The 144,179-nt window shown below is 48.9% G+C and overlaps 1 protein-coding gene across 1 annotated transcript; it reads right to left on the bottom strand.

The window, feature by feature from the left end:
• Window positions 1-4,823: 4,823 nt before the first annotated feature.
• Window positions 4,824-74,059, bottom strand: LOC142300965 (uncharacterized). Its single transcript, XM_075341987.1, has 9 exons — window positions 73,812-74,059; window positions 60,206-60,284; window positions 44,446-44,572; window positions 28,313-28,353; window positions 26,008-26,108; window positions 25,834-25,921; window positions 24,188-24,237; window positions 23,890-23,965; window positions 4,824-5,280 (listed from the first exon to the last, which is right to left on the bottom strand). Exons 1-9 carry the CDS (start codon window positions 73,853-73,855, stop codon window positions 5,053-5,055), a joined length of 834 nt encoding a protein of 277 aa, XP_075198102.1. The 5' UTR covers window positions 73,856-74,059; the 3' UTR covers window positions 4,824-5,052.
• Window positions 74,060-144,179: the final 70,120 nt, after the last annotated feature.

Raw genomic sequence — 144,179 nt, forward strand, 5'->3', positions numbered from 1 at the left:
GGGATAGCCCTATGGTTTGGTTTAGGAGCAGAGATGGGGATAGAGTTAGGACTAAGGTTAGGACTAGGGACAGGCCTATGGTTTGGTTTAGGACTAGGGATAGGCCTATGGTTTGGTTTTGGAGCAGGGATAGGGATAGAGTTAGGACTAAAGTTAGGGCTAGGTTTAGAACTAGGGATAGGGCTATGGTTTGGTTTAGGACTAGGGCTAGTGTTAGGATTAAGATTAAGTTTAGGACTAGGGGTGAGGCTAAGGTTAGAACTAAGATTAGGCTTAGGTTTAGGACTAGTGTCAGGGCTAGAGTTCCTCCGCTATCATACTCCTGGCAAACAGATCCTAGACACAAGTGTCTTCAGCCAATAAAAGCAGTTTCCAAGTAGCAGCAGCTGGCAGAATTTTGAAGGCTGATTTGGGCCTAACTACAGTATACGGTATCATGTAACTCATTACAAATTTAAGTTTTCTAGACGCAGCTTTGGATGTGACTGGAGCATATATTACAGTGTAAACTTTCTTAGTAAAGTGTGACTTAGGGATTCACGGAGTATTAAAGTTGTTAACAGAATTTTGCATGCAGCTTTGGGTGTGACTGGAGTATTATCACACTTTTTAAATGGAATATCCCTTTAAGCAAACCTGAGTCATGTGAATAGGGTCTACAGGATTCTGCCTGATGAGGTATTTCGGACTCAAATCCCTTTAAGTTCCTATCACAAGAATTCAGTTTTGCACAGACACTTGCGGCGCGGCGAGGCGTGCGGCTGCATCCTAATCACACATCATCGGTGACTTCTCTGGGAACAATGTTATTAGTCACAGCCGTAACCTAGCACAGAGGATTTAAGGAGGAAATTACCGCTCCTCCAGACAAGAGGGTTCGGGATCACCGGGACTGTGATATCATTACAAGGGCTGAATGTAGTCACGCTTTATTCAAGACATCAAGGATCGGCAATTTGGTAAGACCACCCGACTGCTTCTCCCCAAACAGCGCCACCAGATCTCAGGCTGTTTGTGGTATTACAGCTCTGTCATATTCCCTTTAATAGACTTGAGCTGCAATACCAGAAACAACCTATGGTCAGGAGTGGCGCTGTTGTACCCGCTGCACAATTGTCCACAGATCCAAAGCTGCTGTTATCTCCATCATCCAAATGTTACGGTCATTACACTGACACATTAGGACTACAATAGAAGAGCACAGTGACCCTTGGGCTGTTTTCTTCTATTTTGTTAACCCCTACGGAAAGAACAAACAGGATAATCTTGTCCATGAGCAGCCATGAGGAAGCAGAATGACTCCACCCATGAGCAAGTAGAATGACTCCACCCATGAGCAAGTAGAATGACTCGACCCACGAGGAAGCAGAATGACTCGACCCACGAGGAAGCAGAATGACTCCACCCACAAGGAAGCAGAATGACTCCACCCATGAGCAAGTAGAATGACTCCACCCATCAGCAAGTAGAATGACTCCACCCATGAGCAAGTAGAATGACTCCACCCACGAGGAAGCAGAATGACTCGACTAACGAGGAAGCAGAATGACTCCACCCACGAGCAAGTAGAATGACTCCACCCATGAGGAAGCAGGATGACTCCACCCATGAGCAAGTAGAATGACTCCACCCATGAGCAAGTAGAATGACTCGACCCACGAGGAAGCAGAATGACTCCACCCACGAGCAAGTAGAATGACTCGACCCACGAGGAAGCAGAATGACTCCACCCATGAGCAAGTAGAATGACTCGACCCACGAGGAAGCAGAATGACTCCACCCATGAGCAAGTAGAATGACTCCACCCATGAGGAAGTAGGATGACTCCACCCATTAGGAAGTAGAATGACTCCCTCATGAGGAAGCAGGATGACTCCACCCATGAGAAAATAGATTGACTCCACCCATGAGGAAGTAGAATGACTCCACCCATGAGGAAGCAGAATTACTCTACTTATGAAAAAAAGTTTGACTCCACCCATCAGGACACAGAATGACTTCACCCTCAAGGAAGCACTTATGTGGAACCAGGATAACTTCACCCATGGAAAGCAAGATGACCTTTAATGAGGAAAGAAAATGACTTCCCCATGAGGAAGCAAAATTACTCCACATATGAGGAAGCAGAATTATTCTATTCCTAAAAAATGAGGTTGATTCCACCCATGAGAAAACAGAATCCCCCCACCTAGAAAGCACCAATGAGGATCGGGATAAGTCTACCCATGGAGAACCAAGATGACCCCACTCATGAAGCAGTAGGATGACTCCTTCAATGAAGAAAGAGAATGACTCCACCCATCAAGAATACGAATTATTGTACTTTTAAAAAGCAGGAGGACTCTTCTCATGATAAAAGAATTTGACTTCACCCATAAGGAAGCAGAACAACCCCACCCACTAGAAAGAACCTATGAGGAAGCAGGATGACTCCACCCTTGGAGGAGCAGGATGACCCTGTGATGACATGGACTTTGTCAGTGCTTAGCAGGGGTTAAATTTCTTAAAATTCAGCCAGACATGAAGATAGTTTGTTTATAGACGGGGGATAAGCCCTCATTGTTTTTACAAAACTCTTGTTGACTCATGTAATTGCCTTGGCTAATGAAGGCCAGACACCCAGATAAATCAATTATGCGAACTTCCCATTGTATTACTAAGTGAATTGCTAGATGTGATGTAACTTACCTGTCTCACCCTTGTCTCTGGATATTTGAATATGGCTTGAAATCTAGCCAATAAGAGCCCAGTCTTTTCCACCAATTGTGAAGACCCCAATGGTCTGAATGGAGAGCTCAGGGGTATAAGAAGGAGGACTGTCCATTGCCTGGGTAGACTCTTACTATATGCTACCAATCTAGGATCTGCGGATCCGATTGGCAGCCATAACCGAACCTGGATTATAACACTACATGGACTTCAGCATCGAATGCAAGGATTCGGTTGAGATGTCAAGGACTACCTAAGGAAGGAATCCAGCTTGGGGCAATCCAGTCATCGGACTACAGGTTTTGCGGTCCTCAGCCAGCTTCCTAAATCTGGCGTTATTCCATTCTCGGTGGGTGCCCGCCGAAAGCAGGGTGCTGCTGGATTGGAGTAAGCAGCCCTGGAAGTTCGGAAGCACGGACATTCTAATCCCTGGTGAGCCAGCGGAAGGGGGAGAAACTGTTGCCTGTTAAATTTGTGTGTTTTGCTGGTTATGTGCTGCCGTTAATTGTTTGGGGATCCAATAAAGTCTTAATATTGTGATTCCCTCACCCTGTCTTGTCTGAGTAGTGTTCCGCCCACGGTTACGGAGGTCGGATGTTCAGTTGGGATGAGCCCTGGGCCAACGCTGTCTTTCTAAAGGCGGCTGGGCCAGCGGACGAGAGCACCCACTGACCCCCGTGTCTCCACAGACCCCACTCATGAAGCAACAAGATGACTCCTCCAATGAGGAAAGAGAATGACTCTACACATGAAGAAGTAGACTGACTCAACATATGAGGAAGCAGAATTACTCTACAAATGAAGAAAGAGGTTGACTCCACCCAAGAGGAAACAGAATGCCCCCACCCACAAGGAAGCACTAATAAGGAACTAGACTCACTGCACCCATGCAGAAGCAGGATGACCCCACTCATGAAGCAACAAGATGACTCCTTTAATGAGGAACAAGAATGACTCCACCCATGAGGAATAAGAATTATTCTATTGATAAAGAAACAGGGTGACTCTACACATGAAGAAGTTGACTCAGCCCATGAGGAAACAGAATTACCTTGCCCACAAGGAAGCACCTATAAAGAACCAGACTCATTGCACCCATGGAGAAGTGGGATGACCCTACTCATGAAGCAACAAGATGACTCCTCCAATGAGGAACGAGAATGACTCCACCCATGAGGAAGCAAAATGACGCTACATATGAGGAAGCAGAACTACTCTACTCATAAAAAAGAGGTTGACTCTACCCATGAGAAAACAGAATGATCCCACCTACAAGTAAGCACCAATGAGGATCGGGATAACTTTACCCATGGAGAACCACGATGATCCACTTATGAAGCAGTAGGATGACTCCTTCAATAAAGAATAAGAATTACTGTATTTATATAGAGGCAGGACGACTCTACTCATTAAGAAAGCAATTGACTCCGCCCAAGAGGAAACAGAATGACCTCATCCACAAGGAAAAACCTATAAGAAAGTAGGATGACTCCACCATTGGAGAAGCAGAATGACCCCACTCATGAAGAAAGCTGTTGACTCCGCCCAAGAGGAAACAGAATGACCCCACCCACAAGAAAGAACCTATAAGGCAGCAGGATAACTCCACCCTTGGAGGAGCTGGATGACCCCAATTATGAAGCAAAAGGATGACTCCTAAATGAGGAAGGAGAATGACTCCACCCATGAGGAAGCAGAATGACTCCACCCATGAGGAAGCAGAATGACCCCACCCACAAGAAAGAACCTATAAGGCAGCAGTATAACTCCACCCTTGGAGGAGCTGGATGACCCCAATCATGAAGCAAAGGATGACTCCTAAATGAGGAAGGAGAATGACTCCACCCATGAGGAAGGAGAATGACTCCACCCATGAGGAAGCAGAATGACTCCACCCATGAGGAAGCAGAATGAAGGGAATAGCTAATGATGGACTTCCTTCTCCAAAAGCTCCTGTGGATCAGTTTTGGGTGTTTCTACGTGACCTGGGCCTATGATTCACAATGTGATGTGATATTAGACTGCCCTGTAAATCATTATCAGGAGCGAGAAGTTGGGATGTTCCAAAAGATATTCAGATTAACAAAATATTAATCCTTGAAGGGTTTCTCCACCTAAACCTTTATTTAGAAAAATCTGATTACTAAAGCCACCATGGGGCCGACATGACGTGCGTATCCCCGGAGTCCAGCCAGCTGAGGTCTCCGGCAGCAGAGACACACACTTTCACATGATTGTCTTCGAGGACAAAAAGTCTTAAAATAATAATAAAAAAATGTAAAAAGATGGAGGCTCGACAGTGACGTAAATTTCCATGGAAGGTCATAACAGAACTTCTGGAGGTCACCGGTCGGTGCCAGTATCGGACTTCGGTGCCACGCTGTCCACAAGGCTGGACGCTCTCTCCACCATCTTGGCCCCGTGGTCTGGAGATTTCGTGGTGGACCCGGCAGAGTCCGTGGCCCGAGGTCGGTTGCTCTTCTGATAGTGGGCAGTCATCAGTGCGGCCTCCGCGGCCTTCTCGTTGTCTCTCAGGAAGACGGCGTTGTGTCTGGTGTTCAGCATCGAGTCCTGGAAATAAAAAAAACAACTGTAAAAATCTGAAGTAATCATAAAATGTGATCGATATCATCCATGGGGGATACAAATATCGTATAATGCTCATTATCCACACGCTCTACAGTTACTGGCATCATACACCGGACTAGTCACGCACGCGGGGTATCCGAATCACAACGACAGCTTCAGCCCTAAGGGACTTCTGGCCTTAGGAGACCCCCGAGTCTATGATAGCCCCTCACTGCGATGGCGAATAGTGCCCATAAATCACCAATAAGCCAAAGGAAGCACCTTCCTGCTGCCAGACTCCTTACATGCCAGTTACTGTAAAAGAAGGGGATTCTTTACTGTAAGAGCAGAGGATACTTCACTGTAACAGCAGGGGATTCTTTACTGTAAGAGCAGAGGATACTTCACTGTAACAGCAGGGGATTCTTTACTGTAAGAGCAGGGGATTCTTCACTGTAAGAGCAGGGGATTCTTTACTGTAAGAGCAGGGGATTCTTTACTGTAAGAGCAGAGGATACTTCACTGTAACAGCAGGGGATTCTTTACTGTAAGAGCAGGGGATTCTTCACTGTAAGAGCAGGGGATTCTTTACTGTAAGAGCAGAGGCTTCTTTACTGTAAGAGCAGAGGATACTTCACTGTAACAGCAGGGGATTCTTTACTGTAAGAGCAGAGGATACTTCACTGTAACAGCAGGGGATTCTTTACTGTAAGAGCAGAGGATACTTCACTGTAACAGCAGGGGATTCTTTACTGTAAGAGCAGGGGATTCTTTACTGTAAGAGTAGAGGATACTTCACTGCAACAGCAGGGGATTCTTCACTGTAAGAGCAAGGGATTATTTACCATAAAATCAGAGAATTAATTACTGTAAGAGCAGGGGATTCTTCACTGTAAGAGCATGGAATTATTCATTGAAAGAGCAGGGGATTATTTACTGTAAGAGCAGAGGATTCTTCATTGAAGGAGCAAAGGATTATTTACTGTAAAAGCAGAGGATTATTCACTGAAAACCAGGGAATTATTTACTATAAAACCATGGGATTCTTCACTGTAAGAATAGGGGATTGTGCACTGTAATAGTAGGGATTTACTGTAAAAACAAGGTATTTTTTACGGTAAAATGAGGGGATTCTTCACTGAAATAGCAGGGGATTATTTACTGTAAAATCAGGGGATTCTTCACTGTAAGAGCAGGGGATTGCTTACTGTAAGAACAGAGGATTTTTCATTGAAGGAGCAGAGGATTATTTACTTTAAAAGTGGGGGATTATTAATTATAAAAACAGGGGATTATTTACTGTAAAATCAGAGGATTCTTCACTGTAAGAGCAGTGGATTATTTACTATACAAGCAAGGCATTATTTACTGTAAAATTAGAGATTCTTCACTGTAAGAGCATGAGATTATTTACTGTAAGAGAAAAGGAATCTTCACTATTAGAGCAGGGGATTCTTTACTGTAAGAGAAGGGGATTCTTTACTGTAAGACAAGAGGAGGCTTCTTGACTGTAAGAGCAGGGGATTCTTTACTGTAAGAGAAGGGGAGGCTTCTTGACTGTAAGAACAGGGGATCCTATACTGTAAGAACAGTGGATTATGTTCTGTAAGAGTGAGGAATCTTTACTGTAAGAGCATGATATTCATCACTGTTAAAACAGGGAGTTCTTCAATCTAAAGAGCAAGAGATTATTTATGTAAAAGCAGGTGATTATTTACCTAAAAGAGCAGGTCATTCTTCAGTGAATTAACAGGGGATTCTTCACTGTAAGAAAACTGGATTATTTTCTGTAAAAGCGGAGAATCCTTTACTGTAAGAGCATAAGAATAATGTAACAGCAACAGACTCATCACTGTTAGTGCATAGGATTGTTCACTGTAAAAGCAAGGGATTCTTTGCTGCAAGGAAAATTGATTATTCACTGTTAGAGGAGGAGATTTATCACTGCAAGAGCAAATGAATATTCACAGCAAGAACATGGGATTCTTTACTGTAAGAAAAAAGGGATTCTTCACTTTAACCAAAGGAGATTCTTTCTTGTAAAATCATGAAATTGATTACTGTAAGAACAGGGGATATTTGATAGTAAATGCAGGAGAGGTTTTACCATAAGAGCAGGGGATTCTTCACTGTAAGAGCATATGATTCTTTATTCTAAGAACAGATGATTCTTTATTCTAAGAGCATATGATTCTTTATTCTAAGAGCAGATGATTCTTTATTCTAAGAGCTGAGAATTTTTCACTGTAAGAGCAGATGATTCTTCACTGTAAGAGCAGAGGATTCTTTACTGTAAGAGAAGAGTATTCTTTATTGTACAACCTGAAGATTCTTTACTGTAAGAGCAGAGGATTTTTCACTGTAAGAGCAGAAGAATCTTTATTCTAAGAGCTGGCAATTCTTAACTGTAGGAGCAGAGGATTCTTTATTGTAAGAGCAGAGTATTCTTTTTTGTAAGAGCAGAGGAATTTTTACTGTAAGAGCTGAGGATTCTTTACTATAAGAGCAGAGTATTCTTAATTTTACGAGCTGAGGATTAGAGCAGAGGAGTTTTAACTATAACAGCAGGGGATTCTTTATTGTAAGATATGAGAATTCTTCACTGTAAGAGCAGAGTATTCTTTATTGTAATAGCTGAGGATTCTTTATTGTAAGAGCAGATGATCCTTTATTGTAAGAGCAGAGGATTCTTTACTGTAAGAGCAGATGATCCTTTACTGTAAGAGCAGAGGATATATTGTAAGAGCAGAGGATATATTGTAAGAGCAGAGGATTCTTTACTGTAAGAGCAGAGGATATATTGTAAGAGCAGAGGATATATTGTAAGAGCAGAGGATTCTTTACTGTAAGAGCAGTTGTTGATCCATGTTTGTAATCAGGAGAGATTTTCTTTACGTCCACAATCAGGGCACCTTACCCTCCAGCCCCGCCATCTTCCTTACTCTGGGAATCCATGGACCCCCATCTGTATGTATTGTGCAGAAGGCTACCGGAGTCTCCGAGCAATGTACAGACCAAAATGCTTCAGCAATGTGGAATTTATCAGGTTTTGTGATTCTTTCCAGACTCTATTTATAATCTGACAGGAATTTATTCTTTGCCTCCGGAGCCGCCGCTCATTCTGATGGCTAACACAAAGTTTAATCTCTGGAGATCCCTATTTTCAGTCTTCAGCAATCTGCTCCGGTGGTCTCTGATCTGGCCTGACGGGGGGAGCGGCTGCGGATACTACTGAGGGTCCTGAGTGCCCGGGGGCAAAGGCAGCGGCCGGACCCCCCACCCCGGAGCGCCATCTCTACTGAGGGTCCTGAGTGCCCGGGGACAAGGGCAACGGCCGGACCCTCCCCACCCCAGAGCGCCATCTCTACTGAGGGTCCTGAGTGCCCGAGGGAAAGGCAGCGGCCGGACCTTCCCCACCCCAGAGCTCCATCTCTACTGAGGGTCCTGAGTGCTCAAGTGCAAAGGCAGTGGCCGGACCCTTCCCCCGGAGCTCCATCTCTACTGAGGGTCCTGAGTGCCCGGAGGGAAAGGCAGCGGCCGGATCCTTCCCACCCAGAAGCTCCATCTCTGCTGAGGGTCCTGAGTGCCGGAGGGAAAGGCAGCGGCCGGACCCTCCCCACCCCGGGGCTCCATTTGTACTGAGGGTCCCGAGTGCTCGGAGGGAAAGGCAGCGGCCGGACCCTCCCCACCCCGGAGCTCCATCTCTACTGAGGGTCCTAAGTGCTCGGGTGCAAAGGCAGCAGCCGGACCCTCCCCACCCCAGAGCTCAATCTCTGCTGAGGGTCTTGAGTGCCGGAGGGAAAGGCAGCGGCCGGATCCTTCCCACCCCAGAGCTCAATCTCTGCTGAGGGTCTTGAGTGCCGGAGGGAAAGGCAGCGGCCGGACTCTCCACACCCCGGAGCTCCATCTCTGCTGAGGGTCCCGAGTGCCTGGAGGGAAAGGCAGCGGCCGGACCCTCCCCACCCCGGAGCTCCATCACTACTGAGGGTCCCGAGTGCTCGGAGGGAAAGGCAGCGGCCGGACCTTCCCCACCCCGGAGCTCCATCTCTACTGAGGGTCCTGAGTGCTCGGGTGCAAAGGCAGCGGCCGGACCCTCCCCACCCCAGAGCACAATCTCTACCGAGGGTCCTAAGTGCTCGGAGAGAAAGGCAGCAGTCGGACCCTCCCCCGGAGCGCCATCTCTGCTGAGGGTCCTGAGTGCCCGGAGGGAAAGGCAGCGGCTGGACCCTCCCCACCCCGGAGCTCCATCTCTACTGAGGGTCCTGAGTGCCGGAGGGAAAGGCAGCGGCCGGACCCTTCCCACCCCAAAGCTCCATCTCTGCTGAGGGTCCTGAGTGCCGGAGGGAAAGGCAGCGGCCGGACCCTCCCCACCCCGAAGCTCCATCTCTGCTGAGGGTCCTGAGTGCCGGAGGGAAAGGCAGAGGCCGGACCCTCCCCACCCCGAAGCTCCATCTCTGCTGAGGGTCCTGAATGCCTGGAGGGAAAGGCAGCGGCCGGACCCTCCCCACCCTGGAGCTCCATCTCTACTGAGGGTCCCGAGTGCTCGGAGGGAAAGGCAACGGTCGGACCTTCCCCACCCCGGAGCTCCATCTCTACTGAGGGTCCTGAGTGCTCGGGTGCAAAGGCAACTGTCGGACCCTCCCCACCCCGAAGCGCCATCTCTGCTGAGGGTCCTGAGTGCCCGGAGGGAAAAGCAGCAGCTGGACCCTCCCTACCCCGAAGCTCCATCTCTACTGAGGGTCTTGAGTGCTTTGAGGGAAAGGCAGCGGCCGGACCCTCCCCACCCCGAAGCTCCATCTCTACTGAGGGTCCTGAGTGCCTGGAGGGAAAGGCAGCGGCCGGACCCACCCCACCCCGGAGCTCCATCTGTACTGATGGTCCCGAGTGCTCGGAGGGAAAGGCAGCGGCCGAACCTTCCCCCCCCCGGAGCTCAATCTCTACTGAGGATCCTGAGTGCTCGGGTGCAAAGGCAGAGGCCGGACCCTCCCCCCCGGAGCTCCATCTCTACTGAGGGTCCCGAGTGCTCGGAGGGAAAGGCAGCGGCCGGACCCTCCCCCCGGAGGTCCATCTCTACTGAGGGTCCCGAGTGCTCGGAGGGAAAGGCAGCGGCCGGACCCTTCCCTCCAAGAGCTCCATCTCTACTGAGGGTCCCGAGTGCTCGGAGGGAAAGACAGCGGCGGGACCCTCCCCACCCTGGTGCTCAATCTCTACTACTGAGGGTCCTGAGTGCTCGGATGGAAAGGCAGCAGTTGGACCCTCCCCCCCGGAGCGCAATCTCTGCTGAGGGTCCTGAGTGCCCGGAGGGAAAGGCAGCGGCCGGACCCTCCCCACCCCAAAGCTCCATCTCTACTGAGGGTCCTGAGTGCCGGAGGGAAAGGCAGCGGCCGGACCCCTCCCCACCCCGAAGCTCCATCTCTGCTGAGGGTCCTGAGTGCCTAGAGGGAAAGGCAGCGGCCGGACCATCCCCACCCCGGAGCTCCATCTGTACTGAGGGTCCCTAGTGCTCGGAGGGAAAGGCAGCAGCCGGACCTTCCCCACCCCGGAGCTCCATCTCTACTGAGGGACCTGAGTGCTCGGGTGCAAAGGCAGCGGCCAGACCCTCCCCACCCCGGAGCTCCATCTCTACTGAGGGTCCTGAGTGCTCGGAGGGAAAGGCAGCAGTCGGACCCTCCCCCCCGGAGCGCCATCTCTACTGAGGGTCCTGAGTGCCCGGAGGGAAAGGCAGCGGCCGGACCCTCCCCACCCCAAAGCTCCATCTCTACTGAGGGTCCTGAGTGCCGGAGGGAAAGGCAGCGGCCGGACCCTCCCCACCCCGGAGCTCCATCTGTACTGAGGGTCCCGAGTGCTCGGAGGGAAAGGCAGCAGCCGGACCTTCCCCACCCCGGAGCTCCATCTCTACTGAGGGTCCTGAGTGCTCGGGTGCAAAGGCAGCGGCCAGACCCTCCCCACCCCGGAGCTCCATCTCTACTGAGGGTTCTGAGTGCTCGGATGGAAAGGCAGCAGTTGGACCCTCCCCCCCGGAGCGCAATCTCTGCTGAGGGTCCTGAGTGCCCGGAGGGAAAGGCAGCGGCCGGACCCTCCCCACCCCAAAGCTCCATCTCTACTGAGGGTCCTGAGTGCCGGAGGGAAAGGCAGCGGCCGGACCCTCCCCACCCCGAAGCTCCATCTCTGCTGAGGGTCCTGAGTGCCTAGAGGGAAAGGCAGCGGCCGGACCATCCCCACCCCGGAGCTCCATCTGTACTGAGGGTCCCGAGTGCTCGGAGGGAAAGGCAGCAGCCGGACCTTCCCCACCCTGGAGCTCCATCTCTACTGAGGGTCCTGAGTGCTCGGGTGCAAAGGCAGCGGCCAGACCCTCCCCACCCCGGAGCTCCATCTCTACTGAGGGTCCTGAGTGCTCGGAGGGAAAGGCAGCAGTCGGACCCTCCCCCCCGGAGCGCCATCTCTACTGAGGGTCCTGAGTGCTTGGAGGGAAAGGCAGTGGCCGGACCCTCCCCACCCCAAAGCTCCATCTCTACTGAGGGTCCTGAGTGCCTGGAGGGAAAGGCAGCGGCCGGACTCTCCCCACCCCGGAGCTCCATCTCTGCTCAGGGTCCCGAGTGCCTGGAGGGAAAGGCAGCGGCCGGACCCTCCCCACCCTGGAGCTCCATCTCTGAGGGTCCCGAGTGCTCGGAGGGAAAGGCAGCGGCCGGACCTTCCCCACCCCGGAGCTCCATCTCTACTGAGGGTCCCGAGTGCTCGGGTGCAAAGGCAGCGGCCGGACCCTCCCCACCCCGGAGCACAATCTCTACTGAGGGTCTTGAGTGCCCGGAGGGAAAGGCAGCGGCTGGACCCTCCCCACCCCGAAGCTCCATCTCTACTGAGGGTCCTGAGTGCTTGGAGGGAGAGGCAGCGGCCGGACCCTCCCCACCCCGGAGTGCCATCTCTACTGAGTGTCCTGAGTGCCGGAGGGAAAGGCAGCGGCCGGACCTTCCCCACCCCGGAGCTCCATCTCTACTGAGGATCTGGAGTGCCGGAGGGAAAGGCAGCGGCCGGACCCCCCCACCCCGGAGCTCCATATAAATAATAGAACCCGGACAAAACCCCCCAAAAAATCCAAACCCTAAAAAATACAGACCAGACTAGAAATAAATATAGACCCCTAGACCTGACCCTTTAGACTAATAAAGACCCCAAACCCTAAATTAATACAGACAAGCCCCTAAATAATAACAGACCACCAGTCCGAGTGCTCTTGACTAATACAGTAGAGACCATACACCAGATTCTATAGACCCTACACCAGACTCTATAGACCCTACACCAGACTCTATAGACCCTTCACCAGACTCTATAGACCCTACACCAGACTCTATAGACCCTACACCAGACTCTATAGACCCCACGCCAGACTCTATAGACCCCACACCAGATTCTATAGACCCCACGCCAGACTCTATAAACCCTACGCCAGACCCTATAGACCCTACGCCAGACTCTACAGACCCTATGCCAGACTCTACGGACCCTACACCAGACTCTATAGACTCCACGCCCAGACTCTACAGACCCCACACCAGACTCTATAGACCCTAAGCCAGATCCTATAGACCCTACGCCAGACTCTACAGACCCTGTACCAGATCCTATAGACCCTACGCCAGACTCTACAGACCCCACACCAGACCCTATAGACCCTAAGCCAGATCCTATAGACCCTACGCCAGACTCTACAGACCCTGTACCAGACCATATAGACCCTATACCAGTCTCTATAGACCCTATATCAGACTCTATAGACAAATACAGACCCTATACCATAAATGCAGACCCCAGACCAGACCCCTTCAACTTATAGAGACACCATTCCAGACCATTATGCATCTCCTAAACTAATACTGACCCCTAAATAAATGTAAACCGCAGAACAAACTCTTAAATAAAGACCCCAGACCTCTAAACTAAGGCCTCAGATCAGACCCTTAAGTAAAGGCCCCAATCCAGCCCTATAAATGAGCACAGGCCCGGAGCTGCTTTCTTCCCCGTTGCTATGGTGACGCTCATCCATCTGCCTTTATGGGCTGCGTTCCCCTTTATGATGGACCAATAAGATTTTCTTGCAGATCACAATTATAGATCTGGGGAACATCCCCCCAAACACATCTTTTAGTGGTTTGGCTTAAAAAAAAAAATCTGATTACTAAGGCAGCAAACTGCAGGCCGTGATTTTAGAGGCTGTTGATTGGGTCAGATCAATGAAGGGGCGGGTTGATGCAAATTTGACACCAATGGGGGCGGTGTTTGTGGGTGAGTGGCGGGTGACCTCCGCTCCCTGCTGACTTCAGTAATCAGATTTCTCTCTTCTCTACCATAGGACTTTATAGGTCAAGAAATGTTCTCTACTCCATTCACATCCAAAGCTGCATTGTCCGGTTCCCCAGAGCAGTGCATTGTGGGAGCTCTGATGACAGCTCCCTATAACCAAAAGCAATCAGCAGAATTATGAATGCAGCTCTGGATGTGAATGGAGAAGATGAAATCTCAAAATCTAATGTAACTCTGCAGAAACCGAGTGATTTATAATTAGCATTTCTTAAAGGGCCAGTGTACCGAATCTTCTGCGATACTGACAAACATCTCCCGTGAGAGAAGTCATTACATCCTCACGTCGTATCGTGACCAGATGCGTCCCGACCTAATTCCGTGCAGGTGTTATCATAACGGCGGCACCAAATGAGGCAAATAATCCGATAAACTGGGCGGGAATCACCGGTGAGGAGCCAAGAGCAGAACGCTGAGATCATCTATTGTGAGACCAGCACAGAAGGACCCGGAGTCTGGAAACCTTCCCAAATCTGACCGGCCGAACACAGGAGTATCCACACGAAGACTCCCATACCCAGGTTATACCGGCATCATCCACACCACTATACAAGCTGTATATATATAATTATATACAGGAGATACCCAGGTTATACCGGCTGTACATATATAATTATATACAGGAGATGCCCAGGTTATACCAGCTGTACATATATAATTATATACAGGAGATGCCCAGGTTATACCAGCTGTACATATATAATTATATACAGGAGATGCCCAGGTTATACCAGCTGTACATATATAATTATATACAGGAGATACCCAGGTTATACCGGCTGTACATATATAATTATATACAGGAGATACCCAGGTTATACCGGCTGTACATATATAATTATATACAGGAGATGCCCAGGTTATACCAGCTGTACATATATAATTATATGCAGGAGATGACCAGGTTATACCAGCTGTACATATATAATTATATACAGGAGATACCCAGGTTATACCAGCTGTACATATATAATTATATACAGGAGATGCCCAGGTTATACCGGCTGTACATATATAATTATATACAGGAGATGCCCAGGTTATACCGGCTGTACATATATAATTATATACAGGAGATGTCCAGGTTATACCAGCTGTACATATATAATTATATACAGGAGATGCCCAGGTTATACCAGCTGTACATATATAATTATATACAGGAGATGTCCAGGTTATAGCAGCTGTACATATATAATTATATACAGGAGATACCCAGGTTATACCGGCTGTACATATATAATTATATACAGGAGATGTCCAGGTTATAGCAGCTGTACATATATAATTATATACAGGAGATGCCCGGGTTATACCGGCTGTACATATATAATTATATACAGGAGATGTCCAGGTTATAGCAGCTGTACATATATAATTATATACAGGAGATGCCCAGGTTATACCGGCTGTACATATATAATTATATACAGGAGATGTCCAGGTTATACCAGCTGTACATATATAATTATATACAGGAGATGCCCAGGTTATACCAGCTGTACATATATAATTATATACAGGAGATGCCCAGGTTATACCAGCTGTACATATATAATTATATACAGGAGATGCCCAGGTTATACCGGCTGTACATATATAATTATATACAGGAGATGCCCAGGTTATACCAGCTGTACATATATAATTATATACAGGAGATGTCCAGGTTATACCGGCTGTACATATATAATTATATACAGGAGATGCCCAGGTTATACCAGCTGTACATATATAATTATATACAGGAGATGCCCAGGTTATACCAGCTGTACATATATAATTATATACAGGAGATGTCCAGGTTATACCAGCTGTACATATATAATTATATACAGGAGATGCCCAGGTTATACCAGCTGTACATATATAATTATATACAGGAGATGTCCAGGTTATACCAGCTGTACATATATAATTATATACAGGAGATGTCCAGGTTATACCAGCTGTACATATATAATTATATACAGGAGATGCCCAGGTTATACCGGCTGTACATATATAATTATATACAGGAGATGCCCAGGTTATACCAGCTGTACATATATAATTATATACAGGAGATGTCCAGGTTATACCAGCTGTACATATATAATTATATACAGGAGATGCCCAGGTTATACCGGCTGTACATATATAATTATATACAGGAGATACCCAGGTTATACCGGCTGTACATATATAATTATATACAGGAGATGCCCAGGTTATACCAGCTGTACATATATAATTATATACAGGAGATACCCAGGTTATACCAGCTGTACATATATAATTATATACAGGAGATGCCCAGGTTATACCAGCTGTACATATATAATTATATACAGGAGATGTCCAGGTTATACCAGCTGTACATATATAATTATATACAGGAGATGTCCAGGTTATACCAGCTGTACATATATAATTATATACAGGAGATGCCCAGGTTATACCAGCTGTACATATATAATTATATACAGGAGATGTCCAGGTTATACCAGCTGTACATATATAATTATATACAGAAGATGCCCAGGTTATACCAGCTGTACATATATAATTATATACAGGAGATGCCCAGGTTATACCAGCTGTACATATATAATTATATACAGGAGATGCCCAGGTTATACCAGCTGTACATATATAATTATATACAGGAGATGTCCAGGTTATACCGGCTGTACATATATAATTATATACAGGAGATGCCCAGGTTATACCAGCTGTACATATATAATTATATACAGGAGATGTCCAGGTTATACCAGCTGTACATATATAATTATATACAGAAGATGCCCAGGTTATAGCAGCTGTACATATATAATTATATACAGGAGATGCCCAGGTTATACCGGCTGTACATATATAATTATATACAGGAGATGCCCAGGTTATACCGGCTGTACATATATAATTATATACAGGAGATGCCCAGGTTATACCAGCTGTACATATATAATTATATACAGGAGATGTCCAGGTTATACCGGCTGTACATATATAATTATATACAGGAGATGCCCAGGTTATACCGGCTGTACATATATAATTATATACAGGAGATGCCCAGGTTATACCGGCTGTACATATATAATTATATACAGGAGATGCCCAGGTTATACCAGCTGTACATATATAATTATATACAGGAGATGCCCAGGTTATACCGGCTGTACATATATAATTATATACAGGAGATACCCAGGTTATACCGGCTGTACATATATAATTATATACAGGAGATGCCCAGGTTATACCGGCTGTACATATATAATTATATACAGGAGATGCCCAGGTTATACCGGCTGTACATATATAATTATATACAGGAGATGCCCAGGTTATACCAGCTGTACATATATAATTATATACAGGAGATGCCCAGGTTATACCAGCTGTACATATATAATTATATACAGGAGATGCCCAGGTTATACCAGCTGTACATATATAATTATATACAGGAGATGCCCAGGTTATACCGGCTGTACATATATATTTATATACAGGAGATGCCCGGGTTATACCGGCTGTACATATATAATTATATACAGGAGATGCCCAGGTTATACCAACTGTACATATATAATTATATACAGGAGATGCCCAGGTTATACCGGCTGTACATATATAATTATATACAGGAGATGCCCAGGTTATACCAGCTGTACATATATAATTATATACAGGAGATACCCAGGTTATACCAGCTGTACATATATAATTATATACAGGAGATGCCCAGGTTATACCGGCTGTACATATATAATTATATACAGGAGATGCCCAGGTTATACCAGCTGTACATATATAATTATATACAGGAGATACCCAGGTTATACCGGCTGTACATATATAATTATATACAGGAGATGCCCAGGTTATACCGGCTGTACATATATAATTATATACAGGAGATGCCCAGGTTATACCAGCTGTACATATATAATTATATACAGGAGATACCCAGGTTATACCGGCTGTACATATATAATTATATACAGGAGATACCCACGTTATACCAGCTGTACATATATAATTATATACAGGAGATGCCCAGGTTATACCAGCTATACATATATAATTATATACAGGAGATGCCCAGGTTATACCGGCTGTACATATATAATTATATACAGGAGATACCCAGGTTATACCAGCTGTACATATATAATTATATACAGGAGATGCCCAGGTTATACCAGCTGTACATATATAATTATATACAGGAGATGTCCAGGTTATACCAGCTGTACATATATAATTATATACAGGAGATGTCCAGGTTATACCGGCTGTACATATATAATTATATACAGGAGATACCCAGGTTATACCGGTTGTACATATATAATTATATACAGGAGATGCCCAGGTTATACCAGCTGTATATATATAATTATATACAGGAGATGCCCAGGTTATACCAGCTGTACATATATAATTATATACAGGAGATGCCCAGGTTATACCGGCTGTACATATATAATTATATACAGGAGGTGCCCAGGTTATACCGGCTGTACATATATAATTATATACAGGAGATGTCCAGGTTATACCAGCTGTACATATATAATTATATACAGGAGATGTCCAGGTTATACCGGCTGTACATATATAATTATATACAGGAGATGTCCAGGTTATACCTGCTGTACATATATAATTATATACAGGAGATGCCCAGGTTATACCAGCTGTACATATATAATTATATACAGGAGATGCCCAGGTTATACCGGCTGTACATATATAATTATATACAGGAGGTGCCCAGGTTATACCGGCTGTACATATATAATTATATACAGGAGGTGCCCAGGTTATACCGGCTGTACATATATAATTATATACAGGAGATACCCAGGTTATACCAGCTGTACATATATAATTATATACAGGAGATGCCCAGGTTATACCAGCTGTACATATATAATTATATACAGGAGATGCCCAGGTTATACCAGCTGTACATATATAATTATATACAGGAGATGCCCAGGTTATACCAGCTGTACATATATAATTATATACAGGAGATGCCCAGGTTATACCGGCTGTACATATATAATTATATACAGGAGATGCCCAGGTTATAGCGGCTGTACATATATAATTATATACAGGAGATGTCCAGGTTATACCGGCTGCACATATATAATTATATACAGGAGATACCCAGGTTATACCAGCTGTACATATATAATTATATACAGGAGATACCCAGGTTATACCAGCTGTACATATATAATTATATACAGGAGATACCCAGGTTATACCAGCTGTACATATATAATTATATACAGGAGATGCCCAGGTTATACCAGCTGTACATATATAATTATATACAGGAGATGCCCAGGTTATACCGGCTGTACATATAAAATTATATACAGGAGATGCCCAGGTTATACCAGCTGTACATATATAATTATATACAGGAGATACCCAGGTTATACCAGCTGTACATATATAATTATATACAGGAGATGCCCAGGTTATACCAGCTGTACATATATAATTATATACAGGAGATGCCCAGGTTATACCAGCTGTACATATATAATTATATACAGGAGATGCCCAGGTTATACCGGCTGTACATATATAATTATATACAGGAGATACCCAGGTTATACCGGCTGTACATATATAATTATATACAAGAGATACCCAGGTTATACCGGCTGTACATATATAATTATATACAGGAGATGCCCAGGTTATACCAGCTCTACATATATAATTATATACAGGAGATGCCCAGGTTATACCAGCTGTACATATATAATTATATACAGGAGATACCCAGGTTATACCAGCTGTACATATATAATTATATACAGGAGATGCCCAGGTTATACCGGCTGTACATATATAATTATATACAGGAGATGCCCAGGTTATACCGGCTGTACATATATAATTATATACAGGAGATGCCCAGGTTATACCAGCTGTACATATATAATTATATACAGGAGATGCCCAGGTTATACCGGCTGTACATATATAATTATATACAGGAGATGTCCAGGTTATACCAGCTGTCATATATAATTATATACAGGAGATGCCCAGGTTATACCGGCTGTACATATATAATTATATACAGGAGATGCCCAGGTTATACCAGCTGTACATATATAATTATATACAGGAGATGCCCAGGTTATACCAGCTGTACATATATAATTATATACAGGAGATGCCCAGGTTATACCAGCTGTACATATATAATTATATACAGGAGATGCCCAGGTTATACCAGCTGTACATATATAATTATATACAGGAGATGCCCAGGTTATATCGGCTGTACATATATAATTATATACAGGAGATGCCCAGGTTATACCGGCTGTACATATATAATTATATACAGGAGATGCCCAGGTTATACCAGCTGTACATATATAATTATATACAGGAGATGCCCAGGTTATACCAGCTGCACATATATAATTATATACAGGAGATGCCCAGGTTATACCAGCTGTACATATATAATTATATACAGGAGATGCCCAGGTTATACCAGCTGTACATATATAATTATATACAGGAGATGCCCAGGTTATACCAGCTGTACATATATAATTATATACAGGAGATGCCCAGGTTATACCAGCTGTACATATATAATTATATACAGGAGATGCCCAGGTTATACCAGCTATACATATATAATTATATACAGGAGATGCCCAGGTTATACCGTCTGTACATATATAATTATATACAGGAGATGTCCAGGTTATACCAGCTGTACATATATAATTATATACAGGAGATGTCCAGGTTATACCAGCTGTACATATATAATTATATACAGGAGATGCCTAGGTTATACCAGCTGTACATATATAATTATATACAGGAGATACCCAGGTTATACCAGCTGTACATATATAATTATATACCGGAGATGCCCAGGTTATACCGGCTGTACATATATAATTATATACAGGAGATGCCCAGGTTATACCGGCTGTACATATATAATTATATACAGCAGATGTCCAGGTTATACCAGCTGTACATATATAATTATATACAGGAGATGTCCAGGTTATAGCAGCTGTACATATATAATTATATACAGGATATACCCAGGTTATACCAGCTGTACATATATAATTATATACAGCAGATGTCCAGGTTATACCAGCTGTACATATATAATTATATACAGCAGATGTCCAGGTTATACCAGCTGTACATATATAATTATATACAGGAGATGTCCAGGTTATACCGGCTGTACATATATAATTATATACAGGAGATGCCCAGGTTATACCAGCTGTACATATATAATTATATACAGCAGATGTCCAGGTTATACCAGCTGTACATATATAATTATATACAGGAGATGTCCAGGTTATACCGGCTGTACATATATAATTATATACAGGAGATGCCCGGGATATACCGGCTGTACATATATAATTATATACAGGAGATGCCCAGGTTATACCAGCTGTACATATATAATTATATACAGAAGATGTCCAGGTTATACCAGCTGTACATATATAATTATATACAGGAGATGTCCAGGTTATACCAGCTGTACATATATAATTATATACAAGAGATGCCCGGGTTATACCGGCTGTACATATATAATTATATACAGGAGATGCCCGGGTTATACCGGCTGTACATATATAATTATATACAGGAGATGCCCAGGTTATACCGGCTGTACATATATAATTATATACAGGAGATGTCCAGGTTATACCAGCTGTCATATATAATTATATACAGGAGATGCCCAGGTTATACCAGCTGTACATATATAATTATATACAGGTGATGTCCAGGTTATACCAGCTGTACATATATAATTATATACAGGAGATGCCCAGGTTATACCAGCTGTACATATATAATTATATACAGGAGATGCCCAGGTTATACCAGCTGTACATATATAATTATATACAGGAGATGCCCAGGTTATACCAGCTGTACATATATAATTATATACAGGAGATGCCCAGGTTATACCAGCTATACATATATAATTATATACAGGAGATGCCCAGGTTATACCGTCTGTACATATATAATTATATACAGGAGATGTCCAGGTTATACCAGCTGTACATATATAATTATATACAGGAGATGTCCAGGTTATACCAGCTGTACATATATAATTATATACAGGAGATGCCTAGGTTATACCAGCTGTACATATATAATTATATACAGGAGATACCCAGGTTATACCAGCTGTACATATATAATTATATACAGGAGATGCCCAGGTTATACCGGCTGTACATATATAATTATATACAGGAGATGCCCAGGTTATACCGGCTGTACATATATAATTATATACAGCAGATGTCCAGGTTATACCAGCTGTACATATATAATTATATACAGGAGATGTCCAGGTTATAGCAGCTGTACATATATAATTATATACAGGATATACCCAGGTTATACCAGCTGTACATATATAATTATATACAGCAGATGTCCAGGTTATACCAGCTGTACATATATAATTATATACAGCAGATGTCCAGGTTATACCAGCTGTACATATATAATTATATACAGGAGATGTCCAGGTTATACCGGCTGTACATATATAATTATATACAGGAGATGCCCAGGTTATACCAGCTGTACATATATAATTATATACAGCAGATGTCCAGGTTATACCAGCTGTACATATATAATTATATACAGGAGATGTCCAGGTTATACCGGCTGTACATATATAATTATATACAGGAGATGCCCGGGATATACCGGCTGTACATATATAATTATATACAGGAGATGCCCAGGTTATACCAGCTGTACATATATAATTATATACAGAAGATGTCCAGGTTATACCAGCTGTACATATATAATTATATACAGGAGATGTCCAGGTTATACCAGCTGTACATATATAATTATATACAAGAGATGCCCGGGTTATACCGGCTGTACATATATAATTATATACAGGAGATGCCCAGGTTATACCGGCTGTACATATATAATTATATACAGGAGATGTCCAGGTTATACCAGCTGTCATATATAATTATATACAGGAGATGCCCAGGTTATACCAGCTGTACATATATAATTATATACAGGTGATGTCCAGGTTATACCAGCTGTACATATATATTTATATACAGGAGATGCCCAGGTTATACCGGCTGTACATATATAATTATATACAGGAGATGCCCAGGTTATACCGGCTGTACATATATAATTATATACAGGAGATTCCCAGATTATACCGGCTGTACATATATAATTATATACAGGAGATGCCCAGGTTATACCAGCTGTACATATATAATTATATACAGGAGATGTCCAGGTTATACCAGCTGTACATATATAATTATATACAGGAGATACCCAGGTTATAGCAGCTGTACATATATAATTATATACAGGAGATGCCCAGGTTATACCAGCTGTACATATATAATTATATACAGGAGATGCCCGGGTTATACCAGCTGTACATATATAATTATATACAGGAGATGCCCAGGTTATACCGGCTGTACATATATAATTATATACAGGAGATGCCCAGGTTATATCAGCTGTACATATATAATTATATACAGGAGATGCCCAGGTTATACCAGCTGTACATATATAATTATATACAGGTGATGTCCAGGTTATACCAGCTGTACATATATAATTATATACAGGAGATGCCCAGGTTATACCAGCTGTACATATATAATTATATACAGGAGATGCCCAGGTTATACCAGCTGTACATATATAATTATATACAGGTGATGTCCAGGTTATACCAGCTGTACATATATAATTATATACAGGAGATGTCCAGGTTATACCAGCTGTACATATATAATTATATACAGGAGATGCCCAGGTTATACCGGCTGTACATATATAATTATATACAGCAGATGTCCAGGTTATACCAGCTGTACATATATAATTATATACAGGAGATGTCCAGGTTATACCGGCTGTACATATGTAATTATATACAGGAGATGCCCAGGTTATACCGGCTGTACATATATAATTATATACAGGAGATACCCAGGTTATACCGGCTGTACATATATAATTATATACAGGAGATACCCAGGTTATACCAGCTGTACATATATAATTATATACAGGAGGTGCCCAGGTTATACCAGCATGCTCCATATAGCTATATACAATAAAACCTACGGTATGTTACTTGTATCAAAATCAAGCGTTGATACTCACTGTGTGACCTGGAGACACTGGTCCTCGGCCGTTGTTTGAGGGGCTCTGAGCAGATCCGGGGGCTTTTGATTGCTTTCTACATAGGAAAAGCATTTTATTATACTTTATATCCTAAATCATGAAAACACACGGGGGTAACAGCGGACCCCCCTGCCCCAAGAGCGGAGCACGTGGGCTGTGTCTGGTAATAATTTAATGTTATCAGGCTGTAATACCAGACTCAGCCTGAGGACAAGGGTGGCGCTGTTTCTGGATCCCTTACTGCTCCTATTTTTAGGAGAGATTTAGCGACTCTTACCTATATTCCAGAGCAGCTATGACTCCGGGAAAATCCAAGAACTTTTCTACCTGTGGAACAGAATCAAGAAAAATTATGTTTCTGTTTAATTCTACTAGAGAGGTCAAGGGGCAATCAATGGGGAGGAGTCAGATGCCACGCCCACAAACTGGTGACATCACTTCACCATTTTCATGATGTCACTTAAAGAGACATGTAGCAGAATGAAATGTGACCTACGTGATGATGGATTCCTACACAACTAGGCTCTGATTTACCTTGGGGTGAGGACTGGGGAAGCACCGTAATCAATGACCATGGGTAAAAAAGGTTTGAGTCACTTAAATACACCTCCACAGACCCTAAAAAAGAAGCTGAGGTCATGCTTGGTTGAGGTAATGTCTTGATGATCTTTAGGACAGGTTAACCATTTGTTGGGGTTCTCCTACACCAAAGACCACAATGGTGACTCGTCTGTTTTTTTTCCAGGCACAGTGCTGTGTCTGTGTATTGAGTTGTGCCTGGTGCTGAGTCTTTATCTCATCCAGACCATGGTGGTGACCCGTCGATTCTTTTCAAGGCACAGTGCTGTGTCTGTGTGTTGAGCTGTGCATGGTACTGAGGCTTTATATCATCCAGACCATAGTGGTGACCTGTCTGTTCTTTTACAGGTACAGTGCTGTGTCTGTGTATTGAGTTGTGCCTGGTGCTGAGTATATCATCCAGACCATGGTGGTGACCCGTCGATTCTTTTCCAGGCACAGTGCTGTGTCTGTGTGTGTTGAGCTGTGCCTGGTACTGAGGCATTATCTCATCCAGACCATAGTTGTGACCTGTCGGTTCTTTTCCAGGCACAGTGCTGTCTCTGTGTGTTGAGCTGTGCCTGGTACTGAGGCTTTATCTCATCCAGACTATAGTTGTGACCCATTGGTTCTTTTCCAGGCTCAGTCCTGTGTCTGTGTGTGTTGAGCTGTGCCTGGTACTGAGGCTTTATCTCATCCAGACCATAGTGGTGACCTGTTGGTTCATTTCCAGGCTCATTGCTGTGTCTGTGTGTGTTGAGCAGTGCCTGGTACTGAGGCTTTATTTCATCCAGACGATAGTGGTGACCTGTCGGTTCTTTTCCAGGCACAGTGCTGTTTCTGTGTGTTGAGCTGTGCCTGGTACTGAGGCTTTATTTCATCCAGACCATAGAGGTGACCCGTCAGTTCTTTTCCAGGCTCAGTGCTGTCTCTGTGTGTCTTGAACAGTGCCTGGTACTGAGGCTTTATCTCATCCAGACCATAGAGGTGACCCGTCGGTTCTTTTCCAGGCACAGTGCTGTGTCTGTGTGTTGAGCTGTGCCTGTTACTGAGGCTTTATCTCACCCAAGGTTTCTACTGATTAAAAGGGAAACAAGAGTCACATGGATGACTGATGAAGAATATTTCTGGAAATCAGTGGAGGTCCAAGCTTTTTGACCCACGAGTGAGTCCAAAAAGTGTATGTTTCATTTTTCAGAAAAAAAATCAAAGAGTTCTTGGACTTTCCTAGCGCTAGAGACCCTTGAATCTACCAATCAGCGGGATTAGACGTCTCGATAGGCAAAGTAAAGATGACCCTATAAGAGGGCGACATGATGTTATTTCAAAAAGTTGAATGTATCACATGGATATCCGGCTTCTAACCTTTCCCTTGGCCTTGGCCCATTCCACGTCCTCATCGACATTGTCCTCTTGGCTTCCTTTGCTGCTCCTTCTTTCTTTGGCCGAGGATCTGTACAATGAATCGGAGGCCGGGGTTAGAGGCGGAGGCCAGATTATTATACCGCCACAATTAGGATTTTCCTTTTTATTACCTACCCGGAGGTTGGAGAAGTTTCTGGTCCGTCTCTGTCTCCTCCATCAATTAGGTGGACGTCCAGCTTCACTTGGTCTATCAGTTTGGAACAAATGTCCACTTCCTACAAAAAATATGAATATAACATATCATTACTGCAGTTATGGCCGATCCATGTGATATATTATGGTATTTTATATGAGGCAATGAGCATCTATGGTCTTGGCACTCTTCTTGCAAAAAGTGCCATGGCTGTGTAAGGAGACTTGTAGGCCATGCACTGCTCCTCAGGGAAGTTAAATGTGCAAACACCCTCAGAACGATGAGGACTTGATCTCTATCTATTAGATGTAGCAAACTAAAAATCAATGTATATCCTTAACAAACTTTGCCACATGATATGATAAGTAAAAAACTAGGTGAGAGGCTCTTCGCGAACAGTCCCAAGCCCGTGTAAGGAGACTTATTGGCCATGCAATGCTACTCTGGGATTTTTGAAATATGCAAGTATCCTCAGAATGATGAAGACTTGATCTCTGGCCCCATCGAGCAAAAAACTATGTGAGAGGCTCCTCACGAAGAGTGCCAAGCCAGCGTAAGGAGACTCATTGGCCATGCAATGCTACTCTGGGAATTTACATATGCAAATAAGTTTTGCAGAACAAAGAAGACTTGATCTCTGGCACCAACTATTTAGGTGTAGTAATCTGAAAGTCAATATTGACTTTTTAATGAGCTTTGTCATATGATAATAAGTCAAGCCAAAAACTTGGGGAGAGGCTCTTCGCAACGAGTGCCAAGCCTGCGTAAGGAGACTTATTAGCAATGCAATGCTACTCTGGGATTTTAAATATGCAAGTAGCCTCAGAACGATGAGGACTTGATCTCTGGCGCCATCCAGCAAAAAACTACGGGAGAGGCTCCTCACAAAGAGTGCTAAGCCAGTGTAAGGAGACTGATTGGCCATGCAATGCTACTCTGGGAATTTACATATGCAAATAAGCTTTGCAGAACAAAGAAGACTTGATCTCTGGCGCTAACTATTTAGGTGTAGTAATCTGAAAGTCAATATTGACTCTTTAATGAGCTTTGCCACATGATAATAAGCCAGGCAAAAAACTAGGTGAGAGGCTCCTCGCAACGAGTGCCAAGCCAGCAAAAGGAGACTTATTGGCCATGCAATGCTCTTCTAGGAATTTAAATATGCAAATAGCCTCTTCAGAAGGAAAATGACTTGATCCCTGGCGCCACTTAGCCAAATCAGATCTCTTGCAAAAACCCATAACAGGTGTCTGCAAATGAAGTTTCTAGTTTGGCTTCTTATCCTCAGTCATGTGACAAAGCTCGTTAAAGTGTCTATATTGACTATTAGGATTGTTAGAAGCAAAAAGTGGTGCCAGAGATCAAGTCCACTTTCTTTTCAAGAGGTTATTTGCAAGTATCATGGAGCGAAATTGATTTGGAACAAGTCCGTGAAGGATGAAGAGGCAATCTGGGATATGGCAAAGATGACCATAGCCTTCAACTCTGGCTACTGGAGATGGATACTGACCCAAACTCCCTGAAAGTTGGCAAATTCCCCAGGCTCTGGAGAAGCTTCAACCATGTTAATGACTTCAAGCACTGGTGTCCAAAGACAACTTGGGGGCTGGAAAGGGACATTTCCGAAGGGTAGGCGGATCACGAACAGGCAACCAAGACAACTGCTTATTGGGTGCTCAAAGATACCCCCTTCTTCTTCTCCATGGATATTTGTTAGCTCTCCCGACAGGCCAGGAAAAAAGGTAGACCACCTACAGATGGCAAATCCCTTGGACGTCACAGAAGCGTCAACCATTTTTATCACTGCGACTTTGAGCTTAGGTGTCCAGGGACCAAATCAGGGTTGGGAAAAGATCCTTTCCGAAGGTTAGGAGGATCTAAATGACTGTCCCGTTGCGAAGCCTTGATGGAAACATGGACCGCTACATAAAAAAGACCCCAATGCGCTCTTGCTTTGTGGATCTTACTCCTCTGTGTTCCCACTTTGCTTGATTCTTCCATATTGTTAACCTTGACTTAAAACTGATGAGGTCCAAAAAGATGGGAACAGATCAGTCCACAGCTCTTGTCTATTGTTGTGTCATAACTGGAGCACAAGAATGTGCAAACCCTAGATGATTCCTGAAAGAAAAGGCCATAATCTCGTTGACCCATCCTTCTTCTCCGTACATATGTCATTGAGTTGCCCACCACAGATTTGTCTTCTCTACTCCACCACTACCTAACAAGACAAAGAACCCAATGCAACGTAGTAGAGTTAATTAACATTGTTCTTGGATTACTCACCCTTGCCGGGTCTGACGCGTTGATTTTCTTATCTCCGAGCCCTGAATCAAAAATGGAAAAGAAGAAGAAGAAACAAAAAGGAACTGCAGGGGAGGCGATAATTACACACAAGTCCATAAACAGAACAAAGTCGCTTTCACAAAGTCGGTTTCCCATTAATGAATCATATCCTGGCCACGTAGTAACCGAGTCGCCAAAACTGGAAAGAAACGCTCACCGAAAGGCTTTTCTGTCACAACCTCGTCTCTGAGCTAATGCCTTTGATTTTAGCCTGAAATTATGGATATTTTTAGATCTAATTTCACCCGTAATTACAGAGGTGCCTTAACCAAGAAGCAAAAAGTTGTACGTTCTGTTCCGAGCCCTGACGTCGGATGATGATGAGCCGGCGCTCCATTTATCTACGAGGTGGGGTTAATGTGACCCAGGTTTATCTTCGTATAATTTCTTGGGCTTTTTGAATAACGGCAATTACCATTGGCCATCTGCGTCATCCATTAGGCTTCTTCAATTATTTTGTTAGTCATTGTGAGTCAAATGATGAAGAGCAAGCGGGATACGACCGGAGCTGAAGATACAGTTACCCGGAGGATGGAAAACTGTCAAAATAGGTATTGGTGATGAGTTGAGTTCACTGGAACTAAAAAGGTATCCACTATGGTCAAGGTCGAAGGACCCAATGGACACGTGAAATTGTAGACAAGAGCTCATGTTGTCACACTGTTTTGCTTTCGAAGGTTGGCTTGTGACCATCTGATCTTGGCCAAGTTGACCAGTTGAAGACCCATCGTACATGCTCCTTTTTGCATATGTCATGGAATGAAATTGATCTGGAACAAGTCCGTGAAGCATGAAGTCGTAATTTGGGATATGGCAGAGGTGACCATGGTGGTGTAGCCTTACTCTCTGGTTACTGAGATGGATGGTAACCTCCAGCAGGAAATAAGAGGGTTCCTGAAAGCTAGATTCACACATCTGTCATTCGATGCTAAGTATGGACCACGATACACAGACCAGACAATCCGTGCATCTGATGTGGACATCCAGCTTTAAGCGGTCCAAGAGGCTGTAAGAAATGAAAGAGACCACCCAAACTCCCTGAAAGTTGGCAAATCCCCCTGGCACTGAAGAAGCTTCAACCATATTGGCCAAGTTGGCCATCTGAAGACCCATCGTAAATGCTCCTTTTTTCGATGGCTTCAGACTTCTTCAAGCTATCTTAGGATAAGAAGTCAAGCAAAAACCTATTGAGATGCTCCTCACGAAAAGTGCTAAGTCGGCGTAAGGAAACTTAGTGGCAATGCAATCCTTTTCTGGGAATTTAAATATGTAAATAACCTCTTCAGATGGGACAGGTGTTGACCAATGGTGCCACCTAACCTACTCAGATCTCTTGCTTTGCACTAAGGAGGGGCAAAACGCAGAAAGTAGAGTTTCTGGTTTGGCTTCTTATCCTTTGTCATGTAGCAAGGCCTGTTAAAGGGTCCATACTGACATTTAGGATTTCTACATCCAAAAGGTGGCACCAGAGATCAAATCCTCTTCCTTTAGACTCCCATCGATTCTGGGGTGAGGGGACACATGATATTGGTGGCTGTGGATACTGTGATGCTAGACACTATGAGCAGTATGAATAGAAGGGTAGTCAGACAAGCTGGGATAATAAGCCAGGAGGAAACTTATAAGATTCAGGGAGCAGAGAGAGGCGTGGTCAGGAAGAGGTCCGAGATCAGAAGCCGGGGTTCAGGGAGCAGACGAGACGTGGTCAGGAAGAGGTCCGAGGTGAGAAGCCGGGATTCAGGGAGCAGACAGAGACATGGTCAGGAAGAAGTCCGAGGTCAGGAGGCGGGGTTCAGGAAGCAGTCAGAAACGTGGTCAAGAACAAGTCCGAGGTCAGGAGCCAGGGTTCAGGGAGCAGACAGAGACATGGTCAGTAAGAGGTCTGAGATCAGAAGCTGGGGTACAGTGAGCAGACAGAGACGTGGTCAGGAAGAGATCTGAGGTCAGAAGCCGGGATTCAGGGAGCAGACAGACATGGTCAGGAAGAGGTCCGAGGTCAGGAGCCGGGGTTCAGGGAGCAGACAGAGACATGGTCAGGAAGAGATCCGAGATCAGAAGCTGGGGTTCAGGGAGCAGATGGAACGTGGTCAGGAAGAGGTCTGAGGTCAGAAGCCGGGATTCAGGGAGCAGACAGAGACATGGTCAGGAAGAGGTCCGAGGTCAGGAGCCAGGGTTCAGGAGACAGTCAGAAACGTGGTCAGGAACAAGTCCGAGGTCAGAAGCCGGGATTCAGGGAGCAGACAGAGACATGGTCAGGAAGAGGTCCGAGATCAGAAGCCGGGGTTCAGGGAGCAGACAGAGATGTGGTCAGGAAGAGGTCCAAGGTCAGAAGCCAAGATCAGAACACTGACATCAGACAGGAGAAAAGAGCACACTGAGCAAACAGGAAGTATGACTGGTGAAGTTCAGACAGAATTAGAGCAATCACCAGGAACGAGGTGCATCTGTGAAGACACCTCCCAAAACCAGTGTGGACCCTAGTGCTATAAGGCAACCTGTCAGCAAGTGCACAAGACACATAGCAGAGCATTTTCAAATGCAAAATGCTCTGCATAGCAGAGCCATGACAATTGCTTTTGCTTTCCAAGCATCCATGTGTGTGTACGGGGAAAGGAGTAAGGAGAGATAAATGAGTTTCTCCGACATAAAGAAAGGGGTCATCATTAATTGGGGTCTTCCAGAAAAATTATATTTACCCCGATGCTTCAAAACACATCATCTTATTTGGTGTTATCCAAATTTTATGAAGATTTTATAAGGGTTTTATGAAGGGATTTTACTAGAGACAGCGCCACCCCTGTCCACAAGGCTTTGCCTGGTACTGCAGCTGAGCTCTACTTACGTGAGACCTCTGGACACATATAGAGGGGTCTTTTTGGAAGAAAGTAAATATTGTAAAAAATGAAATGATTGACTGGATGACAATGATGAGACCTCGCTGTCTGCTGTGATTGGGGGCAGAATAATGAGGATTTAGCACCCGTCAGTGCGCCGCGTTACCTGCATCCCCGAGGGACAGGAACTGTTAATTGTGTTCCCGAGTCAGGTGAGAGAAGGCGCCACCAGCGCCGCTCTCCGCAAACAAACAACCTCCGCCACCAGCGCCGCTCCCCGCAAACAACCTCCGCCACCAGCGCCGCTCCCCGCAAACAACCTCCGCCACCAGCGCCGCTCCCCGCAAACAAATAACCTCCGCCACCAGCGCCGCTCCCCGCAAACAAATAACCTCCGCCACGAGGAAGATTTCGACGTTTTGATAAAATATCACGTCGCTTCCTAATTAATTTTCGTTGGTAAAATTTCAATCTATTATTCAATTATCATCTCCCAATTAGTGAAGCAGAAAGAGCCGATATCTCCCCGGAAAGAGGAAAATCAGCTGCAAACCCTCAGTGTAATTGCTTGGTTTAATCGACAGAGTCAGGGGTGAGGCTGGAAAAACTGAGGTGCAAGAGGGCAATTCCTCCAAAACCCCACAAACACGAAGATATCAGCCGCGATCTGTGCAAAGTCATATTTTGTATTGTCCCAGAATGTGTGAAAACAATTATAGGTCTGCAGCCACCACTAGGGGGAGCTCCCTGTATACAGGGATACATGATAAGGTCCTGTCTGCAGCCACCACTAGAGGGAGTTCCCTGTATACAGAGATACATGATAAGATCCTGTCTGCAGCCACCACTAGGGGGATCTCCCTGTATACAGAGATACGTGATAAGATCCTGTCTGCAGCCACCACTAGGGGGAGCTCCCTGTATACAGAGATAGATGATAAGGTCCTGTCTGCAGCCACCACTAGAGGGAGTTCCCTGTATACAGAGATACATGATAAGATCCTGTCTGCAGCCACCACTAGGGGGAGCTCCCTGTATACAGGGATACATGATAAGATCCTGTCTGCAGCCACCACTAGGGGGATCTCCCTGTATACAGGGATACATGATAAGATCCTGTCTGCAGTCACCACTAGGGGGAGCTCCCTGTATACAGAGATACATGATAAGGTCCTGTCTGCAGCCACCACTAGAGGGAGTTCCCTGTATACAGAGATACATGATAAGATCCTGTCTGCAGCCACCACTAGGGGGATCTCCCTGTATACAGAGATACGTGATAAGATCCTGTCTGCAGCCACCACTAGGGGGAGCTCCCTGTATACAGAGATAGATGATAAGATCCTGTCTGCAGTCACCACTAGGGGGAGCTCCCTGTATACAGAGATACATGATAAGATCCTGTCTGCAGCCACCACTAGGGGGAGCTCCCTGTATACAGGGATACATGATAAGATCCTGTCTGCAGTCACCACTAGGGGGAGCTCCCTGTATACAGAGATACGTGATAAGATCCTGTCTGCAGTCACCACTAGGGGGAGCTCACTGTATACAGAGATAGATGATAAGATCCTGTCTGCAGTCACCACTAGGGGGAGCTCCCTGTATACAGAGATACATGATAAGATCCTGTCTACAGCCACCACTAGGGGGAGCTCCCTGTATACAGGGATACATGATAAGATCCTGTCTGCAGTCACCACTAGGGGGAGCTCCCTGTATACAGAGATACATGATAAGATCCTGTCTGCAGCCTCCACTAGGGGGAGCTCCCTGTACACAGAGATACATGATAAGATCCTGTCTGCTGCCACCACTAGGGGGAGCTCCCTGTATACAGAGACACATGATAAGATCCTGTCTGCAGCCACCACTAGGGGGAGCTCCCTGTATACAGAGATACATGATAAGATCCTGTCTGCAGCCACCACTAGGGGGAGCTCCCTGTATACAGAGATACATGATAATATCCTGTCTGCAGTCACCACTAGGGGGAGCTCCCTGTATACAGAGATACATGATAAGATCCTGTCTGCAGCCTCCACTAGGGGGAGCTCCCTGTATACAGAGATACATGATAAGATCCTGTCTGCAGCCACCACTAGAGGGAGCTCCCTGTATACAGAGATACATGATAAGATCCTGTCTGCAGCCACCACTAGGGGGAGCTCCCTGTATACAGAGATACATGATAAGATCCTGTCTGCAGCCACCACTAGGGGGAGCTCCCTGTATACAGAGATACATGATAAGATCCTGTCTGCAGCCACCACTAGGGGGAGCTCCCTGTATACAGAGATACATGATAAGATCCTGTCTGCAACCACCACTAGGGGGAGCTCCCTGTATACAGAGATACATGATAAGATCCTGTCTGCAGTCACCACTAGGGGGAGCTCCCTGTCTACAGAGATACATGATAAGATCCTGTCTGCAACCACCACTAGGGGGAGCTCCCTGTATACAGAGATACATGATAAGATCCTGTCTGCAGTCACCACTAGGGGGAGCTCCCTGTATACAGAGATGCATGATAAGATCCTGTCTGCAGCCACCACTAGGGGGAGCTCCCTGTATACAGACATACATGATAAGATCCTGTCTGCAGCCACCACTAGGGGGAGCTCCCTGTATACAGAGATACATGATAAGATCCTGTCTGCAGCCACCACTAGGGGGAGCTCCCTGTATATAGAGATACATGATAAGATCCTGTCTGCAGCCACCACTAGGGGGAGCTCCCTGTATACAGAGATACATGATAAGATCCTGTCTGCAGCCACCACTAGGGGGAGCTCCCTGTATACAGAGATACATGATAAGATCCTGTCTGCAGCCACCACTAGGGGAGCTCCCTGTATACAGAGATACATGATAAGATCCTGTCTGCAGCCACCACTAGGGGGAGCTCCCTGTATACAGAGATACATGATAAGATCCTGTCTGCAGCCACCACTAGGGGAGCTCCCTGTATACAGAGATACATGATAAGATCCTGTCTGCAGCCACCACTAGGGGGAGCTCCCTGTATACAGAGATAGATGATAAGGTCCTGTCTGCAGCCACCACTAGGGGGAGCTCCCTGTATACAGAGATACATGATAAGATCCTGTCTGCAGCCACCACTAGGGGGAGATCCCTGTATACAGAGATACATGATAAGATCCTGTCTGCAGTCACCACTAGGGGGAGCTCCCTGTATACAGAGATACATGATAAGATCCTGTCTGCAGCCACCACTAGGGGGAGCTCCCTGTATACAGAGATACATGATAAGATCCTGTCTGCAGCCACCACTAGGGGGAGCTCCCTGTATACAGAGATACATGATAAGATCCTGTCTGCAGCCACCACTAAGGGAAGCTCCCTGTATACAGAGATACATGATAAGATCATGTCTGCAGCCACCACTAGGGGGAGCTCCCTGAATACAGAGATACATGATAAGATCCTGTCTGCAGCCACCACTAGGGGGAGCTCCCTGTATACAGATATACATGATAAGGTCCTGTCTGCAGTCACCACTAGGGTGAGCTCCCTGTATACAGAGATACATGATAAGATCCTGTCTGCAGCCTCCATTAGGGGGAGCTCCCTGTATACAGAGATACATGATAAGATCCTGTCTGCAGACACCACTAGGGGGAGCTCTCTGTATACAGAGATACATGATAAGATCCTGTCTGCAGCCACCACTAGAGGGAGCTTCCTGTATACAAAGATACATGATAAGATCCTGTCTGCAGCCACCACTAGGGGGAGCTCCCTGTATACAGAGATACATGATAAGAACCTGTCTGCAGCCTCCATTAGGGGGAGCTCCCTGTATACAGAGATACATGATAAGATCCTGTCTGCAGCCACCACTAGGGGGAGCTCCCTATATACAGAGATACATGATAAGATCCTGTCTGCAGTCACCACTAGGGGGAGCTCCCTGTATACAGAGATACATGATAAGATCCTGTCTGCAGCCACCACTAAGGGAAGCTCCCTGTATACAGAGATACATGATAAGATCATGTCTGCAGCCACCACTAGGGGGAGCTCCCTGAATACAGAGATACATGATAAGATCCTGTCTGCAGCCACCACTAGGGGGAGCTCCCTGTATACAGAGATACATGATAAGATCCTGTCTGCAGCCACCACTAGGGGGAGCTCCCTGTATACAGAGATACATGATAAGATCCTGTCTGCAGCCTCCACTTGGGGGAGCTCCCTGTATACAGAGATACATGATAAGATCCTGTCTGCAGCCACCACTAGGGGGAGCTCCCTGTATACAGAGATACATGATAAGATCCTGTCTGCAGCCTCCACTTGGGGGAGCTCCCTGTATACAGAGATACATGATAAGATCCTGTCTGCAGCTACCACTAGGGGGAGCTCCCTGTGTACAGAGATACATGATAAGATCCTGTCTGCAGCCACCACTAGGGGGAGCTCCCTGTATACAGAGATACATGATAAGATCCTGTCTGCAGCTACCACTAGGGGGAGCTCCCTGTGTACAGAGATACATGATAAGATCCTGTCTGCAGTCACCACTAGGGGGAGCTCCCTGTATACAGAGATACATGATAAGATCCTGTCTGCAGCCACCACTAGGGGGAGCTCCCTGTATACAGAGATACATGATAAGATCCTGTCTGCAGCCTCCACTTGGGGGAGCTCCCTGTATACAGAGATACATGATAAGATCCTGTCTGCAGCCACCACTAGGGGGAGCTCCCTGTGTACAGAGATACATGATAAGATCCTGTCTGCAGTCACCACTAGGGGGAGCTCCCTGTATACAGAGATACATGATAAGATCCTGTCTGCAGCCACCACTAGGGGGAGCTCCCTGTATACAGAGATACATGATAAGATCCTGTCTGCAGCCTCCACTTGGGGGAGCTCCCTGTATACAGAGATACATGATAAGATCCTGTCTGCAGCCACCACTAGGGGGAGCTCCCTGTATACAGAGATACATGATAAGATCCTGTCTGCAGCCACCACTAGGGGGAGCTCCCTGTATACAGAGATACATGATAAGATCCTGTCTGCAGCCACCACTAGGGGGAGCTCCCTGTATACAGAGATACATGATAAGGTCCTGTCTGCAGCCACCACTAGAGGGAGTTCCTTGTATACAGAGATACATGATAAGAACCTGTCTGCAGCCACCACTAGAGGGAGCTCCCTGTATACAGAGATACATGAGAGATCCTGTCTGCAGCCTCCACTAGGGGGAGCTCCCTGTATACAGAGATACATGATAAGATCCTGTCTGCAGCCACCACTAGGGGGAGCTCCCTGTATACAGAGATACATGATAAGGTCCTGTCTGCAGCCACCACTAGAGGGAGTTCCTTGTATACAGAGATACATGATAAGAACCTGTCTGCAGCCACCACTAGAGGGAGCTCCCTGTATACAGAGATACATGAGAGATCCTGTCTGCAGTCACCACTAGGGGGAGCTCCCTGTATACAGAGATACATGATAAGATCCTGTCTGCAGCCTCCACTAGGGGGAGCTCCCTGTATACAGAGATACATGATAAGATCCTGTCTGCAGCCACCACTAGGGGGAGCTCCCTGTATACAGAGATACATGATAAGATCCTGTCTGCAGCCACCACTAGGGGGAGCTCCCTGTATACAGAGATACATGATAAGATCCTGTCTGCAGCCACCACTAGGGGGAGCTCCCTGTATACAGAGATACATGATAAGATCCTGTCTGCAGCCACCTCTAGGGGGAGCTCCCTGTATACACTGATAATGTGGTCACCACTAGGGGGCGCTGTCTAACCTTCTCACTGTTATGTCTATATACAGTTCGCGCCCCCCTATAGACTGCAGGAGAATGTGGAGAGGTCATTTCCCGCCCCTCCGTCCTTCCCTGTCAGACATGCTGTTGTCTCTCTGTTGTCACGCCTGTGATTAATGGCAGCGGTTCTCGCGGCTCTTTGTCGCTTTGTCACAGGATTTTCATCGTTTTTCCTTTTAATTGTCTCTTGACAAAAGCGTTTTTCATTGTGAATTGCCCCTCGGCTGCTCCGGAGACCGGCGGGGGCCACATCACTATTCCAATCAGGAACTAGCGCTGACATTTGATGAACAGAAATTTCATCCTCCCCTGAGAATGCACCGGTAACGGCAGAAACTGCGGAGCAGAAGAGTCTGCCCAAAGCACCACTCTGCTCTGCTGCATCTGACGCACTCAGCTCTGCTGCATCTGATGCTCTCAGCTCTGCTACATCTGACGCTCTCAGCTCTGCTGCATCTGATGCTCTCAGCTCTGCTGCATCTGACGCTCTCAGCTCTGCTGTATCTGACGCCCTCAGCTCTGCTGCATATGACGCTCTCAGCTCTGCTGCATCTGACGCTCTCAGCTCTGCTGCATCTGACGCCCTCAGCTCTGCTGCATCTGACGCTCTCAGCTCTGCTGCATCTGACGCCCTCAGCTCTGCTGCATCTGACACACTCAGCACTGCTGCATCTGACGCTCTCAGCTCTGCTGCATCTGACGCTCTCAGCTCTGCTGCATATGACGCTCTCAGCTCTGCTGCATCTCACGCTCTCAGCTCTGCTGCATCTGACGCTCTCAGCTCTGCTGCATCTGACGCTCTCAGCTCTGCTGCATCTGACGCTCTCAGCTCTGCTGCATCTGATGCTCTCAGCTCTGCTGCATCTGACGCTCTCAGCTCTGCTGCATCTGACGCACTCAGCTCTGCTGCATCTGACGCTCTCAGCTCTGCTGCATCTGACGCACTCAGCTCTGCTGCATCTGACGCTCTCAGCTCTGCTGCATCTGACGCACTCAGCTCTGCTGCATCTGACGCTCTCAGCTCTGCTGCATATGACGCTCTCAGCTCTGCTGCATCTGACGCCCTCAGCTCTGCTGCATATGACGCTCTCAGCTCTGCTGCATCTCACGCTCTCAGCTCTGCTGCATCTGACGCTCTCAGCTCTGCTGCATCTGACGCACTCAGCTCTGCTGCATCTGACGCACTCAGCTCTGCTGCATCTGACGCTCTCAGCTCTGCTGCATCTGACGCTCTCAGCTCTGCTGCATCTGACGCACTCAGCTCTGCTGGATCTGACGCTCTCAGCTCTGCTGCATCTGACGCTCTCAGCTCTGCTGCATCTGACGCTTTCAGCTCTGCTGCAGCTGACGCTCTCAGCTCTGCTGCATCTGATGCACTCAGCTCTGCTGCATCTGACGCACTCAGCTCTGCTGCATCTGACGCACTCAGCTCTGCTGCATCTGACGCTCTCAGCTCTGCTGCATCAGACGCACTCAGCTCTGCTGCATCTGACGCACTCAGCTCTGCTGCATCTGACGCACTCAGCTCTGCTGCATCTGACGCTTTCAGCTCTGCTGCATCTGACGCACTCAGCTCTGCTGCATCTGACGCTCTCAGCTTTGCTGCATCTGACGCTCTCAGCTCTGCTGCATCTGACGCTCTCAGCTCTGCTGCATCTGACGCTTTCAGCTCTGCTGCATCTGTTGCTCTCAGCTCTGCTGCATCTGACGCTCTCAGCTCTGCTGCATCTGACGCTCTCAGCTCTGCTGCATCTGACGCACTCAGCTCTGCTGCATCTGACGCTCTCAGCTCTGCTGCATCTGACGCTCTCAGCTCTGCTGCATCTGACGCTCTCAGCTCTGCTGCATCTGACGCTCTCAGCTCTGCTGCATCTGACGCACTCAGCTCTGCTGCATCTGATGCACTCAGCTCTGCTGCATCTGACGCTTTCAGCTCTGCTGCATCTGACGCACTCAGCTCTGCTGCATCGGACGCACTCAGCTCTGCTGCATCGGACGCACTCAGCTCTGCTGCATCTGACACACTCAGTTCTGCTGCACCTGACGCACTCAGCTCTGCTGCATCTGACGCTTTCTGCTCTGCTGCATCTGACGCACTCAGCTCCGCTGCATCTGACGCTCTCAGCTCTGCTGCATCTGACGCTCTCAGGTCTGCTGCATCTGACGCTCTCAGCTCTGCTGCATCTGACGCTCTCAGCTCTGCTGCATCTGACGCTCTCAGCTCCGCTGCATCTGACGCACTCAGCTCTGCTGCATCTGACGCTCTCAGCTCTGCTGCATTTGTTGCTCTCAGCTCTGCTGCATCTGACGCTCTCAGCTCTGCTGCATCTGACGCTCTCAGCTCTGCTGCATCTGACGATCTCAGCTTTGCTGCATCTGACGCTCTCAGCTCTGCTGCATCTGTTGCTCTCAGCTCTGCTGCATCTGTTGCTCTCAGCTTTGCTGCATCTGACGCACTCAGCTCCGCTGCATCTGACGCACTCAGCTCCGCTGCATCTGACGCTCTCAGCTCTGCTGCATCTGTTGCTCTCAGCTCTGCTGCATCTGACGCTCTCAGCTCTGCTGCATCTGACGCACTCAGCTCTGCTGCATCTGACGCTCTCAGCTCTGCTGCATCTGTTGCTCTCAGCTCCGCTGCATCTGACGCTTTCAGCTCTGCTGCATCTGACGCACTCAGCTCTGCTGCATCGGACGCACTCAGCTCTGCTGCATCGGACGCACTCAGCTCTGCTGCATCTGACACACTCAGTTCTGCTGCACCTGACGCACTCAGCTCTGCTGCATCTGACGCTTTCAGCTCTGCTGCATCTGACGCACTCAGCTCCGCTGCATCTGACGCTCTCAGCTCTGCTGCATCTGACGCTCTCAGGTCTGCTGCATCTGACGCTCTCAGCTCTGCTGCATCTGACGCTCAGCTCTGCTGCATCTGACGCTCTCAGCTCCGCTGCATCTGACGCACTCAGCTCTGCTGCATCTGACGCTCTCAGCTCTGCTGCATCTGTTGCTCTCAGCTCTGCTGCATCTGACGCTCTCAGCTCTGCTGCATCTGACGCTCTCAGCTCTGCTGCATCTGACGATCTCAGCTTTGCTGCATCTGACGCTCTCAGCTCTGCTGCATCTGTTGCTCTCAGCTCTGCTGCATCTGTTGCTCTCAGCTTTGCTGCATCTGACGCACTCAGCTCCGCTGCATCTGACGCACTCAGCTCCGCTGCATCTGACGCTCTCAGCTCTGCTGCATCTGTTGCTCTCAGCTCTGCTGCATCTGACGCTCTCAGCTCTGCTGCATCTGACGCACTCAGCTCTGCTGCATCTGACGCTCTCAGCTCTGCTGCATCTGTTGCTCTCAGCTCCGCTGCATCTGACGCTCTCAGCTCTGCTGCATCTGACGCTCTCAGCTCTGCTGCATCTGACGCTCTCAGCTCTGCTGCATCTGACGCTCTCAGTTCTGCTGCATCTGACGCTCTCAGCTCTGCTGCATCTGACGCACTCAGCTCTGCTGCATCTGACGCACTCAGCTCTGCTGCATCTGACGCACTCAGCTCTGCTGCATCTGTTGCTCTCAGATCCGCTGCATCTGACGCTCTCAGCTCTGCTGCATCTGACACTCTCAGCTCTGCTACATCTGTTGCTCTCAGCTCCGCTGCATCTGACGCTCTCAGTTCTGCTGCATCTGACGCTCTCAGCTCTGCTGCATCTGACGCTCTCAACTCCGCTGCATCTAACGCTCTCAGCTCTGCTGCATCTGTTGCTCTCAGCTCTGCTGCATCTGACGCTCTCAGTTCTGCTGCATCTGTCGCTCTCAGCTCTGCTGCATCTGACGCACTCAGCTCCGCTGCATCTGACGCACTCAGCTCCGCTGCATCTGACGCTTTCAGCTCTGCTGCATCTGTTGCTCTCAGCTCTGCTGCATCTGACGCTCTCAGCTCCGCTGCATCTGACGCACTCAGCTCTGCTGCATCTCACACTCTCAGCTCTGCTGCATCTCACGCTCTCAGCTCTGCTGCATCTGACGCTCTCAGCTCTGCTGCATCTGACGCTCTCAGTTCTGCTGCATCTGACGCTCTCAGCTCTGCTGCATCTGACGCTCTCAGCTCTGCTGCATCTGACGCACTCAGCTCTGCTGCATCTGACGCACTCAGCTCTGCTGCATCTGTTGCTCTCAGCTCTGCTGCATCTGACGCACTCAGCTCTGCTGCATCTGTTGCTCTCAGCTCTGCTGCATCTGACGCACTCAGCTCTGCTGCATCTGTTGCTCTCAGCTCTGCTGCATCTGACGCTCTCAGCTCTGCTGCATCTGACGCTCTCAGCTCTGCTGCATCTGTTGCTCCCAGCTCCGCTGCATCTGACGCTCTCAGCTCTGCTGCATCTGACGCTCTCAGCTCTGCTGCATCTGACGCTCTCAGCTCTGCTGCATCTGACGCTCTCAGCTCTGCTGCATCTGACGCTCTCAGCTCCGCTGCATCTGACGCTCTCAGCTCCGCTGCATCTGACGCTCTCAGCTCTGCTGCATCTGTTGCTCTCAGCTCTGCCGCATCTGACGCACTCAGCTCTGCTGCATCTGACGCTCTCAGCTCTGCTGCATCTGACGCTCTCAGCTCCGCTGCATCTGACGCTCTCAGTTCTGCTGCATCTGTTGCTCTCAGCTCTGCTGCATCTGTTGCTCTCAGCTCTGCTGCATCTGACGCTCTCAGTTCTGCTGCATCTGACGCTCTCAGCTCTGCTGCATCTGTTGCTCTCAGCTCTGCCGCATCTGACGCTCTCAGTTCTGCTGCATCTGACGCTCTCAGCTCTGCTGCATCTGACGCTCTCAGCTCTGCTGCATCTGACGCTCTCAGCTCTGCTGCATCTGACGCTCTCAGCTCTGCTGCATCTGTTGCTCTCAGCTTTGCCGCATCTGACGCTCTCAGCTCTGCTGCATCTGACGCTCTCAGCTCTGCTGCATCTGACGCTCTCAGCTCTGCTGCATCTGACGCTCTCAGCTCTGCTGCATCTGACGCACTCAGCTCTGCTGCATCTGACGCTCTCAGCTCTGCTGCATCTGACGCACTCAGCTCTGCTGCATCTGACGCTCTCAGCTCTGCTGCATCTGACGCTCTCAGCTCTGCTGCATCTGACGCTCTCAGCTCTGCTGCATCTGACGCTCTCAGCTCTGCTGCATCTGTTGCTCTCAGCTTTGCCGCATCTGACGCTCTCAGCTCTGCTGCATCTGACGCTCTCAGTTCTGCTGCATCTGACGCTTTCAGCTCTGCTGCATCTGACGCTCTCAGCTCCGCTGCATCTGACGCTCTCAGCTCCGCTGCATCTGACGCTCTCAGTTCTGCTGCATCTGACGCTCTCAGCTCTGCTGCATCTGACGCTCTCAGCTCTGCTGCATCTGACGCACTCAGCTCTGCTGCATCTGACGCACTCAGCTCTGCTGCATCTGTTGCTCTCAGCTCTGCTGCATCTGACGCACTCAGCTCTGCTGCATCTGTTGCTCTCAGCTCTGCTGCATCTGACGCACTCAGCTCTGCTGCATCTGTTGCTCTCAGCTCTGCTGCATCTGACGCTCTCAGCTCTGCTGCATCTGACGCTCTCAGCTCTGCTGCATCTGTTGCTCCCAGCTCCGCTGCATCTGACGCTCTCAGCTCTGCTGCATCTGACGCTCTCAGCTCTGCTGCATCTGACGCTCTCAGCTCTGCTGCATCTGACGCTCTCAGCTCTGCTGCATCTGACGCTCTCAGCTCCGCTGCATCTGACGCTCTCAGCTCCGCTGCATCTGACGCTCTCAGCTCTGCTGCATCTGTTGCTCTCAGCTCTGCCGCATCTGACGCACTCAGCTCTGCTGCATCTGACGCTCTCAGCTCTGCTGCATCTGACGCTCTCAGCTCCGCTGCATCTGACGCTCTCAGTTCTGCTGCATCTGTTGCTCTCAGCTCTGCTGCATCTGTTGCTCTCAGCTCTGCTGCATCTGACGCTCTCAGTTCTGCTGCATCTGACGCTCTCAGCTCTGCTGCATCTGTTGCTCTCAGCTCTGCCGCATCTGACGCTCTCAGTTCTGCTGCATCTGACGCTCTCAGCTCTGCTGCATCTGACGCTCTCAGCTCTGCTGCATCTGACGCTCTCAGCTCTGCTGCATCTGACGCTCTCAGCTCTGCTGCATCTGTTGCTCTCAGCTTTGCCGCATCTGACGCTCTCAGCTCTGCTGCATCTGACGCTCTCAGTTCTGCTGCATCTGACGCACTCAGCTCCGCTGCATCTGACGCTCTCAGCTCCGCTGCATCTGACGCTCTCAGCTCTGCTGCATCTGACGCTCTCAGCTCTGCTGCATATGACGCTCTCAGTTCTGCTGCATCTGACGCTCTCAGCTCTGCTGCATCTGACGCTCTCAGCTCTGCTGCATCTGACGCTCTCAGCTCTGCTGCATATGACGCTCTCAGCTCTGCTGCATCTGACGCTCTCAGCTCTGCTGCATCTGACGCTCTCAGCTCTGCTGCATCTGACGCACTCAGCTCTGCTGCATCTGACGCTCTCAGCTCTGCTGCATCTGACGCACTCAGCTCTGCTGCATCTGACGCTCTCAGCTCTGCTGCATCTGACGCTCTCAGCTCTGCTGCATCTGACGCTCTCAGCTCTGCTGCATCTGACGCTCTCAGCTCTGCTGCATCTGTTGCTCTCAGCTTTGCCGCATCTGACGCTCTCAGCTCTGCTGCATCTGACGCTCTCAGTTCTGCTGCATCTGACGCTTTCAGCTCTGCTGCATCTGACGCTCTCAGCTCCGCTGCATCTGACGCTCTCAGCTCCGCTGCATCTGACGCTCTCAGCTCCGCTGCATCTGACGCTCTCAGCTCTGCTGCATATGACGCTCTCAGTTCTGCTGCATCTGACGCTCTCAGCTCTGCTGCATCTGACGCTCTCAGCTCTGCTGCATCTGACGCTCTCAGCTCTGCTGCATATGACGCTCTCAGCTCTGCTGCATCTGACGCTCTCAGCTCTGCTGCATCTGACGCTCTCAGCTCTGCTGCATCTGACGCACTCAGCTCTGCTGCATCTGACGCTCTCAGCTCTGCTGCATCTGACGCTCTCAGCTCTGCTGCATCTGTTGCTCTCAGCTTTGCCGCATCTGACGCTCTCAGCTCTGCTGCATCTGACGCTCTCAGCTCTGCTGCATCTGACGCTCTCAGCTCTGCTGCATCTGACGCACTCAGCTCTGCTGCATCTGACGCTCTCAGGTCTGCTGCATCTGACGCTCTCAGCTCTGCTGCATCTGACGCTCTCAGCTCTGCTGCATCTGACGCACTCAGCTCTGCCGCAACTGACGCTCTCAGCTCTGCTGCATCTGACGCACTCAGCTCTGCTGAATCTGACGCTCTCAGCTCTGTGATGGTTGGACGAGATCTACACCATCACCACTGACCAATCACGTCTTCTCTTTACCTGCGGGATCTTCTTCTTCCACTGACAGCTTAAGGAAAGAAATCTTGGCTGGGATCCTGAATGTCGGGGTCTCGCTGCTGAACATGTTCATATGCGCCACGTGCTCGAAGTGTCCGGCGCGCTGCCTCTAAAATGACAAATATATATACACAGTACAGACCAAAAGTTTGGACACAACTTCTCATTCAAAGAGTTTTCTTGACACTAAAAATTGTAGATTCACATTGAAGACATCAAAACTCTGAATTGCAACATGTGGAAGGAAATACTTAAAGTGTGAATCAACTGAAAATGTGTCTTATATTCTAGGTTCTTCACAGTCGCCACCTCTTTTGCTTTGATTACTGTTTTGCACACTCTTGGCATTCTCTTGATGAGCTTCAGGAGGTAGTCACCGGAAATGGTTTTCCAACAGTCTTGAAGGAGTTCCCAGAGATGCTTAGCACCTGTTGGCCCTTTTGCCTTCACTCTGCGGTCCAGCTCACCCCAAACCATCTCGATTGGGTTCAGGTCTGGTGACTATGGAGGCCAGGTCATCTGGTGTAGCACCCCATCACTCTCCTTCTTAGTCAGATAGCGCTTACACAGCCTGGAGGTGTTTGGGGTCATTGTCCTGCTCAAAAATAAATGATGGTCCAACTAAACGCAAACCGGATGGAATAGCATGCCACTGCAAGATGCTGTGGTAGCCATGCTGGTTCTGTATGCCTTCAATTTTGAATAAATCCCCAACAGTGTCACCAGCAAAGCCCCCCCCACACCATCACACCTCCTCCTCCATGCTTCTCGGTGGGAACCAGCCATGTAGAGTCCATCCGTTCACCTTTCCTACAAAGACACGGTGGTTGGATCCAAAGATCTCAAATTTGGACTCATCAGAGCAAAGCGCAGATTTCCACTGGTCTAATGTCCATTCCTGGTGTTCTCTTCTGCTTGTTGTCTGTCCTTAGCAGTGGTTTCCTAGCAGCTAATTTACCATGAAGGCTGCTGCACAAAGTCTCCTCTTAACAGCTGTTCTAGAGATGAGAAGGTGTGTCCAAACTTTTGGTCTGTACTGTACATATATAAAAAATGTTGGTCCCTTTAAAAAAATAAACAAAAAACCCTGAAGCTTTATCTTACAATCACATCCAGAGCTGTGTGCGCTCAAAATTCTGCTAATAGCTGCCTAACAGTGAGCACAATAAGGATAAAAACTGCAGACACTGAACCAGCAGGGGCCGCAGACACTAAACCAACAGGGGCCGCAGACACTAAATCAACAGGGGCCGCAGACACTAAACCAACAGGGGCCGCAGACACTAAACCAGCAGGGGCCCCAGACACTGAACCAGCAGGGGCTGCACACACTGAACCAGCAGGAGCTGCAGACACTGAACCTGCAGGGGCTGCAGACACTAAACCAGCAGGGACTGCAGACACTGAACCAGCAGGGGCTGCAAACACTGAACCAGCAGGGGCTGCAGACACTGAACCAGCAGGGACTGCAGACACTGAACCAGCATGGGCTGCAGACACTGAACCAGCAGGGGCTGCAGACACTGAACCAGCAGGAGCTGCAGACACTGAACCACCAGGAGCTGCAGACACTGAACCAGCAGGAGCTGCAGACACTGAACCAGCAGGGGCTGCAAACACTGAACCAGCAGGGGCTGCAGACACTGAACCAGCAGGGACTGCAGACACTGAACCAGCAGGGGCTGCAAACACTGAACCAGCAGGGGCTGCAGACACTGAACCAGCAGGGACTGCAGACACTGAACCAGCAGGGGCTGCAGACACTGAACCAGCAGGGGCTGCAGACACTGAACCAGCAGGGGCCGCAGACACTGAACCAGCAGGGGCTGCAGACACTGAACCAGCAGGGACTGCAGACACTGAACCAGCAGGGGCTGCAGACACTGAACCAACAGAGGCCGCAGACACTGATCCAGCAGGTGATGCAGACACTGAACAAGCAGGGGCTGCAGACACTGAAGCAGCAGGGGCTGTGAACACCAGATTCAGAGCAGCTTTGGATGTGACTGGAGTAGAAGTATCACCTTTTTAACTTTTATCTCCATCTAAAGGCTCATGTGCTAGAATTCAGGTCGTTTTAGGAGATGAGGCGTGAGCTTTGCCCCACACTTATTGCTGTGGAAATAGAGCGCAGCATTGTACTCCCAGAGCTGCGTGCGTCGTGTAATGAGGTTTATTCCGCTTGCTCATACGCGTCCTGCTGACAGCGGATTCTGGGGCGCAGCTGCGGCTCTGAGCTTCACCTGTGATCTCCAGGTCACAGGGACACAGGTAGATGGAGGCGCAGTGGGTACATGATGGTGCCGCACAGCACCACTGTTCCGTCTGATTAGCCGCAGAACATCACCGCCATCCGTCGCTCCGGTGACGGGAATTGTAGGTTATTATTATTTTTATCTTCCAGCCTGAAGTAGTTACTGCTTTTCCTGCTGTCTGTGGGGAGATGCAGCTGCAGATGCTGCACTATACAGGTACAACGCTGACACCTGGTGGCCAAGAGGAAGACTGCATGCACTCCAATTGCAGGAGAGGACAGATCATTTGGCCCAGTTGCCGCAAAGTTTGAGGTTGCCTATGTATTGCTCCTCAGACCTTCTGATATGGAGATCACAAGTTGCCCAAGTTCCCAGACTTCGTTCTTTGTGTCATGTTCGCCTCAGTAATACAGGCTGGATGTGAGGGCAGCGTGCTCACTCTTGTGTATGAGCACAGCTTCATTCCTGGACTGTCCCAGTAATACAGGTTGGATGTGAGGTCAGTGTGCTCACTCTTCTGTATGAGCACAGCTTCATTCCTGGACTGTCCCAGTAATACAAGCTGGATGTGAGGGCAGCGTACTCACTCTTCTGTATCAGCACAGCTTCATTCGTGGACTGTCCCAGTAATACAGGCTGGATGTGAGGGCAGTGTGCTCAGTCTTCTGTGTGAGCACAGCTTCATTCCTGGACGGTCCCAGTAATACAGGCTGGATGTGAGATTAGTGTGCTCACTCTTCTGTATGAGCACAGCTTCATTCCTGGACTGTCCCAGTAATACAGGCTAGATGTGAGGTCAGCGTGCTCACTCTTATGTATGAGCACAACTTCATTCCTGGACTGTCCCAGTAATACAGGCTGGATGTGAGGTTGGTGTGCTCACTCTCATGTATGAGCACAGCTTCATTCCTGGACTGTCCCAGTAATACAGGCTGGATGTGAGGGCAGTGTGCTCACTCATGTATGAGCACAGCTTCATTCCTGGACTGTCCCAGTAATACAGGCTGGATGTGAGGTCAGTGTGCTCACTCTCATGTATGAGCACAGCTTCATTCCTGGACTGTCCCAGTTATACAGGCTGGATGTGAGGGCAGTGTGCTCACTCTCATGTATGAGCACAGCTTCATTCCTGGACTGTCCCAGTAATACAGGCTGGATGTGAGGTTGGTGTGCTCACTCTTCTGTATGAGCACAGCTTCATTCCTGGATTGTCCCAGTAATACAGGCTGGATGTGAGGTCGGTGTGCTCACTCTCATATATGAGCTCAGCTTCATTCCTGGACTGTCCCAGTAATACAGGCTGGATGTGAGGTCGGTGTGCTCACTCTTCTGTATGAGCACAGCTTCATTACTGGACTGTCCCAGTAATAGGGGCTGGATGTGAGGTCGGTGTGCTCACTCTCATGTATGAGCGCAGCTTCATTCCTGGACTGTCCCAGTAATACAGGCTGGATGTGAGGTCGGTGAGCTCACTCTCATGTATGAGCACAGCTTCATTACTGGACTGTCCCAGTAATACAGGTTGGATGTGAGGTCAGTGTGCTCACTCTTCTGTATGAGCACAGCTTCATTCCTGGACTGTCCCAGTAATATAAGCTGGATGTGAGGGCAGCGTACTCACTCTTCTGTATCAGCACAGCTTCATTCGTGGACTGTCCCAGTAATACAGGCTGGATGTGAGGGCAGTGTGCTCAGTCTTCTGTGTGAGCACAGCTTCATTCCTGGACTGTCCCAGTAATACAGGCTGGATGTGAGATTAGTGTGCTCACTCTTCTGTATGAGCACAGCTTCATTCCTGGACTGTCCCAGTAATACAGGCTGGATGTGAGGTCAGCGTGCTCACTCTTATGTATGAGCACAGCTTCATTCCTGGACTGTCCCAGTAATACAGGTTGGATGTGAGGTTGGTGTGCTCACTCTCATTTATGAGCACAGCTTCATTCCTGGACTGTCCCAGTAATACAGGCTGGATGTGAGGGCAGTGTGCTCACTCTCTTGTATGAGCACAGCTTCATTCCTGGACTGTCCCAGTAATACAGGCTGGATGTGAGGTCAGTGTGCTCACTCTCATGTATGAGCACAGCTTCATTCCTGGACTGTCCCAGTAATACAGGCTGAATGTGAGGTCGGTGTGCTCACTCTTCTGTATCAGCACAGCTTCATTCCTGGATTGTCCGAGTAATACAGGCTGGATGTGAGGTCGGTGAGCTCACTCTCATGTATGAGCTCAGCTTCATTCCTGGACTGTCCCAGTAATACAGGCTGGATGTGAGTCGGTGTGCTCACTCTTCTGTATGAGCACAGCTTCATTCCTGGACTGTCCCAGTAATACAGGCTGGATGTGAGGTCGGTGTGTTCACTAATTCATATATATGAGCACAGCTTCATTCCTGGACTGGTTTCTCCTTCTACAGATCCTTTGTGGTGGTTAGTGTGTGATTTCCCTCTCCCTCACCCATTCTGTAGTGAGTTCTCTACTTTTTATACACTCCCCCTCCGTTGTTGATTGTATATTTTCCTTCCTATCTACACAGTGTGATCTGCCCTCCATGAAGATCCCCCCCCCCCACACTCTCTGTTCTACCATCTACAACCTCCCTTTCTACCTACAAATAAGAAGAGGGACGGAAAGAGCAGAAAAATCCACAGGTTGGAGTTATGAGCTCTCATAGATGCCTTGGGTTTCAGAGTAGCCTGATATGTGAAGGAGTTACACAGGCTCTACCACAAAGAAAGGTAAAAAATGTTAGGTGTCAGGATAGCCTGATATGTGAAGGAGTTACACAGGCTCTACCACAAAGAAAGGTAAAACATGTTAGGTGTCATGACAGCCTGATATGTGAAGGCGTTACACAGGCTCTACCACAAAGAAAGGAAAAAAAATGTTAGGTGTCAGGATAGCCTGATATGTGAAGGAGTTACACAGGCTCTACCACAAAGAAAGGTAAAAAATGTTAGGTGTCAGGATAGCCTGATATGTGAAGGAGTTACACAGGCTCTACCACAAATAAAGGAAAAAAATGTTAGGTGTCAGGATAGCCTGATATGTGAAGGAGTTACACAGACTCTACCACAAATAAAGGTAAAAAATGTTAGGTGTCAGGATAGCCTGATATGTGAAGGAGTTACACAGGCTCTACCACAAAGAAAGGTAAAACATGTTAGGTGTCAGGATAGCCTGATATGTGAAGGAGTTACACAGGCTCTACCACAAAGAAAGGTAAAAAATGTTAGGTGTCAGGGTAGCCTGATATGTGAAGGAGTTACACAGGCTCTACCACAAAGAAAGATAAAAAATGTTAGGTGTCAGGATAGCCTGATATGTGAAGGAGTTACACAGGCTCTACCACAAAGAAAGGTAAAAAATGTTAGGTGTCATGACAGCCTGATATGTGAAGGCGTTACACAGGCTCTACCACAAAGAAAGGAAAAAAAAGTTAGGTGTCAGGATAGCCTGATATGTGAAGGAGTTACACAGGCTCTACCAAATAGAAAGGTAAAACATGTTAGGTGTCAGGATAGCCGGATATATGAAGGAGTTACACAGGCTCTACCACAAAGAAAGGTAAAAAAATGTTAGGTGTCAGGATAGCCTGATATGTGAAGGAGTTACACAGGCTCTACCACAAAGAAAGGTAAAAAATGTTAGGTGTCAGGATAGCCTGATATGTGAAGGAGTTACACAGGCTCTACCACACAGAAAGGTAAAACATGTTAGGTGTCAGGATAGCCTGATATGTGAAGGAGTTACACAGGCTCTACCATAAAGAAAGGTAAAACATGATAGGTGTCAGGATAGCCTGATATGTGGAGTTACACAGGCTCTACCACAAAGAAAGGTAAAAAATGTTAGGTGTCAGGGTAGCCTGATATGTGAAGGAGTTACACAGGCTCTACCACAAAGAAAGGTAAAAAATGTTAGGTGTCAGGATAGCCTGATATGTGAAGGAGTTACACAGGCTCTACCACAAAGAAAGGTAAAAAATGTTAGGTGTCAGGATAGCCTGATATGTGAAGGAGTTACACAGGCTCTACCACAAAGAAAGGTAAAAAATGTTAGGTGTCAGTATAGCCTGATATGTGAAGGAGTTACACAGGCTTTACCAAATAGAAAGGTAAAACAGGTTAGGTGTCAGGATAGCCGGATATATGAAGGAGTTACACAGGCTCTACCACAAAGAAAGGTAAAAAATGTTAGGTGTCAGGATAGCCTGATATGTGAAGGAGTTACACAGGCTCTACCACAAAGAAAGGTAAAAAATGTTAGGTGTCAGGATAGCCTGATATGTGAAGGAGTTACACAGTCTCTACCACAAAAAAAGGTAAAACATATTAGGTGTCAGGATAGCCTGATATGTGAAGGAGTTACACAGGCTCTACCACAAAGAAAGGTAAAAAATGTTAGGTGTCAGGGTAGCCTGATATGTGAAGGAGTTACACAGGCTCTACCACAAAGAAAGGTAAAAAATGTTAGGTGTCAGGATAGCCTGATATGTGAAGGAGTTACACAGGCTCTACCACAAAGAAAGGTAAAAAATGTTAGGTGTCATGACAGCCTGATATGTGAAGGCGTTACACAGGCTCTACCACAAAGAAAGGAAAAAAAATGTTAGGTGTCAGGATAGCCTGATATGTGAAGGAGTTCCTCAGGCTCTACCAAATAGAAAGGTAAAACATGTTAGGTGTCAGGATAGCCGGATATATGAAGGAGTTACACAGGCTCTACCACAAAGAAAGGTAAAAAAATGTTAGGTGTCAGGATAGCCTGATATGTGAAGGAGTTACACAGGCTCTACCACAAAGAAAGGTAAAAAAATGTTAGGTGTCAGGATAGCCTGATATGTGAAGGAGTTACACAGGCTCTACCACAAAGAAAGGTAAAAAATGTTAGGTGTCAGGATAGCCTGATATGTGAAGGAGTTACACAGGCTCTACCACAAAGAAAGGTAAAACATGTTAGGTGTCAGGATAGCCGGATATATGAAGGAGTTACACAGGCTCTACCACAAAGAAAGGTAAAAAAATGTTAGGTGTCAGGATAGCCTGATATGTGAAGGAGTTACACAGGCTCTACCACAAAGAAAGGTAAAAAATGTTAGGTGTCAGGATAGCCTGATATGTGAAGGAGTTACACAGGCTCTACCACAAAGAAAGGTAAAACATGTTAGGTGTCAGGATAGCCTGATATGTGAAGGAGTTACACAGGCTCTACCACAAAGAAAGGTAAAAAATGTTAGGTGTCAAGATAGCCTGATATGTGAAGGAGTTACACAGGCTCTACCACAAAGAAAGGTAAAAAATGTTAGGTGTCAGGATAGCCTGATATGTGAAGGAGTTACACAGGCTCTACCACAAAGAAAGGTAAAACATGTTAGGTGTCAGGATAGCCTGATATGTGAAGGAGTTACACAGGCTCTACCACAAAGAAAGGTAAAAAATGTTACGTGTCAGGGTAGCCTGATATGTGAAGGAGTTACACAGGCTCTACCACAAAGAAAGGTAAAAAATGTTAGGTGTTAGGATAGCCTGACATGTGAAGGAGTTACACAGGCTCTACCACAAAGAAAGGTAAAAAATGTTAAGTGTCATGACAGCCTGATATGTGAAGGCGTTACACAGGCTCTACCACAAAGAAAGGAAAAAAAATGTTATGTGTCAGGATAGCCTGATATGTGAAGGAGTTACACAGGCTCTACCACAAATAAAGGAAAAAAATGTTAGGTGTCAGGATAGCCTGATATGTGAAGGAGTTACACAGGCTGTACCACAAAGAAAGGTAAAAAATGTTAGGTGTCAGGATACCCTGATATGTGAAGGAGTTACACAGGCTCTACCACAAAGAAAGGTAAAAAATGTTAGGTGTCAGGGTAGCCTGATATGTGAAGGAGTTACACAGGCTGTACCACAAAGAAAGGTAAAAAATGTTAGGTGTCAGGATAGCCTGATATGTGAAGGAGTTCCACAGGCTCTACCAAATAGAAAGGTAAAACATGTTAGGTGTCAGGATAGCCGGATATATGAAGGAGTTACACAGGCTCTACCACAAAGAAAGGTAAAAAAATGTTAGGTGTCAGGATAGCCTGATATGTGAAGGAGTTACACAGGCTCTACCACAAAGAAAGGTAAAAAAATGTTAGGTGTCAGGATAGCCTGATATGTGAAGGAGTTACACAGGCTCTACCACAAAGAAAGGTAAAAAATGTTAGGTGTCAGGATAGCCTGATATGTGAAGGAGTTACACAGGCTCTACCACAAAGAAAGGTAAAACATGTTAGGTGTCAGGATAGCCGGATATATGAAGGAGTTACACAGGCTCTACCACAAAGAAAGGTAAAAAAATGTTAGGTGTCAGGATAGCCTGATATGTGAAGGAGTTACACAGGCTCTACCACAAAGAAAGGTAAAAAATGTTAGGTGTCAGGATAGCCTGATATGTGAAGGAGTTACACAGGCTCTACCACAAAGAAAGGTAAAACATGTTAGGTGTCAGGATAGCCTGATATGTGAAGGAGTTACACAGGCTCTACCACAAAGAAAGGTAAAAAATGTTAGGTGTCAAGATAGCCTGATATGTGAAGGAGTTACACAGGCTCTACCACAAAGAAAGGTAAAAAATGTTAGGTGTCAGGATAGCCTGATATGTGAAGGAGTTACACAGGCTCTACCACAAAGAAAGGTAAAACATGTTAGGTGTCAGGATAGCCTGATATGTGAAGGAGTTACACAGGCTCTACCACAAAGAAAGGTAAAAAATGTTACGTGTCAGGGTAGCCTGATATGTGAAGGAGTTACACAGGCTCTACCACAAAGAAAGGTAAAAAATGTTAGGTGTTAGGATAGCCTGACATGTGAAGGAGTTACACAGGCTCTACCACAAAGAAAGGTAAAAAATGTTAGGTGTCATGACAGCCTGATATGTGAAGGCGTTACACAGGCTCTACCACAAAGAAAGGAAAAAAAATGTTAGGTGTCAGGATAGCCTGATATGTGAAGGAGTTACACAGGCTCTACCACAAATAAAGGAAAAAAATGTTAGGTGTCAGGATAGCCTGATATGTGAAGGAGTTACACAGGCTCTACCACAAAGAAAGGTAAAACATGTTAGGTGTCAGGATAGCCGGATATATGAAGGAGTTACACAGGCTCTACCACAAAGAAAGGTAAAAAAATGTTAGGTGTCAGGATAGCCTGATATGTGAAGGAGTTACACAGGCTCTACCACAAAGAAAGGTAAAAAATGTTAGGTGTCAGGATAGCCTGATATGTGAAGGAGTTACACAGGCTCTACCACAAAGAAAGGTAAAACATGTTAGGTGTCAGGATAGCCTGATATGTGAAGGAGTTACACAGGCTCTACCACAAAGAAAGGTAAAAAATGTTAGGTGTCAAGATAGCCTGATATGTGAAGGAGTTACACAGGCTCTACCACAAAGAAAGGTAAAAAATGTTAGGTGTCAGGATAGCCTGATATGTGAAGGAGTTACACAGGCTCTACCACAAAGAAAGGTAAAACATGTTAGGTGTCAGGATAGCCTGATATGTGAAGGAGTTACACAGGCTCTACCACAAAGAAAGGTAAAAAATGTTACGTGTCAGGGTAGCCTGATATGTGAAGGAGTTACACAGGCTCTACCACAAAGAAAGGTAAAAAATGTTAGGTGTTAGGATAGCCTGACATGTGAAGGAGTTACACAGGCTCTACCACAAAGAAAGGTAAAAAATGTTAGGTGTCATGACAGCCTGATATGTGAAGGCGTTACACAGGCTCTACCACAAAGAAAGGAAAAAAAATGTTAGGTGTCAGGATAGCCTGATATGTGAAGGAGTTACACAGGCTCTACCACAAATAAAGGAAAAAAATGTTAGGTGTCAGGATAGCCTGATATGTGAAGGAGTTACACAGGCTGTACCACAAAGAAAGGTAAAAAATGTTAGGTGTCAGGATACCCTGATATGTGAAGGAGTTACACAGGCTCTACCACAAAGAAAGGTAAAAAATGTTAGGTGTCAGGGTAGCCTGATATGTGAAGGAGTTACACAGGCTGTACCACAAAGAAAGGTAAAAAATGTTAGGTGTCAGGATACCCTGATATGTGAAGGAGTTACACAGGCTCTACCACAAATAAAGGAAAAAAATGTTAGGTGTCAGGATAGCCTGATATGTGAAGGAGTTACACAGGCTCTACCACAAAGAAAGGTAAAAAAATGTGATGAAAACTAATCTGAAAATTGATTAATCAAAGGAATCCATGACGATTGTAGAATTACTTTCACACATGACTACATTAACAGGAAATGTGGAGTGCCTTAATAAACTAAATAGTAGTTCCAATAATCCATATAAACAGTCCTCCCTATAGACAATGTCAGCAGAGTGTGACACATTACAGTAGATCTACTCGACAAAGGGCCGCCTCTATGGATCGTGTTCAGTAGGTCTGGGCGGACAGCACGCAGACTTTACCCTTAAGATCGTGTTCAGTAGGTCTGGGCGGACAGCACGCAGACTTTACCCTTAAGTGTCAGGTCAATATGGCTGTGAGGGAAGACTCAGAGTCACAGTGTATTTACACCAAAAAGTTCAAGCCTTGGTCATGTTCACCTAGCGATGCACATGAAGTAGTAAATTCTAGGCTAAAAAGTCACGGTCTCTTGGAGCCCTGTCACCATCTCTACCAGCAAGTCTGCACAACTGCGGTGTGATTTCATATTAATTAATATAATAACTCTACCAAAATAAAAAATACGGACAACAGACTGCTAACATAAGCACCCGCCACCCACCACAAAGCAGATTAAATGACAAAATCCAGCCTGCCCACAGTCACCACTACATACAGATTATACAGTCACCACTATTGGGAGCTTACTACATACAGATTTATACAGCCACCACTAGGGGGAGCTCACTACATACAGATTATACAGCCACCACTAGAGGGAGCTCACTACATATAGATTTATACAGTCACCACTAGAGGGAGCTCACTACTTACAGATTTATACAGCCACCACTAGAGGGAGCTCACTACATACAGATTAAAACAGCCACTACTAGAGGGAGCTCACTACATGCAGATTTATACAGTCACCACTAGAGAGAGCTCACTACATACAGATTTATACAGCCACCACTAGAGGGAACTCACTACATACAGATTTATACAGCCACCACTAGAGGGAGCTCACTACATACAGATTATACAGCCACCACTAGAGGGAGCTCACTACATACAGATTTATACAGCCACCACTAGAGGGAGCTCACTACATACAGATTATACAGCCACCACTAGAGGGAGCTCACAGCAGTGTCATTTATACAGCCACCACTAGAGGGAGCTCACAGCAGTGTCATTTATACAGCCACCACTAGAGGGAGCCACTACATACAGATTTATACAGCCACCACTAGAGGGAGCTCACTATATACATATTTATACAGCCACCACTAGAGGGAGCTCACTACATACAGATTTATACAGCCACCACTAGAGGGAGCTCACTACATACAGATGTATACAGCCACCACTAGGGGAAGCTCACTACATAATGATTTATACAGCCACCACTAGAGGGAGCTCACTACATACAGATTTATACAGCCACCACTAGAGGGAGCTCACTACATACAGATTATACAGTCACCACTAGAGGGAGCTCACTACATACAGATTTATACAGCCACCACTAGAGGGAGCTCACTACATACAGATTTATACAGCCACCACTAGAGGGAGCTCACTACATACAGATTTATACAGCCACTACTAGAGGGAGCTCACTACATGCAGATTTATACAGTCACCACTAGAGAGAGTTCACTACATACAGATTTATACAGCCACCACTAGAGGGAGCTCACTACATACAGATTATACAGCCACCACTAGAGGGAGCTCACAGCAGTGTCATTTATACAGCCACCACTAGAGCGAGCTCACAGCAGTGTCATTTATACAGCCACCACTAGAGGGAGCTCACTACATACAGATTATACAGCCACCACTAGAGGGAGCCACTACATACAGATTTATACAGCCACCACTAGAGGGAGCTCACTATATACATATTTATACAGCCACCACTAGAGGGAGCTCACTACATACAGATTTATACAGCCACCACTAGAGGGAGCTCACTATATACAGATTTATACAGCCACCACTAGAGGGAGCCACTACATACAGATTTATACAGCCACAACTAGAGGGAGCTCACTACATACAGATTTATACAGTCACCACTAGAGGGAGCTCACTACATACAGATTTATAGAGCCACCACTAGGGGGAGCTAACTACATACAGATTTATACAGCCATCACTAGAGGGAGCTCACTACATACAGATTATACAGCCACCACTAGAGGAAGCTCACTACATACAGATTATACAGCCACCACTAGAGGGAGCTCACTACATACAGATTATACAGTCACCACTAGAGGGAGCTCACTACATACAGATTATACAGCCACTACTAGAGGGAGCTCACTGCATACAAATATATACAGCCACCACTAGAGGGAGCTCACTACATACGGATTATACAGCCACCACTAGAGGGAGCTCACTACATACGGATTATACAGCCACCACTAGAGGGAACTCACTACATACAGATTATACAGCCACCACTAGAGGGAGCTCACTACATACAGATTTATACAGTCACCACTAGAGGGAGCTCACTACATAGATTTATACAGCCACCACTAGAGGGAGCTCACTACATACAGATTTATACAGCCACCACTAGAGGGAGCTCACTACATACAGATTTATACAGCCACCACTAGAGGAAGCTCACTACATACAGATTTATACAGCCACCACTAGAGGGAGCTCACTACATACAGATTTATACAGCCACCACTAGAGGGAGCTCACTACATACAGATTTATACAGCCATCACTAGGGGGAGCTGACTACATACAGATTTATACAGCCACCACTAGGGGGAGCTCACTACATACAGATTATACAGCCACCACTAGAGGGAGCTCACTACATACACATTTATACAGCCACCACTAGGGGGAGATCACTACATACAGATTTATACAGCCACCACTAGAGGGAGCTCACTACATACAGATTTATACAGCCACCACTAGAGGAAGCTCACTACATACAGATTTATACAGCCACCACTAGAGGGAGCTCACTACATACAGATTTATACAGCCACCTCTAGAGGGAGCTCACTACATACAGATTTATACAGCCATCACTAGGGGGAGCTGACTACATACAGATTTATACAGCCACCACTAGGGGGAGCTCACTACATACAGATTATACAGCCACCACTAGAGGGAGCTCACTACATACAGATTTATACAGCCACCACTAGGGGGAGATCACTACATACAGATTTATACAGCCACCACTAGAGGGAGCTCACTACATACACATTTATACAGCCATCACTAGAGGGAGCTCACTACATACAGATTATACAGCCACCACTAGATGGAGCTCACTACATACAGATTTATACAGCCACCACTAGAGGGAGCTCACTACATACAGATTTATACAGCCACCACTAGAGGGAGCTCACTGCATACAGATTTATACAGCCACCACTAGAGGGAGCTCACTACATACAGATTATACAGTCACCACTAGAGGGAGCTCACTACATACAGATTTATACAGCCACCACTAGAGGGAGCTCACTACATACAGATTTATACAGCCACTACTAGAGGGAGCTCACTACATACAGATTATACAGCCACCACTAGATGGAGCTCACTACATACAGATTTATACAGCCACCACTAGAGGGAGCTCACTACATACAGATTTATACAGCCACCACTAGAGGGAGCTCACTACATACAGATTTATACAGCCACCACTAGAGGGAGCTCACTACATACAGATTATACAGCCACCACTAGAGGGAGCTCACTACATACAGATTATACAGCCACCACTAGAGGGAGCTCACTACATACAGATTTATACAGCCACCACTAGAGGGAGCTCACTACATACAGATTTATACAGTTACCACTAGGGGGAGCTCAGTACATACAGATTTATACAGCCACCACTAGAGGGAGCTCACTACATACAGATTTATACAGCCACCACTAGAGGGAGCTCACTACATACAGATTATACAGCCACCACTAGAGGGAGCTCACTACATACAGATTTATACAGCCACCACTAGAGGGAGCTCACTACATACAGATTATACAGCCACCACTAGAGGGAGCTCACTACATACAGATTTATACAGCCACCACTAGAGGGAGCTCACTACATACAGATTTATACAGCCACCACTAGAGGGAGCTCACTACATACAGATTTATACAGCCACCACTAGAGGGAGCTCACTACATACAGATTATACAGCCACCACTAGAGGGAGCTCACTACATACAGATTTATACAGCCACCACTAGAGGGAGCTCACTACATACAGATTATACAGTCACCACTAGAGGGAGCTCACTACATACAGATTTATACAGCCACCACTAGAGGGAGCTCACTACATACAGATTTATACAGCCACTACTAGAGGGAGCTCACTACATACAGATTATACAGCCACCACTAGAGGGAGCTCACTACATACAGATTTATACAGCCACCACTAGAGGGAGCTCACTACATACAGATTTATACAGCCACCACTAGAGGGAGCTCACTACATACAGATTTATACAGCCACCACTAGAGGGAGCTCACTACATACAGATTATACAGCCACCACTAGAGGGAGCTCACTACATACAGATTATACAGCCACCACTAGAGGGAGCTCACTACATACAGATTTATACAGCCACCACTAGAGGGAGCTCACTACATACAGATTTATAGAGTTACCACTAGGGGGAGCTCAGTACATACAGATTTATACAGCCACCACTAGAGGGAGCTCACTACATACAGATTTATACAGCCACCACTAGAGGGAGCTCACTACATACAGATTATACAGCCACCACTAGAGGGAGCTCACTACATACAGATTTATACAGCCACCACTAGAGGGAGCTCACTACATACAGATTATACAGCCACCACTAGAGGGAGCTCACTACATACAGATTTATACAGCCACCACTAGAGGGAGCTCACTACATACAGATTTATACAGCCACCACTAGAGGGAGCTCACTACATACAGATTATACAGCCACCACTAGAGGGAGCTCACTACATACAGATTATACAGCCACCACTAGAGGGAACTCACTGCCTATAGATTTATACTCCCATTGAGTTAAAAATGAATGTGCAGTGAGCGCCCTCCAGTGGTGACCTTAGGCGACATGTTATTTTTTATGTCTGTGCAGGGAATTTGGAGCCTTTGTATCCGACCTCCATCTATATATATATATATATATATATTATATATATATATATATCAGAATGTATATTTTGACTTGTGCAGCCACTTAACGTAATATTTCACCGAATTTTATATCACAGATAAGTTATTTTCTTACCTCAGGCACATCCTGCTCCTCCCTGAGATCTGGAGGGTGCTCATGTGGAGAGAACATTCCTGCATCAGCTGCTGCCCTCCTGTGGATGAAAGGTGGAAATGAAGGAAACATTCAGAATATGAAGCTTGATGTAACATAATAAACGTTCTAAGAAATTACTAAGAACTAAAGGCAAAGTTTTTACCTTATACCCAACCCACATACTGCAGACCCCAATATACTGACATCAGACCCCATAATATACTGACATCATGTTATTTACATGTGTAAGCTGTAGAACTATAAATCTGAAAATTGTGCTGTGCATTAGTATTCAGCCCCCGGAGTCTATACTTTCTAGGATCACCTTTCTCTGTCTTGCATTAGTATTCAGCCCCTGGAGTCAGTACTTTGTAGAACCACCTTTCTCTGTCTTGCATTAGTACTCAACCCCTAGAGTTAGTACTTTGTAGGACCACCTTTCTCTATGTTGCATTAGTATTCAGCCCCTGGAGTCTGTACTTTGTAGGACCACCTTACTCTGTTTTGCATTAGTACTCAACCCCTAGAGTTAGTACTTTGTAGGACCACCTTTCTCTATGTTGCATTAGTATTCAGCCCCTGGAGTCAATATTTTGTAGGACCACCTTTTTCTATGTTGTATTAGTATTCAGCCCCTTGAGTCAGCACTTTGTAGAACCACCTTTATGTTGCATTAGTATTCAGCCCCTGGAGTCAGCACTTTGTAGGACCACCTTTCTCTGTCTTGCATTAGTATTCAGCCCCTGGAGTCAGTACTTTGTAGGACCACCTTTCTCTGTCTTGCATTAGTATTCAGCCCCTGGAGTCAGTACTTTGTAGGACCACCTTTTTCTATGTTGCATTAGTATTCAGCTCCCGGAGTCAGTACTTTGTAGGACCACCTTTCTCTGTCTTGCATTAGTATTCAGCCCCTGGAGTCAGTACTTTGTAGGACCACCTTTTTCTATGTTGCATTAGTATTCAGCTCCCGGAGTCAGTATTTGTAGGATCACTTTTCTCTATCTTTTGGGGTCTCTCCAGCTTTGCACATCTAGAGGTGACATTTTCCTCTTCTCTCGCTCTGTGAGGTTGGATGGAGACGTCTGTAATCAGTGAGGTTGGATGGAGACGTCTGTCATCGGTGAGGTTGGATGGAGACGTCTGTGATCGGTGAGGTTGGATGGAGACGTCTGTGATCGGTGAGATTGGATGGAGACGTCTGTGATCGGTGAGGTTGGATGGAGACGTCTGTGATCAGTGAGGTTGGATGGAGACGTCTGTGATCGGTGAGGTTGGATGGAGACGTCTGTGATCGGTGAGGTTGGACGGAGACGTCTGTGATCGGTGAGGTTGGATGGAGACGTCTGTGATCGGTGAGGTTGGATGGAGACGTCTGTGATTGTTGGATGGAGACGTCTGTGATCAGTGAGGTTGAATGGAGACGTCTGTGATCGGTGAGGTTGGATGGAAACGTCTGTGATCGGTGAGGTTGGATGGAGACGTCTGTGATCAGTGAGGTTGGATGGAGACGTCTGTGATCAGTGAGGTTGGATGGAGACGTCTGTGATCGGTGAGGTTGGATGGAGACGTCTGTGATCAGTGAGGTTGAATGGAGACGTCTGTGATCACTGAGGTTGGATGGAGACGTCTGTGATCGGTGAGGTTGGATGGAGACGTCTGTGATCGGTGAGGTTGGATGGAGACGTCTGTGATCGGTGAGGTTGGATGGAGACGTCTGTGATCGGTGAGGTTGGATGGAGACGTCTGTGATCGGTGAGGTTGGATGGAGACGTCTGTGATCAGTGAGGTTGGATGGAGACGTCTGTGATCAGTGAGGTTGGATGGAGACGTCTGTGATCGGTGAGGTTGGATGGAGACGTCTGTGATCGGTGAGGTTGGATGGAGACGTCTGTGATCGGTGAGGTTGGATGGAGACGTCTGTGATCAGTGAGATTGGATGGAGACGTCTGTGATCGGTGAGGTTGGATGGAGACGTCTGTGATCAGTGAGGTTGGATGGAGACGTCTGTGATCGGTGAGGTTGGATGGAGACGTCTGTGATCAGTGAGGTTGGATGGAGACATCTGTGATTGGTGAGGTTGGATGGAGACGTCTGTGATCGGTGAGGTTGGATGGAGACGTCTGTGATCGGTGAGGTTGGATGGAGACGTCTGTGATCGGTGAGGTTGGATGGAGACGTCTGTGATCGGTGAGGTTGGATGGAGACGTCTGTGATCGGTGAGGTTGGATGGAGACGTCTGTGATCAGTGAGGTTGGATGGAGACGTCTGTGATCGGTGAGGTTGGATGGAGACGTCTGTGATCGGTGAGGTTGGATGGAGACATCTGTGATCGGTGAGGTTGGATGGAGACGTCTGTGATCAGTGAGGTTGGATGGAGACGTCTGTGATCAGTGAGGTTGGATGGAGATGTCTGTGATCGGTGAGGTTGGATGGAGACGTCTGTGATCGGTGAGGTTGGATGGAGACGTCTGTGATCGGTGAGGTTGGATGGAGACGTCTGTGATCAGTGAGGTTGGATGGAGACGTCTGTGATCAGTGAGGTTGGATGGAGACGTCTGTGATCAGTGAGGTTGGATGGAGACGTCTGTGATCGGTGAGGTTGGATGGAGACGTCTGTGATCAGTGAGGTTGGATGGAGACGTCTGTGATCAGTGAGGTTGGATGGAGACGTCTGTGATCAGTGAGGTTGGATGGAGATGTCTGTGATCGGTGATCTTCCCGTTTTGTCGCAGATTCTCGGTGGATTCGGTCTGGACTGTGACTCGGCCGGTCACACACAGGAATATGCTCTGATCTGAACCCGCCATTGTAGCTCTGCAGGATGTTGAGGGTCGTTATCCTGCTAGAAGGTGATCCTACGCCCCGGTCTCACATCTTCTGGAGCCTCTACAGGTTTTCCTGCAGGATTGTCCTGTATTTAGCTCCATCCATCTTCCCATCACCTCTGACCAGCCCCTGCCCCTGCTGAAGAGAATCCTCCCCACAGCAGGACGCTGCCTCCACCATGTGTGACTGTGGGGAGGGTGTTTTCGGGTATGTGCAGGATTAGTTTTCCACCTCACATAGCGTTTTCCATTTAGCCCAAAAAGTTCTATTTTGGTCTCATCTGACCAGAGCCCCTTCCTCCACTGCCCGCTGTGTAACATACATTTTGTTTTCGACAATGTTCTTCTTCTTGCCCTCCGGTGTGTATCTAATCATTTTCATAAAAGACAGATTTGTGGAATATACGAATAATAGTCGTCGTGTGGACAGATTCTCCCTCCTGAGCTGTGATCTCTGCGGCTCCTCCAGGGACCTCTTGGTTTCTTCTCTCATTAGCGCTCTCCTTCTTTCGATGTCAGTTTCGGGGGACGGCCATGTCTTGTAGATTTGCAGTTGTGCCGTACTTCTCCCATTTTTGGATGACGGATTGAGCAGCGCTCTGTGAGATGTTCAGCGCTTATTTTCTATAACCTAACCCTGCTTTCCTCCTCTCCTCTTTCTCCCTGACCTGTCTGGTGGGTTCCTTGGTTTTCCTGATGCTGTTTGATGTTCTCACACCTTCGAGGCCGTCATAGAACAGCTGTCATTACACTGAGGAGAAATCCCACCCAGGTGACTCAATGTACGAATTATGTGACTTCTGCAGGCGATTGTTCTCTCAGGACTACAGGGGGCTGAATACTAATGCAAATCACAGATTTCAGATTTAGATTTTTACAATGTTTAGGAAACCAGGAATCATTTCCTTTACATTTCACAAATACATGCACTTAGTGTTCTTATATCACAATAAATCTCAATAAATACATGTAGGTTTGTGGGTTTTGCTCAAACTTCACCGACTGTCATGGTGTCATTGGGCTGTGCTCAGACTACAGATCCTGCCGTGTGCTGAGTCATAGGCAGGCTAGCAAGAGTTAATCTCTACTGGTCTGCTGGCTCCTTTAATCACATGTTGTGGGGAGACCTATCACATCTGCTCTCCTCCTATTTATGCTGGTGGAATGCTTCCACCCATGCCACCTATAGTATATTCTGTGTTGGTCTTTGAAGTAGGGTGTCCAACACTTTCTGGTAAAAGTTGTGCTTATTGCTTGGAGCGGTTGTGGAGTTTACCCCTGTTATTTTGTAGTTTCCTTCCTGCTCTTGTTTTCCTCTTAATCTCTTATTGTTTTATCCTTCACGTGTGCTGGGTGACAGAATTTTGGTTTTTCCTTGTTTGTCTTTTTCTGTGGGTTTCCTCACACAAATATCCTCAGGGGGGATCAGATCTGGACTTTTCAGGAGCAGGGTCAGAAAGGAGACTCAGGCGTGTGACAGCGCCGCCCATAACCTCGTGCCCGCGCAAAAGCGTCACCAGCGGTCACACGTGCACGCAGTGCAAGGCACCGCTACAGTAGCACAGCGCATGCGCGGGACCACGGGCGCCCAGGGGCGGCGTCCTGAGGTTTGAAATTCAGCGTTCGGGGGCGGCGTAAATTTGCAGGAGGACAGCAACGTACATCAGCCAGCCCGCCCCCATGGAAGATTTAAGAAATTTGCATACGAAAAGGTACAAGTTTGTAAAGTATTTATTTTGGAATAAAAGGGGCCACAAAAACTATAGGAAGCTTCCTAGAATGCAGCCCAGGAGCTGCAGAGGGGGGAACTTTTAGCTTTATAGCTAAATTTCTGATGACAGGTTCACTTTAAATGGTAGTCTTATTTATATGTATAAAGAATGCGGTATTATTTATGTGTACAGTGCTGCAATATTATTTATATATATATATATATATATATATATATATATATGTATATGTATATATATATATATATATATATATATATATATATATATATATATATATATACTAGAAGGTGGCCCGATTCTACGCATCGGGTATTCTAGAATTTACGTATTGTGTAGTTAATGTATGATTTTTGTTATATATATATAGATGTTGTTGTGTGTAGTTACTAAGTGTTTGTGTAGGGGCTGTACATGTTCTGGGTGTTGTCTGGGTGTGGCGGGGGGTGAGAGCGGTGTTGTATGTGTGTTGCGTGTGTTGCGTTTGTGGAGCGCTGTGTGTCTGTAGCGTTGTGTGTGTGTTGCGCGGTTTGTGTGGGTGTGGTGTGTTTTGGGGGGAGGTATGTTTTGTGCAATGTGTGTGTGTTGCGTGGTATGTGCGTATATTTATGTATGCCGCGGTGTTTGTGTGTTGGGTGTTGTGTGTGTGCAGCGTTGTCTGTGTGTGTGGGTGTCTGTGTAGGGCGGTGTTTGTGGTTCCCAGTGTGTGTGTGGTGTGTTGTGTGTGTGTGTGTGTTGGGGGGAGGTGTGCACCTCCCATCGTGCTCCATCCGCTATGCTGCGCACTCCCAAACGTGCTCCATCCGCCATGCTGCGCACTCCCAAACGTGCTCCATCCGCCATGCTGCGCACTCCCAAACGTGCTCCATCCGCCATGCTGCGCACTCCCAAACGTGGTCCATCTGCCATGCTGCGCACTCCCAAACGTGCTCCATCCGCCATGCTGCGCACTCCCAAACGTGCTCCATCCGCCATGCTGCGCACTCCCAACCGTGCTCCATCCGCCATGCTGCGCACTCCCAAACGTGCTCCATCCGCCATGCTGCGCACTCCCAAACGTGCTCCATCCGCCATGCTGCGCACTCCCAAACGTGGTCCATCCGCAATGCTGCGCACTCCCAAACGTGGTCCATCCGCCATGCTGCGCACTCCCAAACGTGCTCCATCCGCCATGCTGCGCACTCCCAAACGTGGTCCATCCGCAATGCTGCGCACTCCCAAACGTGCTCCATCCGCCATGCTGCGCACTCCCAAACGTGCTCCATCCGCCATGCTGCGCACTCCCAAACGTGGTCCATCCGCAATGCTGCGCACTCCCAAACGTGGTCCATCCGCCATGCTGCGCACTCCCAAACGTGCTCCATCCGCCATGCTGCGCACTCCCAAACGTGCTCCATCCGCCATGCTGCGCACTCCCCATCGTGCTCCATCCCCCATTGTGCTCCATCCCCCATGCTGCACCAGCATCAGCCTCTCTCCTCCCAGCATCAGCCTCTCTCCTCCCAGCATCAGCCTCTCTCCTCCCAGCATCAGCCTCTCTGTCCCCAGCATCAGCCTCTCTCCTCCCAGCCTCAGCCTCCCCCAGCATCAGCCTCTCTTCTCTCAGCCCCCCCCCCCCTCCCAGCCTCCCCCAGCATCAGCCTCCCCCTCCCAGCCTCCCCCAGCATCAGCCTCTCGCCTCCCAGCCTCCCCCAGCATCAGCCTCTCTCCTCCCAGCCTCCTCCAGCATCAGCCTCTCTCCTCCCAGCCTCCCCCAGCATCAGCCTCCCTCTCCCAGCCTTCCCCAGGATCAGCCTCTCTACTCCCAGCCTCCCTCCTCCCAGCCTCCCCCAGCATCAGCCTCTCTCCTCCCAGCCTCCCCCAGCATCAGCCTCTCTCCTCCCAGCCTCCCCCAGCATCAGCCTCTTTCCTCTCAGCCTCCCCCAGCATCAGCCTACACCCTCCCAGCCTCCCCCAGCATCAGCCTACCCCAGCATCAGCCTACCCCAGCATCAGCCTACCCCAGCATCAGCCTACACCCTCCCAGCCTACCCCAGCATCAGCCTCTCTCCTCCCAGCCTCCCCCAGCATCAGCCTCCCCCTCCCAGCCTTCCCCAGGATCAGCCTCTCTCCTCCCAGCCTCCCCCAGCACGCCGTGCTCCTCTGCCGACACTCACAGATCCGATCGCATACACTCACACACACACACACACTCACACATCAGAACACACTCACACACATCCGATCGCATACACACACACACACTGACGATATCGCACATACGCGCTCACACTCACAACATCCAGAGATACCACATGCTTCTGGCCATGTGATCCTCCGGCAGGTCCTGGAAGGTCACACCACAGTATCGCCGCCGAGAAGCAAGCGATATCCCAGGATGTTGTGAGTGTGTGGATGCGATGTGATGTGTGTGTGAGAGTGAGTGTGATCTGATGTGTGTGTGTGTCTCTGTGTGTGTGTGTTGTTATGTGTGTGCGTGTGTATGTTCCGCCGCTGCAGGACCTTGATGCGCTGGTAACTATGCTACCATGGTTACCAGCGTATCCCGTCCCCCGCTCGCACGGGAGCCCACACCAGCATACGGCGGCAACCCCAGCAATGCGAGGGTATGTGTCGGCTGGGTTGGCGGCGTACACTGATGTGGGCTCCCGGCGGTACAGCACTCACCTGGGAGTCGTGGCTCAGTGTCGGTTCGGGGAATGCGTGCGGGGGGCGGGGCCAGAGCGAGCGTGCATTGCGTGAGGGGGGCGGGGCGTGGCTGAGTTGCCAATGCGTGCAGGGTGCCGGGGCGAGAGGCCAATCCGTGTGGGGGGCGGAGCCTGGGCGAGCGGCCGGCCAATCCGTGTGCGGGCGGAGCCTGGGCGAGCGGCCAATCCGTGCGGGGGGGCGGGCCATGGCGAGCCCAGCGGCCAATCAGCTTTGTGTCACCGTAAGGACACAATTTTGGAGCAAGACAGACAGACAGACAGACAGACAGACAGAATAAGGCAATTATATATATAGATGAGCCCCCACACAGCCTCCTATATACAGTATGAGCCCCCACATAGCATCCTATATACAGTATGAGCATCCAAATAACCTCCTATATACAGTATGAGCCCCACACAGCCTCCTATATACAGTATGAGCCCCACACAGCCTCCTATATACAGTATGAGCCCCACACAGCCTCCTATATACAGTATGAGCCCCACACAGCTCCCTATATATAGTATGAGCTCCACACAGCCTCCTATATACAGTATGAGCATCTGTGGCGCCCTTGCCTAGCCAGGTTGTCACAAATAACACACAAACACCCCCACCCCCATTAGACGGGGACATCAGCCAAACAAAAACCCTTGTTGCCTCCCTTCAGTGTCTGATGTCCACACCAGGTGGGGCGGAGTCAAGCGGTTGGCTCCACCCACCAAGGAGTTCACAGGCCTGGAGGCGGGAAAAGTGTCAGATAGAGTTTGGAGTTTGAAGTGAGAGGAGCAAGCACTTGGGTGTCTGGGTTTGTGGCCCAGGCACTGACAGCAAGGTTGGCAGACGGTGGTGGCCGTCTGTAGGAGTGGTGAAGCAACGCGGAACCGTAGGACCGGGGTCGGGCGTTGGCCCGCCGGTACCGACCGGGGAGCGAAGTGAAGCCAGCACACACAGGCAGGGCCATCGGACCCCGACCAGGCTTGGAGCCGCCGATAATAGTCAGATCCGAATGTGACTGGAACCCCAGGGGTTTCATAACAGCAAAAGTCCCGATTGAAGGCAACCACCCACACCGTGAGGGTATACAGCTACCGCCTAAGGCTAGAGACCCAAGGGCCAGCGCCTGCGGGCAAACGGGCTCCTCCGGTACCCATACACCGAGGAGCGGACTACCGTTGGGAATCCATAGTAGTCAACAGAGAACATCAAGGTGCAGGGAAAGACAGCCGCCATCACCTGTCCGGGGAGGGACACAGCAGATGGCTGCGGGACCCGTCCATTCAGCCGTTTGGTTTACCGAGGACTTTGTACCTTTCTTGCTGAGTAAGTACACCCGTGCCATCCGGCACCGCGCTGCGCTGTCGCTGTAACCCTGCACCTCACCGACCCTGCCTCCCCGTCTCATCACCGGGCCCCGGGACCACCGACCCCTACCCATGGAGGGGGAAAACAACATCCCAGCTGCTCCCTACCATCGCTCCCGGGATCCCCGTCACCAGCAGCGGTGGTGCCCATCTTCACCACGACCCGTGGGTGGCGTCACGGACTAATTCACCCAAACCAACCACCCTTTTCACTCAGGGGCGAGGAGCGCCGCTCGAGTCCCCGGATCCGGCCCAGCACTCGAGCCACCGAGCAGCGGCAGCAGCGGCTGCGGCAGCGCCGGACCTGAGTGTTAGCGAGAGCGCAGCAGCGACGGCCTCCTCCCCGCCCGCGACAACTTGGCGTCACGAACAGGATTGAACCCATCTACTTACCAGTAGAAGTGCGCCTTGTGATCTCCGCCGGCGGTGTCCGGCCGAAAATTTTGAAGCGCCGCCATCTTGGCGCGAAAATCTCCCGCTCAAGCGTCTTCTCTGAGCAGGGAAGGCGTGAAAGCGAAGCCCCGCCCCCAACAAACGGAAGTGCTGAAGAGTACCAAGGGGGCGCGAGAGTGTGTCTGCCTGATGTAGCCGAGGCTATAGAACGCGGGGACGCCAGGACTCTGCAAGATACCCCGTTCCTGGAGGCCGAGCAAGTAGGATGTCTGTCCCGTCCAGCAGGCCCACGCCCGGAACAGCGGCATGGGTGGAGGCTCGGGTGGCCCAATTAAGCCGCAGGCTGCAGACCCGGCTCCAGCTCCTAGTGCAAGAATGGGAGGCTGGAATGGTGGAAGTGGTGATGACCGTGCAGGCCCGTGAGGCGAAAACAGAATCGGAGGAGCGGGTGAGTGATCCACGCCCCTATGTCCCAGAGGGACCGGTCGCTGCGGCCGAGGGGCCCGGTCTGCCGTCGCTCAGCCAGCTGCGTTCCCCGCTGCCCGCATTGGTCGGTGCCACCCCGTTGGCCGGCCAGCTGCTCCTGAACCCGACAACAGCTGACATCACCCCCGCCTGCGAAGATCCACCTGCAGGTGCTGCCCGTGAACGACAACTTGCCCGGCCAGTCCCGACCCCGCTCCCCTGGGAGACGCCCGCTTCCAAAAGGGAGTCACCCCACCCGGAGGCGGCCGCGCCTGAAGAAGTCCCGGCAGTCCGCCCAACTAGTACAGAGACGGAGGGTGGCCCGCCTCAAGCCCGGAAGGTGACGCTGACTGCTCCCAAACTCCAGGCCTCGGCTGAGGCTGCGGAGGGTTGCCGCTGCAAGGCAGCAAAACAGGCCGCGACACAGCGGTGCCCCCCTAATCAGAAGGTGCCGGTTGTAGCCCGCATCGGGGGGTACCGGATGGGCCCAACCCCCGCGCTGGAGGAGCCGCTATGTTGGGAGCGGTGGCCGGACCTGATGGGACGACAGGCAGAGGCCCGAGAGAAGGCTGCAGTCCTGGCCCGTACTGTAGAAGCAAAGGACGCTCTCCGGAGGGCCTCCCCTGAAGCTCGGGGCCCGGTCTTTGAAGGTCAAGTCCAGCAGTTCTGCCACCGGCGAGGATGGGGGTTCATTCATGAGCCCTGCCTGGCAGTCGAAGCGTTCTTCTCCCATCGGGACGTGCACAGCCAACTGCCTCTGGGCCACCCGGAGCGTGACCTTTGTGCGGGAGAGTTGGTCACCTATACCTGCCACCTGGGAGAGAGGGGCTGTTTCGCCTTGGATGTCCGGAGAAGGGTGAGCCATGACGATCATGAACAGCCCCGGTCACCTCCCCCGCCATACACTCCTAGGGCGGATCCGGAGGAAGTCAGTGGTGATGGTAATCTCCAGTAAAGGCAGCGATCCGCCGTTGCAAGCAGTTGTCCCCCGTTGGGACCCTCAGCAGTTTGATTGAATAACTTTAATGAACCGTGACATTTACCTGATTGTCTACCTGATTATTCCGGCCGTTGCCGGCAAGTTGTCCCCGGAGGGACTCTGTGTTTACAACCTGCATGAGAGACTACTCATGGACATGGCCGAGAACTGGCAGGCCACCCACGAACTGGTGGGCTTGTAAATAAGTTGAGGGGTGATTTTCTGTGAAAGCCGCCTACGGAGAGGCAGATTGGAGGAAGGGCCCGCAGCAGAGCAGGCTGGGGCCCGGCCACCACCAGGACCAGTGGCCATCCTCTGGGGTCAGGGGTCCCCCAAGGACGTGGGGTCCCCTTAAGTGACAACCGGGTGCGAGTAACCGTACCCGTTCCCGCTCGGGCAGCCTGGACCTGGACTGGGGTCAAGGGGTGCTGCCCACTTCTTAGGGGCAGCATCAGGGCTAGGTTGCTTGGGTGGGAGAGCGGAAGACATCCGTCCGTTTGTCATTATTAAAAGTGTTCTTGTTTATATGTGTAACGTTCAAGTGTCTTCACAAGAAATGCTTATGTTTAAAATGTTTTACATGTTATTTATATCTTTTTACAGTTTTAAAAGAAAAATAAAACCGGTGATGGACGGGCAGCCCAAGGACGGTCTGCATTTTACCAAGGGGGAATGTGGCGCCCTGGCCTAGCCAGGTCGTCACAAATAACACACAAACACCCCCACCCCCATTAGACAGGGACATCAGCCAAACAAAAACCCTTGTTGCCTCCCTCCAGTGTCTGATGTCCACACAAGGTGGGGCGGAGTCAAGCGATTGGCTCCACCCACCGAGGAGTTCACAGGCCTGGAGACGGGAAAAGTGTCAGATAGAGTTTGGAGTTTGAAATGAGAGGAGCAAGCACTTGGGTGTCTGGGTTTGTGGCCCAGGCACTGACAGCAAGGTTGGCAGACGGTGGTGGCCGTCTGCAGGAGTGGTGAAGCAACGCAGAACCGTAGGACCGGGGTCGGGCGTTGGCCCGCCGGTAACAACCGGGGAGCAAAGTGAAGCCAGCACACACAGGCAGGGCCATCGGATCCCGACCAGGCTTGGAGCCGCCGATAATAGTCAGATCCGAATGTGACTGGAACCCCAGGGGTTTCATGACAGCAAAAGTCCCGATTGAAGGCAACCGCCCACACTGTGAGGGGATACAGCTACCGCCTAAGGCTAGAGACCCAAGAGCCAGCGCCTGCGGGCAAACGGGCGCCTCTGGTACCCATACACCAGGGAGCGGACTACCGTTGGGAATCCATAGTAGTCAACAGAGAACATCAAGGTGCAGTGAAAGACAGCCGCCATCACCTGTCCGGGGAGGGACACAGCAGCCGGCTGCGGGACCCGTCCATCCAGCCGTTTGGTTTACCGAGGACTTTGTACCTTTCTTGCTGAGTAAGTACACCCGTGCCATCCGGCACCGCGCTGCACTGTCCCTGCAACCCTGCACCTCACCGACCCTGCCTCCCCGTCTCATCACCGGGCCCCGGGACCACCGACCCCTACCCACGGAGGGGGAAAACAACATCCCAGCTGCTCCCTACCATCGCTCCCGGGATCCCCGTCACCAGCAGCGGTGGTGCCCATCTTCACCACGACCCGTGGGTGGCGTCACAGACTAAATCCCCCAAACCAACCACCCCTTTCACTCATGGGTGAGGAGCGCCGCTCGAGTCCCCGGATCCGGCCCACCGCTCGAGCCACCGAGCAGCGGCAGCAGCAGCAGCAGCGGCCGCGCCGGACCCGAGCGTTAGCGAGAGCGTAGCAGCGACGGCCTCCTCCCCGCCCGCGACACATCCACATAACCTCCTTATACAGTATGAGCCCCACATAGCCTCCTATATACAATATGAACCCCACATAGCCTCCTATATACAGTATGAGCCCCACATAGCCTCCTATATACAGTATGAGCCCCCACACAGCCTCCTATATACAGTATGAGCCCCACATAGCCTCCTATATACAATATGAGCCCCCACATAGCCTCCTATATACAGTATGAGCCCCACATAGCCTCCTATATACAGTATAAGCCCCCACACAGCTTACTATATACAGTATAAGCCCCCACATAGCCTCCTACATACATTATGAGCCTCACATAGCCTCCTATATACAGTATGAGCCCCACATAGCCTCCTATATACAATATGAGCCCCACATAGCCTCCTATATACAGTATGAGCCCCACATAGCCTCCTATATACAGTATGAGCCCCACATAGCCTCCTATATACAGTATGAGCCCCACACAGCCTCCTATATACAGTATGAGCCCCACATAGCCTCCTATATACAGTATGAGCCCCACATAGCCTCCTATATACAGTATGAGCCCCCACACAGCCTCCTATATACAGTATGAGCCCCACATAAACTCGTATGTGCAGTCTGAACCCTATGTAACATTATGAGCGCCTACATCAGATTTTAACCCTCAGGCACGCCTCTATTGATCTGTATCCATCATTTTTAGTTAAAAGAAAAAGGTTTTGGTACCGTGGCTAACACGGTACCAAAACCTTTTTCTTTTAACTAAAAATGGAGGATACCAGAATGTACCGCACCTGGCTAACATCTGTATCCATTAGGCACTCTGCACCACTGTTACGAATACAATTAAAAGTTATATTTCCAATTGCAAAAATGCCTTCATCATTGCAGAGGTAAAGACCCCCCCTTATAACAAAAAGATAGAATGAGCAGTGCCGAATATAACAATTTTTGTGAGACCCGCTTCCCCAAAATCACGCAGGCTCCTTGCTAGTAATGGCGGACGCGCAGCTTGAGAAGCCCTGCGTGAGACCCCACTGATATCCTCACTGAAGGGGGAAGGAGAAAACCTTTCACAATCCCTGGAGATTTTCACTAATGGAAATCTGGCACAATGCTCCATCTGACAATCTGCGGAGAAGGTGCCGGGTTACTAATCCCTCTATATAACAATGGCCGACAATTCGTCCGGGATAAAGAACTATCCCAACCCCGGCAGGTAACATTACAGAAACCACAGAGAGGCGGCCGATCGCCATCACTGGGGGGTTTATTATTACTAGATGACGATCTTGTGCCAAATTATTACTAATTCCAGTATTTACCGGCCGGTGTCCTCCCCTCTGGGTGTAGAGATGAAGCTCCACATGTAAACAGCCGGGCTGCCATGGAGATGGGAGCGGAGCCTCCCCAATTCAAGAAGTATCCGGCTGAGCGACAAGGAACCTGTGAGAGCCCGAGGCACAGATTGTCCATCATGTGTGATACCGTCTCCTGAGCTGTGTATCTAATCCTATCCTGTGTGATACCGTCTCCTGAGCTGTGTATCTCATCCTCAGCATACCTCCCAACCGTCCCGGATACAGCGGGACAGTCCCTCTTCTGAGCCTTTGATCCCGGGTCCCGCCCGTGAGGCTGTTTGTCCCGGCTCCACCCACCCACTGTAGCCCCGCCTCGCTGTTTCTCCCTTCTACTATTCATTACAGAGCCGAGCGCGCACCTACTCCTGTGACTGCTGCTGAGGTATGAATCACCCCCTGCAGCAGAGCGACCCCCCCTGCAGCAGAGCCCCCCCCCCCCCTGCACCAGAGCCGACCCCCCCAGTCCCGGAGCCTGCGCTTCCCTGCAGCTGTTCTCTGACTCCCCGTGTGCGGCTTCTCACTGCTGCAGACACACGGGGAGTCAGGAAGCTGAGGAGAAGACCTTGCAATCACACTTCTCTCTCCTGCAGATAGCACTGGCCAGTAATAACCTATGCAGAGTGACATCTGCAGGCTTCTATTAGCTTACCGATCAGTGGTCTCCTGCCTGTGGAGCAGAGCTGCTGGGTCCTAGCTTCCCAACAACTTCAGCTCTGCTTTATCCTGGCTCCCCTACCAGTTAAAGGGAACATGTCAGCAGAAATTTCACAATAAAAATAAAAGATTCCCCTCTGCAGCTCCTGGGCTGCTTCTAGAAAGGTTCCTGTTGTTATTGTGCCCCCTTTGAGACCTACAAAAATACTTTATGAAGTCTTACCTTTTTGTATGCAAATGTGTTTTTATGGTCACGGGGGCGGGCTGTCTGGCGTCCGTTATTCCCCCTCCTGCCGCTTTACGCAGTCCCCCATTGCTCATTTACATACACAAGAACGCCTTCCTCATGTAACTGTCCTCCCGAAGTTTTGCGCATGTGAACGCTTTTTCAGGTGATTGCGCAGGCACAAGATTATGGGCGGCGCTGTGATTGTCATCAGCAGCGTTAACCAAGTACCCGCCCATAATCTCGTGCCCGCACTTTTCCCTCTGACTCCACCGTTATGCGCAAGTGCTGGCCATATGAACCATGTTACCTATTACCGCTTGCACAAGATTATGGGCGGGTACTTGGATGACTTTGCTGATGACAATCACAGCGCCGCCCATAATCTCGCGCCCATGGTAATAGGTAACGTGGTTCATATGGCCAGTGCTTGCGCATAACGGTGGAGGCAGAGTGAGAAGCGCGGGCACGAGATTATGGGCAGGTACTTGGATGACGCTGCTGATGACAATCACAGCGCCGCCCATAATCTCGCGCCCATGGTAATAGGTAACGTGGTTCATATGGCCAGTGCTTGCGCATAACGGTGGAGGCAGAGGGAAAAGTGCGGGCACGAGATTATGGGCGGGTACTTGGATGACGCTGCTGATGACAATCACAGCGCCGCCCATAATCTCGCGCCTGCGCAATCACCTCAAAAGCGTTCACACTTTGCACAGTGCTTACTCCCGCGAGAGTGGCACTGGGCATGCACAAAACTTCAGGAGGACAGTTACATGAGGAAGGCGTCCTCATGTATGGAAATGAGCAATGGGGGACGGCGTACAACGGCAGGAGGGGGAATAACGGACGCCAGGCAGCCCGCCCCCGTGACCATAAAAACAGATTTGCATACAAAAAGGTAAGACTTCATAAAGTATTATTTTAAGTCTCAAAGGGGGCACAATAGCAACAGGAACCTTTCCAGAATTCATCCCAGGAGCTGCAGAGGGGAATCTTTTATTTTTTTTGCTAAATTTCTGGTGACAGTTTCCCTTTAAAGGGAACCTATCAGGTGCAATCTGCACTCAGAGCCAGGAGCAGTTCTGGGTACATATTGCTAATCCCTCCCTAACCGTCCCTGTATACACTAGCATAGATAAAGGCATCTATAGAAAAAGTATTTTTAAAGAGCTTATATCTTATGCTAATTAGCGCGGGGACTAGTCCCAAGGGCGTTACTTCACTTGGCTAGTCGGCTCATATAGCGTGTTAGTACTCACACAGGGGCGTAATAACATGCTAACATGCTATGCGAGCCGACTAGCCAAGTGAAGTAACGCCCTTGTGACTAGTCCCCGCGCTCATTAGCATAAGATATAAGATCTTTAAAAATATTTGTTCTTGATCTCTTTATCTATGCTAGTGTATACAGGGACGGTTAGGCAGGGATTAGCAATATACACAGAACTGCTCCTGGCTCTGAGTGCATATTGCACCTGACAGGTTCACTTTAAAGGGAACCTGTCACCAGATTTGGGGCCTATAAGCTGCGGCCACCACCAGCGGGATCTTATGTACACATTCTAACATGCTGCATACCTCCCAACCGTCCCGGTTACAGCGGGACTTTCACGCTTTACGTTGTTTGTCCCGTTGCCACGGGCGGGACGGCCGGCTCCCGGGCTCCGCCCACCCACTCTCTCTCCGCCTCCCTGCTTTTCCCTCCTACCATCCTAGTAGACGTGGCATAGAGAGGAGCGCTGCCTGTGCTGCTGCTGGTACAGTAAACTAATCTCCCCAGCGCTGATTTCCCTCCCTCCCCCCTCACCCCCGGCCGGAGCCTGTCTGTGCGGTCGGCCGGCCGCCTGTCTGTGCGGTCGGCCCGCCACCTGTCTGTGCGGGCGCCCCCCGCCGCCTGTCTGTGCGGGCGCCCCCCGCCGCCTGTCTGTGCGGGCGCCCCCCTGCCGCCTGTCTGTGCGGGCGCCCCCCGCCGCCTGTCTGTGCGGGCGCCCCCCGCCGCCTGTCTGTGCGGGCGGCCCGCCGCCTCATTGTGCGGGCGGCCGGCCGCCTCTCTCTGCGGGCGGCTGGCCGCCTCTCTGTGCGGGCGGCCCGCCGCCTGTCTGTGAAGGCGGCCGGCCGCCTGTCTGTGAAGGCGACCGGCCTCCTCACTGTGGCTGCCTGCGTGTCCGTGCTGGAGGCCCGCCGGCTGCCTGCGTGTCCGTGCTGGAGGCCCGCCGGCTGCCTGCGTGTCCGTGCTGGAGGCCCGCCGGCTGCCTGCGTGTCCGTGCTGGAGGCCCGCCGGCTGCCTGCGTGTCCGTGCTGGAGGCCCGCCGGCTGCCTGCGTGTCCGTGCTGGAGGCCCGCCGGCTGCCTGCGTGTCCGTGCTGGAGGCCCGCCGGCTGCCTGCGTGTCCGTGCTGGAGGCCCGCCGGCTGCCTGCGTGTTTGTGCTGAATGGGTGTGGATGGGGAGTGGATATGGGCGTGACTGTGAAATGGGTGTGGTTAGGGGGCGTGGCCTAAAAATTTGCCGCGACGCGCTACGCGCGCCGCAAACTTTGTCCCTCTTTTCCTTCTTTAAAAGTTGGGAGGTATGCATCCTGTCATGTGTGATACCGTCTCCTGAGCTGTGTATCTCATCCTGTCATGTGTGATACCGTCTCCTGAGCTGTGTATCTCATCCTGTCATATCAAACTCTCCTCGTAAAGGACAGAATAGTGTAGACACTGACCATAAGGTGATGAATTTGGGGACATAGGAACCCACACATGTATATCTGTGCCACCCCTGCAGCAGTCGAACCGCTCGGATCCGGGGGTTGCTGATGTGGCTCGAGGGTCTCCGGACCCGGGGGCTCACGGCCACTTCAAATGAAAATGGGGGATTTACAGGGGATAAGAGTTCGTGACGCCACCCGTGGTTCGCGGTAAGGGGAGTACCGCCGCTGCCAATGGGAGTAACCAGGAAAGATGGAGCGGGGCAGCCAAATGACGTTCCCTCCACGGGTAGGGAAGGCCCCGGGACTCTGAATGATGGAGGGTGTAGGGGAGCGTGGTGCAGGGTGGAAGCAGGGGAGGACAATGTACTCACTCAGGTCGTGTTGGTAGTGATGCAACCGCAAAGCAGTCTCTGACATAAAGGTAAACCAAGTCCCTGGGTGCCGCTGCCACTTCAGGGGAGCTCGTCCGGGAGTCCGCTCCCTTTAGTGTTGCTGATGATCTATACCTTGCCTCCATGAACTGTATTTTAGTGTTTGTTGTGATCCCTATGCTTGAAGCTGTCGGGGTCCCGCTCCCTACTGTTACGTAGTGAAGCTGTGCTCTCGATGGCTGACACTTGGGATTTCAGTGGGCCGCATAAGCTGGAAAGCCCTATCTCCCTCGTTGTGTTGATGCCTTCGATCTCTGAGCTCTTGGGGAAAGTTCATAAAGAGATTATCCTCCACAGGTTAATTATCAGGTTGCGTGAAGCCACTCCCTGATCTAGGGTCCAGTGCCCCGCCGTGCTCGGTACCGGTTCGGTTACTAGGTACTCCGGTGCCTGCCGTTCCACAAAACTAAGCCTGTCACCTTTCTCCAATACCCTGCGACCGGGTCTCCGACTCCTCCGGTCCCAGACCACCGTCTCCGACCTAGCCAAAATTCCCCAGAGAGCTCCAACTCCCAGCTCCTCACCCTTTGGGAGCTACTTCTGTTCTGTCTAAGCTTTGCTCTCCACTTCCTTTCTCTGACTTCCTCCCTCCCACCAGTCTGCCTGACCCCTAGGCGAGTGGCCCTTTTCCAGCTAGACCACCCACTGGTGTGCCTGACAGGGTGTGGTGTGAGGTGTGACTAGGATTTGAATGCTGATGGAGCAATACCCAAAGTTAGGATCCCAGAACCATGAGGGTTGAGTCCTGCACCAAAAGATAAAGGGGGTGCAGTACCCTGTGACACCCTGACTAGTTCAGGGGCGTCACACATCTATTCCTGTTACGGCTAAGCCTTACCACTCACACAAGGATGGACAAACCAGGAGAGATGTGATGTCACGGGGTGTGATGTCATAACTAGGAACAGGGGAGCCTAAACTGGCCCTCAGGCTAGAGGAACCCTGCCTGACCCTGATCCCAAAAGGTACATCTGAAGGTGACGATGTTTGGGCCGCCTTCCTTGGCAAAGCTCTTGAACAACCTGATCTAGTGGCCCATCTACCTACACCCAGGAGGGCCCAGGACAGGAGTGGTTAATCCCACACAAATAGACGGGGGGGAAGGACAAAACAAACTCACTGAGGTATAGACGACGGAAGAGAGGAAATAATGAGACAACAAGAGTATTTCCATAACCCACCAAACAGCACACAGAAGTTCGTTCACTAGGAACAGGATAATGAATCACAAGGACCGGGATCCAATAAAGCTATCATCGACATAGGAGAACAGGTTCCACCATCTTAAAAAGGGTGGAAGCGACTGTGATATGTCTTCTGCAATCCACAGGCTAACAGAAATGAATTCCTGCAAACCTGGTGTGATGATTGTCACTAGGTGGCGCTAGACACGACTATGATGCAGTGAACAAGGGAGTAGTAAGACACGTCGAGATCAGAAACCAGAAGGTCATGACAGTACACAGGGAGCAGACAGAGCCGAGGTCAAGAAACAAGCCAAGGGTCGGGATGCCAGGAGAGTACATACAGAACATAAAGAACAGGCGGGGACAGGGTCAGGAGTAGGTCCGAGGTCAGAAGCCAGGAGGTAACGACAGTACACAGGGAGACAGGCAGAGAATGGTCAGTAGCAGTCCGGACTCAAGGGGCCAAGATCAGTTCACTGACCACTACTGGAGCCAAGAGCACAACTGAAACCAGGAAGTATGACGGGCGATGTCCCAGGCAAGCGCGCTCCCTAATGAAGCAGAACAATCACTGAAACGAAACGCATCTGCGCAAGCACCTCCCAGGACAAGCGTGGAACCCAGTGCTGAGAAACAACCCGTCCAAAGGAGCCCAAGACACCTGCTATACAACTCTCAGCACCCAGCGTTCCCATGCTCTATTATGGGAAAGCTGGGTGCTGAGGGAAAGATGTATAGCAGAGCATGGGACAGCTGGGTGCCGAGGACAAGATGGATATCAGAACATGGGAAAGCAGGGTGCTGATAGAGGGATTTCAGATCATGGGAAACCTGGGTGCTGAGGTTAAGAGCCAAGTGTCAGCGTCATTATCCTGTACCCCGAGTGTCAGTGTCATTATCCCATACCCTAAGTGTCGGTGTACGTGGAGGGGGGGCCCCGGTCCAAATTTTGCACCAGGGCCCATCAAACTCTAGTTACGCCACTGGTCTGACTGCTGTGTGAACAGCATCAGATGTATTCCTGACACTAGACAAGTTTGAGCTGGACACTGCATGACATTTGACCACTGCAAACCACAGGTCCCAATTCAGACTAGATGAAGCACTAAATCTGACCCTAGTTTGTCCCTGCTTGATAGCATAGATTGTCACCCTAAAGGGGGCATTAAAAACGCAACGACATCGCTAACAAGATTTTGTTGGGGTCACGGAATTCGTGACACACATCCGGCCTCGTTAGCGACATTGTTGCGTGTGACACGTCCGAGCGACCGGTAACGATGTAAAATACTCACCAAATCGTTGATTGTTGACACGTCGTCCATCTCCAAAATGTCGTTGCTGGTGCTGGATGCAGGTTGTTCGTCCTGAGGCAGCACACATCGCTACGTGTGACACCCCAGGAACAACGAACAACACCGTACCTGCGTCCTCCGGCAACGAGGTGGGCGTGACTTTCATGTGGGTGGTCTCCGCCCCTCCATTTCTATTGGACGCCTGCTGTGTGACGTTGCTGTGACGCCGCACGATCCGCCCCCCTTAGAAAAGAGGCTGTTCGCCGGCCACAGCGACGTCGCTAGGAAGGTAAGTACAGTTAGGTCCAGAAATATTTGGACAGTGACACAAGTTTTGTTATTTTAGCTGTTTACAAAAACATGTTCAGAAATACAATTATATATATAATATGGGCTGAAAGTGCACACTCCCAGCTGCAATATGAGAGTTTTCACATTCAAATCGGAGAAAGGGTTTAGGATCCATAGCTCTGTAATGCATAGCCTCCTCTATTTCAAGGGACCAAAAGTAATTGGACAAGGGACTCTAAGGGCTGCAATTAACTCTGAAGGCGTCTCCCTCGTTTACCTGTAATCAATGAAGTAGTTAAAAGGTCTGGGGTTGATTACAGGTGTGTGGTTTTGCATTTGGAAGCTGTTGCTGTGACCAGACAACATGCGGTCTAAGGAACTCTCAATTGAGTTGAAGCAGAACATCCTGAGGCTGAAAAAATAGAAAAAATCCATCAGAGAGATAGCAGACATGCTTGGAGTAGCAAAATCAACAGTCGGGTACATTCTGAGAAAAAAGGAATTGACTGGTGAGCTTGGGAACTCAAAAAGGCCTGGGCGTCCACGGATGACAACAGTGGTGGATGATCGCCGCATACTTTCTTTGGTGAAGAAGAACCCGTTCACAACATCAACTGAAGTCCAGAACACTCTCAGTGAAGTAGGTGTATCTGTCTCTAAGTCAACAGTAAAGAGAAGACTCCATGAAAGTAAATACACAGGGTTCACATCTAGATGCAAACCATTCATCAATTCCAAAAATAGACAGGCCAGAGTTAAATTTGCTGAAAAACACCTCATGAAGCCAGCTCAGTTCTGGAAAAGTATTCTATGGACAGATGAGACCAAGATCAACCTGTACCAGAATGATGGGAAGAAAAAAGTTTGGAGAAGAAAGGGAACGGCACATGATCCAAGGCACACCACATCCTCTGTAAAACATGGTGGAGGCAACGTGATGGCATGGGCATGCATGGCTTTCAATGGCACTGGGTCACTTGTGTTTATTGATGACATAACAGCAGACAAGAGTAGCCGGATGAATACTGAAGTGTACCGGGATATACTTTCAGCCCAGATTCAGCCAAATGCCGCAAAGTTGATCGGACGACGCTTCATAGTACAGATGGACAATGACCCCAAGCATACAGCCAAAGCTACCCAGGAGTTCATGAGTGCAAAAAAGTGGAACATTCTGCAATGGCCAAGTCAATCACCAGATGTTAACCCAATTGAGCATGCATTTCACTTGCTCAAATCCAGACTTAAGACGGAAAGACCCACAAACAAGCAAGACCTGAAGGCTGCGGCTGTAAAGGCCTGGCAAAGCATTAAGAAGGAGGAAACCCAGCGTTTGGTGATGTCCATGGGTTCCAGACTTAAGGCAGTGATTGCCTCCAAAGGATTCGCAACAAAATATTGAAAATAAAAATATTTTGTTTGGGTTTGGTTTATTTGTCCAATTACTTTTGACCTCCTAAAATGTGGAGTGTTTGTAAAGAAATGTGACAATTCCTACAATTTCTATCAGATATTTTTGTTCAAACCTTCAAATTAAACGTTACAATCTGCACTTGAATTCTGTTGTAGAGGTTTTATTTCAAATCCAATGTGGTGGCATGCAGAGCCCAACTCGCCAAAATTGTGTCACTGTCCAAAGATTTCTGGACCTAACTGTATGTGTGATGGGTACTAGCGATATTGTGCGCCATGGGCAGCGATTTGCCCGTGACGCACAAACAACGGGGGCGGGTGCTTTCACGAGTGACATCGCTAGCGATGTCGCTGCGTGTAAAGCAGCCTTAAGATTATGCAATCAACATCATCTGATTTTGAGTGTCCCTAAATATCCTCAATTATGAACTAAGTATAACAAATAACAGCATTAACAATAAATGAAGTGCAAACAGGTTGAGAGTGAGACACAGAGGTAAGAACGTGTTCACACAGTAATGCGAAAAAGGTGGAAGAGATCCAAAAGACCAATGCAATACGCGGAAACCCCTCAAATCCTAAATGTAACTGAATGGGAAGAATGTTGGGAAGTGAAACTCACACATAAACCACAGGGAAAACCAGTAGAGATAATTCAGCAAGATAATCCTTAACTGAAGAATTGGGAATACAAACATCCATCTACCAAGTAATATAGCCAGCAAAGAAAGTATGAGAATGGTGAGCTTAAATAGCCCCTCCCAAGGTGTGATAGGGCAAACAAAAGGAAGAAGTGAATGATGGGAAGGGAAATTCACAAACAAGCTGCAGGGAAAAGTAATAGAGATAATTCAGAAAAATGATCCTTACATGAAGAGTTGGGAATCCAAACATCCATCTACCAAGGAATATAGCCAGCAAAGAAAGCACGTGGATGGAGTTTAAATAGCCCCTCCCAAGATGTGATAGAGCAAACAAAACAAAGAAGTGAATGCTGGAAAGGGAAATTCACAAACCACAGGGAAAAGCAATAGAGATAATTAATCCTTAACTGAGGAGTTGGGACTCCAAACATCCATTTATTAAGGAATATAGCCAGCAAAGAAAGTATGTGCATGATGAGTTTAAATAGCCCCTCCCAAGATGTGAGAGGGCAAACAAAATAAAAATGTGAAAACACTTGAACAGGAAAGACAAGACGACTAACAGCAGTTGTACCAAGACAAAACTGGGGCAGTCCAACTGAGAGGGAAATCGGCTCCTCAACCAGAGGTCACCAGATCGAGCCCGGGAGTTGAGCCATGACAATTCCTTTTACCTCTTACTCTCAAAATTTTCCGAGGCTCCTCTTCCTTTTTCTTCTCCCTCTGGGTGTCTTGACGAATTTCTATGTTGACCAAGATGCACGAGGTCACAGTCAGTGATGGCAGTCACTGGAAGAACCAGGGAGAAAGCAGCAGAGTATAGAGAAGGTCGGCGAGAGGTAGATGTAAGAATTTGGTTTGCTACTCGTTTGGCCTGGAGTTTGCTGGATTTGCGCAATGTAAATATTGCAAACATTCAGTTTCACCTGAATTCACAAATTTTTGGAAATCCATCTGTTGCGTTTAGAATCGATCTGTTTATCTTTGCTCCGCACCACCAGACTCCCGCACTTATTCTCCTTGCAATCATAATAATTATTATTATTGATTTTAATTCTTGCCTAAAATCGTATCGGTAACTAGGGCCCTTGACTATCCATTTTTCGATTTATTGTGTAGAAATGGTGCGTTCAGAGACCATCTGTTTCTGAGTATCTGTTTGTCAAAACTATAGCTGGGATGACAATCTCGAAAGGTTTGATCTGATAAAAAGAACATTCTGTTATCGAAACGCGTTGTTCTCTAATAAAGAAATATTTCAGCCTCTTCTGCACCTGGGCATCCTTACATTCCTGTCTGCCAGCGCATCCCAAACCCAACGCCTTTATTACTTGAGCTGTTTTCTAAGGTGACTTTGTGAACTAAGATTGAACCCAACATTCTTCAAGAAAGCTGTCACTTGTAGTGCACTGGATACATTTACGTAACCTGGTTTATCTAGACTTGGAAGATCACAAAAAAAGTTGCAAAAATGTCTGAAAATTTCTGGACGGAATGCAAAAATAGGCAACAACAAAATAGGCAACATTTTTTAGTCTCTATTAAAAATGATGTGTTCATGTTTTTTTACCCGCAGAAAGACGTTTTGTAGAATACTTTCCATCCGGTAGGACGGCCATTTTGCCAACACCGGTCACTAAATTCCCGAGTGCCGCAATTTTCTCACTTATTGTGACAATCTGTACATTCTTCTTGGCTTTCTCTTCTGGCCTGGACAATGTATGGGATGTCAAAAGTACTGGGGTACTGCTTCTTTAAAGACCCCATACATGGTTCTTCAGTTCACGCTCAGTGGTTGCTAATCGTTCCTGTAAACTCTGGTCAATGGTGACAACAAAAGCTCACAGAAAAGTGTCATAAGTAGTGATGAGCGGGCGTGATCGGCACTGCTCGATACTCGATCGGGCATTTGGGTGGTTGGTTTCGTTTGTTACTCAATCGAGTATCACGGGTGATTGAGCACCGTGCTCGAGTCCTCGCCCCACAATTCACGGCTCTTAGGCAGCCAATCAAAATGCACTCACAAACTGCAGGGAAAATGGAGATAATTCAGAAAGATAATCCTTAACTGAAGAGCTGGGAGTCCAACATTCATCTGCCTAAGAATATAGCCAGAAAAGAATGCATGTGAATGGGGAGTTTAAATAGCCCTTCCCAAGATGTGATAGGGCAAACAAAACAAAGATGCGAAAACATACACGGTAATGATGTAGCCATGTTGGCGATTAGCATTACTGTGACTGGCCGGCTGCATCGCGTCATTGGGTCTTACATAAAACCTGGTGATTCAATACTTGGCACACACTCCTCTGGAAGAACTTCAGGGAGAGTTAATCTAAGAGGGAGAGCTTAGATTAGAGCAAGCATATAGGCAGGGTTTAATTGCTATTGCAGCAATTGTAACCCTCTGCTGCACTGTTAAAACAAAAGTACATTTCAGGGCTACATACTGTCCTATCTCCAGTAAAACTGCTGTTACCTGCATTCAGTGTAGGGATAGCTGCTGGAGGAGGGATAGTTTTGGATTAGAGACATATACGCAGGGTTTTAGTGCCAAACAGTCCTATAAGTATACTGCTGCTGCAATCTAAAAACAAAAGTACTTATCTGGGCTAATTACTGTCCTTTCTCTAGTAAAACTATTGTTTTCTGCATTCAGTGTAGGGATAGCTGCTGGAGGAGGGATAGTTTTGCATTAGAGACAGATAGGCAGGATTTAGTGCCTAACAGTCCTTCTATAAGTATACTGCTGCTGAAACCTAAAAACAAAAGTCCTTTTCAGGACTAAATACTGTCCTTTCTCCAGTAAAACTGCTGTTTTCTTCATTCGGTGTAGGAATAGCTGCTGGAGAAGGGATAGTTTTGGATTAGAGGCATATAGGCAGGGTATATTGCTTTACAATCCTTCTATAAGTACACTGATGCTGCAACCTGAAAATAAAAGTCTTTTTCAGGGCTACATACTGTCTTTTCTGTAGTAAGACTGCTGTTACCTGCATTCAGTGTAGGGATAGCTGCTGGAGGAGGGATAGTTTTGGATTAGAGACATATAGGCAGGATTTAGTGCCTAACAGTCCTTCTAGAAGTATACTGCTCCTGTTAGAACCTAAAAATAAAAGTCCTTTTCAGGGCTATATACTGTTCTTTCTCTAGTAAAACTGTTGATACCTACATTCAGTTAAGGGATAGCTGCTGGAGGATGGATAGTTTTGGATAAGAGACATATAGGCAGGGTTTAGTGCCTAACATTGCTTCTATAAGTATACTGCTGCTGAAACCTAAAAACAAAAGTCCTTTTCAGGGCTAATTACTGTCCTCTATTAAGTAAAACTGCTGTTTTCTTCATTCAGTGCAGGGATAGCTGCTGAGGGAGGGATAGTTTTGGATTAGTGACATATACGCAGGGTTTATTGCCTTCTATAAGTATACTGCTGCTGCAACCTAAAAACAAAACTCCTTTTCAGGGCTACATAGTGTCCTTCTCTATTAAAACTGATGTTACCTCCATTCAGTGTAGGGATAGCTGCTGGAGGAGGGATAGTTTTGAATTAGTGACATATATGCAGGGTTTAGTGCGTTAGTCTTTCAATAAGTATACAGCTGCTGCAACCTAAAAACAAAACTCCTTTTCAGGGCTACATAGTGTCCTTCTCTAGTAAAACTGCTGTTACCTGCATTCAATCTAGGGATAGCTGCTGGAGGAGGGATAGTTTAGGAATAGAGGCATATATGCAGAGTTTAGTGCCTTACAGTCCTTCTATACTTATACTGCTGCCACAACCTAAAAACAAAAGTCCTTTTCAGGGCTACATATTTTCTTTTTACTATTAAAGTTTGCAGACATAAATAATATCCACCTAATTTCAAATGTAATACCAACTAAGAAAAATAATATAGACGCAAAAATACAGTACATAAAATAGTAAATCTTTAAGTATATGTTAAAAATAAGATATAAATAGTGAAAGAAAAAATAAGGGCACAGCACGGCAGAAGGAGACCAGCAGATGGCAAGATATAATTTAAATTGATATATGGTATTCAACACCGACAAAAATAACTAATGCATGAATCATATAGTGTATAAATGTATAGATGATATGTAACCACAGGGCAGTGACCTAGTGCTTATATGAATAGCAGTTGAATATGGGGGGGAGGGGGTGAATCTGGGGGGAGTGAATTCAATATGCGCAAAGCATGTGGTAAGGGATGGGAAAGTGGACGTGCTGCTGATGGTGCACACACAGGCCGAGGTCGTGGGCCAGGAAAACCTGTGTCTTCTGCAGGAGCACAACAAATATGCTCATCTACGAGACCTACAGTGCTGGCCAAAAGTATTGGCACCCCTGCAATTCTGTCAGAGAATACTCAGTTTCTTCCTGAAAATGATTGCAATCACAAATTCTTTGGTATTATTATCTTCATTTATTTTGCTTGCAATGAAAAAACACAAAAGAGAACGAAACAAAAATCAAATCATTGATCATTTCACACAAAACTCCAAAAATGGGCCAGACAAAAGTATTGGCACCCTTAGCCTAATACTTGGTTGCACAACCTTTAGCCAAAATCACTGTGAACAACCGCTTCCGGTAACCATCAATGAGCTTCTTACATTGCTCTGCTGGAATTTTAGACCATTCTTCTTTGGCAAACTGCTCCAGGTCCCTGAGATGTGAAGGGGGCCTTCTCCAAACTGCCATTGTGAGATCTCTCCACAGGTGCTCTATGGGGTTCAGGTCTGGACCCATTGCTGGCCACTTTAGTAGTCTCCAGTGCTTTCTCTCAAACCATTTTCTAGTGCTTTTTGAAGTTTGTTTTGGGCCATTGTCCTGCTGGAAGACCCATGACCTCTGAGGGAGACCCAGCTTTCTCACACTGGGCCCTACATTATGCTGCAAAATTTATTGGTAGTCTTCAGACTTCATAATGCCATGCATACGGTCAAGCAGTCCAATGTCAGAGGCAGCAAAGCAACCCCAAACCATCAGGGAACCTCCGCCATGTTTGACTGTAGGGAACGTGTTCTTTTCTTTGAATGTCTCTTTTTTTTTTCCTGTAAACTCTATGTTGATGGCTTTTCCCAAAAAGCTTTACTTTTGTCTCATCTGAACAGAGAACATTCTTCCAAAACGCTTTAGGCTTTCTCAGGTAAGTTTTGGCAAACTCCAGCCTGGCTTTTTTATGTCTCGGGGTAAGAAGTGGGGTCTTCCTGGGAATCCTACCATACAGTCCCTTTTCATTCATACGCCGACGGATAGTACGGGTGACACTGTTGTACCCTCGGACTGCAGGGCAGCTTGAACTTGTTTGGATGTTAGTCGAGGTTCTTTATCCACCATCCGCACAATCTTGCATTGAAATCTCTCGTCAATTTTTCTTTTCCTTCCACATCTAGGGAGGTTAGCCACAGTGCCATGGGCTTTACACTTCTTGATGACACTGCGCACCGTAGACACAGGAACTTTCAGGTCTTTGGAGATGGACTTGTAGCCTTGAGATTGCTCATGCTTCCTCACAATTTGGATTCTCAAGTCCTCAGACAGTTCTTTGGTCTTCTTTCTTTTCTCCATGCTCAATGTGGTGCACACAAGGACACAGGACAGAGGCTGAGGCAACTTTAATCCATGTCACCTGCTGCAAGTGTGATTTATTATAGCCAGCACCTGTTAGGTGCCACAGGTAAGTTACAGGCGCTGTTAATTACACAAATTACAGAAGCATCACATCATTTTTCAAACAGTGCCAATACTTTTGTCCACCCCCTTTTTTATGTTTGGTGTGGAATTTTATACAATTTAGCTATATGACAATTTTTATTTTTTTTTCATTGAAGACAAATTAAATGAAGATAATACCAAAGAATTTGTGATTGCAATCATTTTCAGGAAGAAACTGAGTATTTTCTGACAGAATTGCAGGGGTACCAATACTTTTGGCCAGCACTGTAGGTCATGGTTAGGGTTTTGAACTGGAGTCATTGGACAATGGGAAGGCAGTGAAGGGATTGGCTGAGAGGAGAGGTTGGGGAGTAGCGGGGGGACAGGTAGATTAGTCGGGCAACATAGTTTAGAATAGATTGTAGGGGTGCAAGACTTTATTAACAGTACTTTGATATGATGAGGTAAGACGTCACGGAAATGAAGGGAAACAAGGGAAAATCCTCTTCTGATCCGGTGGGGCATGTGCTGCCAAGATGGCACTGATCAGAAAGTAACACGGCGTTAAGGAAAGAAAGAGGCATTTTGGGAAAATTACAGTTATAATACATGAAGCACATATGTAACAATGGTCAAAAGATGGCAGCAAAGTATAACAAACACTAATATCTATACAGAATGAATGAATCACTCTCCTTAAATGGATGTAACCTCTTTTCAAGAGCGCGGCTCTAAAAAGGGGCTGGACAGCACACTCACCGTCTAACAAAACACATGCATGCAATCCCAAAAACATTAACCTACCAACGAGGTAGACAATGTAGTTAAGTAAATTCCTGGATAAAGCCAATGGATAGCTCATCTTCCGATTGGAGAAGCCGCACTAGTCCAAACTGTCTCCAACTCCCTTGTAATCCATTGGATCAAGTTCCAGTGCAATCAGATGAGCATCGTAAGTGGTGCGAAAGTTCCATGAGAGTTCTTTTTGACTGGATGGAGAGTCAATCCTCAACCGACACAAGTAACATAACCTCCCATATAGGTCACCCTGTTGTGTGACTGTCACACCCACCTTAACATCTTGGGAAATGGCTTTGAGATAAGTCCCATAGACCATGCATTTCTTTCCACCTGGTCTTTCATGAGAACAAGATCTTCTACTTGTAAGTTTGGTTTAGCTTGTTGACATTTTCTTCGTCCTTGGAGGAGAACAAGGTACTCCATTTTCCATCCACTCCAGAAAGTTAGCCAGATATTGTACGTTTCCACCGTCTCTGACATTTGTTACTGGACACAAGTTGGCCAGGAACAGTTCCAACTTTCCGGGCGAGGAGAATTGTTGAAGGAAGAACACCAGGAGTTTCTGGATCCGTAAATTAAGGCACAAGAGGTCTTGAGTTCACAATAGCGGACACTTCAGCTATGAAAGTGTTCAAGGTCTCATGAGTGAGTCTTGAAAGGTTTGAGTCCATCAACATAGATTCCAATATTCCACGAGTGATTCCCATCATTCTTTCCCATGATCCGCCCATATGGGAAGCATGAGCAGGGTTGATGACGAACAACCATTGTTTGCCAAGAAGTCCTGGGCTGGTGTAGAATCCATTTATAGCAACTATTAAGTGGTCCCACAATCAGATCTCAGTTACTTAAGGGGTACTTCTCACATAGCGAGATCGCTGCTGAGACACAGGTTTTGTGACGCACCAGTGACCTCATCAGCGATCTCGCTGTATGTGACACTAAGCAGCGACCTGGCCCCTGCTGTGAAATCGCTGATCGTTACGCACTCCTCTGGTTCATTTTTTGATTGTTGCTCTCCCGCTGTGAAGCACACATCGCTGTGTTTGACAGCGAAAGAGCAACGATCTGAATGTGCTGGGAGCAGGGAGCCGGCTTCATTGGGTAACTAAGCGAAGCACTTTGCTTAGTAACCCGATGTGTACCCTGGCTATGAGTGCAGGGAGCCAGCGCTAAGCGGTGTGCGTAACCAGTGTAAATATCGGGAAACCAAGCAAAGCATTTTGCTTAGTTACCCGATATCTACCTTGGTTACCAAGCGCAGCATCGTTTCCACAAGTTGCTGCTGGCTGGTGGCTGGTGAGATCTGCCTGATTGACAGCTCACCAGCGACCATGCAGCGACGCACCAGCAATCCTGACCAGGTCATATCGTGGTCGGAATCGCTGGTACGTCGTTTAGTGAGACGGTACCTTTACTGGTCCTCTGATAATGAAGAATCGTCTCAAGATATTTTTATTGGCAGAACTTTGATATGATGAGATAAGATGTCAGGGAAGATGAAGGGATACAAGATGGAGGATGAAAGTCCTGATGCACGAGCTGCCATGATGGCACTGACCAGAAAGAAAGGATGTGAGCAAACAGGATAGGAGGCGTTACAAAGAGAGCTGCATTATGGGAAAATTACAGTTATAATACATGAACAACATATATAATGTAGCACCCAGGGATATGGGGTACTCGGTCTCGGGCGGTGTCTCTTTTGGGGGATGTCACGGTGGTGGCCGTTGCCCGGTCCCGTGCCCTGGGCCCTTTTTGTAATGCGGACATTTACAGGGGAGAATAAGATAATGTTCACATGTTACGCCACTTGCGGTGTTGCGGCTAAGTGTAGGGAGCCTCCGCTGCAGAATGTCTCTACTGGCTGGTGGTATGGGCAGCTAGAATGGTAGACCCTCCGCAAGTAATGTTTTGCACCAGAGGGTGTATGGTACAGTGGGAGTCGGAAGAAGGAGTCCACACAGAAGTTCAGTGCAACTGGTTTACTCAGTGCTGGTAGATGTTGACTGGTTGCCCCAGGCCGGCTGGTTTCGCCTCCAGGTCCCCTTCCTCCCAGTGCCAGTTTGGTTCTCTGGTACCCCTGCACCTGTCTCTGGTAAGTGGGTCCCCGTGGTATGGAACACTGGGGGTCCCCGTTCTGTGGTTTGTCCCCCTCTGTCCGCCTGAGGTAGCGTGAACCCTGTGGGGTTGGCGTCTCTGGTCCTGTCCCCGGTTATCCCTTTGCTACTAAGTCTTTGGATTCTTAGGGTCAGCAAGGTCCCTGATGGTCCCCTCGCTGTGCAGGTGTTAACAGCTCGTCTTGAAGCTCTTTTCTGTCCTAGGGTCCTGTACCCCATCAGTGCCTAGTTCCGGGAGTACTCCACCGTACTCCACCGGCAACCACTTCTCCTGGATGTCAGGTCACCGTTAACCCGAGTCAGGACGTCACTTTACTTTCACCTTCACCTCTCGCCAGTCTGACACTTGACTGACCACTCTCCACAGTCTGCCCTTCCCACCTGGTCAACTAGTGGACTGGATTGGCTCCACATCTAGGCGGCCATCCATTGGTCCCACCCTAGCTCTATACCATTTTTGGGGGATTTGTTGGGGAAAACTGGGATTACCTGGGTTTTTGTTGGTACCGGCGCTGGGGTTCTGGTTTTCCTAAGGGGGTAGGCCCTGCATCCTTGTGGGGATGCAGAACCTTGTAGCACCCTGATGGTCTCAGGGGCGCTACAATAACAATGGCCAAAAAATGGCAGCAAAGTACAATCAACACTGTGCACCATCATGTCTATATAAAATGAATGAATGAATTAATGAATTAATCAATCAAAACATATCACATTAAATGTATGGCCTTAAATGGATGTAACTTATTCTGTAGAGAATGGCTGGACAGCACAAGAGGCTTTCTCCCACCCGTCTGATTTACAAAAAATCCGTCATCAGATTCTTATTGCTCAAACCACAGGCGACACGATTCAGCCACTGCGTGCACAATTGCAGACATGTTTTACTCTGAAACGACTCCTGACTGGTTGTCAGGGATTGGGTGTAGCAGCTGCCCAGGGAAGACAGGGTAACCTATGGAGACCCTAAAGCTGGGGTCCCTGAGCTCACCCTCACACCCGGAGGTACCTTTGAAGGTAGGGAGGTCCGGGCCCCCAACCTGGCCCTGACTCTTCTTATCCTTACCCTGATGACAACTCCCCACCACACCCACCACACAGGGCACTGAGCAGGACAGAGATCCCCAAAACCCCTACAACCAAGAACTACAGACAGGACTAAAATAAAACCTCATGCATACCTAAAACCTACACCAGGTAACAACAAAGGATATACAGGTAAGGGATAACAAGAAAAAAGATGTAGTACAAAAAAAAAACACCAAAAAACCCCCAAAAACCCCACAATTTGCAACAAACCGCAGCAGACAGCAACAGCAGCAACAACCACGTCCTCTCTGCTCCCAGGCTAGCTCCTAACTGAATAGAATAACTTATGACTTATAACTTAGAATGACTTATAAAGTCCTGACTCCACCGTATATAAGAAAGCTTGTTTTTTTCCTCCTATTCATAGATTCTCATTGTACCAATCCATCTTTAGGTATCTTCTCTCTACAGCTCAATAGTGACCCCCTGTGGTCATGACTAGTAATTGCAGTACATTGTCAAATTGGGTTTTTTTTGCGTCTTTTGTTATATTATCTTTGGTTAAGATGAGTATTGATGTTCTTCATTCTCCATTATTGTGATCTGTATATGCTAACTACCGTGTTTCCCCGAAAGTAGGACCCCCCCGAAAGTAAGGCAGGGTGGGGGTTTCGGGGGGGTCCGCCAATGTAGGGCACCCCCCGATTGTAAGGCAGGGTAGCGGGGGGGCCCGGGGAATGTAAGGCCGCATATGGGTGGGGTCACTGGGGACAGTACAGGAACTTGCCGCTGTTCCCTCGCTCCATCCAGGCCTTCTCCAGTCTCGTGCCACCCGTGGTCCGCCTCCGGTGAATGGCCCCCGCAAGGCTCCCTGCTGGCCATCAGCTCGAGCTGTGATTGGCCAGTCAGCCGGCTCGCAGCTGATTGGCCCTCAGCTCGAGCTGCGATTGGCCAGTCAGCCGGCTCGCAGCTGATTGGCCCTCAGCTCGAGCTGCGATTGGCCAGTCAGCCGGCTCGCAGCTGATTGGCCGAAATCAGCCGCGACGTCACTGCCTGCTCGCTCCGATTGGTCCAGCGTCCCTGGCATCTGAATCGTCCCCCCGGCACCGCAGAGGAGATCGAAACAGAAGGAAAGTAACGGTAAGTTCCGAAACTCTCTCTGTGTGTGTCTGTGTGTGTGTGTACGGTATGTGTACGGTATGTGTATGGTATGTGTATGGGTGCCGTATGGGGCTGTATTTGTCAGTGTGTGTGTGTGTACGGTACCGGTACGATATGTGTGTGGGTGCCGTGTGGGGCTGTACCGGTACCGTATGTGTCAGTGTGTGTGGTGGCAGAGTGGGGGGCAGAACCACTGTATGGGGAGGCTGCAGGGGGGAGGATGGGGTGGATGCCAGACTCTCAAACAATGGGGAGGCTGCAGGGGGGAGGATGGGGTGGATGCCAGACTCTCAAACAATGGGGAGGCTGCAGGGGGGAGGATGGGGTGGATGCCAGACTCTCAAACAATGGGGAGGCTGCAGGGGGGAGGATTGTCATTTTTTTTCCAATGTAAGGCCTCCCCCGAAAGTAAGGCAGGGTGGGACTTTTGGGGGTAAAATTAATGTAAGACAGGGCCTTACTTTCGGGGAAACACGGTAGTTGTTTTTTCCTGACTTTAGACATATTGTATATCTGCCATTTATTATTGCTGTCTTATTTTTTAACATTGCCTCTTACTTTGCATTACAATTCGGGCAAGAGGGCAGAAAGGTCCAAAATTGTTAAGTATTTTACATACCGCATTTTTTGGATTATAAGACGCACTTTTCCTCCCAAAGCCTTGGGAGGAAAATGAGAGGTGCGTCTTACAATCCAAATGTAGCTTACCGGGAGGTGGAGAATGGGCGCTGTGCTGGCTTCGGAGGGCTGCGCTGGAGGCGGGCGATGCGCTGACTGTGGGGGCCAGGGCGGTGCGGTGGGTGACCCAGATGCTCTGTCAGCGGTGTGGGCTTCAAAGAAATGGCACCTAGAGTCGACACGTGCACAGATAGAGCTCTTGGCTGAAGATCTTAGCTGCGCACGTGCCGCCTCCGGCCCATTGATCTTCCAGCAGTGGACTTAAGGCAAATGATGCCTGGCATCAATGGCAAGCCGAGATCTTATCTGTGCATGCGCCACCTCCGGGCACTGCTGGAAGATTAATCAGCCGGAGGCGGCCAGTGCGCAGATGAGATCTTGAGCCAAGAGCTCTATCTGCGCACGTGGCGACTCCAGGTGCCATTTCTTTGAAGCCCACACCACTGACAGAGCATCTGGGACACACGCTGCACTGCCCTGCTTGACACAGTCAGCACATCACCCGCCTCCAGCACATTGCCCGCCTCCAGTGCAGCCCCCCGCAGTCAGCATGATCCCCGCAGCCAGCACAGCCCCCACTGCAGCGCCTGCATCATCGCCCTACCCTGCCTCCTGTGACCCCGCTCCACCACCATTGCCGCCCCCTCCGGTATAACAGCACCGGAGTATAAAATGGACCCCCTTTTTTTAACCTTTTTATTCTCTAAATTTGAGGTGCGTCTTATAATCCGGTGCCTCTTATACAACGAAAAATACGATACTTTACTATAGTACAATTTACAGTATGATTACTATGACTCATCAATAAAACTGTTAATTTGCGGTAACTATCTAGACTGTCGTACATTTTTGCTTGACTATATTAAAGGCCGGCGTCACACGCTACGATATATTGGGCGATATGTCGTCAGGGTCACGGAATTTGTGACGCACATCCGGCATCATTAGAGATGTCGTAGCTTGTGACACCACCGAACGACTGTTAACGAGCAAAAATACTCACCTTATCGTTGCTCGTTGACACGTCGTTCATTTTCATAATTCATTCCTCCTTCTGTGCGCAAGTTGTTCATCGTTCCCAAGGCAGCACACATCGCAACGTGTGACACCCCGGGAACACCGAACACAGTTTACCTGCCTCCCGCCGGCAATGCGGAAAGAAGGAGGTGGGCGGGATGTTACGTCCCGCTCATCTCCGCCCCTCCGCTTCTATTGGGCGGCCGCTGTGTGACGTCGCTGTGACGCCGAACGAACCGCCCCCTTCAGGAAGAGGATGTTCGCCGCCCACAGCGACGTCGTTAGGGAGGTAAGTACATGTGATGGGGTTAACGACATTGTGCGCCATGGGCAACGAATTGCCCATGACGCACAAACTACAGGGGCGGGTGCGATCGCTCATGCGATCGCACGATATATCGTCGCGTGTGACGGGGCCTTTAGACTATCGAATAACTATAGACCTCAGACCAGACCCCTTAAAGTAAAACAGGATAACTACAGCCGCAGACCCCAAACTAATACAGACCATTAAAAGTACTACAGTCCCGAGAATACAGACCACAAAATTGTTGCACAGCTTCTAGCTTCCCAGTTGCAGAAGAAAGTTCACAGAGCAGATTACATGGGATAACAAGTTCTGTACTTCTGGAACATGAGGTAGAAATATATACAGTCATACAGCACTGCATCAGGAAAAAGAAAGCGAAACTAGAAAGAAACAAGGCTATTTACAATACAGTGAGTAAGGAAACTGCACAACATCGCCATCTACTGCCAGATCAGCACAAAGTCCTCCTTCACACAAATAAAGAAGTCCTTCAACTGTTGCATATATCAACAAAAATAACTATGGATGCCATCCCAGTCCCCCAAAACTAATATGGACCACAGAATAACTACAGACCCTAGACCAGTGCCCCTAAACTAATATAATCCCACAAAAATAGACCCCAGAATAGTTACAGACCCCAGACCCGAGAATACAGACCTCAGAATAATTACAGACCAGATCCACAACATTACTATAGACCACAGAATAAATACAGACCACAGACCCACAAATCTAATACAGACTAACAGAATACAGACCTCAGAAATGATCTAGGTCCAGACCACACCACAAATGAGATGAGGGAATAATTTTTCCTGAAAAATTAAATTTGCGGAAAAGTCGTTCATAGCAAATGTAATGTCCCTTATCATGGCTTAGGCCTTAGCGTCTCTCCAGGCTCCAGGGCTAAAGAAACGTTAAGATGTAAAAATGAATAAAATCCTTATACTTACCTCACCTCTCCAGATTTTTGCTCCTCACCGTCATTCATCCGGACCTTACCACATCTCCAGATCGCAGCTGCTCGAGACCCGTCACCAGGCGATGGCAGTTTGGGTTGTCACAGTGGCCTCGCCCGGTTTCGTGACCCCGTGGGTGTCAATAAAGATGAAGGGATGGAGATGATGGGGGTAGTTGTTTTTCGTGATGCCACCTGTGGTGTGCTTCTATGAGGGGAGCCGCCGTTGCGGAGGGTCCCTCTCTGCTGGGGCGGATGGTAACGCAGCTCAGATGGTTCAGCTCCCCACAAGTAGAGCTTGGCCCCAGGGAGGATGAGGATAGTAGAAGTCGATGGCACCAGAGTGCGGTGTGTCAGCAATCAAGAGGGCGACACAGAGGCTGTGGTCAAAGTACTCTTTACTCACTGGAATGGTGCCACCCTTGAGATGCTGAGCTCCGCTGTCATGGGCTCCAGACGATCCCGGATAGTTCGGAGGTCAAGGTCGGTGCCGTGGTCTGTGAGCCCTTCCTCCTTGCGCTATATTAGTGAGTACTTGCGACATAAAGCTACACAAGTACTCCGATCCTTGGGTTTAGTTCCCGGCCTGTATAGCAGGCAGTGCGAGTCCCTTGGTGGGCATGACCGTGGTCCCGGCTACGGGCTCTATCTGCTGCTGTGCCGCGGGCTCTTAGGTGGGCTTGCAGATGTGCAATCCCCTCGCCTGGCGGATTCTGATGGTGAAATGTGAAGTCTTCACCACCGTAGGGCTGCACACCCTGACTACGCTGGTCCTGAGGGAGCAATCAAGCTCTCCTCTCAGGGACCTGGTAACTCATGTGTTTCAATTCCCTCCTGTCTGCTCCATGCAGACTCACTGACTCAGTGTGGTGTTGTTTCCTCTTACCCAAGTGGAAGCCCCGCCCCCCCGGGTTGTCTGTGCTAGTGGACCGGGGATCTCATATTTAGTGATGGCTGCCCCCTGCGACCACTCCAGCTCAATCCCAGTGGGAGAGCTCTTCCTTTACTGAGTGTCATGTGTATTGTGGTTGGCACAGATGTATGACCTCCTCTTACCCAGGATAAGCACCGCACCTTAATTGAGGTGCGGTACCCTGTGGTGCCTGAAGCCGCAGGGGCGCCACACTCGTTCTAACATCCCCGGGCCTCTTGTGCTGGGCTGGGATTTCTGGCTTTGATGAAGACCCAAGAGGGTTCTCCGAATGTGCGCACCAGTCAAGCAGCACACCGTGAGGTCATTACATTGTGACCTTTCAGAGCCCTCCCAGACCCTCATCAAGTTCAGAAGTTACAATTCAGCACAAGCCTAGGCAATCTGAAGATGCGGCAAGGTCCAAACAGGTGACGGGGAGGGATGACTATAAGGATTTTGGCCTTTTATGGTTTATCTTATTCAGTGCAGAAGCGACATTCATATTTTGTCGGAAATGTTTTTTTTCCAAAATTTGAGTAGAATTCACCTCCATTGGAATTTGTTCATTCATCTCTGGTCATGGAAGTCTATAGCGCTCTTTTTAGTAAGACTACTGCCTTCTGTATTGGCTCTAAGGCCATTACCTGATCACCCATTACAAAAAAAACACATTTCAAGTTATTGTAGCGCCCCTGAAGCCATCAGGGTGCTACAAGGTTCTGCTTCCCCACAAGGATACAGGGCCTATCGCCTTAGGGACCCGGAGATACAGTGCCGGTAACACCAAAAACCCAGGTAATCCCAGTTTTCCCCAACAATCCCCCATACAATGGTACATAGCTAGGGTCAGACCAATGGATGGCCACCAAGAGGTGGAGCCAGTCCAGTCCACTAGTTGACCGACCAGGTGTGAGGGGCAGACTGTGGAGAGTAGTGAGTCGAGCTGTGACAGAGGAGGTGTGAGGACAGTAGTGTGAAGGTGGAAGTGAAGTGAAGCCCTGACTCGGGTTGACAGTGACCTGGTACCCAGGAGAGTGGTTGCCAGTGGAGTACGGTGGAGTACTCCCGGAACTACGCACCGATGGGGTACAGGACCCTAGGATAGGAAAGAGCTCCAAGCCGACCTATTAACACCTGCACAGTGAGGGCACCATCAAGGACCTCTCTGACCCTAAAAATCCGAAGACTCAGAAGCAAAGGGAGAACCGGGGACAGAACCAGAGACTCCAACCCCACAGGGTTCACGCTACTGTCAGGCGGAGGACAGAAGTGAACAAACCACCGGACAGGGACCCCCATTTGCCCTACGCTACGGGGACCCATTTACCAGAGACAGGTTCAGGGGAAGAAGGTACCAGAGAACCAAACTGGCACTTGAACGAAGGGGACCTGGAGGTGAAACCAGCCGGCCTCGGGCAACCAGTTATCACCAACCAGCAGTGAGTAAAACCAGTTGCACTGAACTTTAGTGTGGACTCCCTTATTCTAACACCTGTCACATCACCCATCCTCTGGGGCCCGGCCCTGCTTGCGGAGGGCCTACCATCCAGGCTGCAAATAACACCAGCCCCAGTAGTGACATTCTGCAGCGGCGCCTCCATACCTATAACCGTAACATCGCAAGTGGTATCACGTATGAACACTAACTTAATCCCTTGTAAATACACCCCCATTCCAAAAAGGGCCCAGGGCACGGAACCAGGCAACAAACACCAGCGTGACATTCCCCAGACATACCCTGCCCGGGACCGAGTACCCCACATCCCTGGGCACGACATTATTGCGAGATTATATTGCGCTATTTACAATCATTTTTAACCTATTCCACCAGCGAGCAAAGAAAAATGGAAAAAGGAACACTTTAGTGCCGGAAATTAAGACTATAGAAACTATAAATGTTTTTCTCATTTTGCCCTACTTAAAACATACAAAGATATCGGTTCTGTCCTTGTACCAATTAAAAGCTTCATCGGTGTTTTCGGAAGACTTTTTTGCTGTAGACGGTTGAGTGTCCCAAGGCCTTAGTCTTGAAAGGGTTAAGTTACTTGGTTTGAGTCTTCAGATCCCAGAGATAAGCCTCCCCCTCTCTGGATATTGAGGATCACACCCACTGGAGGGGTGTTGGAGGATTCTGCTTTCATTTCTTCCTGCTGCAGCATGGCAATGGCGTCTACTGGTATGAGAAAGGAGCTGGAATGTTCCATCTGTGTAAACCTTTTTACAGATCCTATAACCCTGAGATGTGGACACAGCTTCTGCCGGGACTGTATTGATCGCACCTTCAATGCACAAGAAGAGTTGGGAAATTATTCCTGTCCTGAATGTAGAGAACAGTTTCTGATGCGTCCAGCGCTGCAAAGGAACATAACTCTAGGTAATGTGGTGGAGAACATCCGGTCTACTCAACCACATCAGGAGATCACCGGGATCCTCTGCACTTACTGTATTCACTCTCCTGCACCTGCTGTTATTTTCTGTCTGATGTGTGAGGCTTCTCTGTGTCATAATCACCTGAAGGTCCACAGTAGGCAGCAGAACACGTCCTAACTGATCTGAGCACTTCCCTGGAGAACCGGAAATGTTCTGTCCATCATAAGATCCTAGAATACTTCTGCACTGAGGACACTGCTTATATCTGTGCATACTGCAGTTTGGTTGGAGAACATCGGGGACACCGGGTGGAGCTGTTAAGTGAGACCTCTGAGAAGAAGAAGAACAAACTGAGAAATCTTCTCCAGAAAATGACCACCAAGAGAGAGAAGACTGAAGAAACAGTCCGGAATCTGGAGGAGCGCAAGAGAAAAGCTCAAGATAAAGCATCTGGAGAAGCCGAGAGAGTCACTGTCCTGTTTATAAACATTAGGAAATGGGTGGAGAACCTGGAGAAGCAGATGCTGAGTGAGATCTCCAGGCGAGAAGAGCAGATGTCACTGTCGCTATCTGATGTGATCCAGAAGCTGGAAATGAAGAAGGACGAGCTGTCCAGGAAGATGAGGCACATTGAGGAGCTGTGTAACATGACTGATCCACTGACCGTCTTACAGGAACTAGACACCGGTGACTTGTGTGATACTGAGGAGGACGGAGAAGATGAGGACATAGGAGGACATTATGGAGGTGATGAGGAAAAAGGGGGAAATGATGGAGGTGATGAGGAAAAAGGGGGACATGATGGAGGTGATGAGGAAAAAGGGGGAAATGATGAAGATGATGAGGACACAGGGGGACATGATGGAGATGATGAGGACACAAGGGGACATGACGGAGATGATGAGGACACAGGGGGACATGATGGAGGTGATGAGGACACATGGGGACATGATGGAGATGATGAGGACACAGGGGGACATGATGGAGATGATGAAGACATTGGGTTTCTCGTGCCTTTACCTGTTAACATTTATGATGTAGATATAATTATAGGGATGTTACATGCAGGTTTCTCTGATATAATGACATTTCTACCGAACGTCTCACATGCAAAACAAAACAGAAAAAGGCTAACCTCACCCAGTTTCCGAGCTTCTTCCAGTCATGGACAAGCTTTATCAGGTGCATCACATGGAGGAGATGATATAATGGTCAGGACTGGAGGTGCTGGAGGGAGAGTAATGGCTGCAGGAACGATAGGTTTGCATGGGGAGGGTCCTACAGACGTAGTGTTTTCAGAGCTTTTTATTTCGGGATTGTAGCCTTAGATTTTATTGATCCCACCATTTTATTTTATTTTTTTAGATAGTGTTTGTTCACTTTATTGCAAGAGTGATGTTTATTTTTACCTTTTATTTAGCTGTAGAAGTACACGTCTTTGAATGACAAGTTGTAGTTTTCATCGACAAATGATCATTGCTCTAGTGCAAACATATTTTTAATTCTAATGGTCCCTGTTTTGGTTAGTCTGGGAGAAAGACCCTTATTAACAACACAGTTGTAATGGCGTGCTGGCAGTTAGGTTGGAGTCACACTTGCATATTGTTAGGGCCAGATGGACGGGCAGACCCAGGAGGTGGATCCACTGGGCCGAACTCCCTGATGAGGGAAAGGAGTCCGGTAGCCGGAGCACTTTAGGTAGCAGAACAGTCCGTGCACTGGAAGACAATGGAGAAGTCCCTGGGACCACGAGGTCACTGATGGTGGTCCGGGTGATGGAGCTCAGGTTCGGAAGCCGTGATGATGTCAGGCGGGGTCCGGAACCGTTGGAGCGAGATGACGGGTCACCGCAGGGATCCGAGATGGTACGGACTGTCAGGATGGCAGATGGGCAGCGTTCGGGGTTCGAGACACAGCAGGACCGGATGGCGATGCAGGATCGGCTCTAGAAGACAGAGAGGTAAGTATCTCACAGAACACAAGGAGACCTGACTCCTAGCTTGGGAAAACACGAAGAACAGGCCCCGCTCCCTTGGACATTAACCCCCTATATACCCTGTACCTGTGTGCATCATTTCCTGTCAGTGGACACTGGCCCTTTAAGAAAGGGTCAGTGACCGCGCGCGCGCCCTAATGCGCATGCGCGCGGCCCGGGTGCCAGAAGCCAACACAGGAAGCTGAGAGGAGGACGCAGCAGAGCCGGCCATGGACTGGGAAGCCGACGGGCGCCGGGAGCGGGAACCAGGAGGCCTGGGAAGCGCGGGCACTGGAGGCTGGAGAGCGGGGAGCGTGGCAGGTGAGCCGGGGAGCGGAGCAGAGGACCCGGGGAGCGGAGCAGAGGACCCGGGGAGCGTGACAGTACCCCCCCCCCCACGCCCCCCTCCCCGCAACCGGGACAGGAAGGCACGGATCAGAGGAGTGCCCACGTTCTCCCTGGGCTCCCAGGACCTATCCTCAGGGCCATACCCTTCCCAGTCCACCAGGAAGAACTGTCGACCTCGTACGGTCTTCATGGCCACGATATCCCTTACCGCATAGATGTCGTCCTCAGCAATAGGAGGAGGAGCCGGACTGGCGGCAGCGGAGAAGGGACCAAGGACAACCGGCTTGAGCAGAGAGACGTGGAAGGAGTTGGGTATCCTCATCGTGGCCGGGAGCTGCAGTTTGTAGGAGACCTCATTGATCTTGCCGAGGACTTTAAACGGTCCGATGTAACGAGGTCCCAGCTTGTAGGATGGTATCTTCAGTCGGATGTACTTGGAAGCAAGCCAGACGAGATCTCCCGGGGAGAAACACGGAGGATCCAGACGTCTCTTGTCCGCGTGTCTCTTCATCCGCAGGGATGCACGTGCAAGGGAGGCCTTAACTGAGTCCCAAATGGAGGCAAAGTCACGGAGTACTGCATCAGCAGCAGGGATGTCCGAGGAAGAGGATACAGGCAATGGGACAGACGGCTGAAGTCCGTAGACGACATGGAAGGGAGAACTGGAGGAGGACTCACTGACGTGGTGATTATGGGAGAATTCAGCCCAAGGAAGAAGCGTGGACCAATCGTCATGATGGGCGTTGACGTAGTGACGTAAGAAAGAGGTCAATATCTGGTTGACCCGTTCTACTTGGCCGTTCGACTGAGGATGGTAGGCCGAAGAAAAGTCCAGAGTCACTCCCAGATGCTTACAGAGAGCCCTCCAGAAGCGGGAGGTGAACTGAGTTCCTCTATCGGACACGATGTGTGATGGAAAGCCATGCAAGCGGAAGATGTGTTGTATATAGGCGTCCGCGAGTTCCTGGGCAGAGGGCAGTCCAGCCATAGGAACGAAATGGGCCATTTTAGAGAACCGATCCACCACGACCCATATGACTGTGTGTCCGGAGGACAATGGCAAGTCCGTAATAAAGTCCATCGCTATGTGTTGCCAGGGAACTGAGGGTATGGGCAGAGGCAGAAGACGGCCATATGGCAGGTGTTTGGGAGTCTTGTTCCTGGCACAGGAGGAGCAGGCAGAGACAAAAGAGGCGACGTCCGTGCGAAGGGAAGGCCACCAGTAATGACGCACGATCGCACTCCATGTTTTCTTCTGACCTGCATGACCGGCTGTTTTCGAGGCATGGCCCCAGTGTAACACTTTTTGCCTGTCAGTCTCAGAGACATAGGTCTTCCCAGGCGGTATCTGGGCCAGGGTGACAGGAGCCACTGGAATAATCTTACTTGGACAGATGATGGGTTGAGATGTCTCTTCCTCCTGCTCCATGGGCATGAAAGACCTAGACAAGGCATCAGCGCGTACATTCTTGTTCGCGGGTCGGAAGTGAAGCTGGAAGTCGAACCGGGCAAAGAACAAGGACCACCTGGCTTGCCGTGGGTTCAGTCGCTGAGCAGTCCGCAGGTATTCCAGGTTTTTGTGGTCCGTGTAAATAATGACGGGGTACACTGCTCCTTCCAGAAGATAGCGCCATTCCTCCAGAGCCAGTTTGACCGCCAAGAGCTCTCGGTCACCGATGGTGTAATTGCGTTCAGGCGCGGAGAAGCTCTTGGAGAAGAAACCGCAAGTCACCATCTTCCCGGAGGAGGACCTCTGCATGAGTACTGCTCCGGCTCCCGAGGAGGAGGCATCCACCTCCAAGGTGAACTGGCGGTTTAACTCTGGACGGTGGAGTACAGGAGAGGAGGCAAAGGCTCGCTTTAGAGAGCCAAACGCGGCGTCGGCCGCAGGTGACCAGTCCTTTGGATTAGCCCCCTTCTTGGTCAAGGCGGAGAGAGGAGCAGTCAGAGCCGAGAAGTGAGGAATGAACTGGCGGTAATAGTTGGCGAATCCCAGAAAGCGTTGGATTGCCTTCAGGCCAGAAGGAGGAGGCCAGTCGAGAACGGAAGAGACCTTCTTTGGATCCATCTGCAGTCCGGTATCGGTGATGAGGTACCCCAGGAAGGGGAGAGAAGACTGTTCGAAGACACACTTCTCGTACTTGGCGTACAGACGGTTCTCTCTCAGTCTTTGTAGAACCAGTTGCACGTTCTCTCGGTGGGTCTGGAGGTCCGGAGAGAAGACAAGGATGTCATCCAGATACACCACCACACAGACGTAGAGAAGGTCCCGGAACACATCGTTCACTAATTCTTGGAAGACTGCTGGTGCGTTACACAGGCCGAAAGGCATCACGCAGTATTCATAATGCCCATCGCGAGTGTTGAACGCGGTCTTCCATTCATCCCCTGAGCGGATACGGACCAGGTTGTAGGCACCCCGAAGATCCAACTTGGTGAACACACGAGCTCCTCTGAGCCGATCAAACAATTCGGGGATGAGCGGCAGGGGGTACTTGTTCTTTACGGTGATTAGGTTCAATCCCCGGTAGTCTATACATGGGCGTAGGTTGCCCTCTTTCTTCTTTACGAAGAAGAAGCCTGCTCCAGCAGGAGAGGAGGATCTCCGAATGAATCCCTTAGCCAGGCTCTCTGTGATGTACGTAGACAGTAGAGGACCAATAGGCTGAAGGCAGTCCCGGTAGGGACTCGGGAGCCGGAGGTCGCTGGATAGGTTGTATGGTCTTCAGACACTTCTCATGGCAAGAAGAGCCCCATCGAGTGATATCGCCAGTGCCCCAGCTGACTGAAGGTTCGTGTGTCCATAACCAAGGAAGGCCCAGCAGGATTTGATGTGACATATGCGGGAGGACGTAGAGAGCGATGTTCTCGGTGTGCAGAGCACCGATACGCAGTTCAAGCGGCTTGGTGATCCAGGAGATGGTGTCAGAGAGGGGTCTCCCATCCACAGAGGCAATCACAAGAGGTTTGGTGAGTGGAGTAACAGGCACCTGGTACTTGTCCACCGTGGCCTGTTGGATGAAATTGCCTGCTGCCCCAGAATCAAGGTACGCCTCAGCCGTAAACCGCGTCTCTCCCGTTGTCACTTGCACAGTCCATGTAACCGGGTCTGAGAGAGTCCCAGCACCTAGGGTGGCCTCTCCCACCAACCCTAGGCTTTGGAGTTTCCCGGCCTCTCTGGACAGGCGCGTAGCAGGTGTGTGCCCTCTCCGCAATAGAAGCAGAGACCCTTGGCGAGCCGCTCTGCTCGACGTTGTTCAGATTGTCGCACACGGTCGATCTGCATGGGCTCATGGACGGAGACACCTGAGGCCGTTGACTGGAGTACGGCGGGCTTCTGTGGAGGAGAGGAATGTCGTACCGGACGTCTCTCACGGGACACCTGTCACAAACCACCGGGGGGGTCACTCAGAAATCCCCCGCGCTGGCTACCAGTACGTCACAATCGGGGGGTAACAAGTGGGGGTCACCCCTACTTTATACCTCCCGACCGACAGACAGAGCACGTGACGCGCTCTCTAGCGCCCCTCTTATAGTCAGGCCAATTATGGAATTGCCCGACAATAAGCAAGGAGGCCGCTATACTACTTATGCCGATTATTGAAGGGTCCCCGGTGAGAGTAAGGTATATATTCCCCCGACCTCCGCGGGCGGAATATATAAAACCTCCCTGAATCTCACTGGCCTCCCCACAATAATCCTTGGCACAACTCGCTGCCACCAACCGCTTCACGGTAACTATTAGCCGAACACACAGACGTGGGATTCAAGATCGAGATAACAGAACAGCCCAAGATTAATTATATAATTTAATCGCCTAAAGCACACTAGAAACTACAATATATACAATAGGGAATCTACAGAATATACAGTTATGTCAGAGTACAGTTACAGATAAAGCATGGGTTACAAACAGGTATACACAGTTCCAGCAGTTACCTTGTTGCGTCTGGCCACAGGGGGGCGCTGTAGACCAGGTTTCCAGGAACCCCCTCACAGGTCTTTCCCAACCAGGCCCCCGAGCAGAAGAACGCTGGAAAATGGCCGAAGTAGGGTTATCAACCTGGGCAGATCCAGGTCCCCTCCTACCTTAGTGACCTCACAGGGAAGCACTGCCACTCCCCCTGCATGGATCAGAATTATCCAGCAAAGGGGATTTTGGCTATAACTTTGCCTGGGAGCGTCGTAGGCAGACGCCAATGCTCTCATTGTGACAGTTATGAATTTAGCTACAGAACGAGGGGACTCATGACCTGTCTGCCAGTTCCCCATTGGCTGATATCACGTTTGGTGTGTTTCCCAATGTCCTACTTCCATAAAAAGGGTGTGCCAGCATCGTCCACATGCGGAGACACCATTGTTATGGTTGCCATATTTATCGGAAATATGGCTTGCGAGATATGAACCATTTTTTACTGGAGTCGTTCTGTCTGCTAGTTCCATAGCCTTGCTAATGAGCTAGCAGCTCCTACTACAGGGTGACGGCAGGGAGTCATCCTGTATCCATTGTCCTAAAGCCACCTAATTTCCATATCACAGGACATGGCCATGGATTTGTTGCTAAACCAGTTGTGTGAAGGGAAGGGGGTAGTGACACCAGGAGAGGGCTTCCTGACATGACTTGAATGTCATGATTTATCGTCATATCTCCGGATTTACCTCACACCTCCCCCCTTTTGAGGGCGCTAGGGGGCAGCACACTCCGGTGTTCCCCCGTGCGCCCGTCCGCGACCTCTCCTTGTCGGGACAGCCCGTCTGCGTTACCGTGGTCACGGCCCCTTTTGTGGCGAATGGTGAAGTTGTATTGCTGGAGCGCAAGGCTCCATCGCAACAGTCGCCCATTCGTCCCAGAGACGGTGTGCAACCAGCTGAGGGGATTGTGGTCCGTCTCCACGATGAAGTGGCGCCCGTATAGATAGGGTTGCAGACGCTGCAGGGCCCACACTATGGCCAGGCACTCCTTCTCCATCGTGGAATAGGCAACTTCCCTTGGTAACAGCTTCCTGCTCAGGTACAAGACTGGGTGCTCTTGGCTCGCAGAGTCCACCTGGCTGAGCACCGCACCGAGGCCGAAGTCACTGGCGTCGGTCTGTACTACAAACGGCCGCGTGAAGTCGGCTGCCTGTAGCACGGGCGGGCTGGACAGGGCGTCCTTTAGGGCCCGGAAGGCTGTCTCGCAGTCCATTGTCCAATCGACTGCAGAGGGCAGCTTCTTCTTGGTGAGGTCCGTCAAGGGCTTTGCCAGGCTACTATAGCATGGAACAAACCTCCTATAGTACCCAGCGGTCCCCAAGAAGGACATCACCTGCTTCTTGGTCCTGGGGGTGGGCCAGGATGCGATGGCTTCCACTTTCTCAGGCTCGGGCTTCAGTGTTCTCCCACCTACCCGGTGACCGAGGTACTGGACCTCGCTCATGGCCAGCTGACACTTTCCCGGCTTGATGGTCAAACCCGCCCGGTGGATCCGCCTGAGCACCTGTGCTAGATGCTCTAGGTGGTCCTCCCAGGTGGGACTGAAGACGGCAATGTCATCCAGGTACGCGGCCGCGTACCCTTCAAGTCCCTTGAGCAGGGTGTTGACCATCCGCTGGAAAGTGGCAGGGGCATTCCTCATCCCGAATGGCATCACCGTGGACTCGTACAGTCCAAATGGGGTAATAAAGGCAGAGCGTTCCCTGGCCTTGCGAGTCAGGGGGATCTGCCAATATCCCCGGCTCAGATCCATGATGGTCAGGTACTGAGCCCCGGCCAACTGATCGAGCAGGTCATCGATGCGTGGCATTGGGTACGCATCGGCGACCGTGACCGCATTGAGCCCCCTGTAGTCCACGCAGAACCGAGTGGTTCGGTCCTTCTTAGGGACGAGGACTACAGGCGAGGCCCAAGCGCTGTTGGATGCCTGGATCACCCCCAGCTTCAGCATCTCGTCAATCTCCTGGCGCATGTGTTGCTGCACCTCCAGGGAGACCCGATATGCTGAACGCCGGATCGGGGGATGATCCCCAGTGTCCACGTGATGGACAGCCAAGTCAGTCCTTCCGGGCTGGTTGGTAAACAACCCCCGGAAGGGGTGTAGGGTGGCCCACAGCTGGGACCGTTGGTCCTCCAAGAGCTGGTGGCCAACCTCCACATCCTCAATGGATCCGCCTGCCCTAACCTGGGCTAGCATATCCAAGAGGGTTTCCGCTTCTCCCTCCTCGGGCAGGTTGCACACGGGGAGCGCACATGCCTCCCGCTCATGATGTGCTTTCATCATGTTCACATGGAAGGGCTTCCGCCTTCCACGGGCAGGGTCCAGGGTGACCAGGTACGTCACAGGGTTGAGCTGCTGGTACACGAGGTATGGGCCTTCCCAGGCTGCCTGAAGCTTGTCCTGTGGTACGGGGACCAGTACCCACACCTCTTGACCCACTTGGTAGGTCCTCTCACAAGCGTTCTGGTCGTACCAACGCTTCTGATCGGCCTGGGCTTGAGCCATATTGTTGTGTACCAGTTGCGTCAAGGCCTGCATTTTGTCCCGGAAGCGCATGACATACTCGATAACCGACACTCCAGGGGTGGCCAAATCCCCTTCCCAAGCCTCTTTCACCAGAGCCAGGGGGCCCCGCACACGTCGCCCGTACAGGAGCTCAAACGGTGAGAATCCTGTTGAGGCCTGTGGAACCTCCCGGTAAGCAAATAACAGGTGGGGGAGATACCGCTCCCAGTCACGCCCATGGGAGTCGACCAACATCTTAAGCATCTGCTTTAAGGTGCCATTGAACCGCTCGCACAGGCCATTAGTCTGTGGATGGTACGGGCTGGCCACCAGATGTCGCACCTGGACTTGCTTACAGAGGGCCTCCATCAGCTGGGACATGAATTGGGTCCCCCGGTCAGTGAGCATTTCCTGGGGAAAACCCACTCGGGAGAAAATCTCCAGCAATGCGGTGGCCACCTTGTCAGCCCGAATGGACGACAAGGCCACTGCTTCTGGGTACCGGGTGGCATAGTCCACTACCGTCAGTATGAAGCGTTTCCCGGAGCTGCTGGGGATGGCCAGCGGGCCGACCAGATCCACAGCCACCCTCCTGAAAGGCTCATCGATGATTGGCAGAGATACCAGTGGGGCTTTGGGGCGTGGCCCCGCCTTCCCCACTCTCTGACAGGTTTCACACGAACGGCAGTAGGCAGCCACATCGGCCCCCATTTTTGGCCAGTAGAAATGCTGGTTTAACCTGGCCTTGGTCTTAGCGATCCCTAGGTGTCCGGCCATCGGAATCTCATGTGCGATCCGCAACAACTCCGTCCGGAACGGATAGGGTACCACCAACTGTCGGTCCCTGGGCCACGCCTCCGGTGAACCCTGCTGGACCGTGGCCCGGTACAGCCGTCCTTGGTCCCAGACCACTCGCTCCGGGTCCGAGTCCGAGGGAGGCTGTGCCGCCTGCTCCTTAAGAGCTTTCAGGCTGTCGTCAGCTTCTAACGCTGCCTGAAACCCCTGACTAGATGTGGCCAGAATCGACGAGACTGTCACATCTTCAGTCAGTACCCCGGGACCTGTGTCCTGGCCTCCACCTGACTCGGCTGCCACTTGGTCAGAAGGGGAAGAGCTATCGGACCTCCGGGAGGCCCCTTGGCTTCCAGCACTCCCACTGCGGGTGACAGCGGCCACAGCCGCTGCGACCGTGGGTCGTGCCTGCTCCTCCTCCGTTCCTGACCAAGTCGCCGGTTCAGGCAGACCTACCTGGCTTCCTGACACCCCGGTTGTGGGGGAACCATGCACCGAGATCTTACCTGGGAGCACTTCCGCTCCTGGACTGGCCCCAATCTCACCTGCCTGTTCCCCTCCTGCAGCAACAGAACCCCGCTGTGAAATCTCTGGGGACCCCACATTTGCTGTGGTAGCCCCCACCCCACACACTGGTCCTCCCCCTGCAGCACCCTGCTCTCTGCTTATCCCTGCAGAGGGCAACAGATCCCAGCTCACAGGCTGATTACTTGTAGAGGCATTGTCACACCTTTCTCTGACCCCCTCCCCTGTCACAGCTGCAGCTGTGTGTGTGTCTATGGTGTCTGTGCAAGCAGAAATATCAGAGTTCACTCCCTCCTCCCTTACATCATTCATAGATAACACATTAACATTGTCAGGAGTCATGTCAGTACTGGCTGAAGGTTCAGCCTTTGGGGCGGGGCCAAACTGGGAGGTTATTTGCCCCAAATCTGTCCCAAGTAGCACGTTTGCAGGGATCCGATCAGTTACCCCCACCTCCCTCACCCCTCGCCCTGCGCCCCAGTCCACATAAATGTCAGCAACAGGCAGCGCCGGGTCAATGCCTCCAATCCCGGAGACAGCGAGGGTTTTTCCAGGGATCAAGTCTTGGGGGGACACCATCTCAGGCCGCACCAGAGTCACTTCCGAGGCGCTGTCTCGCAGTCCTATGGTCACAGACTGGCCGACGGTGACAGGTTGGAAGCTGTCCAGGGACCTACCACCACCCCCACCCACACAATACACCTTGGGCGGCCCTTGGGACGGGGACGGAGCCGGGGCCTTGGGACGCTGAGGGCACATGGCCTTGAAGTGTCCAGGTAGGTTGCACTGGTGGCACCGTCTTGGCTCTGCCACGGGCCTGGAGAGGGGAGTTGAGGGGGACACCCCCTGCAGTCTAGGGGCAGGTGGGGCAGTCGCAGAGTTCATCTTACCCCCTCTCCAGGTGCTGCTGGTGGCTGCTCTCCTGGCTTCAGGAGCCCGATTGTTGGTGTAGTCATCGGCCAGGGCAGCTGTAGCCGTGGACCCCTTTGGCTTCTGGTCTCGGATGAACTGGCGGAGATCCTCAGGGCAGTTCCACAAGAGTTGCTCCGTGATGAACAAGTCCAGGATCTCCGGTCCGGTGGAAAGCTGCAGGCCTTGGGTCCAGTGGTCGGCAGCTCGGGCAAGTGCCCGCCGGTGGTCAGCCCAGGAGTCCTTTGGTCCCTTCTGCAGCGTCCGGAACTTCTTGCGGTAGGACTCCGGGGTGAGGTTGTACTGTTGGATCAGGGCCCGCTTGATGGTGTCGTAGCCCTGATCCGCCTCAGCAGGCAAGTCCCCAAGGATATCCAGGGCCTTACCCCTTAAACGGGGGGTCAGGTATTTGGCCCACTGGTCCTTGTTCAGATGATGCTGCAAGCAAGTCCGTTCAAAAGCAGTCAAGAAAGAGTCCAAGTCTCCATCCTTCTCCAGCACTGGGAAGTCCTCAACACGGACCTTTGGAAGTTTGGTGTCTTGAAGGTCACGTGTGGCTGATGAGGGCCGGAGCTGAGCTAGCTGCAGCTGGTAGTCACGCTCTGCCTGGCGCTCTTCACGCGCTGCCTGCCGCTCTGCCCTGCGCTCTGCCATGAGTATCTCGTAGGTATCCCGGTCTCCAGCCTGGAGAAGGGCCATAGCCATTTGAAGAAGGCTATCCGAGCCTCCCAGGCTCGGTGGAATGGCACGTGGTGATCTGCGGCCCGCTGCGGAGCCTGGTGCTTCACTGTCCATTGCAGAGCGGAGGGCTGGCATCTGGCTCGTTGAGGAACCTTGGGCGAGCTCCTCCTCATCTTGTCCAGCAGTGCCCGGTTGTGCAATGTCCTCGGCAGAACGGTTTTCTGGCGTCGAGCTCCTGGAGGGCTCGTGGACAACCTCCTCATCGTCTCTGGCCTGAGCATCGGCCATTCCTTTGGCTTTGCTCCTGGTGCTATCAGCCATTGTTGCAGACTTTGGTCACTGACACAGAACTGACACCTGATGCCTCCACACACCTTACAGTATCTGCACTCTGACACTCTAGTGTTGAGCTAGTCTGAAGACCCCAGCAGCCACAGCTGCTGCAGGCAGTCTTTAGTGTCTGGGAGTATGGGTCTCACACTCACACACACTATTATCTCGATCCCACCGCTGCCACCAATATGTCACAAACCACCGGGGGGGTCACTCAGAAATCCCCCGCGCTGGCTACCAGTACGTCACAATCGGGGGGTAACAAGTGGGGGTCACCCCTACTTTATACCTCCCGACCGACAGACAGAGCACGTGACGCGCTCTCTAGCGCCCCTCTTATAGTCAGGCCAATTATGGAATTGCCCGACAATAAGCAAGGAGGCCGCTATACTACTTATGCCGATTATTGAAGGGTCCCCGGTGAGAGTAAGGTATATATTCCCCCGACCTCCGCGGGCGGAATATATAAAACCTCCCTGAATCTCACTGGCCTCCCCACAATAATCCTTGGCACAACTCGCTGCCACCAACCGCTTCACGGTAACTATTAGCCGAACACACAGACGTGGGATTCAAGATCGAGATAACAGAACAGCCCAAGATTAATTATATAATTTAATCGCCTAAAGCACACTAGAAACTACAATATATACAATAGGGAATCTACAGAATATACAGTTATGTCAGAGTACAGTTACAGATAAAGCATGGGTTACAAACAGGTATACACAGTTCCAGCAGTTACCTTGTTGCGTCTGGCCACAGGGGGGCGCTGTAGACCAGGTTTCCAGGAACCCCCTCACAGGTCTTTCCCAACCAGGCCCCCGAGCAGAAGAACGCTGGAAAATGGCCGAAGTAGGGTTATCAACCTGGGCAGATCCAGGTCCCCTCCTACCTTAGTGACCTCACAGGGAAGCACTGCCACTCCCCCTGCATGGATCAGAATTATCCAGCAAAGGGGATTTTGGCTATAACTTTGCCTGGGAGCGTCGTAGGCAGACGCCAATGCTCTCATTGTGACAGTTATGAATTTAGCTACAGAACGAGGGGACTCATGACCTGTCTGCCAGTTCCCCATTGGCTGATATCACGTTTGGTGTGTTTCCCAATGTCCTACTTCCATAAAAAGGGTGTGCCAGCATCGTCCACATGCGGAGACACCATTGTTATGGTTGCCATATTTATCGGAAATATGGCTTGCGAGATATGAACCATTTTTTACTGGAGTCGTTCTGTCTGCTAGTTCCATAGCCTTGCTAATGAGCTAGCAGCTCCTACTACAGGGTGACGGCAGGGAGTCATCCTGTATCCATTGTCCTAAAGCCACCTAATTTCCATATCACAGGACATGGCCATGGATTTGTTGCTAAACCAGTTGTGTGAAGGGAAGGGGGTAGTGACACCAGGAGAGGGCTTCCTGACATGACTTGAATGTCATGATTTATCGTCATATCTCCGGATTTACCTCACAACACCTCTTTGGACCGCTCCTGAAAGCGTATGTCCACTCTAGTCGCTAGGGTAATCAGGGCGTCCAGGGTGGACGGTACGTCACGTCCAGCCAGCTCATCCTTGATTCGACCCGAGAGTCCTTCCCAGAAGGCGGCGGTTAGGGCCTCGTTATTCCACCCGAGTTCTGAAGCCAAGGTGCGGAAACGGATGGCGTATTGACCCACCGTCAGAGTTCCCTGACGTAACCGGAGAAGAGATGAAGCAGACGCGGAGGCGCGTCCGGGTTCGTCAAAGGTGCTGCGAAAGGCCTGCAGGAACTCCTGGAGGTTCTTGGTCATAGGGTCCTCCTTCTCCCACAAGGGGTTCATCCACGCCAGTGCCTCGCCCTCTAGGTGAGACATGATGAAGGCGACCTTGGCTTGGTCGGAGGCAAACAAATGTGGCAGCTGCGTGAAATGGAGGGAGCATTGGTTTATAAACCCCCTGCAGGTCTTGGGATCTCCGGCGTACCGGGGTGGTGAGGCCAAACGAAGTCTGGAAGCATCCGAGGAGGCTGCCACGGGAGCGGGAGCCGTGGATTGACTAGTGGAGGCCAGAGGTGCTGAAGATGTGACTGAGGCTTGTAGCGTATTCAAGCGGGCGTCCACGGAAGTCATAAAGTTCAGCATACGGGTCTGGACTTCACGCTGGTGTTGGAGTTCCTCATGCAAGGCCGCTAGTGCTTCGGCGGGATCCATGGCCTGTTCTTACTGTTAGGGCCAGATGGACGGGCAGACCCAGGAGGTGGATCCACTGGGCCGAACTCCCTGATGAGGGAAAGGTGTCCGGTAGCCGGAGCACTTTAGGTAGCAGAACAGTCCGTGCACTGGAAGACAATGGAGAAGTCCCTGGGACCACGAGGTCACTGATGGTGCTCCGGGTGACGGAGCTCAGGTTCGGAAGCCGTGATGATGTCAGGCGGGGTCCGGAACCGTTGGAGCGAGATGACGGGTCACCGCAGGGATCCGAGATGGTACGGACTGTCAGGATGGCAGATGGGCAGCGTTCGGGGTTCGAGACACAGCAGGACCGGATGGCGATGCAGGATCGGCTCTAGAAGACAGAGAGGTAAGTATCTCACAGAACACAAGGAGACCTGACTCCTAGCTTGGGAAAACACGAAGAACAGGCCCCGCTCCCTTGGACATTAACCCCCTATATACCCTGTACCTGTGTGCATCATTTCCTGTCAGTGGACACTGGCCCTTTAAGAAAGGGTCAGTGACCGCGTGGGCGCCCTAATGCGCATGCGCGCGGCCCGGGTGCCAGAAGCCAACACAGGAGGCTGAGAGGAGGACGCAGCAGAGCCGGCCATGGACTGGGAAGCCGACGGGCGCCGGGAGCGGGAACCAGGAGGCCTGGGAAGCGCGGGCACTGGAGGCTGGAGAGCAGGGAGCGTGGCAGGTGAGCCGGGGAGCGGAGCAGAGGACCCGGGGAGCGGAGCAGAGGACCCGGGGAGCGTGACACATATGACTCACACAAGTGCAATGTGAGAAAACCTTGTATTGGCCTCGAACCAATGTTAGGCTATGTGCGCACGTGTGCGCTCTGCACCGCACCGAAAATGTGCGCTTCAGAGCGCAGCTGAAAAGCTGCGTTCTGAAGCGCATGGTGCCGGCAGATTCGTGCGCTCTGCATGCTGCCTCTCCCTATAGACAGCAAGCAGAACGCACGAAAGAAGTGACATGTCACTTCTTAGAACGCAGCGATTCGGCAAGCAGCCGAATCGCTGCGTTCTAACATGCCACGTGCGCATGGCTCCTGCACAATCTCCATAGATTGTGCAGGGGACGCAGGACGCATGCAGTTACGCTGCGGTGCAGAACGCAGCGTAACTGCATGTAATACGCACACGTGCGCACATACCCTTAATCAATGTGGCAGCTCCGATCTGCTTTTATTTTTTCTCAGCTCCAATCGGACTGAGGAAAAAAATAGCAGCATGCTGCGATTCCAAAGGTATCTCGCGTGAGACTCGCCAATGCACAACACAACAGCACACGGCCCATCCTAGTGACATCCATTTTTATGGATACAGTTCTATCATGTAGCAGAGAACACTGCAAATGGTCCTGTAAATGACTAATAGCTGTTGAGAAAAAAACGGATTGTAGACGGACAGCACATGGACAGCACATGGACAGCACACAGACAGCACATGGACAGCACATGGACAGCACACGGACAGCACACGGACAGCACACAGACAGCACACTGACAGCACACTGACAGCACGGATAACAAGTGAGAAAAAAATCTTCCTGCTCTCCGGCATGAGAATTGGACCGATTTTTCATGCGCAAGTGTGACTCCAGCTTTAGGCCCCTTCACACGTCCGTGTCTCCGGTACGTGTTTTGTCTGTTTCCTCACGTTCTGGAGACACGGGCACACATAGACCCATTAAAATCAATGGGTCTGCGCTCACGTGCGTGTTTTGCCATGGACAGTGTGTCCATGTGGAGCATACCTGTGCCCGTGTGCTCCACACGTAGACATGTCCGTTTTTCTCCGTCATCACAGGTGTCACACGGACCACACACGGACCGCACAGATGTGATCCATATGACACGCACTGGAGAAAACACAAGTGTCTGTGAAATAAAAGGAATTTCTATACTCCCTTTCTCCAGCCCATGCTGTGTCTGCCGCTGCTGTCACCTGCTTCCGACCCACTCATTATGCTCATCGCATATTCACTGCACCGAGGCCAGAAGCAGCAGCAGCGGGGACTCAGCAGGGCCGGAGACCAAAGATCAGCTCCACGGACAGCAACACCAGGGACAGGTGAGCAGAAAGTTCTCGTTCCCCGTGTGTTATCACGAATAGCAAACGGAGAACACACGTGTACCATAAACACGGCACACGGAGGGCAATACGCACCTTTGACACGTCCGTGAAAAACGTGTTTGATTTTGACGGACGTGGGAAAGAGGCCTTTGACTGGTTCACATCAGAGAAAGTTACTGATGAAACTGATGGTAAAAACTGACACACAGACCAAACACTGGTGAGAATCTGATGAGAAGCAATTTGTTTTTATGTACAAGAAAAATCCCAAACGTCTGAACAAGGCCTTGGGTGACTTTGTTTTTGTGTGATTAGCCTTTAGACATTAATGAATGATGCATTGTTATGATTTTATGTAATAAATACCAATGATAAGAAAACATGGTGTCTGGTGATCTGTCCTGTGAGTGGAAGGTGGTATTGGCACATCAGGAATCGGGTCTTATGTCTTTCTTAGGGTCATGCAGACCAGCAGACCCGTGCTGTCCGATTTTTGATCTGGTAGCGCACGGCACACAGACAGCACGCTGACCCATGTTCTACAGGGTGGGCTGTTATGATTCAGTGACCGAAGAGGATCAGAAAAAGGACAAAAAACTCAGAAACCCATAAAATAACCAGAGTGGCTAGAACCTTAACAGACTGCAAAGCTAATACTGACACACAACTAGAAGTAGCCGTGGGGCGTGCCTATGATGACCTGGTCACCTCAACACAGCCGGAGAACTAAATATTCTTACTGAGAGAAATATTAGAAAAGCTAATATGCCTCGGAGTAGTCCCCAAAGATATAGATAGCCCCCACCACATAGAAAGACTATGGTGATATAGGAAAACACACTACTTAGCTAGAGAACAGATTCAGCAAAGATGAGGCCCAAACTATCTGCATAGGAAAGGATAGGAAAGAGCACTGACTGCAGCCGTAAAAACCCTAGTAAATACCAGCACGCCTGATATGGAAAAATACTGAGCCTACACAGGCTCTCCCCCACTATATCAGTACTCTGGTGTTACTGGGATCCAAGAAAAACACTGATATAGAGGAGGGACTGAATTTTGTACCAAGTATGACAAAACACAATACATAGCAGAACATGGAGCAAGGTACACAGATACTCCCAGCAGGGAATGATCCAACTCCACCAAGAACTCCACACAGGCAAAATAACAAGAAAGTGGAAACCATAAGCAGAGGTACAAAGGCCAACATATCTGAGAGGAGTTCTGGTAGACACAGAGAAATGGGCTGGTTTCAGAATGTCCTTAGCACACAGGAGATACATTGAGCACCGGCAAGGAAACTACTCAGTTATATAGGCCCAATCCGAATGGCCTGATTGCCAATCCTCCTCAGCTGTCTGATTCCCATTCAGGAAGTCAACTGCACTACCAGCACTGACCACAAGAGGGAGCCCCAAACTGGAATCTAATTCAAATGTATTCACAACAGTGGGCCATTTATATGGATACACCTAACTAAAATGGAAATGGTTAGTGATATCAACTTCCTGTTTGTGGCTCATTAGTATCTTGGAGGGGGGAAACATTTAAAGATAGGTGGTAACCATGGCGGACATTTTGAAGTCGGCCATTTTGGATCCAACTTTATTTTTTCCAATGGGAAGAGGGTCATGTAAAACATCAAACATATTGAGAATTTCACAAGGAAAACAATGGTGTGCTTGGTTTTAATGTGACTTTATTCATTCATTAGTTATTGACAGGACCGGAGTCGGTGATGCTGCAGGTTCGGAGGAGGGGGTGTCGCAGCTTAGGAGGCTCAGTGGATGGAGGGTCGGCGATCCCGCAGACTCGGAGGTGTTGCGGCAGGCACCATTGATCTGCTGGCAGACTGAAGGCTCCGTTGAATCGCTTAGAAGAGATTGACTTCAAGAAAATGGAGGCAGTGCGTTTGCAGATGGCCATTTTCTTGAAGTCAATTGCGACAATCTGCCCATGCGCTGCCTAGGCGGCAATTTTCCTGAAGTCAATCGCAGGTGACTCAATGGAGCCCTCTGCCTGCTGTCAGATCAGTGGCGCACGCTGAATTGCCGACCTTCCATTCTGTGGCCCTCCTGCACTGCAGTGACACCCCGTTCTCTGAGCTCTCAGTATCGCTGACTCTGACTCGTGTGACCCTGCTCCACCACCGCCGCTCTGGTAAACCCTATCCAGATTATAAGACGCACACCCTTTTTATTCCTAGTTTTGGAGGGGAAAAAGTGCATCTTATAATCCAGAAAATATGGAATGTTTGACAAGGAAATGAGCATACATGAAAAGGCAGGCGCGAACCATGTGTCTCAAGGCAGGATCCCGGCCGGCTTCTCTTTGCCCGGATCTCTTGCTTCTTAAAAGATTGAAGGCCCTGTACACATCGCTGACTGCTGAGACACATAGTGAGAGGGCCTGCACCCAGCTCCTCTCCCGCTTTTTATCCTGTATATTGATGCAATAAAGAAGGTTTCCGGCTACAAGGTGAAGAGTGCGGTTTCATCGTCCTTCCTGGATTACACTATGAGACACATAGTACCTGGATGACGTTTTAAAGAGAACCTGTGAGCATGACTTTGTAATGTAAAGACATGGCTGTAATGGTGCAGACATACTGATTACTGTATCTTTGGTGAAGAAATCTGCTGTGTTTTTCTTTTTTAATCACCATTTGAAGTTTTCTGCTAATTACATTTTGGTGCACAGGGGCCGGACTGTTCATTGGGTCTTCTCCTCCCTGTTTGTGATTCCCAGGCCCCTTCTCCTGCCTTCAGTCTTTGAAAGACAGATGACTGCTTTTTCAGAGACCTGTTTCCTCTTTTTGAAATCTCACGCCGGCCCTGTCATTGCTCTGGGTACGGCATTTACAATTGAGTTCCTGGCTTGTCTACAATATCATTGCCATGGGCAGCACTTACGTGGTAATCTCTAAAAGACGTAATTGAGCATGAACTTAATTTGCGCATGTGTGACGCCCTGGACTAGTCAGGTAGTCACAGATAGGCCCCGCACAACACCTGTCTCCTAATAAGGTACCATCAGCCAACCATAAAACCCTAGTCACCTCCCTCAGTGCTTAATGGTCACACCAAGGGGGGGAACCAGGCGATTGGCCACGCCCACCTAAGAGTCCAGAGGGCCTGAGGCAGGAAACAGTCAGTTGAGTTGTGTTAGAGTCAGATCAAGTTCAAGACAGCTGCAGGCCCAGTGACTGGTCTGCAGCGGCAACACTGACCGGTGCCAGGGTCGTAGCCCTGGTACCGTGGCTAGGAGGCAGACGGTGGTCTAGGCTGCAGGAGCCGGGAAGATGGATCGGTGGAACTGTGGTGGACCAGGACAGGGTAGTGGCCCGCCGGTACCGACCCGGGGAACCGACTCGGAAACCGGAACACCAGAGGTGTACTCAGACCCAGAACAAGGCCCAGAAGCCACTGGACCACGTCGAATTCACTGATTGAGGTCTGGACTTTAGGTCATTTCCCGTCCCAAGTCCCGACTGAAGACAACAGCCCACCGAGGGGGATAGAAAGCCACCGCACAGGCAGAGAGATCACACGGGCCAGCGTCTGCGGGAAAACGGACTCCTCCGGCACATACAAGTCAGGGAGCGGACTCCCATTGCTGAAGCATAGGCAGTCACCACACAAACAACAAGGTGCAGGAAAAAGGCAAAGACCACCAAACCGGGTGGGGCACCAGACGCAACCGGCAGCGGGCACCAACCACCATCAACTTTGTTTATCAGAGACTCGTGTGTGTCAGTAACTGTGAGTACAACAGTGCCATCCGGCAGCGCAACACCCTGCACCGCCCCACGCTACATCTTACCCAACGGGTCCCGGGGCCACCATCTCTGCCCACGGAGGGGTTAACATCTTGCTGCACGACCATCTCCCCCGGGTGCCCCGTAACTGCAGCGATGGTGTCTACCTTCACCACGTCCCGTGGGTGGTGTCGCGAACTCAAACACGGCTTCGGCCGTGCAACTACCTAACCACCATCACACCCCCCATCGAGATCGCCAGCAACCCCTTGCAGAGCGACGCGACCCCTGGGTCCGGAGGCGCTCCAGCCACCCACCACGCGAGCCCAGACCCGAGCGGCTCGGCTGCGGCCGAGTGCGGGGCGGTACACATGCGCCACATATAACAATGCTAGTAAGAGATTTCAAACACAGGTGCAGGTCACTGTAAAAGTAGTGACATCTCATTTAAAGTCCAGAAGGAGGCCGATGGAGTGGGGAATCACAAATAGGGAGAAGAAAACCCAGTATACAGTCCAGCCTCTCTGCACTGAAATCTAATTAGCAGAAAACATAAAATGGCGATTAAAGCAAAACAACAATACAGATTTCTTTACCAAAGGCATCCATTTAATTTGTATAATAGCACCATCATATCCATGTCTTTACTTTACATTATAAAATCGTGCTTACGGGTTTTCTTTAAAGTATGTTTGTTTCAGAAAAAAACATACCATGCTGGAACTGCAGAGACAGCAGCTAATTTGTGCAATCTGTGGTTGGAGCAGCATGAATCTACTGACAGATTCCTAATTTATGTACTGCGATGCTGGTCACTAATGTGACGCAGTACTACACAGACAAGTCGTGAGTGAGGAAAGTTAGATACCAGGGTAGCACGTCAAAGATTAAGGCGAAAGACAGAGTCGTAGTCAGAAAACCTGGATGTAGCAGATCAGACGCAAAATGACTAGGCAAAATGAAGGTCAGATGAGATCAAAGGTCCAGCAACAATAGATCAGAACATCAAGCGCAGATAACAGGCCCACAAGCACCACTGAGCAGAATGCTAAGACTGGCAGTGTTCTGGGATAAACTGCTCAGTTAAGCAGCTGGGCAATAACAGGGAACCTGGAAAACCTGCAGAAACCCAGCTCCAGGATTGCTCAAAACACTGACAGCTCAGCACACCCTGATCACTGATTGAAGGACTCATGACATGTACCAAAAACTTACTGACTACACCTTCCTGGTCATTTATTGCAGAATAAATGCTATTTTAGACCTTTCGAACAGAACCACGGAGTTTTTAATGCCACGGAACCTGTCTTTCACATTGTGCGAAAGATCCATTAGAGACTATAAATTCCCCTCATTCGACCAACAGCTCTCCTGACTGCACCAAACATATGAACGCTTGTTTTTTCCTACAATTCATAGATACTAATTATACCAATCCATCTTTATATATTTTATCTCTAGTACCGCTCAATTATGACCCCTTGTGGTCATTACTAATCATTACAGTACATTATTATTTTTTACATATTTTGCTATATTATCTTTGGTTCAGGTGAGTATCGATATTCTGCATTCTCCATTCTTGTGATCTATACATATCATTTAGTTACTTTTTTCCTGATCTTACACATCTTGTTTATCTGCCATTTATTATTCCTGTCTTATTTTTCTGCACTGACTCTTTATTATCTTGCTTTACAGCAGTTTGGGTGGCCAAAGCCGAGAGGGTTGATAGGTCCAATGTAATTAAGTATTTTACATACTTTACATACAGAACAATTTATGATATGATGTCTAAGACAAGTCAATAAAGCCAATGATATGCATTAATCATAATATGCAATAATATGCATTAAAAGGGTTGTCCACTACTAGGACAACCCCTTCTGATTCCTCTTGTTTCCCACCATTCCAGCGCAGTCGGTAACCGCAGTTCGGGTCTTACATGACATTGTGCTGTCACAAGAGCCCTGTGTCCAATCACCACCGGCTTCTCTTTTCCAGCCTTCAGACCAAATGAGCAATCAACAGGAAGTGACTGGCAGCCGCAGCGCCACTTCCTGTTGCTTAACTCATGTGATCTAAAGCTTCGGAGAGAGAAGTGCTGGAGTGGCGCCAGAAAGAGAGGTGAGTTCAGGGTCTTTTATTTTAATTGGGGGAAACAACTGGAATCAGAAGGGGTGGTCTAAAGGGTGCTTTACACGAGACGATCTATCGTGCGATAGATCGTCGGGGTCACGGTTTTTGTGACGCACATCCGGCATCGCTTGCGACGTCGGGCTGTGTGACACCTCCGAGCGACGCAGTATCGCTCACAAATCGTGAGTCGTGTACTTGTCACTCGGTTTCATAATCTCATTTAATTAAAATGGCGCCGGTTGCTCATCGTTCCCGTGGCAGCACACGCCGCTCCCTGTGACACCCCGGGAACAATGAGCAGCAGCTTACCTCCGTCCCGCGGCACCCGCCGGCTATGCGGAAGGAAGGAGGTGGGCGGGATGTTTACGTCCCGCTCATCTCCGCCCCTCCGCTTCTATTGGCCAGCAGCTGTGTGACATCGCTGTGACGCCGAACGTCCCTCCCCCTTCAGGAAGAGGATGTTCGCCGCCCACAGCGACGTCGCACAGCAGGTAAATGCGTGTGACGGGGGTTAACGACTTTGTGCGCCACGGCAACTAATTGCCCGTGAAGCACAAATGACGGGGGCGGGTACGATCAATCGTGAAATTGCACGATAGATCGTACCGTGTAAAGCCGGCTTTAGTAGTGGACAATCCCTTTAACATAATCTATATTGCCATAGATTCTTGTTTGAAAATTCAGACCAAACAATAACTGTAGACCTCAGATGCCTTAAAATAATATGAGCAACAAAATAACTACAGACCCAAACCCCAAACTATTATAGACCCCAGACCAGATCCCCAAAACTAATACAGACCCCAGAATGCAAAATAACTACAGATACCCAATATAAATACAGAATACAGAATTCCAGAATAGACACAGACCCCAGCCCAGACCCCCAAAACTAATACAGCGGGGCGCCGGCAAAGACAGGGGCGACACAGGGGACTGTGGTTCAAAGTTCTCTTTACTCACAGTTTGAAAGATGACCCGGAGGTCCTGCTCTCTGCCACGATGGGCCTCAGCCGGTCCTGGAAAAATCAGAGGAAATCACAGGTGTCTGTCGAGTGTGAGACCTCCCTTCCTTGCGCTTGGTTGTGGATCCCTGTGGCTTGAAGTGATTTGGAGACCCCAGTGTCTCTGTCCGCGTCATATGCAGGTGGCGCGGATCCTCGCCGTGGGGTATGACTGCAATCTCGACCCCGGATCCTATGTGTCACTGTGCTCCGGGAAAATGGGTGGTGGGCGATGGGACTTGAAATCCCCATCATATGTAGATTCTGGCAAACAACATAGAGTATGATCTACCCTAGGGCTTCTGAACCCTGTCAGCGATGGCACTGTGGGAAACGGTTAGGCTCAACCTCCAGCTACCATGTTCTCCTGTTTTCCTCTGTCTCACCATCTCCACCGGTTGCCTCTCGCGATCTTCCAGTCTGGCCTGTTCGACCTAAAAGAGCTATGAAGCACTCCTTCTAGGGACTGTGCTGTTCAAAGTCTCAGACTATTCTGAAATGAAACTGTTTGTGTGTTCCTTACACACTCAGTGCAGCCCCCTCCTTTCTGATAACTCATAGTGGCTGCAGCTCTGGTAACCAGGAATTCCCCAGCCTGGCTTCCTGAGTTGTGTAAGGCTGCTTTCACACATCCAGTTTTTGCTCTGCGGCACAATCCGGCACTTTGCAGGAAAAACGCAACCGGTTTTTTTTTTTGCTGCCGGTTGCTTTTTTCCTGCATAGACTTTAATTAGTGCCGCATTGTGCCGCATGGGCTTGTGTTTCGTCCGTTTTTTGCCGCATGCGGCAGATTTAGCCGATGCGGCAGCCGGATCGAACGTTGCCTGGCAGGTTTTTTTGTGCGGCAAAAAAACTGCATCGCGCCGCATCCCGCCAATGCGGCGCATTTTTCAATGCATGCCTATGCACGCCGGATGCGGCGCGATGCGGGAAAAACGCATCTGGCCACCGCATGCGGTTTTTGCCACTGCACATGCTCAGTAGCATGCCGCAAGCGGCAAAAACCGGACGGGCCGCATGTAAAAAACGTATGGAAAGGATGCGGTGTTTTCACCGCATCCGTTGCATAGGTTTCACAGCCGGATTGAGCTGCACGGCTCAAACCGGATGTGTGAAAGCAGCCTAACTGTCTGGATCAATGTTTTGTAAGTGAAAACCAGTGGTTAACCTCTTCTTACCCGGGATAGGCATTGCACTTTAATACAGATACAATACCCTGTGGCGACTGAAGTCTCAGGGGCGCCACATAGAGACCCCAGTCCAGACCCCCAAAACTAATATACATCACAGAAAACTAATGCCAAAGGATGCAGACCTCATAAGAGGTACAGATACCAGAACAGACCCCCCAAACTAATACAGACCCCACAATACAAACCGCAGGATAACTAACCACCCCAGACCCTTCAAAATAATCGACCCCAGAAAAAAACAGACCCCCAAAAGTATTGTTGACCACAGAATAATGCCATTTTTCAGGGACACCTAAAGGTTGCACCTATTATTTTCAAGGTCACAATGTGAGTGCTGTTTTAAGGGGGCAGTGTGGGTGGTGATGAGATTTTCAGGGGGCAATGTATGTGCTGTAGGTTTTTTCAGGGATGCTCTGTGTGGCAATGATATGACAAGGAGGCGATTTGTGTGTAACTATTTTTAGGGGGCAAGTTTTATAGCAGTATTATACTTAAAGGCATTGTGTGCAGCATTATTTTTAGATGTTCCTCTCCCTTTATGTTTTGGGCAGATAAATCACTGACTGAGGCGTCCGGCCATGACATTTTCCTCACTCCCCATAAAAAACACATGATCGCTTTGCCAGTGAGTTGGGGAAAGACGTCTGCTGTCCTACAGGTACCTCACGTGTCCGGGAAGCTTTATACACTTATATCAGACAACCTGGACCAGAACAAACCAAAAAATCCAGAACCAAGAGAGATTCCAGTCACCTCAGGTGATGAGCGTGAGATTTACCTCAGGACGCCATTACTGGGATGTGGAGATCAGAGCTGAGGATGTGTTATCCCAGTATAGACAGGACGGGTGCCCGTTACTCCCTGGATATTATAATTCTTGGTGTTATATGGAGGGCAGGAGTATAATATCCAGTCAGACATTCCTTTAGGTTTTATTATCAGACAGCCCCCGTAACAGCAGGAGTATAATATCCAGTCAGACATTTCTGTGAAGTGATTTGATTACCTTACCAGATCTCCAGTGATGGAGTCAGAGTATATCTGGATTATGAGGCCGGGCAGCTGTCCTTTTATGAGCTGTGTGACCCCATCAGACACTTACACACCTTCACTGCCGCCTTCTCCGAGCCCCTTCATGCTGCTTTATACATATATGAAGCTTTTATAAAGTTATCAAGAGGCGCAGCTGTGAGGAAACAGCGACATAGAAATCTACCCAGCGACTGGTGACATCATAGTTTAAACATTGACACTAGTACATGCTTCATCCAATAGGATGCAGCAGTGGGAGGAGCTACAACTGAGCACAAAGATTTTTTGGAACAAAAATGGTGTAAGGCTCTGTGCGCACTGGGAAATGAAATTTCCTTGAGAAAATTCCGCATGCTCTCAAAGTTTACCGCACTCGCGGTAAAAAAACGCGGGAAACCGCACCCGAAAACCGCATGCGGTTTGCCGCGGTTTGCTGCGGTTTTACCGCGGTATTATTCGCGGTATTGCCGCGGTTTTGCCGCGTTCGGGTTGGGATGTGCTTTATTGCATTCAATGCAATAAAGCACATTGAAAAAAAAAAAAAAAAAGTCATTTAATTCTGAGATAGTAGATAGACAGAAGAATAGATAGAGGGATAGATAGACAGACAGAGGGATAGATAGATAGATAGATAGATAGATAGATAGATAGATAGATAGAGGGATAGATAGATAGATAGATAGATAGATAGAGGGATAGATAGAGGGATAGATAGAGGGATAGATAGACAGACAGAGGGATAGATAGATAGATAGATAGATAGATAGATAGAGGGATAGATAGAGGGATAGATAGATAGATAGATAGAGGGATAGATAGAGGGATAGATAGATAGATAGATAGATAGATAGATAGATAGATAGATAGAGGGATAGATAGAGGGATAGATAGAGGGATAGATAGAGGGATAGATAGACAGACAGAGGGATAGATAGATAGATAGATAGAGGGATAGATAGATAGATAGAGGGATAGATAGATAGATAGATAGAGGGATAGATAGATAGATAGATAGATAGATAGATAGATAGATAGATAGATAGAGGACAGATCGCTGCATTTCCCACGGTCGGCAGTGAGTTCACATTACCGGCCGTGGGAAATGACCGGTAATTACCTCTGCTGTCTGCTGCATTCAGCGCTGTGTCTGTGACAGTCGCGGCTGGATGGAAGCAGCGCAGGACCTGTGGATTACGCCGGAGCGGTGAATTACGCCGGAGCTTTGTTTCGGGGGGGTTAATAAAATGGTGAATGAGGCTTGTTTGTTTTATTTAAAATAAAGGATTTTTCGGTGTCTGTGTTTTATTCACTTTACTTACGGGTTGATCATGTCAGCTGTCACATAGACGCTGCCATGATCAAGCCTGGAGTTAATGGCGGTGGTTCCCCACCACCATTAACCCCTTGTATTACCTTGCTGCCACTGCTACACGGTGGCAAGAAGAGCCGAGGACACGCCGGTATTGCCGCATAATGCATGCGACAGTGCCGGGGCAGCTGCGGCTGATATTCTCGGTTGCGGGAGGGGGAGTGAGGCAGGGGACATTATCCTTGCCCCTCTCCCTCCCCAGCCTGAGAATACCGGGCCGCCGCTGTGTGCTTACCTCGGCTGGAAGGTGAATATACAGCGGAGCCCACGTTCTTTGTTTTCTATATTTCCGTTTTCTTTCTATGTGTGTCTATGTGTCTGTGTCTGTGATCTATGTCTGTGATGTGTTTGTGTTTACTCTGCACGGCTTCCTCTTCCTGTAATGACATCACTTCCCTGCAAAACCGCAGACAAGCGATGCACATTACCGGAGGTAAACCGCGAAATACCGCAGGGAATAACGCAGGAAAACGCAGTGAACCGCACAGAATTTGCTGCCTGCGTTATTCCCTGCGGGATTTCATGATTAACATTGGAGTCAATGGAGTGAAATCTCGCAGCGATGTGCGGAAAAGAAGTGACATGCACTTGTTTTTGCTGCGGGATTCCCGCAGCAAAACATGCAGCTGTCAAATTCCGCCCAGTGCGCACAGGATTTTTTTTCTCCATAGGATTTGCTGGTGATTCACTGCAGAGATGTTATGAACATTTTCTGCAGCGAAACATGCAGCAAATCCGCGGAAAATCCACGGCAAAATCTGGTAAGTGCGCACATAGCCTAAAATGGTGAAAAGTCACAAATATTTTGCCCAACGGGGAGTTGTGTAAAATTTTTCTACTTTCGACATTTTTTCACCAGTTTCAAATAAGTGGAGCATGGTCAGAGGCAGGGCGCTCACCTGTCAAATTAATCAAAACCGCCAGCTCGTTGTACTCGAGACATGCTACTCCAGACCCTGACCACAGGAGCACTTCTGGCGCAGCACACGCTACTTAGGAGAGGAGTCAAATTCATTACCTGCACGGGGCGGCACGGTAGCTCAGTGGTTAGCACTGCAGTCTTGTGATTGCTCAGTGGTTAGCACTGCAGTCTTGTGGTTGCTCAGTGGTTAGTACTGTAGTCTTGTGGTGGCTCAGTGGTTAGCACCGAAGTCTTGCTGCGCTGGGGTCCTGGGTTCAAATCCCACCAAGGACACCATCTGCAAGGAGTTTGTATGTCCTCCCCGTGTTTGCGAGGGTTTCCTCCGGGTTCTCTGGTTTCCTCCCACACTCCAAAGACATACTGATAGGGGCTCTAGATTGTGAGCCCCAATGGGGACAATATTTCCAATATATGTTGTGAGCCGCTCTGAGCCTTTGGAGAGGGGCGGCATACAAGTTTGACAAATTATAATAATTAATTTGGTGCCTTTTATTTCAGTAACACTGGCGTAGTGCGATTGTGCCCCAGTCTCCATGGTTCGGCTGCTTTCTGTTTTCTTCAGGTAACTAATGAAAGAAAAAAAATGATTTGTACATTCAGATGTAGAAAAAATACTGTAAAGTAAGAAGCTTTCAAAAATGGAAAAGTTAGTATTTTATTTTTATCAATCAAAAAAATACAAAGTGACTGAACAAAAGGAAAATGTAAATCCCATCACCTTCACCCATCGCCTTCATCTCTTCTTCTGGGTACTTTTGGCCATGTTCACACGTTGCATTTTTGCTGCTTTTTTTCTGCGTCCAAAACCTGCTCCCTTGTCAGTAAAAAAGCTGCACCTAAAAAGCAAGTTTTAGCTGAGTTTTTGCAGCTTTGTTTGCATTTTTTGTTGCATTTTTGCTGCATTTTTATTGCATTGTTTGGTTGCGTTTTTTATGTTATTTATCTACCATATATGTTTAAGGCCTCTGCCACACTTCAGTATAAAAAACGTACGTGTCTCATGTTCCGTTTTTCGGGTGCGTGTTCCGTTTTTCATGTCCGTTTCTCCAGTATGTATGACATCCGTGTGATGGCGTATGCTTGCCGTGCGTGCGTGTTGAATGTCCGTGTATGCGTGACATATGTACATGTCATGTCCGTGTGCAGTCCGTATGGAGTCCGTGAGTCTTGAGATGTTTCACCATTAAAAAATAAAAAACGCACACGGACCATACGGATAACACACGTACTTAGTCCATGTCACTTACGTGCAGACACGGACCCATTGACTTTAGCGGGTCCATGTCTGTGTAATGTCGGAGAAACGCGGACATGTCATCCGTGCAAAAAAACGCTAACACGTACAAAACACACGGACACACGTTCCGTGTGGTTTTACGTGTGTATACCTGTTACCATAGGGTAACATTGGTGCACGTGTGCACGTGCCGCCGGTACGTGCAAAAAAAGTACCAAACACGTACCGGCGGCACGGATGTGTGTTGGAGGCCTAATAAAGTTAGTTTCATTCACCACAAGAGCAGCAAAAACGCAAAAAAAAAAGGTGCGTTTGTGCACTTTCTCACTGCCTTTAAGGTGAAAAAAAGCTGCAAAAACACTGAAAGCATTGACATGCAGATTCTTTAAAAAAAAAAGCAGTTTTCCATGTCAGTCAGAAAAAAAGAAGCAATCGTGTACACGAGATTTGTGAAATCTTATAGTCTTTGGTGGTACTGTAAAAAGTAGGTTTCATTTTGTATAAAACTCATAAAAAAAGCTGTAAAAAAACTAAGTAAAAACACGTGAACATAGACTTACATAGTTTTTGAAGGAACTCAGCAGAAAGTTGTTCCAAACATTTTGGAGAACTGACCCCAGATCTTCTGTGAATGAGGCTTGTGCGGATCATTCATGTGATCCCCCTGACAGATGGGATGATGTGAGGTCATGGCTCTGTGGATCATCATCTTCAGGAGTCTCTTTGTTCTTAATGATGTTCACTAGATGTTTTGGGGTTGTTCGTCTGCAGAATAAATTTGGAGCCAATCAGACGCCTTCCTGTTGATAATTCATGATGGAGAAGTATCTGCCTGGATTTCTTATATGACGACGCCAGTAAAGGGTCCACTACTAGGACAACCTGTTCTGATTCCACATGTTTCCCCCAGGTAATATTAGAAAGCCTATACTTACCTCCTGTACCAGCACCGTCCTAACAGTGCCGTAGTTAGCATGCGTTGTGCTCACGTGACATTGTGACAACATGCGAGCCCCGTTTCCAATCAGCACCATCTTCTGTCTCCCAACCTTCGAACGAAATAGGTAATCCACAGGAAGCTGCAGTACTCTCTTCCTGTTGATTAACTTGTTTGGTCTGAAAACAGGGAGACAGAAGTCGGCGCTGATTGGACGCGGGGCTCGTTGGTACGATGCCAGTACTGGAGGTGAGTATACGTTTTTTTTATTTGACCTAGAGGAAACATGTGGAATCAGAAGGGGTTGATCAGAAGGGGTTGTCCCAGTAGTGGACAACCCCTTTAATTCTGACCAAAGTCCCAATTCCATTTGTGCTTCACTTTTCCTGGAGACCCTCATTATTGTGCCATTCTCCAGCCCTTCTGTTACAGAAAAATATTTCACATTTGGACTCCTTAGTCCAGAGCACCTGCTGATAGTTTTCTACATACAGTGTTTTCTTGCATAGTTGAATCACTTGGCCTTGTTTCTGTTTCGAAAGTATGACTTTTTGGCTGCAATTCTTCCATCATTTTATCAAAACAGTAAGAGCTCTACATTCATTCCTTGCAAACCACCATTGTAGTATCAACATTATACAATCTGTCCTGGTTGTGATACAATGGGGCACTGTGATAACTGGGTCATGGATGGATTATGGCCATTGTTGAGATCTCACATTGACTCCCGTGTGTTTCCAGAATTCACGTATATTTAACTTCTATGATTACAGAACAAGACCTGAAAAAGAAGAATCTGCCATGTTGTGAACAGTTATGATGAGTTACAACAACTAACTTATTGTTACTATGATTTACAGTCATTTCTGAAAGTGTTGGCACCCTTGAAATTGTTCCAGAAAATTAAGTATTTCTCGAAGAAAATTATTGCAATGACACATTTTGTTATGCATAAGTTTATTTCCTTTGTGTGCATTGGAACACAAAAAAAGCCAAATTGGACCCACCGTAATTTCACACAAAACCCCCAAAATAGGCTGGACAAAAATGTTGGCACCCTCAACCTAATGTTTGGCTGCACACCCTTTGAAATAAATAACTTTCATCAGTCGCCTCCTATAACCGTCCGCAAGCTTCTTACTCCTCTCTCTTGGAATTCTTGGACTCTTCTTTTACAAACTGCTCCAGGTCTCTCATATTTGAAGACGTCTTCTCTTCTCTTCTTTTCTCTTCTCTTCTTTTCTCTTCTCTTCTCCCAACAGCAATTTTCAGATCTCTCCACAGGTGTCAATGGGATTTAGATCTCTCCAAAACTCTTAGGGGTACTTCGCACGCTGCGACATTGCTAGCCGATGCTAGTGATGCCAAGCGCGATAGCACCCGCCCCCGTCGCACATGTGATATCTTGTGATAGCTGCCGTAGAAAACATTATTACTACGGCAGCTTCACATGCACTTACCTGCCCTGCGACGTCGCTCTGGCCGGCGACCCGCCTCCTTCCTAAGGAGGCGGGTCATGCGGCGTCACAGCAACATCACACGGCAGGCGGCCAATAGAAGCGGAGGGACGGAGATGAGCGGGACGTAAACATCCCGCCCACCTCCTTCCTTCCTTCCGCATAGCCGGTGGAGACAAGTAGGAGATGTTCCTCGCTCCTGCGGCTTCACACACAGAGATGTGTGCTGCCGCAGGAACGAGGAACAACATCGTATCTCCTATTGGTGCGGCATTATGAAAATGTCCGACGCTACACAGATCACCGATTTACGACGCTTTTGCGATCGTTTATCGGCGCATCTAGGCTTTACACGTTGCAATGTCGTTACTGGCGCCGGATTAGCGTCACTTTCGATTTGACCCCGACGATATCGCAGTAGCGATGTCGCAGCGTGCAAAGTACCCCTTAGTTTCACAACTCTCCAGTGCTTTGTTTCGATCCATTTCTGGGGCTTATTGAAGTGTTTGGAGACATTGTCCTGCTGGAAGACCCATGACCTAAGACGTAAACCCAGCTTTCTGACATTGGGCTCTAACATTGCCACCCAAAATCCTTTGGTAATCTTCAGATTTCATGATGTCTTACACACAGTCATGGCCCCCAGGGCTGGAGGCAGCAAGACAACCCCAAAACATCTGAGTCTCCACCGTATGTGACTGTAGTTGCTGTGATCTTTTCTTTGTAAGCTTCATACAGTTTTTGGTAAAAAGTAGAATGATGGGCTTTACCAAAAAGCTCTATCTTTGTTTAATCTGTCCACAAGACATTTTCCATAAGGATTTTGGTTACTCGCGTACATTTTGCCAAGCTTCAGTCTGGCTTTTTTCTGTCTCTATGTCAGCAGTGGGGTCCTCCTGGTCTCCTCCACAGCTTTTCATTTCATTCAGATGTGGACACATAGTTTGCATTGACACTGATGGCCCCTGAGCCTGCAGGACAGCTTGAATTCCTTTAGAACTTGATTGGGGCCTATCCACTATGCGGACTTTCCTGCGTTGCAACCTTTCATCATTTGTTCTTTGCCATCCACGTCCAGGGAGATTAGCTACAGCACCATGGGTCGTAAACTTCTTTATTGTGATACATATCTTGGACAATGGAACAGCAAGACCTGTGGAGATGGACTTGTAACTTTGTGATTGTTAATATTTATCAACAATTTTGGTTATCAAGTTCTCAGACTCTTTTGCTTTTTCTATTCTCCATGCTTAGTTTGGCACACTCAGATACACTCAGAGTCAACTTCTCCCCTTTTATCTGGTTTCAGGTGTGATTTCCATATTGCCCACACCTGTTACTTGCCACAGGTGAATTTGAACAAGTATCACATGCTGGAAACAAAGTTGTTTACCCACAATTTTGGTAAGGTGCCAACAATTTTGTAAAGCCCATTTTGGGGGTTTGTGTGAAATTATGTCCAATTTGCATTTTTTTCCTCTTTTTTTTGTATGTGTTTATCCAATACACACAGAGCAAATACACATGAGAATAGCAAACATGTGTAATTGTAATCGTTTTCTGGGAGAAATACTTTATTTTCTGCAACAATTTCAAGGGTGCCAACTAGTGATGAGCGAGCATGCTTGTCACTACTCGGTACTCGCACGAGTATCGCTGTACTCGGGCTGCTCGGCGGGGACCGAGTAATCTCGCGATACTCGTGCTGTACTCGTGGTCTTCATTTCTGCATGTTGGCGCTCTTTTGAGAGCCAGCCCTCATGCAGGGATTGGCTGGCAGACCACTGCAATGCCACAGCCCTGTTAGTTGTGGAATTGCAGTGATTGGCCGGCCTGCACAGCGTGACCGAGCCTTTATATCGGCCGGCGCGCTGTGCTCTGCTCACAACTATCCAGACAGTCAGTGCAGGGAGAGTGTCGCTGATTCAGGGAAAGCTTTGCGGCCCTTTATAGTTAGTTCCGGAGCAGGGCTGCAAACAGTGTGACCAGAAGTCCTTCTCAGGACTATTCTAGTTGTATACAGGCAGGCAGGGTATAGCCAGGTCGGAGTACAGTAGCAGAGTCCTTCTCAGGACTATTGTTGCTATATACAGGCAGGGTATAGCCAGGTCGGAATACAGGCTAGTGACCAGAAGAGTCCTTGTCAGGACTATTGTAGCAGTATACAGGCAGGCAGGCAGGGTAGTGGTGACCGTATACCAGCCTTCATCATATCTGGGGCTGGTGTACACAGTGTAAAACAGTCCAGATAGTGTCAGACTTCTCAGTAATTGTCGCTCCTAAAAACCAGTTAGGTTCTTATTGCGTCCGTGCTTGCATTTAAAAACAGCACGTGTGTGGCAGTCAGTGGCAGCGTACAGGTGCGCGTTTTGCACAAACTATTATATAACGCACAAGTCTAGTGTATAATACACGTCAGTCAGCAGTGTCTGATAGTGTCAGACTTCTCAGTAATTGTCGCTCCTAAAAACCAGTTAGGTTCTTATTGCGTCCGTGCTTGCATTTAAAAACAGCACGTGTGTGGCAGTCGGTGGCAGCGTACAGGTGCGCGTTTTGCACAAACTATTATATAACGCACAAGTCTAGTGTATAATACACGTCAGTCAGCAGTGTCTGATAGTGTCAGACTTCTCAGTAATTGTCGCGCCTAAAAACCAGTTAGGTTCTTATTGCGTCCGTGCTTGCATTTAAAAACAGCACGTGTGTGGCAGTCGGTGGCAGGGTACAGGTGCGCGTTTTGCACAAACTATTATATAACGCACAAGTCTAGTGTATAATACACGTCAGTCAGCAGTGTCTGATAGTGTCAGACTTCTCAGTAATTGTCGCTCCTAAAAACCAGTTAGGTTCTTATTGCGTCCGTGCTTGCATTTAAAAACAGCACGTGTGTGGCAGTCGGTGGCAGGGTACAGGTGCGCGTTTTGCACAAACTATTATATAACGCACAAGTCTAGTGTATAATACACGTCAGTCAGCAGTGTCTGATAGTGTCAGACTTCTCAGTAATTGTCGCTCCTAAAAACCAGTTAGGTTCTTATTGCGTCCGTGCTTGCATTTAAAAACAGCACGTGTGTGGCAGTCGGTGGCAGGGTACAGGTGCGCGTTTTGCACAAACTATTATATAACGCACAAGTCTAGTGTATAATACACGTCAGTCAGCAGTGTCTGATAGTGTCAGACTTCTCAGTAATTGTCGCTCCTAAAAACCAGTTAGGTTCTTATTGCGTCCGTGCTTGCATTTAAAAACAGCACGTGTGTGGCAGTCGGTGGCAGGGTACAGGTGCGCGTTTTGCACAAACTATTATATAACGCACAAGTCTAGTGTATAATACACGTCAGTCAGCAGTGTCTGATAGTGTCAGACTTCTCAGTAATTGTCGCTCCTAAAAACCAGTTAGGTTCTTATTGCGTCCGTGCTTGCATTTAAAAACAGCACGTGTGTGGCAGTCGGTGGCAGCGTCAGGCTCCATATTGTCCCTGGATAGAGACGTGCATGATGGCCTGTAAACATGAAGTGCCCATTGTAAGTAAGTGGGTCTATTGTAGTATAGCCCTTAGGCAGGGCAGCCAAAAATTGGGAGGCTCCACGTTGTCCCTGGATAGAGACGTGCATGAGGGCCTGTAAACCTGAAGTGCCCATTGGAAGGAAGTGGGTCTATTGTAGTATAGCCCTTAGGCAGGGCAGCCAAAAATTGGGAGGCTCCACGTTGTCCCTGGGTAGAGACGTGCATGAGGGCCTCAAAACATTGTTCCCATTGCAAAGGAGCGGGTCTCCTGTCGTTGTAATGTCCATTCTGCAAAGAATGGGCGAAAAAATTTACCACTGGGGGTATACCTGAAACAACGGCTTAACTATTGTAACGGTCACCATGATGGCGCATGAGGAGAAGGAGGAGCAGTCCAGCGATTATCCAAAGTCCAGAAGTGTGTACCCATGGGTGAGTGGAGGTACATGGCAAACTTTAAATTCCGCTCTCATTTGCTGGTGGTGTGGTGAAGTCTGGCCCAATCCAACCCTTGTTCATCTTGATCAGAGTCAGCCTGTCAGCATTTTCAGTTGACAGGCGGGTGCGTTTATCTGTAATGATTCCACCTGCGGCACTAAAAACACGCTCTGACAAAACGCTAGCAGCAGGGCAGGCCAGGCCTTCCAAGGCGTAGAGAGCCAATTCATGCCACGTGTCCAGCTTGGATACCCAATAATTGTAAGGCACAGAGGAATGTCGGAGTACAGTTGTTCGATCTGCAAGGTACTCCTTCAGCATCTGGGCAAACTTAGGATTTCTTGTGGCACTACCCCGCACCTCAGGGGCTGTGGTACGTGAGGGGCTGAGAAAACTGTCCCACATCTTAAAGACTGTTCCCCTACCTCTGGCGGATTGGACTTGTGCCTCTCTCGGCTGTACGCCTCGGTTGTCCACTGATTCATGACCTATGCCGCTAGCGTTTTGTGAGGGGAATGCTTTGCCTACTTCCGTGACTATGGCCTTCTGGAACTGCTGCATTTTGCCTGACCTCTCCGCCTCGGGAATAAGAGACATAAAGTTCTCCTTTTAGCGTGGGTCTAACAGTGTTACCAACCAGTAATGATTGTCGGCCAAGATGTTCTTAACGCGAGGGTCACGAGACAGGCAGCTTACCATAAAGTCAGCCATGTGTGCCAGACTCTTAACAGCCATCACTTCAGTATCCTGACCAACACGATGACTGAACATGCTGTCCTCCTCCTCCTCCTCCTCATCATCTACCCTGTCCTCTGGCCAGCCACGCTGAACCGAGGATATGACTGCATGTCATATCCTCAATTTGGCCAGAGAGTTGCTCCATGTCTTCATCCTCCTCCTCGTCATAGTCCTCCACTGCACGTTGTGATGAGACGAGGCTGGGCTGTGTGTTATCATCACCCACACCCACTACTGTTTCTTGCTCAAACTCATCGCGCTCCGCCTGCAATGCATCATGGTTGTTTTTTGAGCAGAGACCATTTTAGAAGGCAGAGAAGCGGTATGGTGACGCTAATAATGTCGTCATCGCCGCTCACCATCTTGGTGGAGTCCTCAAAGTTTTGGCGGATGGTGCATAGGTCGGACATCCATCTCCACTCCTCAGGTGTTATGTGTGGAGTTTGACCCATTTCCCGACGGCTTAGGTGATGCAGGTACTCAACAACTGCCCTCTTCTGCTCACATATCCTGACCAACTTGTGCAGAGTTGAATTCCAACGCGTGGGGACATCACACACCAGTCTGTGTGCCGGAAGATGCAAACGGCGTCTTAAGCCGGCAAGGCCGGCTGAAGCAGTAGGTGACTTTCGAAAATGTGCAGACAGGCGGCGAACTTTTACCAGCAGATCAGACAGCTCTGAGTATGACTTTAGAAACCGCTGAACCACGAGGTTGAGCACATGGGCCACGCATGGAACATGTGTCAGCTGGCCTCGCCTCAAAGCCGCCACCAGGTTCCGGCCATTGTCACACACGACCTTTCCTGGCTTTAGGTTCAGAGTTGTGAGCCAGTGATCTGCCTGCTGTTTCAGAGCTGTCCACACCTCTTCTGCATTGTGGGGTTTGTCACCTATGCAGATTAGCTTCAGCACTGCCTGTTGCCGCTTCGCCGAGGCAGTGCTGCAGTGCTTCTGTGTCGCCCTGGACAAGCCAGGGGCCACAGAGCACAACACTTAAACACCCCACACTCCCTGCAGGCATATCATAGTCAAAACACAAAATCCTTGTTGCCTTCCCCAGGGGCTGTTGTCCACACCAGGGTGTGGAGCCAGGCGGTTGGTCTCCACCCACCGAGGAGGAGGGAAAACACAGGCAGTGAGAGTTAAGCTAAGGAAGTGGAAGGAGGAAAGTAGTAGAGAGGAGAAAAGTGACAGCAAAGAGCCTGAAGTTGGTCCGGGTGTGTGGCCTGGACAGGACAGCAAGGTTGGCAGGATGTGGTGACCGTCTGCAGTGGAGGCCGATTGGAGTCTGCCGTAAGGACCGTGGACGGGTGGTGACCCGGCCGTACCGGACCGGTATACAAAGAGAAGCCAGCACCATTGGCAGAGGACTTTCGGATCCCGGCAAGGCTTGGTGTCGCCGTGAATTTGCCAAATCCGTTAGTGAAGGGGACCTCAGGGTTTCCAAACAGCCAAGTCCAGATAGAAGGCAACCGTACAACCGTGAAGGGGAGACACAGCCACCGCCAAGGGCAACCGTCTCCCAGTGCCATCGCCTGTGGGCAAAAGGGGCTCCTCCGGCCCATATCCAGGTCAGGGAGCGGTTTACCGTTGGGAAACCATCACTACCAACACTTAACTTAGGTGCAGGGAGAGACAGTCATCACTAACCTGCAGGGAGGAACAACCGCAGCCGTCCGAGTGACCCGTCCATCCAGCCACTTGTTTTACCGTGAACTGTGTCATCATCATTGGGCTGAGTGAGTACCTCCGTGCCGTGCGGCACAGCGCTGCCCCTGCGACCCTGCACTTCATCAGGCCCCGCAACCCGCCTGTCATCCATCTCTACCCCATCACCAGGCCCCGGGACAACCAACCCCCCTACCCACGGAGGGGAGAAATAACAACAAAGCTGCTCCCTGTCACAGGCTCCCGGGATCCCCGTCCAGAGCAGCGGTGGTGTCCACACAATCACCACAACCGTGGGTGGCGTCACGGACAATATCCCCAAAACCCAAACCACCCCTTTTCACTCACGGGCGAGTAGCGCCGCTCGAGTCCCCGGGATCCGGCCATCGCTCGAGCCAACGAGCAGCAGCAGCCGTAGAGCTGCGTCAGCCGGACCCGAGCAGTGGGAGAGCGCACCGTCCCCTCCTCCGCCCGCGACACTTCCAGCTTGGGACTGGTGTGGAGGGTAAAGTGGATCAGGATGCGCAGGAGGAGGAGGAGGCTGAGGAGCATGACATTCCGGAGCTGTAGAGTGTGTGTGAAACCCTGACTGAGGTAGGGCCTGCAAAACTTGGTGTGTGAAGGACGTGTTCCGTCCCTCGCTCAGACTGGGTCCCAGCTTGCACAATATTAACCCAGTGTGACGTCAACGAGATGTAGCGGCCTTGCCCACATGCACTTGTCCACGTGTCTGTGGTTAGGTGGACTTTGGCTGAAACAGCGTTGTTCAGGGCACGTGTGATGTTTTGTGACACGTGGTTAGTTATGCAATGCGGGGACGGCACACCGGGAGAAATAGTGGCGGCTGTGGACCGAGTAACGTGGGACAGCTGCCACCATCAGGTCGCGGAATGCTTCTGTCTCAACCAGCCTAAAAGGCAACATTTCCAGCGCAAGCAGTCGCGAAATGTTAGCATTTAGAACTGTGGCATGTGGGGTGTTGGCAGTGTATTTGCGCCTGCGTTCAAAGGTTTGCTGAATGGATAACTGAACGTTGCGCTGGGACAAGGACGTGCTTGATGATGGTGTTCTTTCTGCGTAGGCAACTGCAGGTGCAGGAGTGGAGGAGGCTTGTTCGCAGGCAGCATGGACAGGGGATTGGCTCGCATGCACAACCAGCGAAGACGTAGCAGTGACATCAGCAAGCACTGCTCCTCGACTCTGTTGTACTTCCCACAAAGTCGGGTGCTTGGCTGACATGTGCCTGATCATGCTGGTGGTGGTCAGGCTGCTAGTTTTGGTACCCCTGCTGATGCTGGCATGGCAGGTGTTGCAAATGGCCTTTTTAGAATCATCTGGAGCCAACTTAAAAAACTGCCAGTGTCAGAGTTCCGGGTTTTCCAGTTTTCTTTTGAAAGAGCTTGCCCTTTGTTAACATGGAGTTTTCTGTTCTGTTGCCCTACTTCCTGTCCATCTGTTTAAAAGCCGCCCCTAAAGCTTAGTCCAGTGCCTGAGTATACTGCTTCCTGTGTGCTCCTGCCCTGCTGCTTTTGGTTCCTGATTGTTATTCGGATCCTCTTGGAAAATAACCGACACCGACTCTGGACTTCATCTGGTATCATCTAGCTGTGCCTGGACTCCGTTTGCCGTCTTTGGTCGGCACTTCTGCCCGGTTCCTTCCGTTTAATACCACTCTGGACTCACATCACGTACGGACATTTTTCGACTTACCTATTGCCCTTTTGTGTCCCGGCTGCTGCGCATTTAGGGCTTCTGGGGTGATTGCCAGACAGTCCCTGTATAGGGGTTCGCTCTTGGTGGTCTCCCTGGGGGAGTCCGGTGCGCGGTCCCGGGAATTCCCTTTCGCTCAGTCCCTGGAAGGTATTTCCTGTATTTATGTTCTACTGTGTTTTTGTTCCGTTTATGTACATATTTGCTGGTTGCATATTATGAATGTCTTGCACCAAGAACTCGTCTCTGGTTGTCATTGCCCTAACGCAATCGAAATCCTCAATACATACAATAGTATTACAGCCAGACTCGGGAAGACCTAACATTTGTACAGGCACCTTGTGTCGTGTTGTTCCGGGGAACAGTTGCCTGACGTCTGCCTGGGGCCACCACTCTGCTTCTTACTGCCTGTTGTGATGCTACGCCTCCCTCCCCCTGTGCACTGCTGTCCTCGCTCTGCATATCCTCCTGCCAGGTTGGGTCAGTTACTGGATCATCCACCACGTCGTCTTCCTCTTCCACACCCTGCTCCTCCTCCTGACTTCCTGACAATTGTGTCTCATCATCGTCCACCCCTTGTTGAGACACGTTGCCAACTTCGTGAGAACGTGGCTGCTCAAATATTTGGGCATCTGTACATACAATCTCGTCATGGCCCACTTCAACAGGAGCTGGCGAGAGGCCAGAATTTGTGAATGGAAACGTGAACGAACAGCTCTTCCGAGTGTCCAAGTGTGGGATCAGTAATGTCCGTGGACGTGTACTCGGCCTGGTGGTAGGAAGGAGGATCAGGTTCTGAAATGTGCGGTGCAGTATCACGGCTACTGACACTTGACCGTGTGGAAGACAGAGTGTTTGTGGTGGTGCCAATCTGACTGGAAGCATTATCCGCTATCCAACTAACAACCTGTTGACACTGGTCTTGGTTCAAGAGCGGTGTACTGCTGCGGTCCCCAAGAATTTGGGACAGGACGTGCGAGCGACTAGATGTGGCCCTTTGTTGTGGCGAAATTAGAGCTTGCACACAACCTCGGTCTCTGCCTGCACCACCATCACGTCCACTTCCTTGTTCGTTGACAACGCCCTTGCGCATTTTGCAATGCTGTGCTGATGTGTATTCACTAGACTTGTGCGTTATATCCAAGTTTTTGCAAAACTCACACAAATGCAGCGGAAAGCTGCCACCAACAGGCACACACGTGCGGTTTTTAAATGCAAGCACGGAGGCACTAAGAACCTAACAGGTCTCTATCCAGGGACAACGTGGAGCCTCCCAATTTTTGGCTGCCCTGCCTAAGGGCTATACTACAATAGACCCACTTCCTTACAATGGGCACTTCAGGTTTACAGGCCCTCATGCACGTCTCTATCCAGGGACAACGTGGAGCCTCCCAATTTTTGGCTGCCCTGCCTAAGGGCTATACTATAATACACCCACTTCCTTACAATGGGCACTTCAGGTTTACAGGCCCTCATGCACGTCTCTATCCAGGGACAACGTGGAGCCTCCCAATTTTTGGCTGCCCTGCCTAAGGGCTATACTACAATAGACCCACTTCCTTACAATGGGCACTTCAGGTTTACAGGCCCTCATGCACGTCTCTATCCAGGGACAACGTGGAGCCTCCCAATTTTTGGCTGCCCTGCCTAAGGGCTATACTACAATAGACCCACTTCCTTACAATGGGCACTTCAGGTTTACAGGCCATCATGCACATCTCTATCCAGGGACAATGTGGAGCCTCCCAATTTTTGGCTGCCCTGCCTAAGGGCTATAATATAATACACCCACTTCCTTACAATGGGCACTTCAGGTTTACAGGCCCTCATGCACGTCTCTATCCAGGGACAACGTGGAGCCTCCCAATTTTTGGCTGCCCTGCCTAAGGGCTATACTATAATACACCCACTTCCTTACAATGGGCACTTCAGGTTTACAGGCCCTCATGCACGTCTCTATCCAGGGACAACGTGGAGCCTCCCAATTTTTGGCTGCCCTGCCTAAGGGCTATACTACAATAGACCCACTTCCTTACAATGGGCACTTCAGGTTTACAGGCCCTCATGCACGTCTCTATCCAGGGACAACGTGGAGCCTCCCAATTTTTGGCTGCCCTGCCTAAGGGCTATACTACAATAGACCCACTTCCTTACAATGGGCACTTCAGGTTTACAGGCCATCATGCACATCTCTATCCAGGGACAATGTGGAGCCTCCCAATTTTTGGCTGCCCTGCCTAAGGGCTATAATATAATACACCCACTTCCTTACAATGGGCACTTCAGGTTTACAGGCCCTCATGCACGTCTCTATCCAGGGACAACGTGGAGCCTCCCAATTTTTGGCTGCCCTGGCAAAGGAAAATACTACAAAGACTCACTTCCTCAAAATGGGCACATTAGACTCAAGAGGCCTTCATGTACATCTCTTCTCAGGGACATCGGAGTGCCACACAATGTTTTCACGTAAAATCTTTCATGTATTAATCTCAAAAAGTAACATACACCAGCTCTATCTCACTATAGGGTATGTGCCCTTAACATTTCTGCCATGAAAAATCATTTTGGGGTCATTTTGGAAGGTTTTCTGGTGAGTCCGTAAAAATGGCGTGAAACGCGGACAAAATTGTTCACAGCTGTGACTTTTGAGTGATAAATGCTTCAAGGGGTCTTCCCCATGCTGTTGCCATGTCATTTGAGCACTCTTCTGAGACTTTTGTGACATTTTTAGGGTTTCTCCATGCTGCCGGGGGGTCATTTCACAAAAATACTCGGGTCTCCCATAGGATAACATTGGGCTCGTTGCTCGGGCCGAGTACACGAGTATCTTGGGAGGCTCGGCCCGAGCTTCGAGCACCCGAGCTTTTTAGTACTCGCTCATCACTAGTGCCAACACTTTCGGCCATGATAGTGTATGCATTAAAAGCAATGATAAAAAAATGATGATAGTTGTTGACGTTCTTTCGTTTTCAAGAGTAGTTAGCAGTTATTTACAGGGTTGGGATATTTCCACTTCTCCCAAGTTAGCCAAAACATGTTAAAATGACAGTCGATTTCTATAAGGAAGAAGCAGAATGCCAACCCAATACAATTGTGAATTATCAATGGCACTATATATACTTTTAATATTTTTATACTCATATATGTTATATTATTTTCAGGAACACTACTGGTGGTAATGCGATTTTCCGAGGGCAATATGTGTGACAATATCTACACGGCCACCATGGCACTGGTATTTGTCAAAAGGTACTATTTTTAGATGATAGTGTTACATTTAGAAGTCTGCAGAGGAGTTTTATTTATGGACACTGTGTGGCAGTATTATATTCAAAAGTCATATTATTTGGTGCCATTATAGTCAATGGGCAGAGTGTCATTGACTGTAAATGTTTATTCTGATTTTGATTGAGTCTTTTCCTTTTGGTAAAAGGAATAATAATTAGCACCAAATAAAAAGTCCCATAATTGAAAACGTACTGAAGATTTCATAGAATCATGGATTCATAGAATGATAGAGTTGGAAGGGACCTCAAGGGCCATCTGGTCCGACCCCCTCCGAGTGCAGGCTTTCCTAAATCATCCCAGCTACATGCTTATCCAGTTTCTGCGTGAAGATTTCCATTGATGGAGAGCTCACCACCTCCCGTGGTCGCCTGCTCCACTCTCTGACTGCCCTCACCACCTCCCGTGGTCGCCTGCTCCACTCTCTGACTGCCCTCACCACCTCCCGTGGTCGCCTGCTCCACTCTCTGACTAACCTCACCACCTCCCGTGGTCGCCTGCTCCACTCTCTGACTGCCCTCACCACCTCCCGTGGTCGCCTGCTCCACTCTCTGACTGCCCTCATCACCTCCCGTGTTCGCCTGTTTCACTCTCTGACTGCCCTCACTGTCAGAAAGTTTTTCCTAATGTTTAGGCTATGTGCCCACGGGACTATGTAGCTGCGGATTTTTCTGCATCAAAATCCGCAGCTTTCCCGCAAAATCCGCAGGTGCGGATTTGCCGCGGATTTGATGCAGATTTTGCGGGGTTTTTTTTCAACTTTAAAGGCAAAATCCGGATGAAAATCCGCAACAATAATTGACATGCTGCAGATTTTTGCGCATGAAAATCCGCACGATTTCCGCTGCGGAAAAATCCGCAGCGTGGACACAGCATTTCCAAAATGCCATAGAAATGGCTGGGGAGTAGCTGTGCTGCAGATTTTTGGAAAATCCGCGGCTTTTCCGCGAGGAATCCGCGGCAAAATCCGCGCATTTTCCGCAGCGTGGGCACATAGCCTTAATCTGAACATCCTTCCTTTAAGTTTCATCCCATTGCTTCTTGTTCTTCTTCTTCCTTATGCTAATGAGAATAGGGTAGTTCCCTCTGCACTGTGACCACCTTTCAGATAGTTGTAGACCGCTATTAAGTCTCCTCTCAGCCTTCTCTTTTTCAAACTAAACATCCCTAGTTCTTTTAGCCGTTTTTCATATGACATGGTTTGCAGACCTTCTACCATCTTGGTTGCTCTTCACTGGACTTTCTCCAATATATCGATGTCTTTTTTGAATTGGGGCCCATAACTGTACACAGTATTCCAGGTGTGGTATGACCAGGTCAGAGTTAGGGGAATAATTTAGAAACAAAGACAAATAAATTGGAATACTCCGGAGCAGCAGGAATAAAGGAAGAACAAAAACTGGCCATTTTTCTCCTAGAGACAGGTCTTCTTTAAGGTATTTTCTGAGATCATTGGTGTCAATGATATTTTAGATACAGCTACAAAGACGTTCAGCCGCACCTATTCTGGTAAGGCTGCTTTCACACCTCCGGTTTCTGCAATGCGGCACAATCTGGCACCTTTGCAGGAAAATCGCAACCGTTTTTTTTGCTGCCGGTTGCGTTTTTCCTGCATAGACTAATTAGTGCCGCATTGTGCCGCATGGCCTTGTGTTCCATCCAGTTTTTGCCGCATGCGGCAGATTTAGCCGATGCGACGGCCGGATGGAACGTTGCCTGGCAGGTTTTTTTGTGCGGCAAAAAAAACCGCATCGCG

This window comes from Anomaloglossus baeobatrachus, chromosome 4, assembly GCF_048569485.1.
Source record: "Anomaloglossus baeobatrachus isolate aAnoBae1 chromosome 4, aAnoBae1.hap1, whole genome shotgun sequence".
In the NCBI taxonomy this organism is placed as follows: domain Eukaryota; kingdom Metazoa; phylum Chordata; class Amphibia; order Anura; family Aromobatidae; genus Anomaloglossus; species Anomaloglossus baeobatrachus.

What these genes read in the sequence shown, in the direction of transcription:
- LOC142300965 (XM_075341987.1), bottom strand. Translation starts at nt 73,855, where the DNA reads ATGTGGAGCTTCATCTCTACACCCAGAGGGGAGGACACCGGCCG. An exon ending in AGGAGCAGGATGTGCCTGAG is followed by an intron (nt 44,573 to 60,205) that starts GTAAGAAAATAA and finishes TTGTCATTTTAG; the next exon opens with AGGCAGCGCGCCGGACACTT. An exon ending in ACGCGTCAGACCCGGCAAGG is followed by an intron (nt 26,109 to 28,312) that starts GTGAGTAATCCA and finishes TATTTTTTGTAG; the next exon opens with GAAGTGGACATTTGTTCCAA.